The 140,105-nt window shown below is 39.7% G+C and overlaps 1 protein-coding gene across 1 annotated transcript; it reads right to left on the bottom strand.

Annotated features, from left to right (window-relative positions):
• Window positions 1-48,805: 48,805 nt before the first annotated feature.
• Window positions 48,806-127,816, bottom strand: TFAP2D (transcription factor AP-2 delta). Its single transcript, XM_062187527.1, has 8 exons — window positions 127,778-127,816; window positions 126,257-126,754; window positions 122,657-122,717; window positions 110,257-110,422; window positions 109,963-110,081; window positions 88,270-88,411; window positions 80,770-80,883; window positions 48,806-49,025 (listed from the first exon to the last, which is right to left on the bottom strand). Exons 1-8 carry the CDS (start codon window positions 127,814-127,816, stop codon window positions 48,806-48,808), a joined length of 1,359 nt encoding a protein of 452 aa, XP_062043511.1.
• Window positions 127,817-140,105: the final 12,289 nt, after the last annotated feature.

Genomic DNA, 140,105 nt, shown 5'->3' with positions numbered 1-140,105 from the left:
CTTGTACTGAGCTGTGTAATGGGACTGATTTGTGCAATACTGGTGCCTTGTGAACACCTCTGAGTTAGGGGGTCATAAAGCAGAGGCAGGAACCCAAACTCTTATATACTCAGCACTTTTCCCACAGTCACATGATGCTATCTCCCTTCTTTATGAACTTAGGAAGAAAATATTTTTGGAGTACCCAGATTTCCCATTCTTAAAAAATATTTACTTGAGAGGTAGAGTTACAGACAAAGAGAAGGAAAGACAGAGAGAGAGGTCTTCCATCCACTGATTCATTCCCCAAAGGGCTGCAATGGGCAGAGCTTTGTTGATTTGAAGTCAAGAACCAGGAGCTTATTCTGGGTTTCCCATGCGGGTGCAGGGACCCAAGCATTTGGGCCATCTCTACTGCTTTCCCAGGCCATAGCAGAGAGCTGGATCAGAAGAGGAGCAGCCAGGACTAGAACCGGTGCCCATATGTGATGGCAGCGCCGCAGGTAGGGGATTAACCTACTGTGCCACAGCACTGGCCCTGATTTTCCAATTTTAATAAATAGACAAAGGAAATAAGGGCCAAAAGGAAGTACTGGCTGACTCTTACACACAGACACCTACCCATCAGAAGCATCATGGTGCACTGAGTTGACTAACAAGACATGACAGCTCCACTTTTTTTTTTTTAAAGATTTATTTATTTATTTGAAGGGCAGAGTTATAGAGAGGCAGAGAGAGAGGTGGAGAGAGAGAGAGAGAGTCTTCCATCAGCTGGTTCACTCCTCAGATGGCTGCAATGGCCAGAGTTTTGCCGATCTGAAGCCAGGAGCCAAAAGATTCTTCCGGGTCCCCCACATAGGTGCAGGGGCCCAAGGACTTGGTCCATTTTATACTGCTTTCCCAGGCCATAGCAGAGAGCTGGATTGGAAGTGGAGCAGCCGAGATTTGAACCGGAGTTCATATGGGATGCTGGTGTGGCAGGCAGAGGCTTAGCCTACTCTGCCATAGTGCCAGCCCAGCTCCACTTTTGATTGTGATGGTCTGGCTCCTTATTTCTCTACCATGCTCTGCCTTGAAGCTTTCTCATGATTAAAATTTTTGGGCCAGTGCTGCAGCTCACTTAGCTAATTCTTCGCCTGTGGAGCTGGCACCCTGGGTTCTAGTCCTGGTTGGGGCGCCGGATTCTGTCCCGGTTGCTCCTCTTCCAGGCCAGCTCTCTGCTGTGGCCCGGGAAGGCAGTGGAGGATGGCCCAAGTGCTTCGGCCCTGCACCCGCATGGGAGACCATGAGAAGTACCTGGCTCCTGGCTTCGGATCTGCACAGTGCGCCAGCCGTAGCAGCCATTTGGGGGGGTGATCCAACAGAAAGGAAGACCTTTCTCTCTGACTCTCTCTCTCTCAGTGTCTAACTCTGCCTGTCAAAAATTTTTTTTTCAAAGAATGCTCTGTTATGTATTCTTAACATAACTTTTGGAAAAATTATTGTCAATGGGTGAAAGCACAATTCAAGCACTGCCCTCAGCTCCACAGGGCCTTTTCCCATGAGGGCTGCAGTGATTTAATGAGGAGAAAACAAGGTAGCAGGGGCTAGCGTTTGCACTTGAATGTTTAAAAATTCAATATGGGTGCAGTTATCTCTAGATGGACTCTTTTTAAAATAAATTATTTGTGTATTTATTTGAGAGGTAGAGTTACAGGCAGAGAGAAGGAGAGACAGAGAGAGAGGTCTTCCAACCACTGGTTCACTCCACAAATGGTCGCAACAGCCAGAGCTGGGCCCATTCAAAGCAAGAAGGCAGGAGCTTTCTCTGGGTCTCCCATGTGGGTGCAGGGGCCCAAGCACTTGGGCCATCTTCCACTGCTTTCCCAGGCCATAGCAGAGAGCTACGTCAGAAGAGGAGCAACCAGGACACAAACCGACGCTCATATGGGATGCTGGTGCCACAGATAGAGGTTTAGCCTTCTATGCCACAGCGCCAGCTTTTTAAATTTTCACTTTATTTGAGAGGAAGACTGGCACACACAGAGAAAGAGATCTTTCCTCTGCTCATTCTCTCCCCAGATGCATGCAGCAGCCAGAGGTTGGCCAGGCTGAAGCCAGGAGCCTGGAACTCAATCTGAGTCTCCCACATGGGTAGCAGGAGCCCAGGTACTTGAGACATCATCTGCTGCCTCCCGGGATGCCCCTCAGCAGGAAGCTGGATCAGGATAAAGAGCCAGAACTCAAACCATGCACTCCAACAATGAGATTCAGGAGTTCCAAGCTGGGTCTTGATCACCCTGCCCAATGCCTGCCCCTAGATAACTCTTAATGATTACAGAGATTGAGGCAAACTCTAAAAAGGAAACATTTCTTACTTTCATCATAGTATTCAATCAGGGGTACAACTGTGAATCTGTAAAGCAACACTGAGTTGAAGTCACTTGTGAAAACTCTTTTCTCTTGGACTGTTGAGGAGCAGTAGTAATTTTATTACATATTTTAAATGTTATGAACTCTCACACTTTTCTATTTAATTACAAAAATGTGGAGTGGCCAAGGGACACATTTTCAAATTTCTATCACTTGGAGATAAAGAGGTTAAGCCATGGAAGACAGGAGGTACTCAAGTCAACAATGCAAATAGCCAAAAAGTGATAGTTTTCAATATCAAGAATGTTTCATATAGAAACGTGAGAGGTGTGCATCTACTCTGCTTTGACTATTGCAGGAGCACAGGTACTTCCACCATTGTGGGAATTTTCTATATTATTGCTTTAAGAAGATGCAATCTCAAAGGGTGAAAACACTAAACAATTTGGTTTCAAAATGCAACCAGTAGACCAATACATATTTGTGAGGGAAAAACTTGCAAATAAAGACTTGGGAAGATATAGAGCAGAAATATAACCTTTAAAGCATGAATAAACACATGATGTATAACGTTAGAGCTGAAGTGTCTCCTAAGTACAAGGGACATTTGGAAGAAATTAGCATTACGTTGGAACCACTGCCTAAAATTCACCTTGGAACCTTTTGATAAAAATAGAGAATATTCACTTTATGACTTTTTATTTCTTTAACATAAGATTTTTTTTTCACTTACCAGAAACATTCCCTGAGGCAATTTCTTTGACCTTTGTGGATCTCAGTTTTTTTCATCTGTAAAATAAGGAGAATTTACCATGTTTTGTCCAAACCTCTTCCTTAGAAATGGACTTTCATGAATGTTTTTAGAAATGGCAATCACATAGTAATCAATAAATTTGTCTTTATTTGAAAGGCACATTAATTGGGGTTTGGGGTGGAGACAGACAGAGAAATCTTCTATCCATTGGTTCACTCCTTAAATGCCTACAGAGGTAGAGCAGGTGAAATTTGAACCAGGCACTCCAATATGGGATGTGAGTATCCCAGGCACTGGCTTAACTTGTGCCACAATGCCTGTCTTTAATAAAAAAAAAAAAAGATTTAAAAGAAAAGATTCAAATGTCTGGTAGGGATGCATTCCTCATGGATGGCAACTTCTGAATGTCCTCGTCTACTGGAAGGACCAAAGCAGCAAACAAGCTCCCTCCAGTCTTTCCTTAGGCCCTGATCTGGTTCACCAGGGCTCTAGTCACCTGACAGAGTTCTCACTTCCCTATCTAAACATGCTGGGGGGCAGATTTCAACATATGGAATTTGGAGCAACACAAACATTCAGACCACAGTATGAGCCTGAGGGAGGAGGCTGTCATTTTAAAAGTACTTAATAGGCACCTTGAAAGAATTCAAGTATCTAAGCCTAGAAGAATTCCATATGAATGTACTAAAAGAGTTCATAGTTGTGATCTTGAAACTACAACCAGTAATCTTTGATAACGTACACAGAATGTGAGCAAAGCCAAATAGCCAAGCCTAGAAGACACTTCATTTTTCAGAAAGGGAAAAGATGGATACTAGAAACTACAAATAGGGAAATCCCTCCCCCCATGATAGTTTAGGTTGTCAGTGTACAGTTAGTCATGAATCCTGGAAGGGAAAGAAGAGATCCCTAGGAACCAACACAGATTCAAGATGAACAGGTAATTCTTTGTGTCCCTGTTTCCTCTTACTACAGATTCACTAGGCTAGGCATTGCAGACATAATGCAACTGGGGACATTTCAAGGGTTTCTTGTTGGCTCCCCTATCTGGGTTGAGTGATGCCATGGAATTTGTATGCTGCCTTCCCCTTTAATGAAGGACATGAGCTTTGGAGCAGGACAGATGTGGGAAAATTCCAGATCTTTTACTTACTCTCTTGGTCATGAAGAAATTGCTTAACTTCCTTGAGTCCAAATTTCTTATATGAACTGTATTTTTGACAATAATCATTGCAATAATCATTGCGTGGGGGGCCAGCTCTGGCTCAGTGGGTTTAAGCCCCAGTCTGCAGTGCTGGCATCCCATATGGTTGCCGGTTTGAGACCCAGCAGCTCCCCTTCTGATCCAGCTCTCTGCTGTGGCCTGGGAAAGCAGTAGAAGAAGGCCCAAGGACTTGGGCCCTTGTACCCACGTAGGATACCTGGAAGAAGCTGCTGGCTCCTGGCTTTGGATCAATGCAGCTCCACCCATTGAGGCCATCCGAGGAGTGATCCAGCGGGTGGAAGACCTTTCTCTCTCTCTGCCTCTCCTCTCTGTGTAACTCTGACTTTCTAATAAATAAAGAAATCTTTTTAAAAAAATCACTGCATGGGAGTGGTCATGATGATTAAATGACAGGTGTACAACATGTTTATTATAGCCTTCAATATAAGGAACTCATTTAGTATGTTGTCTTTCCTATTTTCATCTCTGATTTGCATCTATTTGAGCAACTCAAATTTGCATCTATTTGAATAATTCTCCATCAAACAGGTTGATTGATTATTGAAAACCAATTTGAGGGGCCGGCGCTGTGGCGCAGCTGGTTAACGCCCTGGCCTGAAGCGCCGGCATCCCATATGGGTGCCGGTTCTAGTCCCGGCTGCTCCACTTCCAATCCAGCTCTCTGCTGTGGCCTGGAAAAGCAGCAGAGGATGGCCCAAGACCTTGGGCCCCTGCACCCACGTGGGAGACCTGGAAGAAGCTCCTGGCTCCTGGCTCCTGGCTTTGAACTGGAGCAGCTCCAGCCGTCGTGGCCATCTGGGGAGTGAATCATCGGACGGAAGACCTCTCTTTCTCTCTCTGCCTCTCCTCTCTCTGTGTAACTCTGACTTTCAAATAAATAAATAAATCTTTAAAAAAAAAAAAAAAGAAAACCAATTTGAGTCAATAGTTACAGTAGGTCATTGGCCACAGGACTTTGTTCTTAGTCTTACTGTAACATTAAAAAAAAAATCTGCTGATTTTAAAGAAGGATTAGAAGATGTGTTCATTATTTTCTTGGTACTAAATGATGGAGAGAATAATCAGTACACTGGACTACAGGGTGAAGTTTCAAGAAAGCTGACAGGCTAATATTCTGGGATAAATTCCAAAAGCTATAATTTAACAATGATAAAGGTGACAAAAATATGAGTTTGTTGCAGGGGGAGGCTGATAGACTGACCAAGGAAGACCCAAAAATATCTACAATCTTCTGGTGCTCAGGATCTCTATAATTCCTGGAAGATAGTAAGCACATCACCATCATGACCAACAACTTACTGAGACTTATGAACTCAGAGAGTGAGTGGAGTTCCAAGTTGAGTTTATAAACTGGTTGATGCAGAGAAATTGCAACCCTACAGTTCTCTATGCTGGTTAAGCTACAGCTGAGGTGGTTTGATTTCAGACTATCATTAATAAACCAAAGCTCTCTAAAAGAAGGAAATCAGGTTAAAGCTACCCCTGGAACTTATGCCTGGGGGGAAAGTGTTGAGAAAAATGGCATGGTCACAGTAGAACAGAAAAAACTTGGGTCTATGAATACTGTCTTCTAATACTTGAAGATGGTCTTGGGGAAAGAGTGTACTAAGGGAAACGCTGTCATTCATTTTGTTTACTCTGTAAGGAAGCATGCAGCAAAGTGGCTGGCCCAACTGTGCTGACATTTTCTGGGTGAAATAATTCTCATTTGCTCTAAAGATACAGGTTAAGATCAATAGAGAGATGTCACCAGGAGGTAGATTTAACTCAGTGTGAGGAAAAAAAAATTCTTTTTTTTAAAAAAATTAATTTATTTGAAAGGCAGAGTTACAGAGAGAGAGAGAGAGAGATCTTCCATCCATTGGTTACTCCTCAAATGGTCCAAATGGTCACAATGGCCAGAGCTGGGCCTATTCAAACCAGGAGCCAGGAACTTCTTCATGGTCTCCCACATGGGTTCAGGGGTCCAAAGAGCTAGATCAGAAGTAGAGCAGCCAGAACTTGAATCAACACCCATATGGGATGTTGGCACTACAGGTGGCAGGTTTACCCAGTATTCCACAGCACTGGTCTCAGACAAAAAAATTCTCAAAAAAGGTAGCTTTGATTATGGTAAGCTGCCAATTCTTGCAGAGTGCAAGCAGAGCCTGGACAACCTTGATTAGGGATGGGTAATGCTGGGCAGGAGGTCTGCCTAAGTAAGACTGGGTAGGAGATCCTTTATTGAAATATTGAAATTCAAACACAAGTGCTCAGCTAGATACTGCATTGTGAGTTCATCAAATTAATCATTGTAGAAGATTGGTCTTGAGAGATCTATGTGGAAGACTCCATTATTTCTGCATCTGTATAAGTAATATCTGATTGGGGAATTATACACATTTACTATGCCCATGTTTCCATGTAATGCATGTGTTATCTGATTTCTATTAACCAGCACATTAATTATACTAAATAGCTTTATTGGTCTTTCAGTCTCTGATTGTTTTACTTCTGTCATTTTTACTTTCCCCTGTATTTAATAGAATTTCTGTGGGTGGCTTTATGGAAGAACAAAAAGAAATTTATTTATTTAGGGCACAGTGAAGGGCCTTTTAGTCTTTCATTTGTAATCATTTTTTGAGGGACATTTTTTGATCCATGAAAGAAATAAATCCTTTGCAGAAGATTTACCCAATGATAAGAATCAAAGCCAGACTTCTTTTGAGGACGTTTCAAAACTCTTTAAGTGATTTAAATAACCACACAGCTAATAGGAAAACAGTTCTTTCCAAGTCTTCGACTGATTGGAGAGCTATGTAAAGATTCTTTATAAAGCTCTCACTACGGCTTACAGAGAAATTAGGAAAAATGTTGTTTTCCTGCTGAATTGTAAAATATTCTTATCAATCTCACCACTGTGACCTAAAAATCAGTAAAAAAATAATTTATGACTCCAAAAAAACCATGGCCAGTTAGTTTTTCATCCTCTCTCTTACTGGTTCCCTTGAGAATGTTTATCAATATGTAAAATATGAGGTTTTCATTGTGAAAACTGTCTGAAACATTCTAAGCAGTTGAAATTGGAACTTGAATTAGTTCATATTTGCATTTTCTGATGCTTTTCTGGAACCCATTCTTGCAATTATAAATTATCAAGTACGTAATTTTTGCAATGTATTATGTGAATTATACATAAAAATAAATTGGAGAAAAAAATGCTCATAAGGAATATAGTCTATTTCTTAAGGTTTATTTACTTATTTGAAAGGCAGCATTACAGGGAGAGAGGGAGAGACACAGACAAAGAGAGGTCTTCCAACCAGTGTTTCACCCCCCATAACTGAAATGGCTAGTCAGGTCTGGGCCAGGCTGAAGCTAGGAGCCTGGAACTCCATCCAGGTATCTCAGGCAGGTGGGAGGGGCCAAAGCACTTGGACCATCTTCTGCTTTCCCAAGCTCATTAGCAGGGAGTTGGATCAGAAGTGAAACTGCTGAGACTTGAACTGGTGTATGTGTGCAATACCGGCATCACAGGAAATGACTGACCCACTGCACCACAACACCAGCCTTGGAATATATTGTCTTAATAAGAGGAATGAAAAAATATACGATGAGATGCATTTGTGACCTTGATTGTGAAACTTCATTGAGTGGTATTTTAATTTCCAAGCTAAAGTATTAAGTAACTTTTCACATTCTGTCTAGTACTTAAATACCCTAGCTCTGTGAGAGTTTGCTTTTTTTTTTTTTCCTGAGACGGTTAAGAAAATAAAACTTATATTTAGTAAATTAAATGCATATATGTGTGCATGAGGATCTAATTGTTATATATCAAAGTCTAAGATTTTGAATTTTTAAGGAAAACTAGTCCATATTTTACAAGCAGTGGATTGTCTCTGATTAAGTCTTACCCTGAGCATTTCCAAGTCTTGATGTATGCACTCTCCTGTGGAAGCTTAAGTCCAGGGACAGAGTATACTTTTAGCTTTTAGCTCTTGACCCAAGGAAGACAGAGAGCACTGGGTTGTGGACAAATGGGGCCAGACATGACCTGGACTGTGGGTTCCACCTAACCTTGGCTGGTCTTTCTACCTCTTTGGGTATACCTTCTGAGACCCAGAAGTTGGATTCTGAATCTAGGCGCTCCTACTGTTGAATAACAACTTTTCTAAGTCCATCTTCTATGAAAATTGGCTGTGGGAGAAATCTGGGTCAGGCGACATTTAGTCAGCTATTTGGAAATGCTGGAAATGATCTATCCCAAGACTTACAGCCCTACTTGACAGAAACTTCTGGTTTTCACAAGTCTGTAATGAAGGTATGGCTGTAATTTATCTTTAAGCAGGTATCTTGAGATAATAGATATTTTTAAAAATTTATTTATTTAGTTATTCATTCAAAAGGCAGACTTAGAGGGAGGGAGAGTTTGAGAGAGGGAGGGTATGAAGGAGGGAGGTGGGGGGGGGGGAGAGAGAGAGAAATATCTTCCATATGCTGGTTTGTTCTCCAAATGGCAGCAACTACTGGAGCTGGGCCAGTCTGAAGCCAGAAGTCAGGCAGGAGCTTCTTCCAGGCCTCCCACAAGAATGCAGTGACCCAAGCACTTGGGCCACCTTCTGCTGCTTTCTTGGGCACATTAGCAGGAAGCTGGACTAGAAGTGTAGCCTCCAGTGACTCAAACTGGCACCCATATGGGATGCCGGCACTGCGGGTGGTGGCTTTACACACTATGTTACAGTGCTGCTACCAATGGGTCTTTCTTATCAATAACCTCGATGTTACGCTTACAAATACTTTTCATTTCAGTTTGTTATGTAAACAGTGCTAGAAAATGAGGAACACTGTTCTAAAGAATGTGATCACATTGGTTCCAAGGTGACCTTTTACCAACTGACTGGAAAATAACCTCAGTTAAAAAGAGAAACTAAAGGTGTTGGGCCTTCTAAATCATATTATATCTCAGAGAAACAGCACACAGCTCTAGCCTTTTGAAATCTCAGTGTTTTAACGTTTTTATCCAAATATTAGTTGAGTTAAACTGTGATTTCATTTTTAAAAATTGTTTTATTTATTTGAAATGCAGAGTGACAGAGAGAGAGAGAGAGAGAGAGAGAGAGAGAGAGAGAGAAGAAGGGAGAGAGAGAGAGAAAGAGAGAGATTCTATGCTCTGTTTCACTCTGCAAATGATCATAACAGTCAGATGTGGGCCAGTGGTCTTCAACATGGATATGGCCTTCACCCTGCAAAGACATTTCAAAATATTTGGAGATGTATTTTACTGGTCACAACGGGTCACTGGGTGGTGGTGCTGTTGGGTCTAATAGATAGAGACGAAGAATGATGGTAAACATCAAACAATGCATGGGCTAGGTTCTACATCCAACAACTGTCAACACATCAACCGATAGTCCTGAGGTTGAGGAACCTTGGTCTAGTTTCATTGTCCAACTTTCCCCAGTCTCCATTCACCATTAATAGAGACTGTTTTGACACATCTTCATGACATTCTAACTGGGAGGAACACGAGGAACTATTCTAACAAAGGAAGGAGTTAGGTGAAAGGAGAAAGGTGAAGTGATTTTCTTAAGGTCATAAATAGCTGGGGACAAACCCTAGTTCTTCTTCTTCTTTTTTTTTTTTTTTTTTTGACAGGCAGAGTGGATAGTGAGAGAGAGAGACAGAGAGAAAGGTCTTGCTTTTTTGCCATTGGTTCACCCTCCAATGGCCGCTGTGGCCGGCGCATCTCGCTGATCTGAAGCCAGGAGCTGGGTGCTTCTCCTGGTCTCCCATGCGGGTGCAGGGCCCAAGGACTTGGGCCATCCTCCACTGCCTTCCCGGGCCATAGCAGAGAGCTGGCCTGGAAGAGGGGCAACCGGGATAGAATCCGGCACCCCAACCGGGACTAGAACCCGGTGTGCTGACACCGCAAGGTGGAGGATTAACCTGTTAAGCCACGGTGCTGGCCCAAACCCCAGTTCTTTTACTTTCAAATTCTTAGCTCTTCCCCACCATCAAAATTTCCTCCCCACCAAAAATGACTTGAGCACCTTTCTTCATTTCTCAGTTCTACTTTTTGAAAAGCACATAGACACAAGCACAAATCTTGATGCACACAAATTACAATTTATAGACTCCTTGAAACCTTTCTAATTGTTAAAAGGTATTTTTCTTCTGAGAAATGTATGATAATGCAGTCCTACATTTAATGAAGCTAGAGTATAATTTTACAATGATGATAGTTTGTGGGCTTTTAAAAGTCATAGCAGTAACACTACTAATTCTCTGTTTATCTTAATTTAATGCAGCATTCAAATGTGTATGACTTCTTCATCCATGCAGCTTAACTATGGGAGAATAGAGCTCAACAATCAAAATCAAATGCATCAGTTAATTGTGCATAATGTGCAAGCATTTATTTGGTATTTGATATATATTACAATAGGTAGTAATACATTTAGTTACATTTAATAAATACCTATTACTGGCACTGAAACTTGAGGTACTAACTGTGATGGCTAACACTAAACACCTCTCTGAGCCAGGCAATTGTATAAGCGTATGTCTTATATGGATTAACTCATGTATTGTACTAGCTATTGTAGGATCTGGAGATTAGAAGAAATAAAAGTTGAATTTCTCTGTCCTTTCGGAATATGAATTGAGTTAGGGAAGCAATGAATGAGAAGTTAAAGCCTGTTTATATAAGCAAATATTTGATCCAACCTAAAAGGGTAGTGGATAAGAGAAAAAGCAGTTGTAGAACATGATTTTAATCAGGGATGGGGTCTAGGAAAAGATACATGCACAGTTAAAGCTGAAAGGGAGAAAAGGAAAGGGAAAACCACTATGGGAGGCACAGCAGGAATACCTACTGGGCATTGTGGAAGTGTAAAGAAACCCCCTCCCAATTGCAATTGAAAAACGTTGATGATATTGTAATACAGTTGTTGACTGGTTGAAATTTTCCATAATTGCTTTGAAAGGTGAAGTTCTGACACTAATAAAATGATTCAGATAACTCACTCCTAACTCACATAAATAAACATGGGACCAGAAGTCTTTTGAGTACAAGCCAGAGGGCTAGCCTTGAGAGCAAGGAGGGGTATAGAGCAGAGGAGCTGTGGATCTTGCTGGATGTGGAAATGAATGCTGTTGTTCTTCCAGGGTGGTTCTGAGGTGTCAGTCCATTCTTGTTAAGGACATTTAGTCATTTACTTTTCAGCCAGGTAAGCAACTTCATTCAGTGGGAAAAACAATAACAGCAAACTATTATTTATTGCCCTGGGTAACCAGAATTGTGCTCATGATCATGGGTCATCTTGCCCACTGATGTCAAATTTTTTGATGTTGTTCGGGGATGTAACTCACTCACATAGCATCTGTAGAGTGAGGGGATAGAAAAAAATAACAATGCTATCTATCTTCATTTTCATCATGATAGCTAATTTCTTTAATATTTTAAAAGACTTATAACAAAATCCTAAAGCCCAGAAATTTGTGATTCACTACAAATATGTTAGAAAATGTATTTCTCTGATTCACCCGAATGATTTTCAGAGGACTACATCTAGTTGAACTAGTGAGATGCTTGGTTACCATCTTTGTTTTTGTAGGGAAAACAAGAATGACCAGATCAAGGCCCTGTTTTTGGTTCATGCAGTAAGTGAGAAGCATTACTTGTATCATTAGGATGGAGACTTGTTCTGAAGGCAGGTTTGGCTCTGTTTTTACTTACCAACTTAAGTTTGTTTTTACCTCTTTGATGTTTTTTCCATTGGTTCTCACTTGTTGGATCATTACTTACATAATCTTTAAAGGAACGTTATTAGAAGCTGTTGACATTTGCTGTCTACAGTTGTCAGAGACCACCACATGGCCTCAACTCTGCTGAAGTCATGCTTGGCCGAGTTGCAAAGGTGACTGGTCAGCTTGTGTGACTGGCAAAGGTCAGTTGCATGATGCCGAGGCAGATGCAGATGGGGAAGTACTGTGGGTTCTGAGAAACAGCAGTTGAAACATTCTAACCTGATTAATGTTTGGTGGGCAAGAATATGTTTTCTTTAGGGTTTCTGGATACTGTGATTGTTACTTTAGTTGCTAATTCCTACATAATAATGTTTAACCTGTGGTTGCCTATACTTTCTTGTAAATGCCAAAACTTATTCCTTGTTTTTCTGTGTTTAAACTTCCTTGTTACAAGACCCTGTTTTTGTAGGACTGCACATTGTTTATGATTAATCAGTTATGTCACTGCTGATGATAAAAACTGAGAATAACCACCGGCGCCACGGCTCACTAGGCTTATCCTCCGCCTGCGGCGCCGGCACACCGGGTTCTAGTCCCGGTTGGGGCACCGGATTCTGTCCTGGTTGCTCCTCTTCCAGTCCAGCTCTCTGCTGGGGCCCGGGAGTGCAGTGGAGGATGGCCCAAGTGCTTGGGCCCTGCACCCGCATGGGAGACCAGGAGAAGCACCTGGCTCCTGGCTTCTGATCAGCGCTGTGCGCTGGCTGCAGCGTGCCAGCCGCAGCGGCCATTGGAGGGTGAACCAACAGTAAAGGAAGACCTTTCTCTCTGTCTCTCTCTCACTGTCCACTCTGTCTGTCAAAAAATAAGAAAATAAAAAAATAAATAATAAAAAAAACTGGGAATAACCAAACTCTGGGTCTCTCCCATTGCCTTTGGTCTTTGACAAAGAGCCCCCTGGTTTCCCCACACTGAAGTCCTTCATCTAAGTCTGCTTCTTTATCCTACACCATACTGTTTCTCATTTGGGTCAATCTGACACCCTGTCATGCTGGACGCAGGACATAATATGTGAAGGTAGGAATAAATATATTAAAATTATATTTTATAAAACTCTGTAAAAAGGGAATCTGTCATTAAAATCAGATATCTCAGACTAATCTCTGATATAAAATGAAACTAATGAAATATGATGAAGGGAGATAAATAACAAATGCTGATAAAGGAACATATTTCTTTTCATTACCATGTAACATGGGTTTTATGAAGAATGAGGTTTTATATGGCTCTGAGAGTTTGAATTTTGACAAAGTTTGCAATTAAACTATGGATATATATCTTTCATTTTTAACTGAAAAGTGATCCCTGTTAAATATAAGAGTGGGAATAAGAGAGGGAGGAGATGTACAATTTGGGACATGCTCAATCGGACTTGCCCCAAATGGTGGAGTTAGAAACGTGCCAGGGGATTCCAATACAATCCCATCAAGGTGTCATGTACCAATGCCATCTCACTAGTCCAAGTGATCAACTTCAGTTCACAGTTGATCACACTGATAGGTCTAAGAGTCAAAGGGATCACACAAACAAGACTAGTGTCTGCTAATACTAACTGATAGAATTAAAAAGGGAGAGAACGATCCATCATGGGAAGTGGGATACACAGCAGACTCATAGAATGGCAGATGTCCTAAATAGCACTCTGGCCTCTGAATCAGCCCTTATGGCATTCGGATCTGGGTCAAGAGCCCATGAGAGTATTTTTGGCATGGAAAGCCAAGACACTCTGGAAAAAAAAAAAAAAAGAAGATCTAAATGAAAGATCTATGCGAGTGAGATCCCAGTGGAAAGAACGGGGCCATCAAAGAAGGAGGTACCTTTCTCTGAAGGGAGGAGAGAACTTCCACTTTGTTTTTTTTTTTGACAGGCAGAGTGGACAGTAGAGGGAGACAGAGAGAAAGGTCTTCCTTTTTGCTGTTGGTTCACCCTGCAATGGCCGCCGCGGTAGGTGCGCTGCGGCCGGCGCACCACGCTGTTCCGATGGCAGGAGCCAGGTGCTTATCCTGGTCTCCCATGCGGGTGCAGGGCCCAAGAACTTGGGCCATCCTCCACTGCACTCCCTGGCCACAGCAGAGAGCTGGCCTGGAAGAGGGGCAACCGGGACAGGATCGGTGCCCTGACCGGGACTAGAACCCGGTGTGCCGGCGCTGAAAGGTGGAGGATTAGCCTACTGAGCCACGGCACCGGCCAAGAACTTCCACTTTGACTATGACCCTGTCGGAAGAAGATTGAAGTTGGTGAACCTGAAAGGCTTCCATAGCCTTGGCAACTCATGACTAGAGCCTAGGGAGATTACTGATGCCATAAACAAGAGTGTCAAATTGTTAAGTCAACAACAGGAGTCACTGTGTACTTACTTCTCATGTGGGATCTGTCCTTAATGTGTTGTCCAATGTGAAGTAATGCTATAACTAGTACTGAAACAGTATTTTTATACTTTGTGTTTCTGTGTGGGTGCAAACTGATGAAATCTTTACTTAGTATATACTGAATTGATCTTCTGTATATAAAGATAATTGAAAATGAAAAAAAAAAAACCCTGGTGTTAAATTGGAAATTGCATAGAAAATTAATCAATTTTTTAAAAATATCATGTAGGATCTCTGTCCTTAATGTGCTGTACATTGTGATTTAATGCTATAACTAGTACTCCAACAGTATTTTTCACTTTGTGTTGCTATGTGGGTGCAAACTGTTGAAATCTTTACTTACTATATACTAAACTGATCTTCTGTATATAAAGAGAATTGAAAATGAAAAAAAAAAATAAACTACACTTCTTTCTATAACCACTAAAAAATAATATATTTTGGAGGGGGCAGCTTTGTGGTGTAGTGGGCTAAGCTCCAGCCTGCAGCACTAGCATCCCATATGAGCTCAGGATGGAGTCCTGGCTTCCTCACTTCCTCTCCAGCTTCCTGCTAATGTGCCTAGGAAAGCAGAAGAGAATGCACCAAGTGCTTGGGCCCTTTCCAACCACATGAAAGATCTGGAAGAAGCTCCTAACTCCTGGCTTCAGCTTGGCCCAGCCTCAGCCATTGTGGCCATTTAGGGAGTGAACCATTGGATGGAATACCTCTCTCTCTGTCTCTCCCTCCCTCTCTCCCTCTCTCTCTCTCTGTAATTCTGCCTTACAAATAAATAAAACAAACCTTTAAAAATAATTTATTTTTATTAATATAGACAGAACAGCATCTGCTGTTGGTAGATTTCTGAATGTGAGCCATTCTCACCGGGGTGAGATGGAACCTCATTGTGGTTTTGAAATCTACCAACAGCAGATGCTGGAGAGGATGTGGGGAAAAAGGGACACTAACCCACTGTTGGTGGGAATGCAAACTGGTTAAGCCACTATGGAAGTCTGTCTGGAGATTCCTCAGAAACCTGAACATAACCCTACCATACAACCCAGCCATCCCACTCCTTGGAATTTACCCAAAGGAAATTAATTTGGCTAATAAAAAAGCCATCTGCACATTAATGTTTATTGCAACTCAATTCACAATAGCTAAGACCTGGAACCAACCCAAATGCCCATCAACAATAAACTGGATAAAGAAATTATGGGACATGTACTCCATAGAATACTATACAGCAGTAAGAAACAACGAAACCCGGTCATTTGCAACAAGATGGAGCAATCTGGAAAACATCATGCTGAGTGAATTAAGCCAGTCCCAAAGAGACAAATATCATTTGTTTTCCCTGAGCAGTGACAACTGAGCACCAAAGGGGAAACCTGTTAAGTGAAATGGACACTATAAGAAACAATGACCTGATCAGCTCTTGTCCTGACTCTAGATGTACAATGTAATACTTTATCCTTTTTAGTGTTTGTTGTTGTTGTTGTTGTTCTAGTACTAGTGGTTGAACTCTGTAATTAACACACAACTATTCTTAGGTGTTTAAATTTTAACTGAAAAGTGATCCCTGTTAAATTTAAGAGTGGAAAAAGAGAGGGAGGAGATGTACAATTTGGGACATGCTCAATCGGACTTGCCGCAAATGGTGGAGTTAGAAATGTGCCAGGGGATTCCAACACAATCCCATCAAGGTGGCATGTACCAATGCCATCTCACTAGTCCAAGTGATCAATTTCAGCTCACAACCGATGGCTCTGATACGTCTAAGAATCAAAGGGATCACGCAAACAGGACAAGTGTCTGCTAATACTAACTGATAGAATCAAAAAGGGAGAGAAGGATCCAACATGGGAAGCGGGATACACAGCAGACTCATAGAATGGCAGATGTCCTAAATAGCACTCTGGCCTCAGAATCAGCCCTTAAGGCATTCGGATATGGCTGAAGAGCCCATGAGAGTATTGTAGGCATGGAAAGCCAAGACACTCTGGAAAAAAAAAAAAAAAAGATCTAAATGAAAGATCTATGCGAGTGAGATCCCAGTGGAAAGAATGGGGCCATCAAAGAAGGAGGTACCTTTCTCTGAAGGGAGGAGAAAACTTCCACTTTGACTATGACCCTATCGGAATGAGATCAAAGTCAGCGAACTCTAAAGGCTTCCATAGCCCTGACAACTCATGACTAGAGCCTAGGGAGATTACTGACGCCATGAACAGGAGTGTCAAGTTGTTAAGTCAGCAACAGGAGTCACTGTGTACTTACACCCCATGTGTGATCTGTCCTTAATGTGTTGTCTAATCTGAAGTGATGCTATAACTAGTACTGAAACAGTATTTTTATACTTTGCGTTTCTGTGTGGGTACAAACTGATGAGGTCTTTACTAATTATATACTGAATTGATCTTCTGTATATAAAGAGAATTGGAAATGAGAAAAAAACAACCTGGTGTTAAATTGGAAATGGCATAGAAAATTAATTAATTTTTAAAAAAATATTATGTAGGATCTCTGTCTTTAATGTGCTGTACACTGTTATTTAATGCTATAACTAGTACTCCAATGGTAGTTTTTTCACTTTGTGTTGCTATATGGGGCAAACTGTTGAAATCTTTACCTGATATATACTAAACTGATCTTCTGAATATAAAGAGAATTGAAAATGAATCTTGATGTGAATGGAAGGGGAGAGGGAGCGGGAAAGGGGAGGGTTGCGGGTGGGAGGGAAGTTATGGGAGGGGGGAAGCCATTGTAACCCATAAGCTGTACTTTGGAAATTTATATTCATTAAATAAAAGTTTAATAAATGAAAAAAAAAGTTCATAGAAAAGACATATTCTAAAAAACTATGCATGAATTTCAAGCAGTTTTTGCACCAAAATAAACATGTTTTAATTCCATTTTTCATGAAAAAAAAATAGAGAGAGAACAGATTCCATGTAGTTCACCAATACAATGATTTATCTTTCATTTTCTATGCTAATAATTGCAATACTATCCTTTCGGATAGTATTCATGGGAAAAGAAAAAATTCATTTTAAATTTTCTGAAAATTTTTTTAATAGAGTAAAGGAGTATAAACCAACTTTAGGAATTAGTTAAAAATATAATATTGTATTATTCTAAATCAAAACATGGGGTTGAAACTATATTTCTCCATCATCTTTCCAGGTTCTGGGTTTAAAATTTTATTGGAAAGAAATAGAACACAACTGGTTAAATACAAAGTATGGCAACTATTATGGAACCCTAGAAACTCAGATGGGATAAGTACAGAAAAAAATTTGGCATTGTTCTCTTTTTGACCCTCATTCCTCTCTTCAAACCATCTGGATCTTGAAGTAAATAAGTAGTTGAGTTCAGCACTTATGATAGAATCACACAAGGCTCATCATTCAGTTACAGTAGATAGATTAAAGGCAGTGTCAAATAAGGGTCTTTTTTTCTGAATTATTTTAGCATTTTACAAGGAACAAAAATGAAGTTAGATTCAGTTACTCAATGTTGGAAGGAATGACACAGGATTATGTACTCTTATTGTATCATATAAGAATGAAAATAATGTCAATTTGTACCATGAGTAGTGATGTCATTATTGTATGGTGAAAATGGTGTCTTCTAGAGGTCTCTACTGTAAAGTAACTCTATTTTTTTCCTTGTGAGTGGAAACACAGGGCTAATACGTTTTGAAAGATACACTACAAAATAAATAACTGTCAATATCATAGTAGGAAGATTGAGTAACCATTCTATACTGATAGAGATTAAAGAGATATGGCTACTGAATACAAGGCATGTTCTGATTCCTTTTTAATCTATAAAATGTGTTATTAATATGATTGGATAAACACAAATAAGATTGTAGTTTATAAATAGTGTCTTATCAACACCAAGTTCCTGATTTTGAAAATTATGTGTGGCTACACAAAACAATATTTTTGCACTTAAGAAATATACTCTGAAGTATTGTGGGGGTAAAGGAGTATTATGTCTGATTTATTCTCAAATAGATATGTAAACAAGTGAGGTAGTATCTGGAGACTGTGAGGGGAGTGCAAGCACATTTCAGCTCTTTTAAAGGATGGAAAAAGCAAGCCCAGTCCTGATCGCTGGTTCTTATTTTTGATTTCTTGTCTAATCCTGGGAAAAATATTTAGATCTTGTTCTTGTTCTATCACTGTCACCATATTTCATTCTTTTTGTCCCCATTTGTAAAGATTTTATGTTAAGACTTTTTTTTAAGAGATTTATTTATTTTACTTGGATGTCAGAGTTATACACAGAGAGAGGAAAGAGAGAGAGAGGTCTTCCATCTACAGGTTCACTCCCCAATTGGCCGCAATGGCTGGAGCTGCGCCAGTCCGAAGCCAGGAGCCAGGAGCTTCTTCTGTGTCTCCCATGCGGGAGCAGGGTCCCAAGCACTTGTGCCATCTTCCACCACTTTTCCAGGCCACATCAGAGAGCTGGATCATAAGTGGAGCTGCCAGGACTCAAACCAGCAGCCATGTGGGTTGCTGGCACTGCAGGCGGAAGCTTTACCCGCTACGCCACAGCACCAGCCCCAAGACTTTGAAATTCAGTTACTTTACAGCTTTTTTGAATTTAGTTTTACTAGGAATAAACTTTGCCAAAATACTCTCTTTCCTTGTCTCTGTTGATTATAGAGTTAAAAGGCCAGAGGGGTGTGAGACATCAGGAAGTGTGTTCAAAGGGAGGAGTCTCAGCTAAAGAAACCTATAGTGAGTCTTTTCTCTCTTCCTCATTTTTGTTGTCTGCAGTATTATTGTGATACAAGTATCTTAGACTGCATATTGTACCTTAAAGATGAAAGTCAGAGCAAAGAGCCTTGACCACTGACAACTGGAGTCATCACACCCACCCTGACCCTGGACTGCCTACCTCTGGATGTCCTATATATAAGAGAGAAATAGTGGCCAGCATTGTGGCACAGCATGTTAATCCTTGCTTGCAAAGCAGCCATCCTATATGGGTTTCAGTCCTGGCAACTCCACTTCCAATCCAGCTTCCTGCTAATGTGTCTGGGAAAGCAGCAGAAGATGGCTTAAGTACTTGGGGCCTTGCATCCACATGGGAGACTCAGATGGCGTTCCAGGGGGGTTCCGGGCTTCTGGCTCTGGCCTGGACCAGCCTAAGCCATTTTTTCTATTTAGGGTATGAATCAGAGATGGAATCTCTCTCTCTCTCTCTCTCCCTGTGTGTCTGTGTGTCTGTGTGTTTGTGTGTCTCTTTATCACTCTACCTTTTAAATAAAGAAATCCTTACAAAAGAAAAGATGTCAACTTTTTCTTGTGTAATCCATGGATATTTTGTGTTTTCTTTTAAACCTACTCCTAACTTTTTACACTGATCTTAGCCAAAAGGCCAAGAAGCGATTTCCCTCCTTACTTTTTGATAATGTTGCTATTAGAGTTGCAATAGAATAGCTTCTCCAGGCACTTATTGTATAAAGGTCTCAAATACACATTAGTGATGCTTTTCTCAGTATTTCAAGTTTGGCATGCCTTATGGAAGGACTATATGATTGGAGGTCTAACTATTTTTCTTTAGTGGGAGAGAGGATGTTTGGTATACAGGGAATACAAATAGTTCTCCCTTTCTGCTAAGCCTTTAGTAATGCATTAGGTCAGGGGAGGGAAGTCCTCTGATGATTGAAAGAGGCTGGAGTGTCAAGATTTGCATGTTCTTTCCTTCTAAATTTTTATTTATTTGAAAAAGGAGAGAGAGAGGGTGAGAGCGAGAGCGAGAGCGAGAGAGAGAGAGAGAGAGAGATACAAATCCTGTTTGTTAGTTCACTTCCCAAAACTCCTCAAGTCCAGGAGCCAAAACTCAACAGAGGACTCCCCATGAATAGCAGGAATTCACTTACTTGAGCCATCACCTCCCAGGGTCTGCATTAACAGGAAGCTGAAATCAGGAGATGGAGGCAGGAATCAAACCAAGGCATTCCAACATCGGACAGAGGCATTCCAATGGGTGTCTTTTTTTTTTTTTTAAGATTTATTCATTTATTTGAAAGGCAGAGATACAGAGAGGCAGAGGCAGAGGCAGAGGCAGAGAGAGAGAGAGAGAGAGAGAGAGAGAGAGAGAGGTCTTCCATCTGCTGGTTCACTCCCCAGTTGTCTGCAATGGCCAGAGTTGCAATGATCCAAAGCCAGGAGCCCAAAGCTTCTTCCAGGTCTCCCACATAGGTGCAGTCCTTGGGCCATCTTCTACTGCTTTCTCAGGCCATAGCAGGGAGCTGGATTGGAGGTGGAACAGCCGGTTCTTGAACTGGTACCCATATGAGATACTGGCATTGCAGGTAGCAGCTTTACCCACTATGTCACAGTGCCAGCCCCCCTATTTCCACTCAATTCTTTTTTTTTTTTTACAAAGATCTATTTTCAGTGTACTTTATACTCATAAGTTTAACCCTACACTAAGTAACAGGTTCAACAACTAGAATGAAAAAAACCAAAAAACAAAAAAACCCTGTTCTTCAACAATAGAGACAAGGGCTGTAAACAATCATTGAATCAAAATGTTAACTTTACTTCTTTTTTTTTAACTTTTATTTAATGAATATAAATTTCCAGTGTACAGCTCATGGATTACAATGGCTTCTCCCTCCCATAGCTTCCCTCCCACCCGCAACCCTCCCCTCTCCCGCTCCCTCTCCCCTTCCATTTGCATCAAGATTCATTTTCAATTCTCTTTATATACAGAAGATCAATTTAGTATAAAGATTTCAACAGTTTGCACCCACATAGAAACACAAAGTGAAACATACTGTTTGAGTACTAGTTACAGCATTAAATCACAATGGACAGCACATTAAGGACAGAGATCCCACATGAGGAGCAAGTGCACAGTGGCTCCTGTTGTTGACCCAACAAATTGACACTCTAGTTTATGGCGCCAGTAACCACCCTAGGCTGTCGTCATGAGTTGCTAAGGCTATGGAAGCCTTCCAAGTTTGCCGACTCTGATCATATTTAGATAAGGTCATAAAAGACAGAGTGAGGATAGTAACCAATGATCCTAAGAGTGGCATTTACCAGGTTTGAACAATTATACAGCATTAAGTGGGGAAGAGGACCATCAGTACACACAGGTTGGGAGGAGAGCCATTGGTGGTAGAGTAGAGGTTATGATTACAAAGGAATGAGGCCCAAGTGCACTAGACAGGGCCTAGAACAAAGGACAGAGTCATTATTAGAGGAGCTAAGAAAGGTGCTGTCTAAGCTACAAGTAATTTTTCTGATCGAGAGGCAAATAGAACCTGATAGAAGGGGCTTGATAATAATCTGGTGGTCTTTAGGCCTTGTAAATTTAGAGGTCCAGACCTAGAAAATCTCTCTCGTGAAAATGAAATATTAAGGAGGAATCAAAATGAAATGAAACAACTAGTGGAACAAGAAACTGTGATAGTGATGAGAAATCATAATGAAATGAAGAATTCAATAGATCAAATGACAAACACATTAGAGAGCCTTAAAAACAGAATGGGCGAAGCAGAAGAGAGAATATCAGACTTAGAAGACAGAGAACAGGAAAGGAAACAGGCAAACCAAAGAAAAGAAGAAGAAATTAGAAATCTAAAAAATATTGTCGGGAATCTACAGGATACTATTAAAAAACCCAACATTCGGGTTCTAGGAGTTCCTGAAGGCATGGAGAGGGAGAAAGGATTAGAAGGCATTTTCAGTGAGATACTAGCAGAAAATTTCCCAGGTTTGGAGAAGGACAGAGGCATCTTAGTACAGGAAGCTTATAGAACCCCTAATAAACATGACCAAAAGAGATCCTCACCACGACATGTTGTAATCTAACTCATCACAGTGAAACACAAAGAAAAGATCCTAAAATGTGCAAGAGAGAAACGTCAGATTACTCTTAGAGGATCTCCAATTAGACTCACAGCAGACTTCTCATCAGAAACGCTACAAGCTAGAAGGGAATGGCGAGACATAGCCCAGGTACTAAGAGAGAAAAACTGCCAGCCCAGAATACTATATCTTGCAAAGCTCTCATTTGTGAATGAAGGTGAAATTAAGACTTTTCATAGCAAACAGAAACTGAAAGAATTTGTTGCCACTCATCCTGCCCTGCAAAAGATGCTTAAAGATGTGTTACACACAGAAACACAGAAACATGGTCACCAATATGAAAGAAGGTAAAGGAAGGAAACCTCACAGCAAAAGATCACAGGAAGCTCAATTTCTCTTTGACATAGAATTAAACTCTGATGCTCTGTTAATGCAATGTGTTAAAGTAATCTATTATGTTCTCTTGATGTCTGTTAAATTCTAACTGTTCAAAAACAGCTGAATTTTTATTAAGAGCTATGGGTTATTTAAATACGTGCTTATTTTCAAAGATTTGAATAATCACCTGTAATAATGATCAAATTTGGTCTATCTTATATCATGACTTTAAGGAATCTTATTTCAACCAGATATTTTGGATTTTGAGCCTTCTTGGCATTCTTGACAGGCATTCAAAAACTCAAAGTTTCAAACAATCTGGTCTCTAAAATTTTCAGTAAATCCTGGACTTTGGTTTTTCCAGTTTGGGCCCAACTGAAAAATCGAAGGACCTATGTCTCACATCTTATAGAGACACCAACTAATCAGGCTATTTGGATTATATTAGAAGGACTGTTAACTTTACTTCTATACATTACCTTTTAAGTGCTCTATTATAGTTACCACAGATCAGGGCATCCAGTACAGACAGCACTGTCAGCATTGTTCCTTCCTGCCCTAGAACTCTTCTGGCTTCCTATTACTTCAAACCTTCTGTCTGGGCTTTCAAATCTCCAAGATGTTTTTCTTTGCCCTTTATTTCACTGATTATTTCTCTTATTCCTTATTAAGCAATTATATCACTTCATTTCTCATCTCTAGATCTTTTTTACTCATCTAATTTTCATATTACTTGGGATCAGATAATATTATTCATTTGTTGAAAGATACAATTCATTTTCCTAACTGTGGTTACAGTTAATAGCACACAGATCAGTAACTGGTCATCAATCTATTTTTCATGGCACAGCCATCTCCCTGGGTAAGATTAACACTTCTTGAAGGGCTTTTCCCTCAGTATTTCCTACAAATGCATGCTACATTCTTTTATGGACATGGTTTTCTGTGCACTTGCTGTTTTATTAAACTTTAAAACACTGGAATTAGGTGGTTAAGAGGTATATTTAATAAAAAATAATAATTTTATCATAAATAAGGCTATGAGACCAATACAAGTAAAACAGTAAGTGTAAAATAAGCTGGAAAATAATTGCATCCAAATCTTATTTCCTAAATCTTCCTACTGTTTTTAGGTAACACAAGTTAGAAAGTAAGCTCAAGGAGACACGAGTATTAGTTTACTTGTTAACATATCCCAAGTGCCTAGAAGAGTGTATGGAACCTACTAGGGCCTCAATAAATATTTATTGAATAACTGGATGAGGAATTTTGAGCATAGATACTAATTTTTATTCTCTACATAAAAGGATTGAGGACATATAAGCTGATTTCCCCATATTTTCAAGAAGATATCAAAAGATATTTAGTTATCTTTGTGGGAAGCAAATACAAGTATAAAGGATGTTTATAACATGGAAAACTATGCCTAAATATTTACAAAGCATCTATTTCTTTCATTTTTAAATTACAACTAAAATGAACCTTCAATAAACAGATTAGTTAATAGTCTTTTTTTGTATTTGTGAAACAAGGCATATTTTTATAACACTGAATAGTTCACTTTTAAAAGGGAAACATAGTTTATTTTGGGAAGTGAATAATTCTCTGTAATGTAACTTTATTGCTATATAAATTTTTGTATTCACATGACAAGTTTGCTTCCAAGTGTAACAAACTGATAATCAGAGAATAAGGACCATATTCTTTTATCTATCAGCCCTCTGCAAATATTTTAGTATTAACAATTATTGATAGATGATAGAACTCCTAGAATGAACTGTATTTTTTTAAAAAAAACCTTGAGATATCACATATAGCTGGAGCATACTGACTACTACCATGAAAATTGACCTGAAGTTATCTGGAAATTCCCTAAAACACTTCAACTTTGTGCCGTAAAAACCAAAGCTACCGCGGCGGCCATTGGAGGGTGAACCAACGGCAAAAGGAAGACCTTTCTCTCTGTCTCTCTCTCACTGTCCACTCTGCCTGTCAAAAATAAAAAAAAATAAAAAAATAAAAAAATAAATAAAAACCAAAGCCTGTTACACCAGAGGGTTGTTGAATGAACCGTATAATTTTGTGGTTCACAGATAATGTACAGTAATGACACATTCCCATTTGTTATTTACTTGTACAGGTTGGAGCGGCAGACACATGAAGAAAGCTATGGAGAATAGTATTTTGACCCCTTATAGCACCCACATCAAATAGTTGAGGCAATCAAGGGTAAAAACATTCTATATAGGAGGAGACATTATGGAATGGTTAATGGAATAGTAGAGACTGAAGGTATGCTGGGAGGCAACAAAAGGCATTTCTCTTAGTGCCATTAACACCTCAGGGAGGGCACTTGTGTTGCCCAAGCGTGCTCTTAGTCAGGAATGACAATCCTAATACATCTCTGTTGTGGCTTCCATATCTTATATGACTTCTAAATAGTGAACCACAGGACTGTATTGATTTTCACTTATTACATGCATTCATGTCACATATGTTCTTAAATAAGTTCAAACCGGGTGGACTGCTTTAGACCTAGGTGTATCATAGAATTGTCTCATTAGTTAGATTGTCAGTGCAAGAGGTAGAAAAACTTCACCCTTATAGCCACTCTGGTGTGTGCAAAATTTCAGTTAGGTAAGGAAAATGTAAGTCATCTTATGGATTCATCTACCCAAGTTCATGGAAAGATGAAGGGAAAGGAGGAATTGGGGAAGCTGAGGGAGTATGAAGGAACGCTATTTTCCCTCTCCTTTCCAATGCTCTACACAATTCAATTTTCTTCCCACTGATCACGTTGCCATGGGTTTCTCTTGTCCTCTCAACTAGCCAGCTCCTGATCACCTGTACTTCCTTTAGCTGGATTCTCTGACAGTGCTTTAGCAACTTGAAGGACATGGGTTTTTTTCCCATGCGTCTCTCTCTCCTTTCATTAATTTTCTCAGCAGACAGGCCCAGAGAAGAGTCCTTGAAACTTATTGACTCTACAAAGTCCCAGGATGATCTCACACTGTGTGAAAAGCTCATCCCCAATGAGTCATTCTTTCTGGGAGGCACTATCTGGTGATTTTCTTGGAGTTTTTGACAGAGTCAGAAAGGAATCTTGAAATTCAATCTAAATAAATCTACAATAAATTAAGAAACATAAGCAACAACCCTTAGCACACAGTTACACATATCCATAGTGCTGACCTGAAATTCATAAGCTTCTTCTACCCTGCACAGATCACACTTTTAACAAGAAGGGAAAGGACTGAGGGAAGTTGGGGGACAAACGTGTTCTTGATGGAGGAGATGAGAGCAAAAAAAGAAAGTCAAGGAGTCAAGGCAAACTCAGTCCAAGGGATGCAGGCTTGTGGAATGGACTTTGCTGTCCTCTGTATTCGACCTTGGTGTTCTGATCCAAGGCAGTTATTTTCGAACTGTAAGATGTCTTAATAGAGTGTATGAATTTAGTGTAACTTCTCAGGCTCTCTCACAATACTGATTCAGTTTATTCAGGAAAGCAGGAGCAGAGTCAAAAGATTTTCCTGTGGTTACTTTTCTGCTGTGCTTTGTCAACTGACATGTGAGAATTGGTTAGGGGTAGGACCATCCAGCCTCAAAAAAAAAAAAAAAAAAAAAGGCATTCTAGAATTCCTCACAACTTTCACGAAATGGGGTAAACCAGGTAGCAAGCTACATCAGGAGAGAACACAGCAAAATGCAAATGACAAACTCATCTGATGCTGAGGGCTTGTAGTTTAGTTTTGGGGCTTCTTGGGTGAACCTCTTAAGTTCTATGAGCATCATTGTTTTTAACCTCTAAAATGAAGGACCTGAGAAAAAAGGCCTTTTGGATCTCTTACAGAACTGAAGTCTTCAGTAAGCCTCTGTGGCAGTCTTATTGTTTGATTTACAGTGTTAGAAACTGGACAAACCTTGGGCCGGTGCTGTGGTGTAGCAGGTAAAGCCACCACCTGCAGTGCACCAGTTTGAGACCTGACTGCTTCACTTCTGATTCAGCTCTCTGCTATCACCTGGGAAAGCATTAGAAGATGGCCCAAGTGCTTTGGCCTTTGCACACACGTGGGAGACCTGGAAGAAGTTCCTGGCTCCTGGCTTCTGATTGGCCCAGGGCCATCCGTTGTGGCCATTTGGAGAGTGAACCAGTGGATGGAAGATTCTCTCTCTTTCTCTCTCTGCCTCTGCCCCTGCCTCTCTGTAATTCTGCCTTTCAAATAAATAAACAAATCTTAGAGAGAGAGAGAGAGAGAGAGAGAGAGAGAGAGAGAGAGAGACTGGACAAGTGTCAGGTAGCCCACAAGCACCAAGCCATTAGGGGATGAAAAACTAGTAACAATTTTATTCAGCACCTACTATGTTTCAGGATCTATGCTTCATGCTTTACATACATTTTTCTCAGTCTTCCATCTGGTCCAGCAAGTTAGGTTTCTTTACTTTTACTTTATAAATTAGGAAAACGTGACTCAAAAAAGATAGATGTCATAATGCAGGGTTAAAGACCAAGACTTTGGGGCTGGTACTGTGGTATAGTTGGTAAAGACGCCACCTGCAGTGCTGGAATCCCATATGGGATCTGGTTCAAATACCAGCTGCTCCACTTCTGATCCAGCTCCCTGCTATGGCCTGGGAAACAGTGGAAGATGGCCCAGGTGCTTGGGCCCCTGCACCTGCATGGGAGACCCGGAAGAAGCTCCTGGCTCCTAGCTTTGGATCAGTGCAGCTCCAGCCATTGCGGCTATTTGGGGAGTGAACCAGCAGATGGAAGACCTCTTTCTCTCTCTCTCCACCTCTGCCTCTCTATAATTCTGCCTTTCAAATAAATAAATAAATGTTTTTTTTTTTAAAGACCAAAACTTCTAGATACTTTAATTTTTGAATTTTGACTCTGTGACTAGGGATGTGGAAGTTTACTCAATATTTTTTGCCTTTGTTTCCTCACTTATAAAATGAGGATTATAACAGTGCTTCCCTCATGGGGCTATTATATATGGTATATGTTATGGAAGTTTTACCTCTAATAGTTATGAGATGCTTTTTTAGAGTGGATATTCAAACCCAAGTTTGTTTGAATCTGAAACACATGCTAATTCCTAGACCATTGATTGAAATAACACTGCTGAGACAATGTTGGATTTGAACACGAGTTTCAACAGTAACTGGTGTGCAGGGATACAACATGTTCCCAAACTAGGATTAATTAAGTTTGAAAGTCATTATATTTCACACAAACTATCTGTGAACTTTGAATTAAATCTATGATTCAAGGAAAGTTACAGGATTAAACATAACATTTATAGTATAAATTTTTTTTAAAAAAAGATTTATTTACTTATTTGAAAAACAGGGTTACAGAGGAAGAGGGAAGGATATATATGGGGGGGGGAGAATCTTCCATCCACTGGATCACTCCCTAAAAGGCAACAATGGCTAGGGCTGGGCCAAGATGAATCCAGGAGCCAGGAACTCCATCTTAGTCTCCTACATGGGTAACAGTTGCTCAAGCACTCAGGCTATCTTCTGCTGCCTTCCAATGCCATTAGCAGGGAGCTGGATTGGAAGTTGGGCAGCCAGGACTTGAACCAGCACTCATATGGGATGCTGGCATTGCATGCAGCAGCTTAGCCTACTGTACCATAACATCAGCCCCAAGGAAATTATACCTGAAATGACACATACAGTTCGTTTCTCTCAGTACTCTTGTAAGGTTGGTATAAAAACTTTACCTTTACACATAGGTAAAATAAGGCACAGGGCACTGCAGGCTTTTACTGATTGTTGCATTAAGTGTTTTCATGGACTCTATAGTTTAGAAGGGCTCCAAACTGAATAGAGAAATGTAATAAAAAACTGTAATGTTGTAGTAAGTTCTTCAGTTGTCCATCTGTTTATTCTTTCTATTTGACATCAATTCTTCTATGTTCTAATCAAGATCCCCTTACTGAGCCACTTCATTTTATCAGTGAGCTGCACTTAAGATCATCTCCTCCAGATTTATATACTTGTTAAGTGCTTTTTTTAAAAGAAATTATTTTTGAGGTGAGAGAACACTCCTATCCATTGGCTCAAATGCTTTCAGTGTTCAGGGCTGAAGCAGGCTAGAGCCAGAGACTGGGAAAATAAACCAGATCTCCCATATGTGTAGTAAGAATCCAATTAATTGAGACAAAATACTTCTCACTTTTAAGATGTTATCTTAATTTTACTCTGAAAATTTGTAGGAATCCAACTTAGTTTTGTAAACAGATCTCATATGGTTTCAGAGTATAGATAACAAGTCTTGTCTCTGAATAATATTCTATCTATCATCTATCTATCTAATTTTTCTGTATTAAGTGGAAGTTGGCTGGCAGGTGATAAATAACTTGCTGGATTATAAGGACCACTGCCATTTCTTCCATTTGCTCCAAAAACCAGGTTCGTGAGGAATCAGTTGCTGCATCTTCCAGTAGAGGGCAGTAGAATACGCTCTGTAGTTCATCAACGCTTTAGGAACTGGTTTTCGTATTTTGAAAGGAAGTACTGTATCCAGAAATGTTTGAAGACAGAGTGTTGTGAGAGTTTCTGGTGAAAAAAGCTTAGGGGGATAGGGGTGTTAACATTAACTATTGTTGTAATAAGAAACTGTTTCTCAGTATAATTTTTTAAAGGAAATTGGTAATTGGTTTGTGACTCAAAACTGCTCATTAGCACATAATCCTATATTTTGATTCTTGTCATTAATTATCTTTTACATTTAAATAATATCTATATTGCATTTCCTTGTGTAATGTGTTTTAGAGAATGTAAATCCGCCCTAAGTTTCTTAGTTTATTTAATAACATGAAGTTGTGCCTTATAGTTATTCAAATTTGCAGTTATCAGACAAATCTGTGTCCTGCAATTATTGGTTTATTCAATAAATATTTTAAAAATAACTTTAAAGAAACACCTTCAGGGCAGAGATCCTTTCCCAGAGCCTCACATAACAGATATTTTTTCCCCAAAAACTGGTTTGTTCATGCCTTACTTGTAAACATGTTGGGATATGCTGAAAGTTTTCTCAGCCCTCCCTCTTTGATCTCACGACTTGTTTGATCATATTTCATGCCCAGCTGCTTACGTATGCACATCTCTAACATCTGCAAACACCCACACCCCTTGATCCACCTTCCATTGTGGTTATCACTATCTGTGCCAATTCTTAAATTGGAAGACAGAAAAGGAGGTAAGAAAATGCAGATGCTCCCACAGATGACAAACTCCTTAAGCTATCCTAGGGTTGGAGACAGACAATTCCAGGTATTTGTGACTCAGCTGCTTCTGAGTCATGTTTATGGCAAAATTGGAACTTGAGGAAGCAATGGCAGGGAAGTACAGTGGCCCATGACAGAAGAGCTACAAATGGTATGATGAGTGAAGCCACACACACAGCCATTTCTTTTTTTAGGTTTGTTTATTTATTTGTGAGGCAGAGTTACAGAGAGCAGGAAAGACACAGAAAGAGGACTTCCATTCACTGGTTCACTCACCTAATGCCACAATGGCCAGAGCTGGAATGATCCGAAGCCAGGAGCCAGGAGCTTCCTCAGGGTCGCCCACACGGGTGCAAGGGCCCAAGTACTTGGGCCATCTTCTACAGTTTTCCCAGGCCATGGCAGAGAGCTGGATCAGAACAGGGGCAGCTGAGACTCTAACCAGTGCCCATATGGGATGCTGGCACCACAGGTGGAGGCTTCACCTACTATGCCACAGCTCTGACCCCACACACAGCTACTTGTAAGAGCTATGCTGGATAACTAAAGCCTACACTGTCTCCAAAGTGATTATTTTTAATTATTATTCTATAAGAGCTAGATTGTATTATATCCATGGTTCCTTACAACTCAAATTCTTCAAATAGCCCTTCTTATCTGATTGTTTGCCCAAGTGGTTTGATATAGCAATCTCTAACATTAAGCCAACAACTTTTTCTGTAATCCCAGGTACTGTAGAAATACGAAAAACAAGGTCCCATTTCTTATGGATTTTATAATTAAATACTCATAATTAAATAGAGAAATGTAATAAAGAATTAAAACTAGTAAAATTAAAGCATAGACAATAAAATTGTTATGTGACCAAAACAAGACTGTAAGTTAATTTGCTTCTCTTATCAAAAACAATGTGTGTGGATATATCCTATAGTGGGATTGGTATAAATGAGATATTGCAAACAGCTGGCCTTCGTGCATTTTTTAAAAAGGGCCTCAGATTTATTTATTTAGAAGTCAGAATGACAAGAATGGAGGTGAGGAGGGGGGAGAGAGTTGCATCTTCAATCCACTCGTTCACTCCCTAAATGCGTGCAACAGCCAGAGCTGGGCCAAGCTGCAGACAGGAGCCAGAAACTCCATCAGAGTTGCCTACATGGGTATCAAGGACTTGAGCCATCATCTGTTGCCTCTGAGGTGAGTTCACAGGAAGTTGGACTGGAAGCAGAGTAGCAGGACTTGAAGCAGGCAGTCTGATATGGGATGCTGGCATCTCAAGTGGCAGATTAACTTCCTGTACCACAATGCCCTCCCCTAGCTGGACTCTGAACATTTGATTCATGAATTTTGACCCTGTCTACAGACAAGTTATCAGAGCTGCTAGAAGCTTTGGGGGCTTTAGAAGAAGGGTTTTCAAACATCTCATAGAAAATGTGTATTATGAAAAAAAATGCCTGTGTTTCAGAACTTTTCACCAACATGAACTTATTTTTTAAACTCCATTTTCCATGAACTTCTTTGAAGTAGCCTGGTATACTCATTTTAACGAGTGCTTGAAATTTGATATATCTTTTAGCATACGCAGGACTGATTTTTCTATTTATGCTGAATTCCTGTATTTATGAACAAACATAAACACTAGGTGTGACAAGATGTACTCGGAAATAAATTTATCTGTAGAATTGTATTGTGAAATTATCAATGAAATAGCCCTTAAAAATTGTCAAGCCAGCATTGTGGTACAGCAGGTTAAGCTGCTTCCTGTGATGCCAGCATCCCAAATGGGTGCCAAGCACAACATACCAAAACCTATGGGATACAACAAAAGCAGTGTTAAGAGGAAAGTTTATATCAATAGGTGCCTACATCAAGAAATGGAAAGGCACCAAATAGATGAGCTTTCAAGTCATCTCAAGGATCTAGAAAATCTGCAGCAAACCAAACCCAAACCCAGTAGGAGAAGAGAAATAATTAAAATCAGAGAAGAAATCAACAGGATTGAATCCAAAAAAACATTACAAAAAATCAGCCAAACGAGGAGCTGGTTTTTTGAAAAAATAAACAAAATTGACACCCCATTGGCCCAACTAACTAAAAAAAGAAGAGAAAAGACCCAAATCAATAGGATCAGAGATGAAATGGGAAACGTAACAACAGACGCCACAGAAATAAAAAGAATCATCAGAAATTACTACAAGGACTTGTATGCCAGCAAACAGGGAAATCTATCAGAAATGGACAGATTCTTGGACACATACAACCTCCCTAAATTGAGCCAGGAAGACATAGAAAACCTAAACAGACCAATAACTGACACAGAAATTGAAACAGTAATAAAGGCCCTCCCAACAAAAAAAAGCCCAGGGCCAGATGGATTCACTGCTGAGTTCTACCAGACATTTAGAGAAGAACTAACTCCAATTCTTCTCAAACTATTCAGAGCAATCGAAAAAGAGGGAATCCTCCCAAATTCTTTCTATGAAGCCACCATCACCTTAATTCCTAAGCCAGAAAGAGACGCAACATTGAAAGAGAATTACAGACCAATATCCCTGATGAACATAGATGCAAAAATCCTAAATAAAATTCTGGCCAATAGAATGCAACAACACATCAGAAAGATCATCCACCCAGACCAAGTGGGATTCATCCCCGGTATGCAGGGATAGTCTTTGCTACTGTATACTTCTAATCCAGCTGCCTGCTAATGTGCCTGAGAAAGCAGAGGAGCATGGTCCAAATGGCAGCCTTGGATGTCAACATTTCAGGAGGCAGCTTAATCTACTGCTCCACAATATTGGTCCCCTATTTTTGCTTTTGTTTCCTGTGTTTTGGGTTCTGGTCTGGAAAATTCTTCCTTACTCAAATGTTTTGCAATGATTTTCCTATGTTTTATTCTAATAGTTTTTTTTTTTTTTTAGTGGGAGGTAAAAGTAGCAAAGTTTATTAGGGTAGGGACATCCGTAAAAACGGATGGGCACCTCTCCAGACAGGGCCTGAGAGACTGGGGAGGAGGAAGGAGTGGAGAGATTACACCTGGCCAGGCCAGGCGGGCGGCTCAGCAAAGATGCAGAGAGCTGAGCAAGCAGTCCAGTTGAGGCTGGGGGTTTTAAGGAGATGGGTCTTGCTTTCCCACCTCTGCTCCTCTTGGAACAAAGGGCTTTTTGGATGTAAATAGAAAAACTTCTCTTGAAGGTCTGAAACAAAGGACTTTATGGATGCAAATGTTATCAGACCTGAGGAAGGGAGCAGGGTGTTTGAGATGCAGATACTGGGCTGCACCTGGGAGATTGTGGCAAATTTATCAGGCAGGAAGCAGGAGGGGTGAGGGCCTCCACCTGGCAGGTTATCAGGTAGAAGGGGGCAGGGCAGGCAGGATGCGAAAATCTGGGCTTCCCCTGAAACATTGTTAGGATGACTTTGAGATGCAGATGCATATAGATGTCTTCTCTTTAGGCCTGTCACACACACATAACCTCATAACTGACTTCCTACCTAACATTCCCCCCTCAAGAGGAATACCCAAAATTCTTTTTTTTTGGGATTATGGATGGAGTTCCGTCTTCTGTAACTTCTTCAAAGCTGGCATGTGGGCGTCGAGGGAGATTTGGGTATTTCCTCTTGCTATCTGTCTTATGGTGTGTGACAGTGGCCTTGGAAAGACTGTCCTGCTCAGTCCAGAGGGCTGCTCAGGTCATCCAATGGAATGGGCTGGAAGCCTTGTCTGATGACCATTTGGAGTTTGACAGCCTTTAGTCTGTTAGAGACAAAAGGAACAAGGGCATTAAAAACACACAGTCCAAAGAGAAGCAGCAAGATTATAGACGTTATTGGGCCAAGGAGAGGAAATAGTCAGGATTTCCATGACCAGATTTCAGGCCAGAAATCCCAGCCCTGCTTGGCCTGGTCCTGGAGCTGTTTGGAATTGTCCAGGAAAAGTACAAATTTGGGTTTGTACCTGTCCAGTCTGATTGACCCAGAAACAACATTCTTCCTGGAGCATGGCACAGATACCCCCTGGAGCAGCAGTTAGCATGTTTAATACTTCTTTTTCTTATAACCTTTTCAAACTTTCATGTTTTGTAGTTATGTTTTAATCCATTTTGAGATGATTTGATTTTTGTACATGGTAAGAGATGTGGTCTAGTTTTATTCTTTTGCAAGTGGCTATTAAATTTTCTTAGTATCATTTCCTGAAAAGACTATCCTTCTTCCAATGAATGTTCTTTGGCAAAGATCAGCTGGCTATAAATGTGTGGGTTTGCATCTACTGTCTCTATTCTGCTTCATTACTCAATGGGTCTATCTTTCTGCCAATACCATGCTATTTTCATTATTGTACCTTTGTGGTATATTTCAAAGTTGGGTAGTATAATGCATACTGCTTTGTTCTTTTTGCTTGAGATTGTTTTGGCTATTAAGGGTGTTCTGTGGCCGGCACAGTGGCTCAATAGGCTAATCCTCCGCCTTGCGGCGCAGGCACACCGGGTTCTAGTCCCGGTTGGGGCACCAGATTCTTTCCCGGTTGCCCCTCTTCCAGGCCAGCTCTCTGCTGTGGCCAGGGAGTGCAGTGGAGGATGGCCCAAGTTCTTGGGCCCTGCACCCGCATGGGAGACCAGGAGAAGCACCTGACTCCTGCCTTTGGATCAGCGTGGTGCGGCGGCCATTGGAGGGTGAACCAACGGCAAAGGAAGACCTTTCTCTCTGTCTCTCTCTCTCTCTCACTATCCACTCTGCCTGTTAAAAAATAAATAAATAAATAAAATTTAAAAAAGGGTGTTTTGTGGCTCCATATAAATTTTAGTAATGTTTTTTTCTAGCCCTATGGAAAATATCATTGGAATTTTAATAGAGATTACAATGAATCTGTAAATTGCCTTGGGTAGTATACATATTTTAATGAAGTTGATTCTTCCAATCCATGAATATAGGTTGTTTTTCCATTCCTTTATGTCCTGTTGAATTTATTTTATCAATGATTTATAGCTTTCATTTTAGAGATCTTTCACCTCCTTTGTTAAATTTATTCCTGGTACTTTAAATTTGTTGTAGTTATTGTAAATAGGATTCCATTCTTGCTTTCCATATGTAATTTACTAATATGAGAAATACTATATGTAGAAAGCACTCAAAAATATTAGCTTTTGGGGTTGTACTGTACATATAAATATCTTTTCAAAATATTACAGCAGTCATATTACAGACAATGGATTAAGATATTTTAGAAATTCTAAAAGTAGGAATATGTGTTTTTTAGAATAAAAACCCACTGGAAATGTTAATTTTGTTCAACATCACTGATCAATTCAAAGCAACATTCAGCTTCATATACTAATTTTACTCAGTTTCCATATACTGCATTGGTTTAAATCTAAAGGAACAAGTTAAATCTCTTGTTCTATTTTTTGTGAATAATAATAAGGCATCCATAATAAATCTGGATGAATTTTACTTCAAGGATTTAAATGGGGGTAGCTTTTTAATTTTTTTCTCTAAAAGAAGACAAGGTTGACTTTTTTTTTTTTTTCTTTTGACAGGCAGAGTGGATAGTGAAAGAGAGACAGAGAGAAAGGTCTTCCTTTTTGCCGTTGGTTCACCCTCCAATGGCAGCTGCGCTGGCGCATCTCGCTGATCTGAAGCCAGGAGCCAGGTGCTTCTCCTGGTCTCCCATGCGGGTGCAGGGCCCAAGGACTTGGGCCATCCTCCACTGCCTTCCGGGGCCATAGTAGAGAGCTGGCCTGGAAGAGGGGCAACTGGGATAGAATTCGGCACCCCAACCGGGACTAGAACCCAGTGTGATGGCACCGCAATGTGGAGGATTAGCCTGTTAAACCACAGCGCCAGCAAGGTTGACATTTTCATACTGATATCACCAATATTTAAATTTTTTGGTATTGCAGGAATACTCAAAATTTTTCAAACTAACACATCATAGGCTAGAGATCATTAGGCCAGCCTCAGAGTTTTCCAGCTTATTTTGTGCACCAATTTTGATAATATAATGTTTATGACAATGTTAAACTTTAATTGAGCCTTGCATTCTTAGATAAGAGATATGGTTAAACAAATCTTGCCACTCTCATTTCCAGGGAAATGACTTAGTGGAAATAACCACCGTTCCCCATATTATTTAGGTAACTCACACAAGAGCCTCAATTGCTTTAACTATAACAGTGCCGGATACACAACTTCTAAGTTCAATTCTTTGTCTCATAAATGATTAGCAGACTTGTTTGTACCCATGCCTCTGAGTTTTGACTAATTCTTTCCTTGAGCCAGCATACAACTCTTCCCAAGTGGTTCCTCTGAGAATCAGCTGAACAAAAGAAAGATATTTTTTGTTTAACCAGCCTATCACTCCATACACCTGATTCTTTTTTTTTTTTTTTAAGATTTATTTTATTTATTTGAAAGGCAGAGTTACAGAGAGAGGTAGAGACAGAGAGAGAGAGGTCTTCCATCTGCTGGTTTACTCCCCAGATGGCTGTAACAGCTGGAGCTGTGCCGATCCAAAGCCAGAAGCCAGGAGATTCTCCCGGGTCTCCCACGCGGGTGCAGGGGCCCAAGCACTTGGGCCATCTTCTTTCCCAGGCCACAGCAGAGAGCTGGATTGGAAGAGGAGCAGCTGGGACTAGAACTGGCGTCCATATGGGATGCTGGTGTCACAGGCAGAGGATTAACCTACTGCACCATTGTGCCGGCCCCTCCATCTCTGCTTTTAATCAGTTCTCTACATGGCATCACGTGCTGATCCATCCTTTATAGCCCCATGGATGCAGCAGGAATACAAATCAGAAAGATAGATATGAGAGAGATGAGAGAGACAGAGAGAGAGAGAGAGAGAGAGAGAGATGATAGGGGGAGAGAATTTTCAAGTCTATGCATGTATCAAGTCTATTACTGCCTCATTGGCTAACAGAGGTCACATAGGCTAAGCCCACTATTGGTGTGGAAAAATACCACCAAAGAGAAGAGTATACATGAAGATGGGAGAATTAGGATCATTAGAGCAATAAGAAATAGAAGATGAAATAATATTAAATAGGACAATACTGAAATCATTGCAATGTATTATATATCAGAGATTTAGTCTTCTTAAAGTCCCGGTTAGGGGATATCAGTTACTCTAAATATAATTATGGAAGAAACAATGTCAGTAGAGGGTTAGATAAATGGACTATTGTTCTGACCAGTTTTGGGGGGATTTTTTTCACTAAACTGTGTCTTGATAAAATGTCATTTGCCAAAGAAACAGTCTTCCTCTTTGTTGGCTCTACTGCACTGGCTCTTAGTAGCCAAGCCACAGGAGGTGGGGCACAGAAGTTTGGCTCTCAGAGGATCTTTGGCAATATTTTGAGCCACTGATATTTATGATAGCTGAAAGAAGGGTGCTACTGTTGTCTAGTGGGCAGAGAACAGGATGATGCTAAATATCCTGCAACTCACAAGACAGCCCCACCAAGCAGAGAATTATCCCATCAGAATGTCAATGGGGTCAAGGTTGAGAAACATTAATCTGCTGAAAGATGCTATTGATAATGTTTCCAGAATTTTTTTTTTGACAGGCAGAGTGGACAGTGAGAGAGAGAGAGACAGAGAAAAAGGTCTTCCTTTTTGCCATTGGTTTACCCTCCAATGGCAGCTGCGGCCGGCGCATCTCGCTGATCCGAAGCCAGGAGCCAGGTGCCTCTCCTGGTCTCTCATTTGGGTGCAGGGCCCAAGGACTTGGGTCATCCTCCACTGCCTTCCCGGGCCATAGCAGAGAGCTGGCCTGGAAGAGGGGCAACCGGGATAGAATCTGGCGCCCCAACCGGGACTAGAACCTGGTGTGCCAGCGCTGCAAGGCGGAGGATTAGCCTGTTAAGCCACGGTGCTGGCCCAGAAATTTTTTAATTAATTAACTTAAAGGTAGAGAGAGAGAGAGAGACAGCTTTCACCCACTGATTTGCTCCTCCAATATCTACAACCGTGAAGGCATGGCTAAGCCAAAGCAAGGAGCCAGGAACTCCACCCAGGTTTCTCACATGGGTAGCTAGAACTATTTTCTACCTCCCAAGTGAATTAGCAGAAAGCTAGTTTGGAAGTAGATGTGGGACTCACTCCAGGAACACTAATTTCAGAAGTGGGTGTCCCAAAGGGCAGTTTAACCTATTGCAACACAAAGCCTGACCCCCAAGGATTCTTTTGCAAATTTTTTTTCCTAATTATGTGTCAGAAATATTTGTCCTTCAGAGAAGCAGTTGTTTTGCTTAGTCTTTGATCCAAACACTGTGAATTAAATGATCAATTTTTCTGTTTTATAGTGGTTATTAGATACTGAGTCTAATTTGCTACTCACCTGTAGCAAATACCCATATGTCAATTTTATATTAGCTTCATTTCTATCTAGTTTCCTATTAGCCCCACCGTTAATTTTTATTAGTCTTTCTGAGAAATTGCTAATTTGTAGGATTTTCTTATTTTTAAAAGTTCCCAGAAGCTGTGTTAAATCTTATTTTGAAGAAGTTAGAGGCAATAAATGAATAAATGCATAAAATAAAACAAAGTAATTTTTGTCTGTGATCAAAGGCTATCTCAAAAATAAGTATATAATGAGACTTGGTATTTGTAGCTACTGGAAATGAGCATAAATTCTCAGATCTAAGACTTAGAATTAATTTGAATATTAAAGAAAAAAGACCAAGGAAAATAAAGGGTTGAATAAATTTGAAGTTCTCATGCTGAACCTAATCAGCACTTCTAGTGTGTCTAGCATAGCGACTGTCATATACTAAGTGTCCAATAAATATTTGTTGAGTGAATAAATGAATGAATTCAGTCTGTCTCCATTCTGAGAATGGCAGGTAGACATTTTCAAAAATTTCTACAGAGTAGCGTTTGGCACAGTTCAGATGTTGCTTGGGATGTCCATATCCATATCAGAGTGCCTGGGTTCAAGTCCTGGCTGTGCTCTCATTTCCAAATTCCTGCTAATATACACCCTCTAGGAGGCAGCAAGTGATGGTTTAAGTGGTTTGTTCCCTGCCAGTTATGTGGGAGGCCTGAACTGAGTTCCCAGTTCCAGGCTTCAGCCTGGCCCAGCCCTAGTCATTGTGGGCATTTAGGGAGGGAACCTGTTGTTGGGAGCCCTCTCTCTCTGCCTTATCTTTCCATCTATTTGTGTTTTTGCCTCTCAAATAAATAAAAATTGAAGCAAAACTTTATATGTTCAAGAAAGTCTTTTCTGACTACACCTGACCTGATCTGCTCCTGATGGTTAGGATTTTACCCTGACCAGTTGGTGAAGAAATCTGGAAAAGTTATTATTATGTGTTTAGATTTATGTACTGTAACAACTGAATATCTTCTTTCATACTGAATACATTTAGTAGGACAATGGGGAAAATATTACATGTAGAGCACCCTCAGCTAGTACTGCTGTTTCTTCAAGTTTTAAGGAAGTCAGAGGCAATCTTCTCCAAAACTCTAGCGATGAAGCCATTACAATAGTCTTCTGTCTCAAAGTCACTGTAATAGCTTTATAACTCTAGGATGAAAGACTATAATTTCCAGTGGAATTCTGTCATTCATTAAGAAAACAAAAACCTATCCACTATAAAATGAAAGTTAACCAATTAGTGAAGACATTTATGAAGCCAAAAAGGAAATAAAGCCTTTCCATACTCTCTCCACTTATGCCCCAGAAAAACATCTTGACTGTGCGAGTAAATAGGCTTCAACTAGGTAATAGAAACAATAATTGTATTTATACCCATTTCAGTGCTGTTTGAGGGTACAATACTTTATACAAAGAATGCTTTTCTGTAGATGAGACAATAAGCTGTTCATTTTGTTTATTTATTTAAATCTTGATTTTTAACAATTTGCTTGCAGGACTTACATGCTGGAGATTGAGCTTGGTGCTGATGACTTTCTGTGATAATGCATGAGATATTTTCAACCTATCCCTTCCCATTATAGCACTGTGAATATGATATACTTACAGGGATTCCAATAATTTATGGTTGTCCCTACTTCTCTCATATAATCTTATTTTTATTTATTTATTTTTTAATTTTTTATTTATTTATTTTTTAATTTTTTGACAGGCAGAGTGGACAGTAGAGGGAGACAGAGAGAAAGGTCTTCCTTTGCTGTTGGTTCACCCTCCAATGGCCGCCGCGGTAGGCGCGCTGCGGCCGACGCACCGCGCTGATCCGATGGTAGGAGCCAGGTGCTTCTCCTGGTCTCCCATGGGGTGCAGGGCCTAAGCACTTGGGCCATCCTCCACTGCACACCCTGGCCACAGCAGAGAGCTGGCCTGGAAGAGGGGCAACCGGGACAGGATCGGTGCCCCGACCGGGACTAGAACTCAGTGTGCCAGCGTCGCAAGGCGGAGGATTAGCCTAGTGAGCTGCGGTCCCGGCCTCTCATATAATCTTAATACCTTCTTTTTTTTAATTTTTTTTTTTTTGACAGGCAGAGTGGATAGTGAGAGAGACAGAGAGAAAGGTCTTCCTTTTGCCGTTGGTTTACCCTCCAATGGCAGCTGCGGCCGGCGCATCTCGCTGATCCGAAGCCAGGAGCCAGATGCTTCTCCTGGTCTCCCATGCGGGTGCAGGGCCCAAGGACTTGGGCCATCCTCCACTGCCTTCCGGGGCCATAGCAGAGAGCTGGCCTGGAAGAGGGGCAACCAGGCTAGAATCCGGCGCCCCAACCGGGACTAGAACCCGGTGTGCCGGCGCCGCAAGGCAGAGGATTAGCCTGTTAAGCCTCGGCGCCGGCCAATACCTTCTTTTTTTAAAGGCTTATTTATTTACTAATTTATATATTGTTTTACATGGAATATTTCATTTAATACTTATAACAACTTAGTGACCAAAATGATATAATTTTCCTCATTTTACAATTGTAGAAACTGAGGATCATCTATGTAATAGGAAAGGTAATCAAGCAGATAATTATAATCAAGTTTTAGTAAATGACATGACAAGAATAAGTGGTAGTATGAGAGCTCAAAAGAGAAAAGTAGCCTGGTTTAGGAAATCAGAGAAAATGTCCATGGTATATAGCATTTTTAAAATTATTTATTTATTGAAGGGTAGAGTTAAGAGAGGCAGAGGCAGAGGCAAATGGCTGCAATGGCTGGAGCTGGGCCAATCCGAAGCCAGGAGCCAGGAGCTTCTTCTGGATCTCCTACGTGGGTACAGGGGCCCAAGCACTTGGGCCATCTTCTACTGCTTTCCCAGGCGACAGCAGAAAACTGGATTGGTAGAGGAGCAGCTGGAATACAAACCGGATCCCATATATGGGATGCTGGTACTGCAGGCTTTACCTGCTGTGCCGTAATACTGCCTGGTAGATAGCATTCTAAGGATGAATTCTCAAGACTTCCCATGCTAATTGTAGAGCATAATGTGATATCACACTCATGATTGTGTTCTTTTAGATGGTAAAGAGAATTTCTCATTATGTAACTAACACTTCTAGTTAGTTGACTTTGAGTTAATTAAAAAAAGAGAAAGAAGTCATCTGGGTGTCCCAATATCAGGTGAGTCCTTTAGAAGCAGAGATAGTTTCTCCAGCTGGTATCAGACTGGAAAATTGGAGGAAATCACGTTGGTTCAATTCACTGATGTTTACTTTGAACGTGGAGTCTGCCGTATGACGAAGACCTAGGAGCAGCCTCTGACAGCTGCTAATGATACCTGCTGCTAGGCAGTCAGGAACTTCATCCCCAACCACATGGAAATGATTTTTGCTGGTCATCTGAATGAGCTTGGAAGAGGATTTTCCCCAAGAACCTTCAGAAAATGGCCTAGCATGACTGGTAGGTGGAGTTAGCTTTATGAGCACCTAAGCAGAGAATCCAGCTGAGACTAGCTTAGACCTGTACCCTATAGAAATGTGCACTAGTAAATGAATGTTGAGTTTTGCCCTATGTTTGTGACAATATGTTATGCAGCAATAGAAACCTCATATAAATTCACTGCATTAGTGACTTTAAACCAAATGAATGATAAGTAGGAAACAGATGGTGATGGTGATTATAAAGAACATAAGGTTTCATGATAATCTAACTATATAGGCAAAGTCTTAGATCATGAAGTTTCAACAGTTCAAAGAAGCTTAATATGGCTAGACTATGGAGTGTGTGTGTGGGGGTGAGAGAGTGATTGAAGGGAAGTAGGGATATGAGGGATATGAGGAATGTTATAAATTATGCAAAAGACTTGTATCTATGCTCTGAGATATTGGGTAGGGAGGGTTTACTGAGCATGAAGTGTGGGAGGAATATCTGGGCTGGGTCTTCCTCTGGTAATATTGGTTCTGCAGAGATGTTTATTTCCTCATCTTGTGTGATGCTGGTGTGGGAAATCTGCACTCTATTTTTCAACCCTTTGTCATTTGGATTTTTTTAAAAAATATTTACATATTTATTTGAAATAGTTACACAGAGACAGGAAGAGACGGAGAAAGAGAGAGAGAGAGAGAGAGAGAGAGAGAGAGTTAGAGTTCTATCTGCTGGTTCACTCAGATGGCTGCAACAGCCCCTGGGCTGGGGCAGGCCAAAGCCAGGAGCCAGAAGCTTCATGCAGGTCTCCTACATAGGTGGTGGGGCCCAAACACTTGGGCCATCCTTCACTGCTTTCCCAGGCTACCAACAGGGAGCTGGGTCAGAAGTGGAGCACCTGGGACCAGAACCGGTGCCCATATGAGATGTCAGCATTGCAGGCTGCGGCTTCACCCACCACACCACAATGCTGGCCCTGCCATTTGGCTTCCCATCAGGTTTTGCCAATGGGAGACACTGGTTGGAGTTGGAGTTGGAAGGAAGGAGGAGAGAAAAGGATGCCCCCATGTGTCTTTTCCTGGCAGTCTCCCTCCTGCAGAAGGGAAGGCTTGGGATCCAACCTCCAGCTTCTTTTGCACCCAGTATGAGGCTCTTCTGGTTTCTCACAAGTGCCACCAGCACCAGTCTTGACAAGGCTGTCTCTGAGGTTTAATCAATAACTTTGAGTAGGAAGGAGTTGTGCTCTTTCCAGTTCCAAGACTCAGGTAACTTCACCTCCTTACTCTTGTTAGCCCTACCCTACCCCTACCCCTGCTGCCATCTCTGGGGATGGTAGTTGTCTTCTCAATTACTGATATTTGGGGAACATACTGTCTCATTTTTGTTCTTTCAGCTTTCTCACACCTGCTTAACCTGTTCTCTTTGTTACATTTTCTTTATTTCAAATCCCTAGAGGGGTTTCTGAATTTCTCTCTGGTCTTTGATTGGCATGTGGTTCAGGTTTCTCTTACATATACTTGTTTCCAGACTGTGGAGATTTCACAGGCTTGCCAGCTATCTCAATTGCACCTGTATGATATGGAAATATTGTGTTGCCATGGCATGCCTCCGGGATGCTGCAACTGCTGCTTCAGTTTTCTTGCTTCTGCCATTATCACTCTGTCCTGTCTGTGCCATGTTGAGAGTTGTTGAGGTTGATTTCTTCTGAGGATTTGTTCCTGAGAGGAGGAGTGTGGTGGGGGCAAGAGGTGCTGAGTCACCACACAGACCCCAGGAGTTGGGTGAAAGCAGGCCAGAGGCGAGCAGTCTGCAGACTCGTTTATTTCAGTTGGTACAACAGCTTATATAGCCAAGGCAGCCAATCTGGTCAAGGGGCGATCTATGCCCTAACCAATCACAGCCTGTTGCCAGGCAGGCTCCGTTTCCCGGTGGGTTTCAAAGCCATTCCTGAGCAACTGACGCTCGCTTGCCAGTGGCCATCTTGGCATGGCCTTCTCATTCCACCACATTTTCCCCTTTTTGTTTATTTTTGAGCAACGGAGGCATGATTCTTGGCCATATCATTGTTGACCCTGTTTCTATGTGGTCTCTGTACACAGCTCTGCCTGTCTTAGGTTGTCCCCCAGGGGATCTTACCCATTGTTGACTAACCAGCACTCAAAACAAGAGACCACAGGATTGCTTGCTCAGATAAGGGTAGGAATGAGGAACAATGGTAATCAGGAATGGTGTGACCGCACACAGGCTGTGGGCCGTTTGAGTGGCTGACTGGAGCTAGTGGGGTATAGAACAGTAATGGATGTGGCTATGGGCAGATTCTCAGGGTAGGATGATAGGGCAGGTGCTTCTGCTACAAGGCGGATTCTCAGTCTTGTTCAGCTGGTTCTGGTTGGCTGTCAGTTGCAGGCTTGATGCTTCTGGCTGGTACCCAAATGGGCTGTTCCACATTCTCTGGAAAGACACAAGCATATCCTCAACCTTTGGCTAACAGAAGCCTTTTTACAGACGTTGGAATCTAGGGCCTGAATTTTGCGTCTACTCCTACATTTATGGAAAACGAAAGTTTCTAGGGAGACACTCTGTGGGGCTGAGAATCAGCTGCCTGGTTCTCATTTGCAGTTCTTTTGCTTCTGCTCCTTGATGGGATTTTTCTTCCTGGGCTTCTCTCTGGGATGAGCACATAGTTCTCCTTGTCATGAGATTCACACCCAAACTTCATAGTAGGACATGGTCTTATCTTAAGAGATATTGATACTTAAGTTTTTAAAAATGTTGTTTTCCTCATTCTTTCCCCAACCTGTGAACTATTTTCTGAGCTCTAGTGTGTGTGGGCAGAGGGCAGAGGGAGAGAAAGATAGAAAAATATCCTAGCACATAGGTTTCTAAACTTCAAGTCCTCTAAGGCCCTCCGATTTTGAAATTGAAAACTTGTATCAAAGTTTAACTCTTTTGTTGCCTGAGTTCTTCTGCATCACATTACTTTCCTGAGGCAAAATGTTGGCTGCCCCAAGATGTGGGAGGAAGGTAAGAATTACCAGAAACATAAAGTGCATCTGTTAGCTTTAAAAATAGCATCCTACCCCAGATGTTTTCATTCAATGTTTTTCCCTTGATTTCCCACCCTTCCATCTCCACCCTGCTTCTGCTTCCTAGACCTTGGTCTGGCCTGGGCAGGGCATCCTCTGTACATTTTCATCAAGAGACTCACCATATTCAGACTGTTGTTATCTTCATAGTAAAGTGTGAGAAGCTTGACCATGGGAAAAATGTTCACTTCTTTATCTGCAGTCTCTAGGACACAGCCTGGCATAGACAGGGTACATGAAACTGAGGAGATATGAATCTCTGATAAAAAGAAAAAAGATTTATCCAAACTCTCAGCACTAAAGGCAATGTTTAGCATTCACATAGCATGGCCTGCCCCTGATCTGCTCTAAGCAGTTTAGATGCACTGACTCATTCTGACAGTAATTGTGTACCAGGGTATCTGTTGTTATGCTCATTTTACACATAGGGTAATGGAGGCAGAGAGGTTCAGCAAGTTGCCCAAGATCACACAGTAGCAGGTGAAAGAGCCATGATTTGAATCCAAGTAATTTGGCTTTAGAATCTATACTTCTAGTCACTAGGCCATTCAACCTCTCACATGTTGTATTGGCTTTTTGTAAGGAGATAGCACACTCTTGTGTAAAGGTTTCAGATTTAATTTTTAAATTCAACTGGTCTAAAATGCTTCCAAGGAGGTATAGAAAGAAAAAAAATAGGAATATGGATTTTTATACTCATTATTAACAAGGATACTTTATTGACACATTTTCCTTAAATGTACCATGTGACAGAAGGACAATCTTATCACTGTCACATTTGGGTCACTAAGGTCAAGGTGCTTATGGGTCATGTTCTGTCCTAAATATTGAAGAGAACATAGCCTCCAAGGAAGAGAAAGGAGCAAGGAACTGTACATCTGGAAAAATAATCCTTATTTATAAGGTATCTTTTTAAAAAGGCAGAAGAAGAATATAGTAGGCATCTTTCCAGTGATCTGTTCTTTACAGAGAAGAGAAATGTAGAGTAATTCAGTTTTCATTTATTTCTCCAGAGCTACCAAAGTGAAGTTAACTGGTAACTCTAATGAAATAGCCACTGTAGTAGAATTTAAATTGATTATTGAAAGTCTTAAAACAAACATGTCTTCATATAGAAACTTAACTTATTCCTTCATTAAGTTTAAATATAAAAATTTTATATTAATTGTCATGATGAATTTTGAGTAAGTGTAAGAGATCTGGACAAATTTTCAGAGCAAGTAATAATTAAATTCAAAAGCTTTTTCTTCACTTTATTACTTATTATAACACTGATAATCAGGCAAATTTTGGTGATTGATTCTCCTTTACTATAAAATGTAATAATGATTATTGTAACTTCACTTTTTTAATTCTGGTAACGAACTTCCTTATTGTTCAATATTAAATATATCTACTTGCAACTAATGTGCCATCATGGAAATATTTCTCACTTAAATTAATCATTCACAAATCACCATGGAAGAAACCAGCCAGATTGAAGCACTGAGTCTTGAAAACAAATAAAGGTCCTTTGGCCCATTTTGGACAAAGAACACACACACATTCATTTAATCATTTATTTAAAAAGTGTTGAGTTCCTATTATATACAAGGCAAAGGCTGATATGTTAACAATGTATATTAGAATATGATAATAAATAATGATTCTAAACAGGACCAGTCCATCAATTAATTTATGTCCTAGTAACCGGTTAAGTTAAACAATGGGTGCTGTCCAGTTAAGGCTCTTAAGTCACCCCAAATCTTGGTAAATAGTATTCACTGTAGTTATAGTTATACTTCTGTTTCCAACCCTAATAAATAATAACACCCCATCGAGGTGTTAAGACCCCAACTAGTTACTACTAAGGGTGAAAAAGTAAGCAGATAATATAAGCCAGATCTATTTTTTTGTCTGATTATTGGTGAACATTTGACATGGTATATAACTACATTAAGTACCTAGCAGAAATGCATATCAAAATACCATATTTAATATGTATGTATTGTTAATAATAAATGAAATAAAAGAAAGTTAATGTGGAAATTTCATTAAGGAAATAGTAGTCCACATTATCTGTATATAACTTTCCTACTACTTATTAAACTGAAATATTTATCATTTTTTGTTTCATATGTGTATTTTACAATATGAGAAATGTCGTGTAAGATTGAATCATTCATTTTGTGATGAAATTTGGAACTGCAGCAGAATGTTGAATTTATTCTATTTTATTTCAAAAACCATTAAAGCCATGAATAAGGGTAAAAATTTGTAAATGGAACTAAACACATTAAGTCACAATTCATTATTTTTACAATTCTTTATATCAAGCTATTCTACTGTATAGGTATAAAATTCCTTTATTATGGAAATCCTTGGTGGTGTCTTCTGTTAATTGAATTTAGTCTAGAAAAATTATATTTTAATTGATTATGGTTCCTCTTTTTATGTACAGGATTGATGATAAAGTTCAATTGATTTTAAGAATTACTATTAGATAAAAATAGTTTTTTTGTGATCTCTACATGAAAACTTTTGAGCTTTGTCCTCTCAATTAAACATAATAGTAATATTCCCCATAGTGTTTATAATATGGCAAAGACTTTTTGAAAGTAATTGAAATATGTTAATGAGAAGAGAATATTTTCATGCTAAAACTAAATGTTGGGAGTTTGTACATTACTAAAATGATTGTTTTTCTTTAAACAAGGACAATGACCTATATTTTTATTTGCCTAGAAGTTTGAAAATTGTTAACTGTAGAAAAGTTAGTACAGTGTGGAACCAATCAGATTTCTTGACACATACAGATTTATATGAACCAAACTTACATCAATTACCCCTGGCCTTTGCAACCTGGAGTCTCTTGTTTCCAGTATCTTAACTAAAGGACAGTGAAGCTGTAAGAACAAGCTCTGAAAAAAGGAAGCATCTTAAAAGCAAAAATCTTCTCTTTCAATCTGGTTTTGTTTTCTTTATTGAACACAGACCTGAATGCTTTTGTGCCTCCAAAGGATTAGAACACAGTTATCAGGTGGGTAGAAGCACAAAAGTAGAAGAGAATGACTCTCGTTTTAACCACACAATCATTCGCCACCAGCACTTCAAGGGATCTGCACTAGATCCCTGGACTCATCTCCTGACTCTGAGGGGCAGGACTTTCCAGAAAGATTACTGGTCCTGTTCCCATACTTTTCTAGAAAAAACAATGCTACTATTTTCCATTAAGAGCCTGACAGTGGCAAAACTACCTCTCCTCTATCAGTCCTACCCTGACCCATTAAACGCAGTTGGCTTCTTCAAACTGTTAGGTTGGTGATGTGAGAATAGACAGATGAGTTCATCTCCTATCCTTTTAGTATTATGCTTTCTGAGTACCTTCTTAGGGAAGTGGGGGTAGTGTGGATATAGGGGGGAAACGAGCCTGGGAGTGGGTGGGAACATCATAGAAGGGAGAGAGCTTTCTGGAATTAGATACCACCAAGGCACTGGTAGTTAACTGGGCTAGGAGTGACCAAAATTTTGGAACTGCTTTCAATTCTAGGACAAATGTCCATTACTGCCCTTTACAGTCCCCCAAAAATCTTTTAATAGATTAATTTTCAAATTGTTCTATTTAATGGAAAGAGGCACTCTTAAGTTATAGGGAGTCAAGAAAAACTGGAGCCGTAAGTACTGGTGGTAGGTTCCAGTTTGGTCATGCTTTCTATGTAGTTGGACAAGAAAGTGCATCAGTTAGATGTGAAAAGCATGTGCTGCCTCTCCAAAGTCCAGAGGTGCTTAAAAACTGTGATGTATATAATTCAGAACAATAAGTTACGTGCACAAAAGGAGTTTATCATAACATAAAATTAAAAAAGTGACAATTCCATTACACAGTTACACTGCTGTTTTCCTTTTTTTTTTTCTTTTTTGTTTCATTTTTCATTTCCATTTTTGTTTCTTAAGGAGGGTTGGGGGAAGGGTAGAGATTTGGTCCACTGAAGATTAGTCACCCTCAATGATATATATTAGAAAAAATATCAGCAGCAAGACTCTCTGGAAATAGATTCTGTTTGATGTAGCTAGTCTGTCTTTTCTGTTTTGCCCTCTTTCACGGCAGCCTCTGAAGTTTTCCGCAGGGGGGCCTTCTCCGAGGTGGCATGTCCTTGGCCAGAATCCGCTGTTCCACCGTTTTTATGAGTAGTGTGTTTTTCCAAGTAGTTCAGCATTTCACTGAGGACTGTTTGGAAAGTGCTTAGAGCTGCACATATTGCTGGAGTCCCAAAGCCATGAGTGATCAAACTGGAAATGAGAAATGGTAGGAAAAGAGAGAAGAATAATTTGTAGCATGATGTGAAACAGCAAATTCTCCTCCTTTAATCCAGAGTATTCAGTTAAAGAGGCATTTATTGTGTCCTAAGTGGTTCTGAGCATCATGGAAGACACAGAACAAGTCAAGGTATCACCCTCTGACCATAAGAGATTTAGAATTGGGCAGTGCTGTGGCACAGCAGGTTAAGCTGCCATCCATAGCACAGTCATCCCATATGGGTGTTGGTTGGAGTCTTAGCTGCTCCATTTCCAAACCAGCTTCCTGCTGGTGCACATGGGAAAGCATCGGAGGATGGCCCAAGTCCTTGGACCCCCTGTATCCTCGGGAGAGACCCAGAGGAAGCGCCCAATTCCTGGCTTTTGCCTGGTCCAGCCCTACCTGTGTGGCCATTTGGGAGAGTGAACTAGTGGATGGAAGAGCTCTTTCTGTCTCTCTGTCTGATTCTGACTTTCAAATAAATATTTGAGAGGCAGAGTTATAGACAGAGAGAGGGAGAGACAGAAAGAGAGGTTTTCCATCCACTGGTTCACTTCCCAAATGGCTGCAATGGCAATCCTAAGCCAGAAGTCAGGAGCTTCTTCCATGTCTCACACATAGGTGAAGGCCCCCAAGCATTTGGGTCGTCTTCCACTGCTTTCCCAGGCCACAAGCAGAGAGCTGGATCAGAAGAGGAGCAGCTAGGACATGAACCAGTGCCCATATGGGATGCCGGCACTGCAGGCTGAAGCTTAACCTACTACACCACAGTGACAGCCCCATAAAATAAATCTTTAAAAAAATTTAGACTCTATTTGAAAGAAGACTGATCATTAATAGACTTAATATGCATTGGTTTCTAGCTTGTCTGAGTATTTAACATATAACTTGACTTTCCATCTAATTAGAAAGTTCAACTTTCTATGTGTGGGAGTCATTTCACTTTAAAAAATGGTATACATGCTTGTACAGACATAGACTACACAAGAGTAAATCATGACCAACTGATTGTGCCTGATGACTTCATTCTTCTCTGTTATAATAACACAGTTTTGCTTGGCCATGCCATCAATCATCTGGAGGCTATGTTTCTGAGCTTCTGTTGCAACTAGGTTTGGAGGTGAAATATGAAGAGAAGTGATATATTCAATTTCCATTTGCTCTAAGTTCGCCTGAAAACAGCTATGCATTTTATACAGATAGTGGCAGGGATTGAGCGAGATAAAAGAAACCTATTTACCTCTAGACTCCTAAACAGGAAAGAAACAACAATCTCTCTTACATTGGTCACTCTACGTTTGGATCATGGACTATAACCGACTAATAATTGTAAACTAGTATGGAAATGTAGTGAATATTGTGGTAATCTCAATAGAGGTAGCCTTTCTAACCATGACAACTTTTCATCTCTGGATGAACAAATACATAACTGTAGATTCACTCTTTTTGTGAACAGAACCTACCCAGATTATTTGTTTCAATTATTCCAAATTGAAACTGCAAGTTTGCTCCCTATAACTTACATCTTATAATAATATAGAAAAATCATGCTGCCATATGTTATGCACATGTTATAAAATCTACAACATTGTAGATAAATATATTGTACATTCAATAAATGAAGGCATTAACTACTTACAACTCTTAGATTGTTATACTTATTATGATATTAGCAGTTTCAAAAATCAGAGTGCCATCCTTCATAATATATTAACTACCCACTTCTCTTAGAGCATATGATTTTTAATCTGTCAAAATAATGATTTTTAAAATAATGCAAATGAGGGATTTGAAGTCTAAGGGAGCCTTCTGATATACCTTAATGGAGGTAATAGTCATATGTACCATGTGAGTTATTGCTTATATTAATCAATGCAAAGTGCACAGATGATGCCAGATCTATATTAAGTGCTTGATAAATGATAGATGTTGTGATATATTCATGGTGAGGGCAAAATTTTCTGTGTCCATCATTATATTCCACAGATGACTGTCATCTCTTCTCTGGGTATTTTACAAAGCTCATAAATTAAAAAGAAGATACAGGAACTTCAGTCTCAGATTATTTACAAAGTTAAAAAGATCAGTGTTTGGAAAATCATGGGTACAAAATTTGTAGTATAAGACATTATAGTTCAAATATATTTTATCTTTTCTGCAGTGCATTGCTGAGCAGAAAGACTGATGTTAGCTTCATTTCTATAATGAGACAACTAGAAGGAAATACAAATGATTTGGAATCTGTCAGGATGACTAGAAAACAAATGAAATTGTTTGGAGTGGTGGAAGAATTAACTGAGGTTCCCCGCCCCCCAGAAAAAGAAACTGAATGAATTCAACCATTGATGTCCAAAGTGCTTGGCTCTAGGTACAAACTGTGTGTTTTCTTAAGTTGCATTCCAGTTTAGTGCTCTCTGTACTATTACATGGATTTTATTTGCATTTAAGTTGGCATCTTCTTTTGGTTGTGACTCACCTTTTCACTGATATCTATATAGGCAGTATTTAGTTTCAATAGGGTTAATATTAAACTTAATAGCCAGTAGTTGAGTTCTGAACATATTCCAGGCTCTGTTCTAAGTTCTTTATCTGTGTCACCTATCTATACTCCTATCTATAATACTAAGAAGTAGATATCATTATTTCCATTTTACAGATAAAGAGCTGAGGCCCAGAGAGATTGCCTGAGAAACTGGTTGTACTATGTTGCCTTTGCACCTACATTTGTCTCAAACTGAGGGTATGTTATATTCCTCTTTGAGAAATCACATTTCTGTGGACTGTTTTAGCTCAGTTTCTATGACCTATCTTTGCTCTGCAGACAGCCTTGTAAGCCTACAAGATGATGATTCTTCTAAATTACTTGCCTAAGAGAAGAATTTTTAAATATCAAGTGCAAAGCACATAGGTTTGTATGAATGCTGTAGTCACCCATGTTGAGAAAAGATTTATCATCATAATGAAAAATTCCTCTTAAGCTGATATCAATTCTTGGTTGATAGATTTTCTTGCTTCTAAGATGGCTATCTGTTCATTAGTATATGGTATTGTCATTTTGCCCTGGATTTGTCCTTTGGGTGTACATTGGCTCTGATCTTAGGCACTTGTTGAGTTAGAGGAAGTTATTTATCTTTGTACAGTGACAGTGTTTTAATAAGAACATCTGCAAGTTGTTTTCCAACCCTAAGTTTTAATTGAGGGGTATAAATGTTTATACAGCTCTTCTTAAAACCAAGATATACACAGAAACTTATGGAAGTTGAAAGTGAACTTAAACAGAAAACTCTAAAATCAATTGTGAAATATTCAATGTAAGAAAAGTAAGTGCTTCAGGTATCATCTTTTAATTAGAAAACCCTATGTAAATTATTAAAATTGCCATAACATTTCTTGCACATCAGAAAACATGATACTAAGTTACAAGGCATAGTCTTTTCTAGCAGTCTTCAGTGAAGTTTATTTAATTCAAATAAAGAAATTTAATGTTCTGGAATAGTGCAAAAAGAAAAAGTGTGCTATTACAGGATGATTAAAAGGAATTCCAGGGAACATCATGCTATTCTGTTAGCCCCAATCACTCCAGAAATAGGTGTATATCTCATTCCTGGTGATATACAAGAAAGGAGAGGATGATTAATGGAAAAATAAAAGTAGAAATGGCAAGACTAACTTTCAGTCCTAGATGTGAGATAAAGTAAGATTACAAAACATAGTAATATATGTAATAGTTATATATATATATATATCAAAATAACTTTTGATAATGGAGATCAGTTTTACATTTGGACATTTGGAAAGTCATGATTTTAAGCTGTAAGTTTATCACCTGGGTTTAATAGTAACCATGATGTTTGAGGTAGGTAGTCAAAATATAAAAGTAGAAGTTCTTCTAAATTGAAATTAATCTAAAACTTTATTCTTAATGAGGAAATTGAAAGATAAAACTAAGGGTGGACACTTGGTGCAGCAGTTCAGATGCTGCTTAGGATACGCACAATCCATATCAGAGTGCTTGGATTCAAGTCCTGGTTCCACTTCTAGTGATTCTAGTTTACTGCTGATGTGGAAAGCAAGAGGTTATGGCTCAAGTATTTAGGCTCCTGAACACAAATGGGAAACCAAGAATGAGTTCTGAGCTTTTGGCTTTGGCCTAAACTAGCCCTGGGTACTGCAGGCATTTTGGATGTGAACCAAGGGATGGATGATATCTGTTTGTCTTTCCATCTCTTACTCTGTCTTTCAAGCACATTTTTTAAAATGAAAGTTTAAAAACCCACTTCTTAATTAAAAAGAAGAGACAAGTAGCATTTTGTTAGATATGTCTATCTGAGTGACACATTTTTTTAAAGATTTATTTATTTGAAAGGCAGAGTTACACAGGGTGGGGGGGGAAGAGAGAGAGAGAGAGAGAGAAAGAGAGAGAGAGAATCTTCCATCCATTGGTTCACTCCACAAATGGCTGCTGGGCTGGTCTGAAGCCAGGGTCTGGGCTGATCTGAAGCCAGGAGCCAGGGTCTCCCATGCAGGTGCAGGGACCCAACTATGTGGGCCATCTTCCACTGCTTTCCAAGGCACATTAGCAGGGAGCTGGATTAGAAGTGGAGCAGACAAGACTTGAACTGGTGTCCATATGGGATGCGGGCCTTGCAGGTGTAAGTTTTACCCATAACCCACATGATACATTTCTAATGTTTTTGCTGAGCTGGCATGTAGTGTAGTAGATTAAGTCACCACTCAAGAGGCTCACATCCCATATCATAGTGCCAATGAGAGTCTCAGTTCCTTAGCTTTCAATCCAGCTCCCAGATAATGCACCTAAGAAGCAGCAGATGATGATGGTTCAAGTTCCTGGGTCCCTACCACTCAGAAGGGAGACCAAATAGAGTTCCTGGCTCCTGTATTCAGCTTAGCCTGACCCCAGCTGTTGAGGTCGTCTGAGGAGTGAGCCACAGGGTAAAAAGTCCCTCTGCCTCTCTCTTTCTCTCTGTCATCTGCCTTTGGAATAAATAAATCTCATCTTTAAATTTTTTTATTTTTAGTTTTTAAGATAAATTTATTCATTAGAAGGTCAGAGTTACCGAGAGGCTGAGGCAGAGAGAAAAGAGAGGTCTTCCATCTACTGGTTCATTCATCAGAGAGCTGCAACCATTAGAGCTGTGCTGAACTGAAGCCAGGAGCCAGGAACTTCCTTCAGGGCCCCCATGTAGGTGCAGGGGCCCAAGGATTTTTGTGATCTTCTATTGCTTTCCCAGGCTGTAGCAGAGAGCTCGATCAGAAGTGGAGCAGCTGAGACTTGAACTGGTGCCCATGTGGCAGCTTTACCTGCTATGCCACAGCACCAGTCCGTCATTTTATTTTATATACTTTTATTTTGCTGGGCAGAGGCAGAATATACAAATGTACTTCCAAGACTCATTTCTTTACTGCAAGCAATTATCTCTTCTATTACATTATTTTTGTAAGGTTCTTCTCAGGTTTACCTTCCCTTAATCCTGAAACATATGAGTCATTTGTATTTGTGTACATATGTGTATCCTTCCTCTTTCTAGCCCATATAAATTCTATTCACCTTTTAAATCTCCTTTGATAATGAAGACCAAAAAGAGTTGTTTTCCAAATCCTTTGCTTAAGTTATTAAAAAAAGTTATGCTCCTGCCAAAGGATAGAAATTTGCAGAACTGAAGAGAGGACTTACGTGGAGTTCTGGGGAAAAAGGAGTAACATCCCCCCAAAAAGGATAATATTATATCCAAAAAGGATATGAAATAAGAGTACACAGAAAACAGCAAAGAGAGGCTAAGCTGTGGCTAAGGTCTCAGCAAAAGGAGGACAAGGAGTGGGAGCAATGTGGCTAGAATTAGAAAGAGCACAAGTGACCATCAAAGAATACCAGATATTAACCACAAATGGAAAATGAGATGTTATGTGCTTCTGCAAAAATCTGTGGTTTGGTTTAATGAAGTATTCAAAGACACACGCAGAGAAAAATTTGTGGTTTGGGCATGCTACTATAAATCGATAATCAAAAGTTATAATCTAATCTTAAAAATAGTACAGAGCCTGTTAAGACACATTCCAACCAAACCATAGGCCAGCGACAGCAATAACAAAAGTATAGGTGGATAAAGGGAAATGGTTTGATAATATCCAAGACCCTTCCTTGATAAAAATTTTTCAATAGTTTAGGAGTAGAGGAAATCAAAAGGCCATATATGACAATCTCACACTAATATTATACTTAATGATGAAAAGCTGGAAACTTTCCAGCTATGATCATGTACAAGACATTGGTGTCCACTGTAACCATGTCTATTTAGCATAGTTCTGGAAATTCTGACAGGAGCAAGTAGGCAACAGAAAGAAATGAAAGGCATAGGAGTCAGAAAAAAAGATGTTCAATTGTCTCTGAAGACAGTATTATTTTTTATATAGACAATATAAAAACTGCAGTAAAATACTGTTAGAACTAAGGAGTAAATTTATTGAAGTGGCAGATACAAAAATATTTCATTTTTATATACTGACAACTAACTATGCAGAAAAGAAATTAAGAAAGCAATCCTGTCTAGAAGATAATTTTTTAAAAATGGAGAGAGTTCAGTCTCAGGGAAGAGTTAGGGAGAAAATGGCAGAGGAAACACTATGCAAATTAGAGGGACACAGTGGACCTACTTGGAAGGCTTGGATGCCCACAACTCAGGACCACAGCAGCCAAGAGCCTATGCACCAGTGTTGGAGAGTGAAGCAAGACCAGACTGCAGCAGCCGAAGCCACTGGTGATAAAGCTGCAGGAAGAGCCTAGAGGGAACCCAGCTTGGAGCCCCATGGGGGATAGTATACCTGCCAAACCAGAGGACAAAAAGGAGGGACATGAATCTCTCCCCAGTCACTTTACAACAGTGTCCTCTAACAAGCCTATAGAGTGGGTACCATTTTGGATATACATAAGAGTTATGCCAGCTCATGAATATGCGTCTAGCAACCAGCCGAGCAGAGACTCCTGACTGGTGGAGAGAACTAACAGGGTGCTCAGTGCTTGTGACTGTGGGAGGCTTGTGTGCTGGAACTGTGAAAAAAACAGGCAGTGTGGGAAGACTAATGGTGTGGCTGGGACTTTGGGCAATTACCATGGGAGCCTCCACATGCTCATGGCTCCCCAATTACCTGATGAGGGACATTGCTGGGGAATATAAGCTTACAGTGAGGACTACACAGATCCTTTGTGTGGTTCTTGGGGCAGAGCAGATGAATATTATACCCACTGGGGCTAGCAGTCAGGCACCGGTCTCCTTTGAGGAGAGAAGATTAGAAGAGCAGAATAAACCTCCCTTCTGTTAAAAAACATATGAAGGAGATTTATATGACAAACCTAGGTGTGTCACCTTAGACATGTCCTTCACCCTGGAGAACTTAACAGAGCTTCCTGGCCACATCCACCACACATCTCTAGATATTCACTGCAAGCAGACACTTCACTTATCTACAGAAGTATAATACAAAGATAAAAGCCACCACAGAGGAAAAAAAAAAAAAAAGAAATCAAGGAGTAGCTCCACAAATGCCAATTCAAGAAACAAGAATAAGGAAGACAACATGATACCCCCAAAGGGACACAACACTTAAATACTAGATTGTGAAGATGATGAGATTGAATAAATGCAAGAAATGGAATTCAAAAAATTGATCATAAGATTACATAGATGTATGGGGGCTGGCGCCATGGTTCACTTGGTTAATCCTCCGCCTGCATCCCATCTGGGCACTGGGTTCTAGTCCCAGTTGCTCCTCTTCCAGTCCAGCTCTCTGCTGTGGCCCAGGAAGGCAGTGGAGGATGGTCCAAGTGCTTGGGCCCTGCACCCACATGGGAGACCAGGAAGAAGCACTTCGCTCCTGGCTTCAGATCGGCACAGCCAAATAAATGAGCACCAAATAAATGAGCTATCAATGCATCTAGCTAATCAAATCCAACAACACATCAGAAAGATTATCCACCCAGACCAAGTGGGATTTATATCTGGTATGCAGGGATGGTTTAACACTCGCAAATCAATCAATGCGATATATCACATTAACAAACTGCTGAACAAAACCCATAAGATTATCTCAATAGATGCAGAGAAAGCATTTGATAAAATACAAAACTTTTTCATGATAAAACTCTAAGCAAATTGGAACATTCCTCAACACACTCTAGGCAATTTATGACAACTACACACCCAGTGTCCTATTGAATGGGGAAAAGTTGGAAGCATTCCCCCTGAGATTTGGAACCAGACAAGGATGTCCACTCTCACCATTGTTGTTCAACATAGTCCTGGAAGTTTTAGCCAGAGCCATTAGGCAAGAAAAAGAAATCAAAGGGATACAAATTGGGAGGGAGGAAGTCAAATTATTCCTATTTGCAGACGACATGATTCTAAATATAGGGGATCTAAAAGACTCCACCAAGAGACTATTGTAACTCATAGATGAGATTGGAAAGTAGCACGATATAAAATCAGTACACAAAAATCAACAGCCTTTGTATACACAGACAATTCCAAGGCTGAGATTGAGCTTCTAAGATCAATCCCATTCACCATATCTACAAGAAAATCAAATACCTTGGAATAAATTTAACAAAGATGTCAAAGATCTCTACAATGAGAATTACAAAACATGAAAGAAAGAAATAGAAGAAGATAACAAAAGTGGAAAAATCTTCAATTTTCATGGATTGGATTGGAAGAATCAATATCATTAAAATGTCTACTCTTCTCCCATCCAAGTACTAACCAAGCCTGACCCTGCTTAGCTTCTGAGATCAGACGAGATCGGGTGCGTTCAGGGTGGTATGTGAATTCGGGTGTGTTCAGGGTGGTATGTGAATGTAATTTACAGATTCAGTGAGATACCAATCAAAATATCAAAGACATTCCTCTCAGATCTAGAAAAAAATGATGCTGAAATTCATATGGAAACACAGGGACCTCTAATAGCTAAAGCAATCTTACATAACAAAAACAAAGCTGGAGGCCGGCGCCACAGCTCACTAGGCTAATCCTCTGCCTGCGGCAACGGGCACTCCAGGTTCTAGTCCCAGTCGGGGCTCTGGATTCTGTCCCGGTTGCTCCTCTTCCAGTCCAGCTCTCTGCTGTGGCCCGGGAAGGCAGTGGAGGATGGCCCAAGTGCCTGGGCCCTGCATCCTCATGGGAGACCGGGAGGAAGCACCTGGCTCCTGGCTTTGGATCAGCACAGCATGCCGGCTGTAGCAGACATTTGGTGGGGGGGAAACCAATGGAAGGAAGACCTTTCTCTCTGTCTCTCTCACTGTCTAACTTTGCCTGTAAAAAAAACAAAGCTAAAGGCATCACAACACCAAATTTCAAGACATAATACAAGGCTGTTATAATCCAAACAGCCTCGTATTGGGACAAAAACAGAGGGATAGACCAATGGAACAGAATAGAAATGCCAGAAATCAATCCAAGCATCTACAACCAAATTATATTTGACCAAGGAGCTAAAATCAATCCTTGGTGCAAGGATAGTCTCTTCAACAAATGGTGCTAGGAAAACTGGATTTCCACATGCAGAAGTATTAAGCAAGACTCCTATCTTACACCTTACAGAAAAATCCACTCCAAATAGATTAAAGTTCTAAGTCTATTTACCCAACACCATAAAATTATTAGAGAACATTGGGGAAACCCTGCAAGACATTGGCACAGACAAAGAGTTCTTGGAAAAGACCCCAGAGGCACAGGCAGTCAAAGCCAAAATTAACAAATGGGATTACATCAAATTGAGAAGTTTCTGTACTTCAAAAGAAACACTCAGGAAAGTGAAGAGGCAGCCAACAGCATGAGAGAAATTATTTATAAACTATGCAACTGATAAAGGATTAATAGCCAGGATAAACTATGCAACTGATAAAGGATTAATAGCCAGGATCTACAAAGAAATCAAGAAACTCCACAACAACAAAACAAACATTCCAGTTAAGACATGGACAAAGGACTTAAACAGACATTTTTCAAAAGAGGAAATCCAAATGGCTAACAGACACATGGAAAAGTGTTCAGGATCACTAGCCATCAGGGAAATGCAAATCAAAACCACAAAGAGGTTTCACCTCACCCCAGTTAGAATGGTTTTCATACAGAAATCAACAAACAACAAATGCTGGAGAAGATGTGGGGGAAAAGGTACCCTAATCCACTATTTGTGGGAATGTAAACTGTTAATGCTACTATGGAAGACAGAATGGAGATACCTCAAAAATATGAATATAGACCTATCATATGACACAGCCTTCCCATTCTTAGGAATTTACCCAAGGGGAATGAAATCAGTAAAAAAAAAGTGAGCTTTACCCCCACATTTACTGCAGTTCAATTCACTATAGCTAAGACATGAAATGTATTGAAATGTCTATCAACCAAAGACTGGATGAAGAAATTATGGGATATGTACATTATGGAATACTACACAGCAGTAAAAAACATGAAATCTGGTCATTTGCAAAAAAATGGATGAATCTGGAAAACATTATACTTAGTGAAATAAGTCAGTCCCAAAGGGACAAATACCATGTTTTCCCTGATCTGTGATAACTAATAGAACACCTAAAAATAAATCTGTAGAAGTGAGATTTACACTTCAAGAAGGGATTATTTGAGCTGCCCTTGTGTTGACTTTCAATAAATAGTTTTTGTGTTTTGTTTTTCTTCATACTATTTGTTGAACTCTTTACTTAACACAGAGTTAATCATATGTGTATAAAGCCAACTGAAGGTGGATCTCAGTAAAAAATAAGAGTGGAAATGAGAAGGAGGAGGATGTTTGTAACTGTAAAGCTATAGAGTTCTACATACATGCCTATGGACTTACATGTAAGGGTACAGTTTAAAAACTTGTTACGGGACCCCAAATCCCATTAATCTGGGTGGTAAATATGCCATCTTAAGTGTTAAAGTGAACATAAGGATAGGATTAAGTGTTAAAGTGATCATATAAATAGGATTAAGTATCTGGTAATAATAATAAAATTAAAAAGGAGAGAATGTTCCAACATGGGAAGCAATCCACACAGCAGACCCAGAATGACAACTGCTTCAAGTAACACTCTGACCTCAGAATCATCCCTTCAGTCTTCCTGGTCTGGCTGGAAAGCCCATGAGAGCATTTCAGGCATGGAAAGCCAAGACACTGTGGCAAAAAAAATGTTCCACATGAAGGATCTCTGTCAGTGAGACCCCAGTGGAAAGAAGTGGTCATAAAGGAAGAATGCACTTTTCTCTAAAGGGAGGAGAGAACTTCCACTTTGCTTATGGCCTTATCTAAATACTGATGGAGTTTGTGGATTAAAAAAGCTTCCATAGCCTAGGCAGCTCATGTCAGAGTCTCGGGTGGTCACTGATGTCATACATAGAGTGTTAATTGTTAAATTAACAACAGGAGTCACTGTGCACTAACTTCCCATGCAGACTTCTGTCCTTAGTAAGTTGTATAGGAGAGTTAAATGTAAAGCTAGTTCTAAAGCAGTTTTTTGTGTGTGTGTGCATGTGTGTGTAAATTGTTGAAATCTTTACTTAGTATATAATTGCTCTTCTGTATACAAAGTTAATTGAAAATGAATCTTAATGGAGAACGGGACTGGGAAAGGGAGAATGAGGAGGGGGAGGGGTGGGAGTGAGGGTGGGAGGGCGGGTATGGTAGGAAGAATAACTATATTCCTAAAGTTGTACTTAAGAAATTTGTATTCCTTAATTAATTAATTAATAAAAAAGAAAGCAATTCTATTTATGACAAAATAAAAGAGAATAAAGTATTTAGGAATAATAAATTTAATCAAGGAAGTGAAAGTTATTTATACTGAAAACTATACAACATTGATGAAAGAAATTGAGGAAGACATAAATAAATGAAAAGATATCCAGTGTTGATTGGGAAAATTAATATTTTTAAGTGCCCATACTACCCAAAGTAAGATTTAATTCTATCTTTATCAAAATGCTAATGGTGCAAGCACGCATTCTCTCTAAAGTTAAGATGTCAGTTAGGGCACCTGCATACCATATTGGAGTGCCTGAGTTTGATCCTTACCTCAACTCCTGATTCTAGCTTTCGGCTAATATGCACCTACATCAGAGACATGACCAAACTCTTGGCCACTGTGTGCAGTTTAGGAGTGAACTAGTGGGTGAATATTGCCTCTCACTCTTTCTCCTCAATAAATAAATAAATAAATTGAGAAATATAGTGGTATTTTTTATGGAAATAGCAAAAACAATCCTAAAATTCATATGGAACCATAGAAGTGCCCCCTAAACAAATACATCTTTAAAAACAAGAAAATAAGATGGAAGTATCACAATTACTGATTTCAAATTATATTGCAATGCTATAATAACCAAAACCATATGGTACTGGCATAAAAACAGACAGATAAACCAACATAGCAGAATAAGTCCAGAAATAAATTCACAAATACATGGTTAACTAATATTTGACAACAAGAATGCAAAAAATATACTTTGGAGAAAGGACAGGCTCTTGAGCAATTCGTGTTGGGAAAATTGGATTTCCACATGTAAAAGAATGGATTTTTATCTTATATCATATACAACAATTAGCTAAAAATGTACTTGAAAGTGAAATGTAAGATTTCAAATTGAAAAACTCCTAGCTGGGGCTGGCGCTGTGACGCAGCAGGTTAACGCCCTGGTCTGAAGCGCTGGCATCCCATATGGGCACCGGTACGAGATCCAGCTGCTCCACTTCCAATCCAGCTCTCTGCTATGGCCTGGGAAAGTAGTAGAAGATGGCCCAAGTGCTTGGGCCCCTGCACCTGCATGGGAGACCCGGAAGAAGCTCCTGGCTCCTGGACCCCTGGTTTTGGATAGGCACAGCTCTGTTGTAGCCATCTGGGGAGTGAACCAGCAGATGGAAGACTTCTCCTTCTCTCTTCCTCTCTTCTCTCTGTGTAATTCTGACTTTCAAATAAATAAATAAATCTTAAAAAAAGAAAAGCTCCTAGAATAAAACATTAGGTAAAATCTCATTTATATTGGTCTTGGCAATGATATTTTTGGATATCACACCAGAAACACAGGAAACAAAAGCAAAAATAAAGTGGACTCCATCAAAATGAAAAGCTTGATGTACACCAAAGGAAACAATCAACAAAATGAAAAAGTAACCTACAGAATGGAAGAACATAGGAGCAAACCATATATACGATATGAGATTAATATTCAAAACACATGAAGAATTCATACAGCTCAATAACAAAACCACCACCACCACCAACAACAAATAACCTAATTTTAAGATGGGCAAATATTCTAAACAGACATTTTCCTGAGGACAACATAAAAATGGCCAACATGTTTATGAAAAGATTCTCAGCATCACTAATCATCAGAGATATACAAATTAAAACTATAATAAGATATCACCTTATACATGCTAGTATCCTAGGCTTTCATTAAAAAGTAAGAGTTAGCAAGTGCTGATGTGCAGAGAACAGGAAACATTGCATGCTGTTGATGGAAATGTAAACTCATGTAACCATTATGGGAACACTGTGCAGGTTCCTCAGAAATTTAACACTGGAAGTACAATATAATTCAGCAAGTCTACTTCTGAGTATATATCCAAAGGAGATGAAATTAGTATCTGGAAGAAACAACTGCACCTCCATGTTCTTTGCAGCATTATTCCCAATAGCCATTATTCACAATAATTCACATTATTCACATATTCACAAGATGTAGACACAATCTAAACATTTGTCAATGGGTGAATGGATAAAGAAAATGTGGGGTGTGTGTGTGTGTGTATGTAAGAGAGAGAGAGAGAGAGAGAGAGAGAGAGAGAGAGAGAGAGATGGAATATTATTCAGCCATTAAAAAAAGAAGGAAATGCTTCCAATTGTTAGATTATGAATGAATCTTTGGAAACCATTATATTAAATTAAATAAACCAGACACATAAAAACAAATACTTTAGGATTAACTTATATGCGAAATCTAAAATAGTCAAACCAGAGAAACAGAGTAGTAGTAGTAGTAGTAGTAGTGATTTCCAGGGGTTAGGAGTTAGAGAAATGTGGGGGATGTTGATCAAAAGGTACAAATATTCAGTTCTAAAATAAATAAGACCTGGTTATGTAATGTTCAACATAGTGATTATAGTTAATACTATATTTTTTATATTTTTGCAAGAACTTCAAAAAGTCCATAGAAAATGGAAATTAAGGTTGTTTATTTTGGTGCAAAAATTTTTGAAATACATGTAGTTTTTTCAAAACTTTCTGAGAACTTTTTGAAGACCCCACATATATGCGTGTGCATGTACACACACACACACACTCACTAGTACCTGTGGGAGGTGATGAATATGTTAATTGACTTGATTGTGGTAATCATTTCACAATGCATTAAGTGATCATATTGTACATCTTAAATGTATATCATTTTTATCTGCCAATTATACCTTAATAAGTCTGGAAAAACAAACAGGTCTGAGATGGGAAACTATTATCATGTACTCATCCTATCCCTGGGTATTAGTCATCTCCAGGAGGCAGCAGTCTTGGTGGAGATGCAATAACTTAGTTAACAAAAGGCTGAAATGTTCTGGTTTCTTTTGGGAGGCTCTGATATTCAGATTAGTAGGATTTAATTTTTAAAGTTATGTTCTAGGGGCCGGTGCCGTGGCTCACTTGGTTAATCCTCTGCCTGCAGCACTGGCATCCCATATAGCGCTGGTTCTAGTCCCAGCTGCTCCTCTTCCAGTCCAGTTCTCTGCTGTGGCCCAGGAAGGCAGTGGAGGATGGCCCAAATGCTTGGGCCCTGCACCCACATGGGAGACCAGGAAGAAGCACCTGGCTCCTGGCTTCAGATCGGCGCAGCACGCCGGCCGTAGCAGCCATTTGGGGGATGAACCAACAGAAGGAAGACCTTTCTCTCTGTCTCTCTCTCTTACTGTCTAACTCTGCCAGCCAAATAAAAAAAAATAAAAAAATAAAGTTATGTTCTAAGAAGGGAGGCAAGGAACAATTAGAGAGACGTTCAGTGTCTACAGAAGACAGTGCTATGCTAGCATATGAAAGATTAAATAATAAGTAAGGCATTTTGCATTCTTTTCAAAGAGTTTCATTTTTAAAACAATTGGTACATTTGGTACAATTAATGAAGTTGAGACTTTTATTTTTAAATCTAGGAAACTCTGATTTCTGAATAAGTTGGTTGAAGTTTTACAAATACATGGAGTTGTTCAACTATCACCATTACTCAAAAATTTTCTCATGCTTCTTCTAAATTTACTCTCTTCCATTCTATTTCCTGGCAATCATTGCTTTCTCATTTTTGTCCCTATAGTCTTTACTTTCTCCCCAAATGTGATATAAAGTGAGTCAAACTCTGAAGGCTTTTGTGACTGGTTTCCTTCACTTAGCATAATACTTTTGAGAATAATCCATGTTGTTTAATTTAACAATAGATTGTTTCTTTTTATTGCTATAAATATTTCTTGAATGGATTTAATTATAATTTATCCATGTAATAGTATATTAAAAATCTGAAGTGTTAGTATTTAAAAAGTAGAAGTGACCTCAGAAAGTGCTGTATGGATTCATTTAGGAGTAACATAATGGAACAGTATGTCCTTTTATAAAATAGTTATGAGAGCAGTAGTGATTCAACTTATAGTGATGCAGCAACACATCTGGCAAATTCTCCCAAAATACTGTATGATCAGTTGGGGTTGGGGGAGTAACCTAAGATGACAGTAGAGTAAGGTAAAATAAGTTATTTGTATGATGACACCCAAAGTGAAGATATAAGAGTGGCTACCAGCATTAAATGATGTTTCTGGTGGAGAGCTGTAAGGCCTTCATTAACCCCTCTCTTCCTTATATGCTAACTAACAGTGTAATAGAAGGCATTGTAGATTTTTAACTTTATAACTGGCATTAAAATAGAGAAGAAAATTACCGTGTTGAATAACAGAATCAAATATCTTTTTTTTTTTTTTGACAGAAAGAGTGGACAGTGAGAGAGAGAGAGAGAGAGAGAAAGGTCTTTCTTTGCTGTTGGTTCACCCTCCAATGGCCACCGTGGCCAGCTCACTGCGGCCGGCGCACCATGCTGAGCCGAAGCCAGGAGCCAGGTGCTTCTCCTGGTCTCCCATGCGGTGCAGGGCCCAAGCACTTGGACATCTTCCACTGCACTCCCGGGCCACAGCAGAGAGCTGGCCTGGAAGAGGGGCAACCGGGACAGAATCCAGTGCCCCGACCGGGACTAGAACCCGGTGTGCCTGCGCTGCAGGTGGAGGATTAGCCTATTGAGCTGCGGCGCCGGCCAGAATCAAATATCTTAATAAGAGTTATTCAACTTTATTAATGGGCCAAAGTCAGTGATACAAAACTTATGGAGGGTTAAGGAAAAATGTCCACTTGGGTAAAAATCAAATTAGTGTTGCAATATACTGAGTGAGAGATCTGTCTCAAGAGCACTACTTAGGATAAGGGGTTATGGGAAAAAAAAGGTAAAAATTTGAGGGTTGAATCACAGCTAGGCAGGTTTAGAAGCTACATCTACTATATTCTCATTCATTTTCTCTATCTTTCTCTCTAACTACATTCCAGCCCATTGATTTCATTTTCCTATTACTAATTTCACACTGAGGAGCAGAAAACTGACAACTGACTGTGAGCAATACAATTACCTGCTGAGAGAATTCAGACTGCTGTCGTTTATGGCACCTGCTGTTAGGGAAAATGTAACTTATATTTAACAGTCATTTTCTTAATTCTATTCATGGTTTTGAAAATTCCTATTTTGCTAGATCTCCTAATTAACATTCTCTGCAACATAAACCATCTCTTCAGATTGCCTCAGTTCAGGAAGGTGGTTACTATACAAGGGACCCACAGGTGAAGCTCTCCTTTCTGGCTTTGCCTCCAAGTTTTAGATTCCCACTTCACCCCCAAGTGTTCACGTTTCAGTGATTGAAAAGACACAGGGCAGAGAGATCTTTTCTGTGGGGTGGAGAGGGAGAGAGTGAGGGAGAGAGATAAAGAGAGGGAGAGGGAGAGGGAGGGAGAGAGAGACATTCTAGCTCATGCCTGTGGACTTGTATTGTTTTTGCTTTTTAATAAAGTCATGTTCTTCTGATCAATGGTCTTGATATGAATAAGTTCTATTAATTCAGCCTTTAACTTAAATTTTTATTTATTCTTCTTTGAGAGAGAGAGAGAGAGAGAGAGAGAGAGAGAGATGAGAGATGGAGACAGATTATTCATCAACTGGTTCACTCTCCAAATGCTTGCTACAGTCAGGGCTGGACCAGGCCAAAACCAGGAGCTTGAACTTCAGCCTGAGTCTCCCATGTAGATTGCAGGGATCTCAGTATTTGACGGATCATCTACTGCTTCTCAAAATGTGCATTAGCAGGAAGTCAGTTGGAAGCAGAGTAGCTGGGACTTGAACCAGGAACTCCAATATGGGATGTCACTGTCCCAAGTGGTGATTTAACCACTATGCCACATGCCTACATAAGCTTTTTGTTTGTTTTATTTTGACAGGCAGAGTTAGACAGTGAGAGAGAGAGAGACAGAGAGAAAGGTCTTCCTTCTGTTGGTTCACCCCCAAAATGGCTGCTACGGCTGGCGCGCTGTGCTGATCCAAAGTCAGGAGCCAGATGCTTCTTCCTGGTCTCCCATGTGGGTGCAGGGCCCAAGCATTTGGGCCATCCTCCACTGCCTTCCCAGGCCACAGCAGAGAGCTGGACTGGAAGAGGAGCAACTGGGACAGAACCGGCGCCCCAACTGGGACTAGAACCCAGAGTACCGGCACCTCAGGTGGAGGATTAGCCTAGTGAGCCTACATAAGCTTTTAAGCTAAAAAACTAGTTATTTGAGAGAGAGAGAGAGAGAGCTCTCATTCATTGGTTTACTCTCCAAATTTCTGCAATGACTGGGACAGGGTCAGGCCAAAGACAGGAGACTTGAGCTCAATCTGTGTCTCCCTTATGGGTGGCAGAGACCCAACTACTTGAACCATTACCTACCACATGCTTCCTCCAAGAGTCCTCATTAAAAGTAAGCTGGTGTCAGGATCTGGATCTGAGTATATAACCTTGGTACTCTGACATGGAATGTGAGCATCTTAACTGCTAGATTAAAAGCCCACTCCCCTGGGAAATATATATCATTCCAAACTGTGTTCTTCATCTGTGGGTGTTAAAGGTAGATAAATTGAATTTCACAAATCAAAGAAAAGAGGTAGAACAGAAGGTGGCAGAAAGGAGACTTCTTTTTGAAAGAGAATAAATTATAATCCTCTTTTCTTTCCCCTGTAGGGCTTTGCTAACAGGCTGGTAGTAACAGTTCATCTTCTACTCAGTGTCCATTCTTATAAGCCACTTGACATTGATGATGGGCACCCACAAGGAAATTTTAATGTAATACAATGTTCACAACCTTCTCTTCTTATCTTGTAATCCCTGGTTAAGTGCATTTGTTGCTATGGTCAAGATCTTACCCATGCACATCTTTAAATCCCCAAGGCTTCACAGCTTACATAGAATGTAGCTGATATAGGATTCCAAATGGACATTGATCAGAGGGCCAAGAGCTATTTTGCTGTATTTAATTAAAGTTAATATGGTGTGCATTTCACTAGCTTTGTTGTATGCTAGAGAAGTTTAATAAAGCAGTTTTCACATTTTTCTAACTGTCCTTTAGAAATGCTTTATCTTCACTTTAATTGACATGAATCAACTAATTTAAATTATACAACTAAAGCAATTTTCTAAAACATAGCTTAAGGCAAGTATCTATGAACTCTTCCCTAAATTGTTTCTATATTGGTAAGAGTTAGGCCTGGTATCCATCACCTTCCCACCTACTAAGCAAACACTAACTTAGTATGTCATGAATAGAAATTGAAAATCTCTTTAGTATTTGCAACTGAAGACTGGGCATCTCAATTGTGTCTGCCAGGCTCATAGAACGACAAATGTCCTAAACAGCACTCTGCCCTCAGAATCAGCCCTTAAGGCATTCGGATCTGGCTAAAAAGCTCATGAGACTATTTCAGGCATGGAAAGCCAAGACACTGTGGCAAAATAAATGACCTAAATGAAAGATCTCTGTGAGTGAGATTCCAGCAGAAAGAATGCACCAGCAAAGAAGGGGGTACCTTTCTCTGAAGGGAGGAGAGAACTTTCACTTTGATTATGGCCTTGTCTAAATAAGATCAGAGTTGGCGAACTCAAGAGGCTTCCATAGCCTTGGCAGCTCATGACAAGAGCCTCGGGTGATTACTGACATCATAAATAAGAGTGTCAATTGTTAAATCAGCAACAGAAGTCACTGTGCACTTGTTCCCCATGTAGGACCTCTGTCCTTAATGTGTTGTACTATGAGAATTAATGGCATAACCAGTACTCAAACAGTACTTTATCCTTTGTGCTTCTGTGTGGGTGCAAACTGTTGAAATCTTTACTTAGTATATACTAAATTGATCTTCTGTATTTAAAGATAATTAAAAATTAATCTTGATGAAGAATGGGATGGGAGAGGGAGTAGGAGATGGGATGGTTTGGGGTGGGGGGGTATGTATGGGGGGAAGAACCACTATAATCCAAAAGCTGTACTTGTGAAATATATATTTATTAAATAAACACTTTCTATAAAAATAAAATAAAAGCTTTTAAAAATTTTTAAAAATTGTGGCTGCCATACATGGATGAATTTTTTCAGCTTTGTTTTCAAGTACAAAAAGCTGGAAGTAATAGATGCTATTATGCTGCAATCTGAAGACTGAAAATATAAAAAAAAATAGCCTTTCATCATCATTTAGGTAACAAGACTAAAGGTTAATATCATTTCATAGAATTTCAACTTTCTACCTGGCAAATGGTCGATTAACTCCACATTTCCTCTATCGCTTTCCACATGTGTGTGAAGATTGAATTAGAGTATGGAATGTTATTCCTAGTATTTTGTTAGATTGTAATATTCCCATGGTTGTTTGCTTTCATAAATCTTTCTTTCTAGAATTGCATACAGATGCCACTATATTTCTGTTTTTTGTCTCCCAGGAAATTTGAAGTAGCAAAACTTAAAGGGAAAATAGGCCTCCATTTCCTTCTCTTCTGGATTATTCGGCTCCTGCAGGTGTAGGTGCTAACATAGCTGGAGGCATAAACTGTGCCCAACTGCAGTATTAGGTGGTCACAGGGGAAAGTGCCTTCTTCTGCTCATGAGAACACCTATGAGGGAAGGAATCTTGAAAACAGACTCTGGGGAACACCAGCAAAGGTAGCAAGTCTTCTCAAACTGTATCTCCTTTCAGAGCTCTGGGGACAAGGTACTTCATCACCTTGAAGCAGCACTGTCTTTAAATATAGACCGGTGTGGGTTGATTTTCCTCCTGGGGAATGTAGTTGGGGCTTATCCTCCTAAAACTTAATGGCACTGATTCTTTGTAGCTCAAGTTACTGAGGAAAGAGAAAGGAGATGATGTATCTTATTTTCTACATAGATTATCTTATTTCATGGTCCTAAGTGCTTTTAGGAGAGTTTAATTTGAGTGCATAAACAAGGTATCTCATTCTCTGCTGGCAGGGAACCATTGAAATCTATTCATTAGCAAGGCCTTGACAATGTTCACAAATATTTCATTTTTTTTTTCAACTGGTGACATTCAACACTTGATATATTTAATAAATAACCCATGGGCTTATTTAAAAACTACCAATGTATGGGTCCCATTCTCAAGATTCTATTTAATCAGATATGGATGAGTCTAAAGGTTCAGTATTTTTAAAATAGTCTTCATTCATTTCAAAATGTATCTAGGGAATTGTACATGCTCATTTGATCACAAGAAATAATACCTAACCACCAAGTATACTTGAACTTCTTCAGCATTCCCTCAAAAACTTGTGCAGAACTTTAATCCAATGGAATGTTAATAGGTATTCTGAAATTTAAAAAGAGATTCTGTGATCAACTTTTGGAAACATGAGTGTAAGCATAACCTCTGTTCAAAAAAGGATCGTGGAGCCTTTGTTAGGTTCGTGTGCACTGTCAAACTTCAAGATGGGTATAACAGGGTTCCTTGAACCAAAAAGCTCCTTTTTTTTTGCTCAAAAATTATCTGTATTTTGCCGAGGACTTTTTACACATATATTCTTTTTTAAAATTTTATTTAATAAATATAATTTTCCAAAGTATAACTTTTGGATTATAGCAGCTTTTTCCCCCCATAATAACCCTCCCACCTGCAACCATCCCATCTCCCACTCCCTCTCTTATCCCATTCTTCATCAAGATTAATTTTTAATTATCTTTAAATACAGAAGATCAATTTAGTATATACTAAGTAAAGATTTCAACAGTTTGCACCCACACAGAAGCACAAAGGATAAAGTACTGTTTGAGTACTGGTTATGCCATTAATTCTCATAGTACAACACATTAAGGACAGAGGTCCTACACGGGGAGTAAATGCACAGTGACTTCTGTTGCTGATTTAACAATTGACACTCTTATTTATGATGTCAATAATCACCCGAGGCTCTTGTCATGAGCTGCCAAGGCTATGGAAGCCTCTTGAGTTCGCCAACTCCGATCTTATTTAGACAAGGCCATAATCAAAGTGAAAGTTCTCTCCTCCCTTCAGAGAAAGGTACCCCCTTCTTTGCTGGTGCATTCTTTCTGCTGGAATCTCACTCACAGAGATCTTTCATTTAGGTCATTTATTTTGCCACAGTGTCTTGGCTTTCCATGCCTGAAATAGTCTCATGAGCTTTTTAGCCAGATCCGAATGCCTTAAGGGCTGATTCTGAGGGCAGAGTGCTGTTTAGGACATCTGCCATTCTATGAGTCTGCTGTGTCAAAGTGATTAGTTTCAGTTAATAATTGATCATAATGATAGGCTTAATTGACAAAGGGATCACATAAACAATACTAGTGTCTGCTAATACTAACTGATAGAATTAAAAAGGATAGAACCATCCAACATGGGAACCAAAAAGCTCTTAATCATGAAACATTTTCAAGGGGCACTCCTTGGGACTAGTGTTTTACAAGGCTGATTTTGGGGAAAGCATGTTTATGAATACTCCAAATCTCCATTAGATTGAGAGATGTGTGACTCTTCACCACCCTAAGATCACTTTCTTCCTTCTCTATTCAGCCACTCACTCTGAGACCCAGTGGGCAACCGTCCTCCTGATCCCATGTTATTTCAAAGCTCGTTAACAAAGAAGGCCAAACCCAAAAATATGCCAAATGTTCTCCCCAATGTAAGCATTTCCCAAAATCAATCATTCATACATGTAGTTATCACAGGGCTATGTTTGTAACTCTTTATTAGAAAAAAATGCCACTGGGTTCTATTGTACAAATTACTAATCTCCTATGTGCTAAAAATCCATTAAAATGACATCAAATGTCATGCATTGGATGCTTTACTATATGTACGTATATTCTGATGAAGATTCTTTGCTTAACCTATTTAGTAGGGCTCTCAGATCTTCACTTAAGTCCATTATGCATTTCCTTATACAATTAGGTTTTAGTGAGACTCTTGGGAAGTGAGTTTAGTAAGAAAACTCTACCCTTGATACCTTGTCAGGTTTCTTACTCATCACCATTTTCTAGATGACGTCTGACCACCTTGGTCTGTGTTTAGCAAGAAACTCCTTAGACAGATATAGTTACAATCCTCCTCTATCTTAAATGTTCTGTCCATGCACTCCTACATAGCACTGTTGCTATAAATTCCTACTTGCCAACTTGTATAAGGGGGCTTCAAATAATTCACGGAAATTTCAAATCATTACTAATTTCATTTTTTTCCACAAACTTTTGAAGCCCCCTCACATTTGGAGTTAAGCCCAATAACCTTACACAACTGCAAAATCTGATTACAGTTGTTCCTGTACCTATTAGGATAGCCTTGAAAAAAATAGTCCTCACCATGCAAGTATCAGTAAATATTTTTTTCTTTAATACTACTGCAGCTTTTAGTTTGGTGTTATGCAACTTGGGAAGTAAAATAAATACTGGAAATTTATTTAATTATTTGATGTCCTGCTTAATGTTGTTAATATAAATAAATTAATGTGGATTAAACATCATGTTTGCTCTTCTTTGCTGAGGAAGTGAAATTGTATCTGTTTTTTTTTTTTTTTTGGTCTGTTTTACTTCAAGGAAAGCTATTTTTTATTCTTTGTAAATACAGATTATTCTTTCCTACTTAACTATTGGATAAAACATGACTACTCACCAGTTTTTTTCTTTGTTCCTGGATGTGATATTAACTTTTGGAGTTTAAGTTAAAGCTTTGAAATTTAATTTCAACTTTAGAAGGGGGACTGTTTGGGAAATATAAGACATTTTCCTTTCATAATTCAGGCCCAATATTTACAATATTCTTAAATAAACTACTCCTAGAAATCATTTTTGCTGGGCAGAACACACTGAAAGAAGCATGGTAATTTTTTTTCCTAAAAGCTAAGCCTAATTGTATAATTTATTTCTTGTTTTTTTTTTGAAAAATGTTTAAAAGATATTTTAAAAAGTATTTATTTGAAAGGCAGAGTTATAGAGAGAGGGAGAGACAGAGAAAAAGGTCTTCCCTCCACTGGTTCACTCCCCAAATGGCTGCAATGGCCAGAGTTGGGCCCGTCCGAGGCCAGAAGCCAGGAGCTTCTTACAGGTCTCCCACGTGGGTGAAAAGGCCCTCTTGTGCCATCTTCCACTGCTTTCCCAAGCTCATTAGCAGGGAGCTGGATCAGAAGTGGAGCAGCTGGGACTTGAATTGGTGCCCATAAGGGATGCTGGCATTGCAGGCATTGGCTTTACCCATTATGTAAATATGCCTTTTTATTTTTTTTCAGATTAGAAATTTAGTTGATCTGCCAGCATCCCATATGGGCACCAGTTCAAGTTCTGGCTGTTCCACTCCCAATCCAACTTCCTGCTGATGTGCCTGGAGAGGCAGCAGAGGATGGCCCAAGTGCTTGGGCCCTTGTCACCCATATGGGTGACCCAGATGGAGTTCTTGGCTCCTGGCTTTGGCCTGGCACAGTCCTGACTATTGTGGCCATTTGAGGAGTGGACTAGCAGGTAAAAAGTCTCTCTGCTTTTTTTTTTTTATCTCTTTCACCCTATCTTTCAAATAAACAAATAAATATTTTTTTAAAAATTTAGTTGAGATTCATTTCTCTTTGGACACAAAAGAATTAGTTCATGCAATTAATAAAATCACTCACTACTGATTATCTTCCCAGCAACTTTCCCAAACTAAGATTGTAAAAAAAGAAAAAGGAAAAGAAAAAAAAATTACAACAAAAATAAGAATGTGCACATATCTTAAGCTCCTCGGATAAGACAAGCATGCTCATGTTTAAATACAGAAAAACATCCTCTCTCATCACACTGTAAAGAACATAGCACTCAGAAAGTTCTAGAGTTGACTGGAATGCCTGTCCTATGTGACACACTAAAGGAAATGGGCATGAATGACCCAGGAAGCAAACGCAGGGAGATCTGAAAGCTGCCACTAGAATTGGGAGGAAAAGAGGATTAAAATGACTTGTTAAGGCCCCAGAGAAGTGGGATGTTATGGAGACAGTGTTGCCTTAATAGAAGGAAGACATTTCTAATACAGTTGTTAGAGAGAAGAGCAGTGAATCATTGGAAGTTTTCAAGCCTGGTATGGGTGACAATGTGACAGAGATGTTGGGGAGATGTAAATATTAAAGTAAAGTCAAGAAATATAAGGGGCCTTCTAACACCGAGAATCAGTGAAGAAAATATAATCACTAGCAAACACACAGATATCTATTCCCTACATTTCTAATTTCCAAAGGGTTGTAGACCAGAAGGGGGATCTATTAAAAAGATGAGATTAGAATTATGGTTCATCAAAAGGTCTGTGGAATATGGCATTAAAGGATAAGTTTATTTTGGAGAAAAAAATCTACGCATAACTTTTTCATAATACGCATTTCCATGAACTGTTTGAAGACCTCCAGTATACTTTTTAAACTCAAACAGGAGAATTAAGGACACTGATCATTTCACTTTCCCAGACTGTGGCTCCACTAAATAACCACAGTGCTGGAAATACATCAGTGGAGAATACATACATGTAAGATCCAACTGAGAAGTTACTCTAATCTATATTTATAACATACACATTTCCATACATACTATGTGCTAGGTACTATGGCTAGAAAGATGAATCTTGATTGCCAGATAATTAACTGAAATTCTGCTTACTTCTCTGTTGCAATAGTACAGGTAATGACTAATTCTATTATGTAATCATTTCCTACTTTAGAAATTCCTCAAGACTGGGACAATCCTTCAGTCACCTTTTCAAGACCTGCTATTATCACAGTGAAATACAAGAAACAAAATTTTAGTCTCCCAAAATGGGAAAGAAAGAAATATTAATTTTTCTGATAGCCTCTCCTCTCTGCACTGAGCATTGCAGATAGTCTAACTTTTCCTTATTTGCATTGTCAAATTGGCTTTTTTTAACTTCAGATTCAAGGAGATCATAAGAACATTTGAACCAAAGCAAGAGAAAAATTAAGGTTTCTTGAGATTTTTAAGAGGAAAATTTATAATGTTTCATCTATCTGGGGCTCTGGATTTCTATTTGATTTGAGTCTATTTTGTCCATGAATCCTCTGCCCTCTGGGTCCAATTGGGAATTGTGAGGCTGTAGGGTCTCTGCAAATTTCAATCAAAACTCTTCCTCCTTTTGGGGAGGGTTGTGGTATCTTCTGTGTTCTCTATAAAAATCACTATTGAGGGAACGTGGCAAATTATAAATAATGAAGGAATCTGCCTATTGGCCTCCTGTTGGAGAAAAGCGGCTTTCCAGACTGTGAATGGTGAGAAGGATCACCTAGTCTCCCAGAGCATACCCATTGGTCAACTGCCACAAAAAGCTAGAATTAATTGTGCGTTAAGAGACCAGATACCTCCCTATCTTTATTTGAACATACTCAATCTGCTCAAAGTAAGCCACCATTGTCACAGCACCAAATGCATCACCCTGTAAGGTAAGAGTTCAAATGGCATTGGGAAGGAGATTTTGACTGAGTAAAACAATAACACCAGATGATGTTCCTACTTAGAGCATCCCTAATGCCAGTACAATCCTGTTCCCTCTTCACTTCTTTCCCAGCCAGCATGCAACAAAAACAGTGGAAAACCAACTCTGCTGATTGCCTGATTTCAAAGTAGAGTATGATATGCATTCTTTCTTTTCTACTTAACTTTTATTTATTTGTGTTTATTTTAAAGGCAGAGAAACAGAGATCTTTCATCTGTTGGTTCACTCCCAAACACCAAGGCAGGGCTGGGCCAGACTGAAACTAGGAACCTGGAACTCCAAATGAGTCTCCTATGGGGATGTCAAGGACTTAATTACTTCAGCCATCACTTGCTATTTCCCAGAATTTTGTTAGCAGGAAACTGGATCAAAAGTGGAGGAGCCAGGTCTCGTTCCAGGCACTCCAATATGGGATGGTGCCATCTCAATTGGTGAACTAACTACTGTGCCAAATACCTGCCCCTGATATGATTTCTTTTTCATCTTTTCCTTGTTAGTTTTTCTGTTAAAATTGAAGTGATCACTGTAAGGAGAAAAACATAACAGACATATTCTATGCTAATATTTTTAAACAGATATTTGCAGAACCATAGAATCTTTTTAATATGTTAGTGTATGAACAGGACAAAACAACATAATTCTCAGTGCCACATTAAAAATGAATTAGAATTGTTTTTCTTTCAGAGTAAAAAAATCTGTTTAGGAATATCCTAGGATAATGGCTCATAACCTGCTGATCTGAATTAACTCCAGTGTTTTAAAAATAACATAGGTTCTAGAGTCCTATAGACCTATTGAATCAGCTCTTTAACGTACTTTCATTCTTGAGATTTTGAAAAAGCTTCAAAAGTGACTCTGCTATGAAGCTACATTGAAGGACTGCAATTGTAAAATATACTCTTTGCAAATTCAGGCAACAAACCAGCCTTCACTTAGACTTTGATACATTGCATTTGTCAACCACAGGAAACAAAAGTAAAAATTTAAAAATTAGACTGCATTAAAATTTAAAACTGTCAAAGACAAATCAACAGAGCAAAAAGGCAACATACAGAAAGGGACAAAGTACTTGTAAATCATATGTCCAATGAAGAGTTAATATCCAGAACTCCCACAATCCAACACTAAAAAATAAATGACCTAATTAAAAATGAGCAAAGTATTTGAATAGACATTTCTCTAAAAATGATATGGAAAAGACATTCAACATCACTAATACTTACAGAAATGCAAATCAAAAGCACAATGAAATATCACCTCACATGTATTTTGGATGGATACTATTTCAAAAAGTAAATAACAAAGGTTGGTGATGATGTAGAAAAATGAGCACATTTGTGCACTACTGATGGGAATATGAAAAGGTGCATCTATTATGGAAAACAGAATGACAGGTATTCAATGAAATTAAAAAATAGAATTACTATGTAATCCAGCAATTCCATTTCCAGGTATATATCTAAAAGAATGGAATCAGTATCTCAAAGACACATTGGCACTGCCATGTTAATGATAGCATTATTCACAATTTCTAAAAGGTGGAGGCAACCCAAGTGTCCACTGATGGATAAATGGATAAACATATTATGGCATATATAATTCACTGAAATATTATATAGCCTTAAAAATTAAGGGAATTCTGATAATACTATAATATGAATGAAACTCAAGGACATTATATTGCATAAAATGAGCCAGTTCCAAAAAAGACAAATATTGTATGATTCCATTATATGACATATCTACAGTAGCTAAATTCATAGCAACAGAAGTACACTAGCAATTTCCAGGAGCCACAGGAAAAGAGAACTTGGGAGTAGTCAAATGGGTACTGAGTTTCAGTTCTACATAATGAAAAAGTCCCAAAGTTGGTTGTAAAACAATGTGAACATACTTGGTACTGCTGAGTTGAATACTTAGAAATGGTTAAATGGTAAATTCTACTGTTTGTTTTTAAAAATCACAATGAAATAAAAGGTGGAGTTTAAGAAATTTTCTATAAAGTGAATTTTGGCCAAGTTATTTCTATCATTCTACTACCTTCCATTATCAAATCAGAAGATTTCATTTAAATATATAACCTGGAGTGCAGTTAAGAAAAATAAATGAATAAAAATTCTGGAAAATATTTAAATGGGAAATCATGACTTTCATTCAATTACAAATATTAAACCAAAATTTTATAGATGCTACTATTGAAAGGAAATGTATTCTGAAGTGTTAGAGCACTTTATGGTTCTAAAAAGGAATCTTACAAATCCATGAAATTTTGTGAGCTTGATGCTCCAAATATAGTATCCTTGTACTTTTTCACTGGGGATGAGGAAGGTCATTTATTGTAAATTTAGCTATTTGATGAGTGACACCAGCTTATACCATATTCTGCTTGGGGTTGTAATAAGAGCACATAAAACCAGAAAAGGAAATGTTCAGCTTGAGCTTAGACGTTAAAGTTTTCTCTAAAGTGTTCTATGGCATTCAGTTAGCAGTCAACTAATGAATCACAAATGTCACCTATTTATTTCTTACAGTAACTGACATTCAATCTATACATCAATGCTCTGTTTTACTTTGAGTTTAATAAAAGCAGACATCTCACTGTTGAAGGATTTGCCACCCAATAACAAAATTATCTAATACTTGTGACATACAGTCACAATTCTCTGTACCTTAATAAAGTAAAAATATTTGTTTGAAAGGAAGAAAGAGAGACAGAGACAGAGACAGAGATGGAGAGAATGAGAATATCTTCCATCTGCTGGTTCATGCTCCAAATGTCTACAACAGCTGGATCTGGGCCAGGCTAAAGTCAGGAGCCAGGAACTCAATCCAAGTCACCCAGGTGGATGGCAGGGATTCAGAGTACTTGAGCCATCACTTGTTGCCTCCAAAGGTGCACATTAACAGAAATCCAGAATCAGAAACCAAGCTGGAACTTGAACTCAGGCACTCTGATATGTAATATTGATGTTCCAACTGCTTCACCAAACATCTGCCTCTCTAAACTCTAGAAAAAATGTGTATTTTAACAGACTTCTTTGAATCCAGAAACATAAAAATTAACTTCTGAGTTGAACTTCTGTAAAAATAATAAATCCTTTTAGTTTTTGCACAAACAGAATTATTTGAAATATTTACAAAGATACAATATAAGAGACATTTGTATCTTTCAAGATTGGGTTGGTAGTAGAGGTAAACAATATATTGTTTATTGAATGTTTCCTTTATATTCTTTATCACATTTTAGCTCATGACTATCATATATTATAGGGGTCTTTATATCACTTCAAACTGGGAATATAAAGGTTTGGATAAGTTATCCCAAGCAGCTCAGTTCACGTATGTAAGGACGTGTATTTGAAAATTGTTCTATTGACTTCAAAATCTGCTGTTTACTTCTGGACATTATATTATCAATTCTATTACACTTGCCTTCACTAAATCAATTGAATGGCAGGAGAAAAGTTCTGTGAAATAAATCCTCCATTTGGTATATTTTTGGAAGGAGACTTGTTACATATGGAAAATAAAATATTCTAAACAAATATCTCTGATGGGGGCTGTCGTGGTGATGCAGTGAGTTCAGCAGATGTGGACATTCCATATGAGCACTGGCTTAAGACCTGGTTGCCCCACTTCTAATCCAGCATTCTGCTACTGCGCCTAGGAAAGCAGTCAATCATGGCCCAAGTACTTGGGCCCTTCCCACCACTTGTGAGACCTGGATAGAGTTCCAAGCTACTTGCTTCAGCCTGGCTAAGCCCAACCACAACTATTGCGATCATTTGGCGGAGTGAACCAGTGAATGGAAGATCTTTCTCTGTGTCTCCCCTTCTCTCTCTCTCTCTCTCTTCCTCTCTCTCTGTAACTTTGCCTTTCAAATAAATACATAAATAAATATTTTTTGAAAACCTCTTATGTTACAGACGAAATTCCAATGTATTTAAAAAAACCATTATTGTGCATAATATGATCTTAAATTGTAAAAAGATTATCTTTTTAACCAAACAATAATAACTAGAGAAGATAAAATATTTTTATACTAGAAAATATCAGGTTGGTATTAGAATTCCAGACTTAAACTTGAAGATATCTGAATAGTTACTATTTTTTTCACCTTGCATCTTTGGTACAAATTAATCATAAAAATTGCTTTCAAAAATCTCAGAAGATGAAAGTTAAAATGTCTTAGTAATATATTTTTGGCTTTTGAATGGTCTAATACACATTTGCACTTTTAACTGGGTAGAAGTTATTAACACACTCCTGGAAAATCAGCCAATGGTATCTCAATAGCTTCTATCATTTCATCAGTCCATTCAACTATTTGCATTACTAAGATAAAGAACTATTCAATAGACTTATGAATTTGAATCCAAAGCTTCTAAGTATTATTTGAAATAATAGTGTTTATTTTTTGATAGGTCTGCAAATATACTGAATTTGTTGACCTAAGGTGCTTCATACATTGTTATTTTCCTCTATTTGGTATTACATATTTGAGATTTCAAAGAATTCAGTCATCAATGCTATGGTCTGCATGCTCCATATGTTGAACCTAATCCCCAAAGCAATACTACTAAGAGGTTGAGACTTTACAAGCTAATTAGGTCGTGAAGGATGGGACTGGTACCCTTATAATGGTTAGTGGTACATTGAGTCTATGACTATAGAGTAGACTGAAATTATGTTTTTGCAAAAATTAAAGAAAAAGGAATAAAAGAAGGAGGGGAATTGAGGGAGGGAAAGAGGGAGAAGGAAATATGGTTATCTTTTTAGAATTGTACCTATGAAATACATTAAATCTGTTCTCTTCATATTAATAAAAAATTTATAAAGAAAATAAAAGGGGATTAGCCTGTTAAGCCATGGCACCAGCCTAAACTTGGTGTTAAATTGGAAATTGCATAGAAAATTTATCAATTCTTAAAAAAAATCATATAGGATCTCTGTCCTTAATGTGCTGTACATTGTGATTTAATGCTATAACTAGTACTCCAACAGTATTTTTCACTTGGTGTTGCTATGTGAGGGCAAACTGTTGAAATCTTTACTTAATATATAGTAAACTGATCTTCTGTATATAAAGAGAATTGAAAATGAATCTTGATGTGAATGGAAGGGGAGAAGGAGTGGGAAAGGGGAAGGTTTGCAGGTGGGAGGGAAGTTATGGTGGGGGGGGAAGCCATTGTAATCCATAAGCTGTACTTTGGAAATTTATATTCATTAAATAAAAGTTAAAAAAAAAAAGAAAATAAAAGGGTTCTGAAGGAGCCTGTATGTCCTGTCTCTCATGCAAGGGAGAAGCAAGAAGGTGCCATCTCTGAAGCAGAAAGCGTTCCCTCAGCAGACACCTAATCTGCTGGTACCTTGATCTTGGACCTCCTCCAGGATGGTGAGCAATAACTTTCTGTTGCGTATGAAGTATGCAGTATAAACTATATTGTTACAGCAATCCAAACAGGCTATAGTTACCTATGGATATGTAAGTGCTATCTTTAAATGGAACAGTGATAGGATATAAGAAGGTCTGAGTTAATAAATATGGTATAGCAGTTCAAAAGAGAGGCTGAGCAAATTGGAAAAGGAGTCTTACCTGAAATGTGTTAAATGTCTCTGGATGTCAAGGTCTAGAATTGGAGTGGGTCTGGAGGAGCCCAGTGGTGATCTATCTTGGCTCAAGAGGTCTTGAAATTCTTTACAAATTTGTCTAAAATAAAAGATCCAAAAATTGAAATTGAACTCTTTAAATAAGGCTTTCATTTCCTCCCATGATATTTTACCAAAGGCTTATTCTCTATTTCACAGGAGCACTATGGACTAGACACAATTTCATAAAGCAATCTCTGAAGTTCCATCCATAGCATGCAGTTAGGGTTCACAGTGGTGACTTTGCTGTCAAGGATCTTAGGAGCATTATAAAATATTTCAAATGAATGAAAGTCCGTGGATACTGACAAAACCATGTTCTTTCAAAAAGATAAACAGTCATAAATTAACCTCAGGGTAATGGAAAATCCATATGAAATGATTACAATTAATAATTGCTTCTTTAGAAATAAAATGGAATTTTGCAGGGCATATCTGTAAATAAGCTTAATTAAAGTATGGGCTTACTTCAGGGCCATGATTTCTATTTCTCAATATTCAAAATCTTCTGGATTAATTTTGCATTTTAATATTTGAAGCAGAGAATCATTTACCTATAATTTAGTGCAATAGCCTCACAAAAAGGGTTATGTTTTGTGTAACCTGATTTCTTGTATAAAGTTCCCCCTAGGGCAGTTTTCTGCTGCCTTAATGCACTAAGTGGTTATGATTTCTGGCCATTGGTATCAGTTTAATTATAGCATTACCATGCGTGTTGGGTAATAGAAAAACACTTCTGATGAAGAGTCAAAATGGCATAAGTCAAAAGAAGCAGTATAGGGTAAATGGTTTTTTTTTTCCAGAACAAAAAGCACTAAATTAATACAGTAACTGAAGAGTAAAGAAACGGATGCCAAGGAATTCCCTCAAAGTATCAATCATCTGAAGTGAAGTTGCTCTATACTCAAGACATAACAGGTTGGTGATTAAGTTTTTTGTCTGCTTTTACAACAGGCAATTACAAAACCTATCAATGTAGCCCTAACTATGATTATATATGTAGCCAAAGAAAAACACAAAAGGGTGACATTAGCCCAAGTAAATAAGGGCCCAGCCAAAATTCTGCTCCAAAGCACTTGTGACATTAACAAATGATATTGAAATTCTACAAAATATCTTGAATTGGGGCCAGAACTGTGATGTAGGGGCTTAAACTGCTACCTGCAGCCCTAGCATCCCATATGGGTGCCAGTTCAAGTCCTGGCTGCTCCACTTCCCATCCAGCTCCTTGCTAATGCTCCTGGGAAAGCAGCAGAAGGTAGCCCAAGTGCTTGGGCCCCTGTATCCCACGTGAGAGACCCAGAAGATGCTCCTGGCCCCTGGCTTCCGCCTGGCCCAGCCCCAGGTTGTTAACAGCCACTTGGAGGAGTGAACCGGTTGATGGAAGAGCTCTCCCTCTCTGTGTCTCCCCTTCTCTCTGCCTTTCAAATAAATGCATAAAACAATTGAAAACAAAAAATCTTGGACTACAAATAATTTGTCATTGAGCTGAAATCAGTGGAGGGGTGAATGTTTAGCCTTGCAGTCAAGACACTGGTTAAGGTGCCCATGTGCCGCATTAGAGCGCCCATACCTCCTGACTCCAGCTCCAGCCAATGTGGACCCTGGGAAGTAGCAGTGACGGTTCAAGTGACTGAGTCCCTGTCATGCACATGGGAGAACCAGGCTGTGTTCCCAGCTTTTGGCTTCACCCCCATTCCAGTCCCAGGCATTGTGGGTACTTGGATAGTGAACCAGAGTATGATCATTTTTGCTTTCTACCTTTATCTCTGTCTCTCAAGTCAATTAAATCAGAAGAGACTTACAAGTATAATTAGTTGTCTAAAATTTATTGAATTCTACCAAAGGTTATTTGTGATCTTCTTTTATTGACAATGACCCTCTGGTTTATTACTAATATTCAAATATTGTATCATTTCATAGAATTTGCTTCATTCATTTTTACACAATACCAATGAAAGTATAAAAAAATCAGAGTGGGGCAAAGAGAGAAGAAAAACAAATTCTTTATATACTTAAATAAAAAAGTTTCTTCCAAATCCCTCTTTTACTGTTTTTTTTCTCTTTGACTGTTTTGATTGAATTTCTGAATTACACCGTTAAGTGCACACTTTTAACAATGGTGCAGTTACCTTCATTGATAACAGTTGCTCCAAACTTTGCATTTTTCCCTGTCTTCAATGAGATTTGGTTGGCTAGCTTTCAGATGTAGTTCTATATTTTAATATATGAGTGCAACTTAAACTAAGTATTTGATGCCATTAATGAGGGCATCATCATCTATTATACTTTGTGTTATTTAAGAATTAGATACATTTTTATTTTTAGGAAATTTCTAATGAAAGTTATTTTTATTTATTTTAATGTTGATTTGTCTTTATGTATTTGAAGAGAGAGAGAGAGAGAAAGAGAGAGAGAGAGATCTATCTATCTTCCATTAACTGGTTCACTCCCCAAATGCCTGCAACAGGTAGGGTTGGGTCAAGCCAAAGTTAGGAGCCAGGAACTCCATCTGTATCTTCCACATGAGGGCAGAGACCCAAGTATTTGAATCATCCTCCACTACCTCTCAGGGTGTACTTTATCAGGAAGCTGGATCAACAGTGGAGGTGGGACTTCATCCCAGGCACTCTGATATGGGATGAGGGTGTCCCAAGCAGCAGATCAATCAACTGTGCTACAATGCCCACCCCTCTGGCTAAAATTTTAAATATGACTTCATGTTATCATTATCAGGCTAGCAATAGAATTACTGTGTGGTAGGCCATCACTATGATTTATTTTCACAAACAAAGATTGAAATTGTTGTAAGACCAAATGTTAATTCTCTATGAGGTTTAAGTAAATTTTAAAAATTAAAATAAAGGTTAAACATTGATATAGTTCTTTGGATATGATATTGGGATTGTTGGGTAATTAAAGAAACTAGTTTATAACTTGTCAAACTGATTTTACTCATGGGCAAACAAAACTGAAAATTGATGAGGAAGTGAGAAAAAGGCAAAGTGTGGAAAAATTTAACTCATGCTGAATAATTTAATTTCACCCTATGTGAGGCTTATCAGGAATAGTTTTAGAATTCTCAATCTTTGATATTTAATTCTGCTGCTTAACTCACTGACTTAGGACAGCTTCTAGACTTAGATGACAGTCCTGTAGATTCCCCTTGGGCAATCATCATCATCTCATTATAACCCTTATGGAATAGTTATTTTTATGACTAGTTTCACTCTTATTTAAATCTTCATTTATGAAACTACAATAAGAAATGCTCATATTTCAAAATAAAATGTCTTATTATGAATTATGCAACATAAGATGATCTTCGATGAATCATACATTCTAACTTTATCACTTATGTCATTGTCCTTAAGGACCTAATTTTTTTGGCTGGTGTCTGAATTTAAAGTTCTGTTTCTCCTTTTGACTTTTTTTTTTTAATTCAAACAGGTTTTTTTTTTGTTTGTTTTTTTTTTTTGACAGGCAGAGTGGATAGTGAGAGAGAGAGAGACAGAGAGAAAGGTCTTCCTTTTTGCTGTTGGTTCATCTTCCAATGTCCGCTGCGGCCTGCGCATCGCGCTGATCCGAAGCCAGGAGCCAGGTGCTTCTCTTGGTCTTCCATGCGGGTGCAGGACTTGGGCCATCCTCCACTGCCTTCCCGGGCCATAGCAGAGAGCTGGCCTGGAAGAGGGGCAACCGGGACAGAATCCGGCGCCCCGACCGGGACTAGAACGCGGTGTGCCGGCTCCGCAAGGCGGAGGATTAGCTTGTTAAGCCATGGCGCCGGCCTCCTTTTGACGTTTGATGTTATAATATCTGATTTAAATTTTTAACTATTTTGGTTTACCTTAATGCAGATGAAATGTTAAGTATATTTAGTTCTAAATTCAATGAATGAAGAGTCTTAAATGTATTTTCTATATACCAAACAAATAAATGATTTGTGTCATATATTTTTTGAATTCAGAATTTTTTCTGTTTTTATTCTTCCTTCTAAAACAATCATCTAAGTTACATTAAGATATATGGAAAATCAGCAAAACACTAGTAACAAAAGAGAAATTAGGAGACATGGCCCTTACTGGGTGCTTCAAACAATTGTGTGCTTGATAATATACTTAAACACAACTGAACTGTTACCCATTGAGGTAAGAAAGAAATATGAATGGCAATCTGACAGTTCACATAAGCAATATTTTTGTCAAAGTCTTATGAAAAATCAACTTTCAGCATTTTAATTGATGAAAATATTTAATGCTTTACCATTGATGGAAAATTAGAAACAGTGCCTACAGCAAATTGGGTATGTTATTCCTAGATACTCCTTAATTAATCTCCTTATTTCTGGTTGTATTGTGTTTGCTTACTATAACTACATAGCCTCTGACTCATTAATTTTTGTTTCACTTTGTCTCATAAAAAGAAGGGATATACATAAAAATACAAAAAAATTATATAGGTTATATTGTAATTTCTAGATATTTATGAGCTAAAAAATAAGTTAATTGGAACAGTGAATACTTTTCTTTCTTGACATTTAATTGCCTGCAAATGTCCAGCTATGTACAGATGAATCAAATGAAATTGTATGTTCTTGCAATGTTTTATGAAATCGAAGTTCAGAATTACATCCAGGATATTATACATTATGTAGTTCCCAGGGAAAATTAAAATACTTCCACCTGGTTGAATTCACTACTCTAAAATGGATGTCTCAGCCTAACTTTGATAAATATTGAAATATTGCTCTTACTCCGTAAAAAACAAAAATCTCAGATTCAATTTGCATGCACTTAGAGACTCCCAAACACTTCAACAGTGGTTGGAAACTCCATGAAGATGAAATCTTGTGTTTAGAATGTTGAAGATGGTGGAGGTAAACAGTTGCAGAAGTGTTCCTGGGCTCAGGACAAGAAGAATTTCTTGGACTAAGGGATGAAAGTGTAAACTATGCCTGATGAAACCACAACAAGTAATTTGAAGATAGAAAATATGAAGGTGTTTTCTCAATGGGATAGCAGGATTATTCAGGGGTATTACATGGGCACCAGCATGAACCTACCAGCCAGAATGATGTTGTACTTTGGGAATGCTTGGGGAATACTACCTTCCAGTACTATATAATTCTCTTGATCTGTAACATGTCTTTATCTTTCTCCTGAGGTTATATTAAAGATTCAAACTAACTAACTCTATGCACTTTAAGTTCCTTCTACAGAAACTGAAACATGACTGATGAAAGTCCCTCTGGGTCAAGATTGAAAGAGTGCACACAAAATAGAAGCACAGAACCCCAGAAGATATACTATGGAACAGAGTCATATTTAGATCTCTCCACCAACCAGTTTTCAGGAACTTCCACGGTGTCAAGCTTAATGTCCAAAATTTAAGTCCAATTTTTCTTCTGCTTCAATCATTTTCTTTCTCTGTTTCTTATTCTTCATTCTCTCTGTGATTACTTCCCACTTCTATTTCACTTTGCCTAACCTTTCCTCCATCCCATTATCTATTATTTTTCCCTTTTTAGGGACAAAACAAGACAATTAACTGGTATTCTTAGATCAATGCATACATATAATTTAAACCCAAACAGAGACAGCTACAAAACTGCACAAACACCAAATTTCTTGAGCAAGCTTGTCAGATGTTAGATGTTCCATATAATACTTAAAATTAAAAAAAAAAAAGACATGTGACTTCAGAATCTAGTGGAACAGGGAATATTTAGTTTGGGTTTTATGCATTATGAACTAATCTGAATTTTAGCCACCATGTTGTAAAGCTATTAAATAATTATTTTTGATCAGTTCCTAGGAATTAGTGTTTCTATATCATCTACTTTATACTTCGTCCTAAAACATTTCCCCTACATAAGAAATGAAGGGACAAGCATCGGTGCAGTAGTTAGAGTGCCACTTGGGACAAATCCCATATCGGAGTGTCTTGGTTCAAATCTTCTTTTTTTTTTTTTTAAAGATTTATTTTATTTACTTGAAAGACAGAGTTACAGAGAGAGGTAGAGACAGAGAGTGAGAGGTCTTCCATCTGCTGGTTCACTCCCCAGATGGCTGCAACAGCCAGAGCTGCGCCGATCTGAAGCCAGGAGCCAGGAGCTTCCTCCGGGTCTTCCCACATAGGTGCAGGGGTCCAAAGTCTTGGGCCATCCTCTACTGCCTTCCCAGGCCATAGCAGAGAGCTGGATTGGAAGAGGAGCAGCCGGGACTAGAACCAGTGCCCATATGGGATGCCGGCGCTTCAGACCATGGCTTTAATTGGCTACACCACAGAGCCAGCCCCGGGTTCAAATCTTGACTCCACTTCCACATCCAGTTTCCAGCTAATGGGCATCCTGGGAGGTAGCAGTGATGATTCAAGTACTTTGATGTCTGCCACCCAATGGGAGACCCAGATTGAGTTCTGGGCTTTGGTTTCAGCCATCTGCAGCCCCAGCTATTGTGATCATTTGATCAGCAAACCAATAGATGGGAGAATCTCTGTCAGTCTGCTTTCTGTTTCTTTCTGCCTCTCAAGTTAATAAAAATAAATTATTAATTAAAAAGGAAACTAATTAATAAATGATAATTAAAATCTCTATTAGCCCTAAAATCTGAGTAGAGAATTAGGAAAATATTTGAGATTATTAATGATCTATATGCAGCAATAACTTATTTCAATAAGAAAAAGATGGTAAGAATTAGTTACCACCTGAAGGGCTTTTCTCTGAAACTTTTGCCTAAGACTTGCACTGGTGCTTGTAGTGTTGCTAGCTTTTTACACAGTAAATGGCAATTCTGCCTTAAATTCTCAAAGAACTTTCAAGTAGAGGGAATTTAGATGTCTTATATGCATGCTCCCCCTTACTGCATTGATATATTTGCCTTTGCATTATTTCCCTCATTATTTTAATTAGGCTTTTTACAGTTTTCAGAAGTTTTTACATACATTGAACGTTTTATTTCATACACTATCACCTTGAGAGCATGAGGCACAAAGGCATTATTAGCTTAATTATACACAAGAGAAGATGGGAGCTGATGACAACCCTTGGTCTCAGGGTCTCTTTTGCATATTTGTATCCTCGCCTTTTGCCACATTCCTCAAACATTCATAGTGTTCTGAGATCTTTATCTTCATTTATTAAGGCACAATGAGTCCCTTAAGCCAAATTACATAGCAACCAAAGGCCTATTAGCTTAGAGTCTACATTTCCCACACAAGTTTATCTTCTTGGGATTTCTGTGTGCTCAGTTTTCATGATAGCTCCAATAGTGATCAAGGGCAATTTTGCCAAAGGTGAAGAGGGGTAGGAAGGTCCTTGTTTAGTATATGTAGCTGCTGGAATGTGAGAACCCCTCCTGGAGAGTCTGCTTTCCAGACTGGTCCCCTCATTCAAAGAAAATGGAAAAACTGAGGATGAGGCACACAGTGCCTTCCTCATTCTGCTTACTTGGTGGCTAGGATCATCTTTTTTCTTGCTGTCTGTTCTTTCTGTTCCATATGTTGTCTGGCAAGATGTTCTCCTACTGCTTTGGCTGGAAACTCTGTTTCACAAGTGTAGCCAAAATCCCGAGCCAAGTGCAAAGCTTCCCCTGTTGGCAGACAACACAAGTCAGTTTCTGAGCAATATCCAACCTTAATGACAGAAATCACTTACATTTTCCTCAAGCCTCACTCCTAGCTGTGGTCAGATGAACCATGCTTCCTAGTCATTCCATCAGTCCAAGAAAAAAGGACTTTTTTGGAGCGGATGTGGTGAAGAACCAAGAGGAGAAACTGAGAAACAGAGAAGCAACCCACCAGGTAGGCGGAAGGGAAAATTGATGAGGAAAGAAAAACAGAAACACATTCCAAGAGTTTTGATTCCCTCTGTGGCTCTGATCATGAAGCAGACTTCCAAAATTCTGCACATTAATTTCCATGGGAAAAAGTTCAACGTGTCATTTTGTTACCACTCAACTTGTAACCTATTCTCAATAGATCTGAAATAATCAGGTATCTTTTCCATGAGATCTATTAAAATATTTGGCATAGGGTCCAAATAACTTTTCAAAGAAAGTGGAGCACTTGGAAAGCAGTTAAGTGAATTATATGAATTTAGTAATGTTATGGTGTTAAGGAGAGTGTATTATGATTACAGAACCAGCATTTTTAGGTTGTATGGAAGGCGTCAGGACACTTTAACACTATGTATAACATTTTTAAAGTATATCACAACACCATGTACTATGCTTAAGAATAATGCAATCAAGGGCCGGCGCCGCGGCTCATTAGGCTAATCCTCCGCCTAGCGGTGCCGGCGCATCAGGTTCTAGTCCCGGTCGGGGCGCCGGGTTCTTTCCCGGTTGCCCCTCTTCCAGGCCAGCTCTCTGCTGTGGCCCGGGAGTGCAGTGGAGGACCAGGAGAAGCACCTGGCTCCTGCTTTTGGATCAGTGCAGTGCGCCGGTTGCAGCGTGCGGGCCGCGGAAGACCTTTCTCTCTGTCTCTCTCTCTCACTGTCCACTCTACCTGTCCAAAAAAAAAAAAAAAAAAAAAAAAAGGAATAATACAAACAAAATAACTTTATCTTTCACAAGATCTAAAACTTGAGTAAATTTTTAGGAAATAGGATTAAACTAGTTTATCACCGGAGTTAAGATTTAGTGGTAGAAAGCAAACTAGAAAACAGTAGTTAGTATTTTTAAAGCTCAATCAAACCAAATCTTACCTAATCATTAAAACTTTTGTTAAAAATCAAGATTTCCTCTCCTTCTCTCTCTTTACCTCTCTCTCTCTCTCATCCTTTTTGTCTTTCAGATAAATAAAATAAATAAATCTTTTCAAAACATCAAGGTTTAATTGCATGCATACTAAGCACCTGTTTTGTTCAAAGCATAATGCTAGGTAAGAGTAATGGGGGTCGAATGGGGCACTAAAAATTGTCCTGTATCTAGGAAGATGCTCGTCATAGCAACGACAACAACAAACCAAATATTTTAATGACACTTTATGATCTTCATTGCATCCATATCAACATTTTCTATAATATATGCATATCTATTGATATTATAATACTATAAGATATTGTATTACAAATATAAAATGAGGGTTAGAGATCAAGTGTTTTATAGAAGTTCAAAGACGGAGAAAGTGAAAATCATGGGGAGATGATGCAATAGTCATATAATTACATTTTAGATAAGACATAAAAGCAGTTTTGATGATAAATCATATGATGCTTGTTTGGGGTGGAACATGGTAATAGATTAAAGGGTGGTGGATTTGATTCTTTGTTAAGTTCACAAGATAACAGAATATTTCATGAGTTAATATTTGGAAGAAATAATATACTTACTGGTAGAGAGGAAGAATGCATAAATATAAAAGTAATATATGAAATATGCTAGTTCATATCATTGAAAATATTTTTAGTTAAGATACTACTTTTCAGAAAAAAGAAGTATTAGTCCTTCATATTAGAAAATTCATATTTATAAAGGATGATAAGGGAATTAATAATCATAGAAAATAGGAAGATATTTTATGAGAGTACAGGACTGGTAAAAGATATTCCTGAAAGTAACTTTCAAATATTTTTGCCTTTCTTATGACTAAAATTTCTTTAAAAAAAGACAAATCAATTCCTAATGATTTTTCAAAGAGGAAGGGGCCAGATCAAAGTCAGGAGCCAGAGCTCAATCCTGGCCTAATATGGGGGGTTGCATAGCCTGAACCAATTTAGCCCTCATGGGCTGTCTACCAGGGTGTGCATCAGCAGGAAACTTGAATTGAGAATGTGATTGGGTATTAAAATAAGCACTCCTCTACAGGCTGTAGATGTCCCAACTGATATCTTAACTGCTAGGCCAAATGTCCACTACAGAACAATATTTTTAAAGTGTTTACAGCGGGTGCCGCGGCTCAATAGGCTAATCCTCTGCCTTGCGGCACCGGCACACCGGGTTCTAGTCCCGGTCCGGGCACCGGATTCTGTCCTGGTTGCCCCTCTTCCAGGCCAGCTCTCTGCTGTGGCCCGGGAGTGCAGTGGAGGATGGCCCAGGTCCTTGGGCCCTGCACCCCATGGGAGCCCAGGAGAAGCACCTGGCTCCTGCCTTTGGATCAGTGCAGTGCGCCGGCCCCAGCGCGCCAGCCGCAGCGGCCATTGGAGGGTGAACCAATGGCAAAGGAAGACCTTTCTCTCTGTCTCTCTCTCTCTCACTGTCCACTCTGCCTGTCAAATAAATAAATAAATAAATAAATAAAATAAGTGTTTATTACCAGTAGTTAAATCCCTTTAACCAATAAAGAAGGAAAATCTCTGCATATTTTGTAGACAAAATGACACTTAAAGGACATTTAAGTGCTGTATAGCATGGTCACTTGCTAGAAAAAATGAGAGAAAGGAGATTATTCAAGAAATTTCAAATTTGGTATTTAAAAAAACCTTAAATGTTGACCTATGAAACGATGTTGCAGCACTTGACCAGAGGATACACTTTTTGAAGCGTCTTTCATGGTCGGCATTTGGCAAAGTGTGTTAAGTCATAGCTTGGGATGCCCCCATCCCATATCAAAGCGTCTGGTTTGAATGCCAGCTACCTTACTTCCTATCTAGGCAGCAGATGATGATTCAAGTAGGTGGACACAGGTAGAGTGCTGGTCTCCTGCTTTCAACCTCACATAGCCCTGGCTGTTCCAGGTATTTGGGGAGTAGCACAGCAGGGGAAGATCTCGCTCTGTCTCTATTTGTGTGTGTTTCTCTTCCTTCAAATAAAATGATAAAAAATTCAAACAGTATCTTGCAACTAACACAATAACATAATTTGTAGTATTTCCTTTGTATAACAAATTGAGTTATATCTATTAATATAGCTGTACATTGCAGTGTTGATACAGAAATGATATTCAAATAACATTTTAACAGAGAATATTACATATATACATATATTTCCTCTACCATTTATGCAATAGTAGGAAAAATGAAATAGTACAAACATGAAGATGGCAGCATGCCTCTACAATTTTGTGCTAAAACTTGATTCTTGAGGCTCCGTCCCATTTTGTGCAAAGCCCGCACCGCATGGTAGTTCTTAAAACAGTTTGAGTAGAACAGCTGTTATTTACATTTACACTGACAGCCAGAGCCTCCCTTCTCTTAGTACTGTTTACTGCTTTCTACTGCTTGCCATGTAACATTGTTACAGGATGTATAGCAATGCTACATCAAAAGAAGTGGAGGGAAGAGACTCTGATATGTAGTCAAAATGTGTACATCATGCCTCAAAAGCTTTGCGTGTAAGGACCAAGGAATGAATGAATAAATGGGTATGTGAATCATAATACACATGATATTCAGAAACAATGACAGATACATACTTAAATCTATATAGTATTGGCAACAAGTTTAAGAAAAATGGAAGTTTTAATATCAGAAAAGCATGGGAAGAAGACTCTAAGGGATTCGACTGATTTGTGAAAATACAGACCGATATCCTCTGTCTCTGTGGTGGAATAAAATGTCTACGTGAAGGACAAGCAAGTGCAGCGTCTGGGGTGCAGTGAGGATTGAGAACGTTTTCCCTTCTATTCCAATAATAGCAAATTTGGCTGTGTTTACCTCATTTCTGTGAGAGATGATGTAAGATGTTCCAATGTCCAAAGCCTCTCTCTCTCTCTCTCTCTCTCTCTCTCTCTCTCAGCAAGCTTAAGAAATCCCTACATTTCAATGTATTATGTCACTTAGCCATCTACCTCCCACCACCAGTAATCTTTTTTTTTTAAATTAGCACACATTAATGTTAACAAATACTTCCATTTTACTTTATGGCATTTCAAGAATTATATATATTAGAAGGAAGATGCATTGAGAGGGATGAAGTTCTTAGAAACGAGAATCCTTAGTGCAGTACTTTAAGTTCTATATGCCAAGTATTAATCCCCTGGTGAAACTCACTGAGGGATATTCAATTTTACAACAGTATCAGCAGTAAATGATGACTTACATTAAATAACTATCTTAATAAATAGATACAAGTTAATTCCTGAACATGGGAAAAACATAATTTCCTTCCTGGTTTTCAGGAATGAATCTTTCTGCATTCCAAAACAAATAATAAACAACTATGGGAAAATGTTATTTAAAATTTTTTTAACTAAAATCATTGATGCTGTCCCAAAATGGAAAGTTAATGGAAAAACATTTTCTCACAAAAAAATTGCACATTATGCTGACATTCTGAGTTCCCACGTTATTCCACAAAAAGCAGAGCTAAATGTGCTTTTAAAATAGAAATAAGCATACCTGATTTTCAATCTTTTATAAGCCATTAAATAGATTTTCTGAGGGCTTGTGTTGTGGGGCAGTGGGTTAAGCCACCGCCTACAATGCAGTCATATCATATAGAGACCCAGAGATTTGAGTCCTGGCATCTCCACTTCTGGTTGAGCTCCCTGCTAAAGCACTCCTGCCAACTGTGTGGGAGACATGGATGAAGTTCCTGTCTCCTGGCTTTTGCATTGCTCAGCCCTTGCTGTTGCCATTAGGGGATTGAATCAGAGGATGGAAGATTGCTCTCTGTCTCTCCGTCCCTCTCTGTAACTCTGCCTTGCAGATAATAAAATAAACTTTAAAAATTTTTTTTTATTTTAGATACACAAATTTCATGCATTTCATATGTACAGATTCGGGAACATAGTGATTCTTCCCACCTAACCTTCCCTCCTGCCCATGCTCCCACCCTTCTTCCTTCTTTGTTTCCTATTTCCACTCATAATAAAATAACCTCTTTAAAAAAGATATTTCCTTCCTTTAGTGTTATTGTATTTGAAGAAAAATTGTATTTTAGATAGCTAAATATCAACATTCAACACTAATTGGTATTAAATGGTACTTTAAGTTGTTATTCACTAGATATTTCCTACCATCAGTCACTGTAGCAATATTATTTTATAAATTTAAAGTTAACTTTGTATTGCAATACTCAATGTCATTAAATAAAAGCAACAGTTAATGTATATTAAATTCCAGTCAAGTATCTATGATTTCAATCTTATTTTCACTATGAAGAAATAGCACATTTAAACCTATGGCATTATTCCAATAAGTATCTACTAGAAGCAAATGTGAGAATAATTTCATACCTGGACATGATATTATACTAAATTATATTGTAGTATCAAACTTCATTAAATCCTACAGCTCAAGGACAATTTTAATACATGTGTATAAGTTTTCCAAATGATTCTGGAAGGAGTGCCCTTGATTTTACTATATATCCAATCATTTATGACATCGATAAATGACTTATAATCTGGTGGTTTCCCTAGCTTAGTGGTGATTTTGTTCAAACACCAACACTATTCTACAAAGTGATAGCTTTGTTCCTCATTCAATATTCTGAACTTACCACAACCCCTTATTCATAATAGATACCCAGTTAACATGTGTTAAGTGAAAAAGTTTTCAAATATTTTATTGGCTAATTATGACCATGGTATGCTATGGTATCCTATGTAAGGAAAATAAGGAAATATTAAAGCAAAAGAACTTGATAAAAAGAATTAAATATTGTAGACAAGATATGAAAAGGGATTATTATCACTGCTTATGTAGAAGAATTTAAAAAGATAGAATATACTTGTAAGCAAGGTTTCTCAACCCTTGCTATTCCTATAACCTGAGAATTTGCTTTGTAAAAAGAATCCTGAGTGCCATTCTTTATCAATTAATCTCTGGTGCCAGAATATCTGCATTTTTGAAAAATTGCTGATGTGCTTCTCTCAAATCAAGGTTTCGAACCATTTTTCTAAGATGAAGATAAAGCATTATATAGAGAAGGGCTATAAATCTTCCCCAAATATTAAGAACCTATGAGTTACACAAAAAGAAGGCAGTCACTACTGAGTTAATATCAAACTATAAGAGCCTCCATCCAGTTGAATTCTTGCATAATCAGTCCTGCATTAACTGGCTTATACAGTGCATGTAAACTATAGAATCAAGAAAGAAAATATGGTAGTAGAAATAGAGATAGCATTGTTAGACAGCAAAGACATCAATCCCTTGTAAACGTGTAATTGTTTAAGTGGATTAAGTATAAGATGAAACTTGTTTTTCAAGTTGGTAATAAAAAATCAATAAAGGTGTTGGGACAACTGGGTGGCCATCTGGAAAACACAATGAAAATTGGATCTGTCCCATATATCCAAAACTAAAACATAGTCCAGATGGATCAGAGATCTAGATGTTAACAAAATAAAATCACAAGTAATAAGAAGGTAACAAAGGATAATTATTTCATATTTCAGGATAAGACAGGCACTTAATACAGTATAATAAAACTAAAAGCCATGAAATAAAATATATGAGAAATATGATTATATCAATTTTAAAAACCTGTGACAAAGCCTGGACAAATAAGCAGAAACCTCTAATAACAAAAGAAAGCTAGGGAGTGAGAGCTATGCAGCCCATAATACAGATACACAGCTGACTTTCCTAGTGTATAATTAAAACTTACAAATTAATGAGAAAGACACCAAAAGTCATCTCATAAATACAAAATAAATACATGAAGGATCTTCAAATAGTTCACAGAAAATGAATAGCATGAAAAAACTATGTACATCTTCAATTTTTGTACCAAAATAAATTTAATTTATCTTTTACTTCTATTTTTCCATGAACTTTTTGGTGTACCTTCATAATGACTGAAAATGTTATAACTCCTTCATAATACAGAAAAATTTTAAAATTAATCAAATTTTTGTGTCTACAAAATTTTTTTTCTTTTCTTTTTTTTTATTTAGTAAATATAAATTTCCAAAGTACAGTTTATGGATTACAATGGCTCCCCCCCCCATAATTTCCCTTGTGTCTACAAAATTAGTAGCACCCTGTTTAGACTAGTGTCCAGGGAAGTTCTATCATATTAATGCTTCTTATTCAATTGCTGGTTAGATTATAAATTTACAGCTACTATTGAGAATAACCTGCCAATAGTTCATCAAAATCACAGATTTTTTGATCCTGCAATACCGTTCCTAGGAATTTATGAAACAGATGTACTTGCATGTCTGCAGAATTATTTATGTAAGTGTGAGATTACTCATTGCAGCAACTATTTGTAATAGCCAAAGACTGAAATCATCTAAATGATATTCCATAGAAGACTGGCCAAAATTAAACACTCCCATTCAACAGAATACCATGAATGTTTCAAAGAGTTAACAACTTGTGGAAAAGGCATTTAGTCCAGCTCTGGCCCCTGACTCTTGCTTTCTGGTAATGAAGACCTTGTGAGGCAGTGATGCTGGTTTAAGCAATGAGTTCTGTTATCCACCCAAGAGAGTTGGATTGAGTTTTTGGTTCTGAGTATCCACCCCTCAATTGGTCCCATTGTGGGACCAATGAATGGAATCACCCTCTCTGAATCTCTCTCTCTCTCTCTCTTTCTCTCTCTGTGTGTGTGTTTATCCCTCTCTCAAATAAATAAAATAAATGATTTTTAAAAGATTTATTTGGAAGGCAGAGTTACACACACAGAGAGAAAGAGAGTGGTCTTCCATTAGCTGGTTCACTCCCCAAATGGCTGCAACAGCCAGAGCTATGCTAGGCTGAAGATAGAGCTAGGAGCTCCTTCCAGGTCTCCCATGTGGGTACAGGAGCACAAGCACTTGGGATGTCCTCTTCTGCTTTCCAAGGCACATTAGCAGGGAGCTGGATTGGAAATGGAGCAGCCAGAACTTGAACTGACTCCCATATGGGAAGCTAGTGCTGTGGGTGGTGGCTGATCCCACTATGCTACAACACTGACCACCAAATTAAAATATTCTTTTTAAATTGTAACTTGTAAGCACATAAAAAGGAATGAATATTAAAATAAAGTGGGGAAAACAACAGGTGAAAAGAAGTGCATGTAGAATACTATAACTTGGTTTAAAAATGAAAAAATACATACATACATGTATCTGTGGAAAGAATCAGGAAAATTGATAACCTTTTTTGCTTTTGGGGGGTAATTGAATGACTAAGAAGAGACTGCAAAGGAATCATTCCACTGTGTATCCCTTACATAACTTTTAAATTTTATACCATTGTATGCTTTATCTAATTAAACTTAAAAGTAAAATTTAGAAGTAAAATTACTCTCTTCCCTGTTCTTAGATTTAATTCTGATCTAAATATTTGTTGTAAGTGAAAATGGGCAATTGCAAGACTTACATGATTATCCAATAGGAGTTACACCACAACAAGAATAGTTACAGTCTAAAATTTTATTAGAAAAATCTATAAATTTTCAAAAATTAAACAATGGGAAAAAAAAGAGAATCTGAGTGTTTGAAAATCGTATTAGTTGAGTCATGAGCATTGAAAGGGAGAACCAGAAAAAAGGTCACTAGGAAAGAAATATAGACACATGCTTTTGAGTGAGCATCAGTATTGGCAAGACTCAGTAAAAATAAGCTGGACCAAAGAGGCAAGAACAAGATTGAGCCAAATGGGCATGGCTTCTATTAGTAGGAACAGAAATTTAAGGACGTTCCAAGAGCATAGTCAGAAGCAATGACATAGGTGTTGTATTTCCCCCCTGCAAATGAATGAAATTACAAAATGCAGGTCAGGGGAATGATATTAGGAAATAAGAAAATAACTTGAGAAGATATTGTTAAAGGTATTACCTATTCTGTCCGCAAACAGACACCATCAAATATTGTATGGTTTCTCAGGTTCTTTACACCAATTACTGAATCCTAATAAATATAAGTCCTTGGATATTAGACAATAGTATCTACTTGCTATCTAATTAGCAATTTCCAAAGCAGTGTCTCCTAGATAGAAATTATCTTGTGCCTAGAGTAAGGAGTTTATAAAAAGAAAATACAAGTGTGGCTGGGGTGGGGAGTTGTAAGTAGAGGAGAGCCCTTTTCCAGAAGGACTAACATCTAACACAGATGATGCTCATATTTAATTTGTTGAGCTCAACTCTACTGGCAGCTCTGGAATGAAAAATATTGCCAAAGAAAGCACTGTTCAGTGCCAAAGTGTATCCAAAAGGGAACACCTGGGTGCTCTAATGATTGGGCTCATTCAGATGCCATCACACTAGAGAGAGCATCAACTAGAGGTATTATAGCAGGGGATCAACACACTGCCCATTTCATGTCACAGTTTTAGAAGAAAGCTACAAACCTTTATCCTAAAGGTGAGACTAATATGGGAATAAAATATATGAGGGAGGCCAGTGAAGAAGCTATTTTGAGATGATAGGCCTTTCAGACATACAAAGCACCCCAGCCTTTTTCTCCACATATCCAAAAATCCTGTGCACCAAATGTATAAGCCTGTGCAGAACAGTCTTGGAATTTTTTTCAGTAAAGAATAATGATAGCTAAATTATATCACACATTGACTTTGTGCTGGAGACCACGCTAAGAGCTTTGCAAACATTCTGATTTAACCTGAACAACAACTTTATAAGCAGGGTTATATTACTAGTGGTACTTTATAGATAAGAACACTATTCTCAGAGAGTTTATCTTTTCAAATAGAAATGAGTATGTGCAAGCTTATTTGATTCCAGAAGCCACACTCTCAACTACTATGTCTAGTACCTTAGAGTACTCAATCTTAAATTTCCTCCAGGACTAACAATTTATTATTCTAAATAGATTTCAAAAAACTGACAATATTATTTAGAAAGAAGAAAACAATAGAACAGATAAAATAGGAGGGAAGGCCCCAAAGAACACCCGTATCAGAATGTGATGAGTGGAAGTGAAGAGGAGAAGGGGAAAAGGAAGAGGGTGGGAGGGAGGGAGACTAGAGTAGGGAGGGAGAAAGAAAATATTATATTCTCAGTACTGTATCTATGAACTATATTGAACCAGTTAAAAACTAACTGAATAAATAAATAAATAAAAATTGTAGACTGGAAAGAAATAAAATTCATAATTAACTTCTGAAAAAAGTAAGATAAAAAAGAATGTGATAAGTAACTAATAAGCTTCTATATTGTGTTAAGTCACTAAAAATTGGAGATTATCTGTTATAATAATAACATTATTATAATATAATTAGCATTATCCTAATTATAATAGATACTAAGGCCTTTATTTATAAATTAAATAAATGAAGCTCAGTCATGTTAATAACCAGTCCACAATCAGAAACTATTTTTAAAATAATATTATTATGAAGTGTGGGGAGGAGTACTATGCTAAAAGTTACATTTTGCAATTGGCACAACAGGTTCACATAAAGTAAGAAGTATAGGGAAAGGAGCTTATATTTTTTTGAAAGTAAGAAGAGCAAAGTTGTCAAAGGGATTAAACTAACAGAATGAGTGGAGATTATGCACAACATTTGCAAATGGTACCCTTTCTTTTGTGAGTGTGTATTTATATCATCCATTGTCCCACACTATTTAAAAGTACACACACAGGGGCAGTATTTAGCTTAGCAGTTAAGATGTCTGCCTGCCTTGGGGCCAGTGTTCCCAGAATAGTGTGTTAAGCTTACGATATGGGCACCAATTCAAGTCCCAGCTGCTCCACTTCCAATCCAGCTCCCTGCTAATGCACTTGGGAAGGCAGTGGAGGATGGTCCTAGTGCTTGGTTCCCTGCATCCACATGGGAGACCTGAAGGAACCAGTGGATGGAAGACCTCTCTGTCTCTCCCTCTCTCTGTCACTCTGTCTTTCAAATAAATAAATTTTAAAAAAGATACCTGCCTCCCACTTTAGGGAGCCTGGGCTCAATTCCTGGCTCCGGCTCCTGTGAATGCAGACCCTGGGAGGGAGAGATGCTAGCTCAAGTAGTTGGGTTCCTGCCACGCATATGGGAGATCTGGACTGAGTTCCTGGGTGTTGTGAGCATTTGGGGAGAGGACCAGCAGATGGCAGCTCTTTGGTGTGTGGCAGGATGGTCTTGCTTTCTTTTTCTGCCTCTTAGTTAAAAATTACATACATGTGTGCGCATACACACACTCACACACACACGGAGAGAGAGAGAGAAAGAAACTTGACCTTTCATTACAGTGATCTGCAACCCAAAATATTTATGTTTGAGGACTCCAACTGTACTTTCAGAACCCAAGACATTGCCTGGCAGTGTTACATGAGCTTTTGCAAATGCAGCAAAACAATCCCAAGAAAGCTTCTCATTCAGGTGAACACAACTTCCTTTTAGTAACACTGTGCAAGATCAGGCAGTTTAGAAATTACAGCTGAGGAGAGTGTGATGGGCAGAAAGGACTACATCATCAACTCCTTTTATTTGTTCTTGCAGCCATCAACTCTGCAAAGGTTGTTCTGGAATCAAATACAGAGTAGGTAGCTATAGAAGTTGTCAATTCATAACTAATAGTCATGTAGCAAGGATATTATGAGTAAACAATAATATTGGCCAAATTCTTAGAATGTTTTCTAGGGGTAGAATTATTTCTGCTGTTATAGAGTCTAGGATTGTCTCAATGTCTCTTCAGAAGGATCAGAACATTAGACTACCAGAGGCGGCAAGATGGCGGAATAGGCAGGAAGCACACTTAGTCCGGGGGGAGAGAAAGTTTAATATAAGTGGAGATACTGCAGCGTCAAGGAAGAGTAGGGGATGAAACAGCAGAGGAAACTCTTCCAGAACTAGTGATTCACAGTGGACCTGCGTGGAGAGCGTGGGAGCCCAAGTTCGGGACACCAGTGGCAGACTCAACGCACCAGCGCTGGAACGCGAGGTGAGCCGAACCTCCATAGCCCGAGACACCAGCGGGCAAGCGGAAAGAGGAGACTAGAGGGAACGAGGCTTGAAACTCCGTGGGGAAAAGTTCACCAGGCTAACTAGAAGAGAGAGGAAAAATAATAAAAAAAGTGACTGAGACGGACACAAGTTTCTCTCTCTCCGCTCACCTCTCACAGGCGAGCAAGACAGAGCAGGCGCCATTTTGGACATACGTCATAAGCAGGGCGACCTCAGGTCTGCACCAGCCCTGAGCCTAGCAGAAAAACCTGACTCTGGGGGGAGGGGTGAAATAACAGGAGATTAGCATCTAACTTGGCAACCCAGTGGGAGACTGCAGGAGAATTGGAGCCCACACTGAAGGCAGCAGAGATTCCCTGTGTGGTCCTTGGGAAAGAGCTTCCGATCTCTGGCTCCTGTGGGTATATCATTTGCCTGCTAACTACCTCCAATTACGTTCAGCTGTGCGGAATTACTTCCCTTTTAAATCAAAAAAAGAATGAAAGATTTACCACACCTAACCTGGGAGTGTCATCCTTGACACACCCTCAACCCTGAGGAACCAAACACAGCTCTCAGTCCACACTCATCTCAAGCCTCTAAGGCTCCACTGAAAGCAGACAGTCCACTTAATATAGAGCCATAGTGTAACAAGAAAAAACACCACAGTGAAGAAACCAAATATCTCCAACATGCCAAACAACAAACGCAAAAACCAAGCTAACAAGAACAAGGAAGAAACTATGACGCCCCCAAATGAAAAAGACACCCCAATTCAAGATTATGAAGATGATGAGATCGAAGAAATGCAAGAAGCAGATCTCAAAAAATTGATAAGAACATTAAGAAGTTCTCAAAAACAAATTCTTGAACTACAGAAATCCTTCATGGACAAGATAGAAAATCTCTCTCGTGAAAATGAAATATTAAGGAGGAATCAAAATGAAATGAAACAACTAGTGGAACAAGAAACTCTGATAGTGACTAGAAATCATAATGAAATGAAGAGTTCAATAGATCAAATGACAAACACATTAGAGAGCCTTAAAAACAGAATGGGCGAAGCAGAAGAGAGAATATCAGACTTAGAAGACAGAGAACAGGAAAGGAAACAGGCAAACCAAAGAAAAGAAGAAGAAATTAGAAATCTAAAAAATATTGTCGGGAATCTACAGGATACTATTAAAAAACCCAACATTCGGGTTCTAGGAGTTCCTGAAGGCATGGAGAGGGAGAAAGGATTAGAAGGCATTTTCAGTGAGATACTAGCAGAAAATTTCCCAGGTTTGGAGAAGGACAGAGGCATCTTAGTACAGGAAGCTTATAGAACCCCTAATAAACATGAACAAAAGAGATCCTCACCACGACATGTTGTAATCAAACTCACCACAGTGAAACATAAAGAAAAGATCCTAAAATGTGCAAGAGAGAAATGTCAGATCACTCTTAGAGGATCTCCAATTAGACTCACAGCAGACTTCTCATCAGAAACCCTACAAGCTAGAAGGGAATGGCGAGACATAGCCCAGGTACTAAGAGAGAAAAACTGCCAGCCCAGAATACTATATCCTGCAAAGCTCTCATTTGTGAATGAAGGTGAAATTAAGACTTTTCATAGCAAACAGAAACTGAAAGAATTTGTTGCCACTCATCCTGCCCTGCAAAAGATGCTTAAAGATGTGTTACACACAGAAACACAGAAACATGGTCACCAATATGAAAGAAGGTAAAGGAAGGAAACCTCACAGCAAAAGATCACAGGAAGCTCAATTTCTCTTTGACATAGAATTAAACTCTGATGCTCTGTTAAAGCAATGTGTTAAAGTAATATATTATGTTCTCTTGATGTCTGTTAAATTCTAATTGTTCAAAAACAGCTGAATTTTTATTAAGAGCTATGGGTTATTTAAATATGTGCTTATTTTCAAAGATTTGAATAATCACCTTGTAACAATGATCAAATTTGGTCTATGTTATGTCATGATTTTAAGAAATCTTATTTCAACCAGATATTTTGGATTTTGAGCCTTCTTGGCATTCTTGACAGGCATTCAAAAAATCAAAGTTTCAAACAATCTGGTCTCTAAAATTTCCAGTAAATCCTGGACTTTGGTTTTTCCAGTTTGGGCCCAACTGAAAAAATCGAAGGACCTATTTCTCTCATCTTATAGAGACACCAACTAATCAGTCTATTTGGAGTATATTAGAAGTACTGTCAAGATGTGATGTGGTACCAGACTTTAAGTTTCTATAATGGAAAATGCTATTAATACAAATGTTTGAGAATTAAAAAGTCTAATGATCTTGTGTTACTACACATGAGAGTTATCTTAATGAGAAAGCCCCAGAGGCCTAAAGGGTTAAATACTTGTAAAACCCTACAGGTGCTTTCAAAAATACTGTGAAGTAAGCAAGTGCCTCTTGTTGGTTGATGAGTTTATAATTTTAAACATGGCGACTTAAAGTCTTTTGTCATCCACAGTTATATATGATCTGCTGCTCATAAAACTAAAGCGTTGTTGGTTCTGTGTTTAGCTGTCCTCCTATAGGTTCCTATGGACTTTTTCCAGCCACTTTTATTGTATTCAGTACTTTGGGATGGCTCTGTAAACAGATGAAGCCAATAATGTATTAACAGTACCAACTGAGAAAAAGTATGGTTAACTGAGGTTACTAAAAAGAAAAAGCAATTCAAATCAATTGGCAATCTACAAAAAGAGTTAAAGATTTTAAAAGCTATTATTAAAATTGCTATATTGGTCTATTATGCTATATTATATGTGTGTACATATTGTATGTCCACATGGGGAAACTTTATTAAGAGTTTTATTTTAAATGGCTTATAGATAAGATGGTCCATAAATTTAAGCTGCTAAAATCAATCAAAGATACATTTTAATTTGTGGGACCTGAATCTGTGTATCATATGTTTTAGACTTGTTGGTAGAAAGAAACTAAAAACATTTTAGATGGTTGTGCTTAAGTTTACTGGCTAAACAAACTACACCATGTTAGATATTTCAGAGGTGTTTTCAAATACATGATTCTTAAAATTTATAGAAGGCATTGGACCTTCTGGTAAATGTTTTCTTAAGTTGTTATCTAATGGTTGAAATGGTTTGCTAAGTATTCATGTGATATTGCTATTGTCAGCAAGCGATCTAGGACTTGCTCCCTCATTTCTCTATTCTAAGCCCAACTTGTTCTTTCATTTCTCTATTCTCTTCAAGGTAGGAAACTAATTCTATTATGAAGGAATCTGTAGGATGCACAATTTAATCTTTAGACCTTATAAAAGAGATGGCTAACATTTTTCTGCAATAGCATAGCCAAAATAAGAACTCAAATAATAATCTCATAGCTAGATTCACTTCGCCATCAGCAAAGTATACAGTAAGTAGAAAAAACCTCCCTTTCAGACCAAAGGGAAAGAAAGTTTTAAAGTGAGAATATAATTTTCCTCATGGGCATTGTCTACCTTAGAAAAACTACTACAGAACATGCCTGTGACTATAGACTTGTAGTTCAGGCCATCGAAGATTAGAGATGGGAAACGGGCACTCCCTTGACTTGCATCCTCTGGTCTGCTTTAACACAAACCAGGAGGAAAAGAAAGCTCGGCATCAGAAGCAATGGGTGGCAGGCCTATTAATGGCTGATCTGTACAGTGATCTGCCCTAAAGGAGACCCAACAGGCCAGTCCACTGCAGTGGCTTTCAATGTGGTAAGCCTGGGCTTCAGCAGAAGTCAGCTTGTGAAGAGCCCTGGCAGCTCTGCCAAGAGTTGGATCACTGGAAATGGACCTGCCCTGGAGTCGAAGGATGCCCAGGTCAGAGCCACAGATCTTATTGGCTCTAAGCTGAAAAGCCCTTCACTCAGCCCAACTTCCAAAGTGACCACTGCAGATGAGGGGATGGTCAAGTAGGGTCAGCAACATTGCAGGCAGAACTGTACATTTCTTGTTAGAGATGCCACCTGCCTTTATCTGGCCAGCTCTCCTCCCAGGCCAGCCAAGTAATGAAAGTCAACAGAGTGCCTTCCCCTAGGAGGTTCACACCTCCCTTAGGATATACCCCATGTGAAGAGATAGATAGGTCTGGGCCTCTGAATTTACAAGGCTTAAAGCCCACCAGATTATTATCAAGCCCCTTCTATCAGGTTCTATTTGCCTCTCAATCAGAAAACTTAATTGTAGCTTAGACAGCACCTTTCTTAGCTCCTCTAATAATGACTCTGTCCTTTGTTCTAGGCCCTGTCTAGTGCACTTGGGCCTCATTCCTTTGTAATCATAACCTCTACTCTACCACCAATGGCTCTACTCCCAACATGTGTGTACTGATGGTCCTCTTCCCCACTTAATGCTGTATAATTGTTCAAACCTGGTAAATGCCACTCTTAGGATCATTGGTTACTATCCTCACTCTGTCTTTTATGACCTTGTCTAAATATGATCAGAGTCGGCAAACTTGGAAGGCTTCCATAGCCTTGGCAACTCATGACGACAGCCTAGGATGGTTACTGGCGCCATAAACTAGAGTGTCAATTTGTTGGGTTAACAACAGGAGCCACTGTGCAGTTGCTTCTCATGTGGGATCTCTGTCCTTAATGTGCTGTACATTGTGATTTAATGCTATAACTAGTACTCAAACAGTATGTTTCACTTTGTGTTTCTATGTGGGTGCAAACTGTTGAAATCTTTATACGAAATTGATCTTCTGTATATAAAGAGAATTGAAAATGAATCTTGATGCAAATGGAAGGGGAGAGGGAGCGGGAGAGGGGAGGGTTGCGGGTGGGAGGGAAGTTATGGGGGGGGAAGCCATTGTAATCCATAAGCTGTACACTGGAAATTTATATTCATTAAATAAAAGTTTAAAAAAAAAAAAAAAGAACATTAGACTACCTAACTTTCAGTCACTGTATATTCCCTAGACTGACAACTCCCTGATATCATAGATACTGGAATGGACAAAAAAGAAATTAGAGCAATGTGACTAACAAAAAGAAATGAAAAAGAAATAGGATTACAATAAAGTGGAGTACAAAATGTTGTGTCTAATCTCTGGTTATATGTTTAAACCTCCTTAGATGAAGACATACAAGTAAAAAGGGAATAAAAGCCAATATTGCATTCATGGAACTCTGGATTGAAATATTTCCATCTCATTCCAGGTTAAATACATCTATGTTTTGTGGCCTCCTCTACAAGTTGTCACTCTACATATCTGCCTTTACTAAAATGTCCACTTTTCAACTACTCCATCAGGTTAAGAATTAGTCAGTCTTTTGTTCTTCATCCCATTAGTTACTAAGTGTAGTGATAATTTGTAATAGAGATACTGTAAATTATTGTAATATACTATAATTTGCATTAAATGTATTTTAAATGCCTAAAACTAATGATTTTAATCCTTGGATTTGGGAATAATGCTAGGAAAAATAATTAGTAGAGTGGCTCCATTTCAAAGGATTACAGAAAAAATGTTTTTTAAAAATGGTTAGAAATGAAATGGTAAGAATTACAAGATAGGCATAAAAATCTGGAAATATGGTGAAACCTGTTATGTCAGTGACAGGGATAATTTTAGAAAAAAAAATTGCTCATTTACTAATTTGAATTTCCATTGGAAGGCATTTTACTGTTCATTGATTGGATCTTTAAAAAAAACTCAACTGGATATTTCCTGTCTTCTGTTCAAATACTATAGCAAAATGTAGAAGGAATGACTGAACCCCAGGAATGTATTAGACCATTAACATATTTGAGAATTTCTAAAAAGGTGCTGATTCTTTCCAAAATATTTGATTGAACAGGTAAATATTACCCAAAGATGTGATTAATTAATGGGCTAGCAAACACCAAATGGTAAGTATGGTGAAGTTGGTACAACATAAAACTGTAGAAGAAACAAACTTCAGACAGACCTTTATTGGTTCAAAAATTGTCAAGGTCACAAAAGTGTTAAGGGGATGCTTCAATTATTTCAATCACTCAGGAGGCTGATAAGTTAGAGTTGGGTCACTATTATTTGTAGCCATCAACATCTCCAGGACTTCAAGGACCAGCAGCCTAGTATAGAGCATGGCCTCTGGCTGGCTGGCAAGGAGTTATCAGGTACCAACTCAACTGAAATACTACAAACTCAACTGAAATAACTAAAATGAATAATACAGTCGTACTTGGGTATCTTCAAGAGTGTGGTTCCAGGACCTTTGTGGACACCAAAATCTTTAGATATTCAAGTCCTTTATAAGAAAATGAACAAAATCCAAAGCATATGGTCCAATACACTTTAGATCACCTGCAGAAAACTTAGAATACTTAATGCAATGTAAATAGTTGTTGTAGTACATCATCCAGGCAATAATAAAAAAAATGAAATAGTCTGTGCATATTCAGTACAGACATAATTATTTTTTCTGAATATTTTTGTTCCATGGTTGGTTGAATTTTCAGATGTGGAACCAATGGGAACAATGAGTTGATTGTATTTAGGGCTGTCTTCAACAATGAGTCTGTTCTTCTTGTCAGTCTTGGTTATAATCAAGCTTATGTCAACTTATATAGAATATCCTTATTTATCAAATATTAGGTTCTTCTCATGTACTAAGATAATTCATAGTTTTTTAAACTTTGGGTCATGACTCATGACTCAACAGTAAGTTATGAAAAAAATTTAGTGGATTTACAATGGACATTTTAAAAGAACATAAAAATATGAAATAAAAATATCATAGAACATTATCTAAAGTAATGAAATTTTTAAAATTGTGTGGATATATATGTATGTGATTCAGGGTTTGAGGGTCATAATATTTGTTGAGGGATATAAAAGATCTCTTTGTCCCTAAACCTCTTCCACACTTCAAGCAAAGTAAGAGATTTAATACCTTACACCCAACTAAAGTAAGATATGTCCTGGAAGAATAAAACCTTAAATTTCATTACCCAAAGCTGAGAGTTACATGAAAACAGAAGCCAGTCATGTAGCACACAAAGTAGGTTCTTACGTGATAGGAGAGGTGATCTGAAAGAGTAGATGGCAAGACCTCAGAGATAATTCTAGGATTTGACATTTTTGGCCTGTACATTACTACAGATTGATGATTGCACAAAGGCTATCCCGGTATTCTTGACTATGATAAAAATCATTAAGAGGAATTGTGAACATATTATTTTATCTCTCTTTGATTTCTATTACTCAATACTTTCACAGGCACTATGGAGAAAGATCTTCCTCAGGGTTTTATAATTTCAAACCAGTAATAAATTTCACATAGTCAATCCATCTTGGGTGGTAAAAAGGATTCCAAGAAACATTTAAGCAAATGATCCTTGCATATCATTACATAGCATATTCACTTAGGCAGTTTGAAAGTAACATAGACACCTGAGCCACACACCCAGACTGAGTTTCAATTTGTTTGGGGTGGGCTCAAGTACTTTTTAATAAACTTTCTCAGTCTATTTCACTGGGGAGTTAGGTTTGAGACCCTCTCATGTCCTACCATTCACATTATTCTTGAATTATCTCTATTACATCCTGAACAAATATTTTGTTCTAGTTTTAGACAACTATAGTTTAAAATTTTTACTAAAAATGAGCAGAAATCTATCTTCCTTTAGAATCAACCCACTAGACAGTTTGTAAATTTTGCCTTTCCCCCAGTTTCCCCATCCCATGTAGTCAGATGGATAATAGGTCAACTTCTTCTACTATACATCAGTCCTCAGTGTTAGCACATAAAGGCAATCACAGAACAGAACCTAGTGTATAATAATAGTGATGTCTACCAAATATCTGGTATGAATAATAATGTTATCATGGTGAGTATTATCATTGCTGCTATTAAGGAAAACAAGGTAACTCTTAACAGAAAATACATCAAAGTAATTTTACAAAGACAAATGTCAAGAACACACTAATTTGCAATGTTGTACAGTAAATACTACATATTAATAATCTAGAAAAAAAGGCAAGATATTTGGTTTTTCGGTTTCACTCACTTACCACTTCCTATATTGCCATAAACACAGCTGATGCAAGCAAAGTGTCATCAGTGCATTTTAGTGATGCTTAATAAAAAAGATGCCTTTTTTTATATTTAGAGCAATAGCATTCTGGATTATAGAACTTTCCTTTGACACTGAAACACTTGTCCAAAAATGAAAAAATAAATCTCCAGTACTCTGTCCTTAAAACATTGAATGAAAGTGTGTAGTTTAGGTATTACAAAAGAAACAAAAGGAAAAATGTGTTACCAAAAAATCACTTCTGAGAGTATATTTTCACCTTTTTTCTGTTGCAGATTAACCTTAATCTTTCTGTGACTCAATTTATCCACTAATAAAGCCACAGAACTTCACCATGCCTTAAGAGATGCCTACCAGCGGCTGGCGCCGCAGCTGAATAGGCTAATCCTCTGCCTTGCGGCGCTGGCACACCGGGTTCTAGTCCCGGTCGGGCCACCGGATTCTGTCCTGGTTGCCCCTCTTCCAGGCCAGCTCTCTGTTGTGGCCCGGGAGTGCAGTGGAGGATGGCCCAGGTCCTTGGGCCCTGCACCCGCATGGGAAGAAGCTCCCGGCTCTTGGCTTCAGATTGGCACAGCTCCAGCTGTTTCAGCCAGTTGGGGAGTGAACCATCAATGGAGGACCTCTCTCCCTCTCCTTTCTCTGTGTAACTCTGACTTTCAAATAAATAAATAAATCTGAGAGAGGAGAGAGAGAGAGAGAGAGAGAGAGAGAGAGAGAGAGGTGTTTTCCACTGGCTGGTTCACTCCCCAAATGGCTGCAATGGTTGGAGCTAAGTCAATCTGAAGCCAGAAGCCAGGTGCTTCTTCCAGGTCTCCCACATGGGTGCAGGGGTCCAAGACCTTGGGCCATCCTCTACTGCTTTCCCAGGCACATTAGCAGGGAGCAGGATCAGAAGTGGATCAGTGGGGATTCAAACCAGCATCCATAAGGGATACCAATGATGCTGCAGGCTGGGACTTTAACCTTCTGTGCCACAGCACCGGCCCTGTGATTTTTTTCATAAATGAATATTTATCTTGTAAGCCACGTTGAATTTAATTATAAATTAAGCCAAATTTATCCACATTCAGCTATAACAATAACAGAAATGAAAGCATCACAACCAGTTTATTGTTGCTATTATTTATGTACTACTTAGGAAAGTACTTAAATCTTCCATTGTCTTCTTTCATTTAACTGTTAAGATTAGTAAATTAAATTATATTTTATAAATCATCCAAGTCTTATATTAAGCCTAATAGAATTGTATTTGTCAGCATTAATTGGGGAATTTACCTGTAAATGTTAACCATCTTGCTCAACAGTATAGATACAAATAAACAGCATAATTCAACAAACCTGAGTTTCAAAGAATTTCCCAGATTGCATCATTACTTTACAGAAGTGAGTAATCATACCTTCAACTAAGGAAGTGAGGAGGGTAACATTGGCTGCTTTCCGTCTTCCTGCTGGCAAGTTTAAGCCAAGCCTATCCAGTTTCTCTCTCAGGCAGCGGCCTCCATTCTTGGATTTAGCTCTGTCCAAAATAAACAAAAGCTAGGTTTTGAAAATTCATACTCTTAAGAAAATTATGAGAAGATTTGATCACATGGAGACTACAAAGTCAAATAGAAGACATGAGGACGGAGGTTGAGGGTCTGCTATCAGTGCACTTTGCAGACACACAGTGATGGAAAACAGCTGCATCTTACCTTCTCAGAATGCCTCCCAGGAGTGAAGCATTGAGGCACTCAGGTGGTGAGAGGCGCCTCTTGACCTCAGCAATGGTCACCTTGTATTTGGAAGTAGAACTGAGAAGGGACAAACGGCCAGGAACAGAGCAAAACAAGTCTGTGGGGTTGACCACACAAGTGCCACCTTGGGAGGAAAGAGTATACAATATGTTACTTAACATGAGAGAAGGTAATTATGTGAGAAGCAGTTAATATCAAGGGATGAGTCAGGATTTGAGCAGTAGGAACTATTTTGCTTATACTTTATCTTCAGCTCCTCTGAAAATATCTTTTTAAATACCTTTTTTAAAAAATACTACTCTTTCCAATATTAAACAAAAGATGTATTTTAGGGTACAATTTCTCTAAAATGTAATTTTAGCAATAACTAGTATTTTATGCAATGTAGGCTGCCTCACCAGTGGTAATTTTGACATCATCCATATCAAGAAATTCAACAACTAGGCCAGCATTGTGGTACAGCAAATTAAGCTATCACTTATGATGCTGGTATCCCAATGATTCAAATACCAGATGCTCCATTTCTGATCCAGGGCTCTGCTAATGCACCTGTGAAAGCAGCAGACAGTGTTCCAAATGTTTATAAGGGTGCCTGCAAACCAGGTGGGAGACCTAGGTGGAGTTCCTGGCTCCTGGCTTTGGCCTAGCCCCTGGCAACCATTTGGGAAGCAAACTAGTTGAGTGAATTCTCTCTCTCTCTCTCTCTCTGTGTGTGTGTGTGTGTGTGTATCTCCCTCTCTCTCTGTAACTTTGCCTTTCAAATAAATAAAATAAAAATAAACTCTGTAACTAATTAAAAACCCAAACTCCAGCCGGCGCCGCGGCTCAGTAGGCTAATCCTCCACCTTGTGGTGCCAGCACACCGGGTTCTAGTCCCGGTCGGGGCACTGGATTCTGTCCCGGTTGCCCCCCTTCCAGGTCAGCTCTCTGCTGTGGCCCGGGAGTGCAGTGGAGGATGGCCCAAGTGCTTGGGCTCTGCACCCCATGGGAAACCAGGAGAAGCAACTGGCTCCTGGCTTCGGATCAGCATGATGCACAGGCCGCAGCACGCCGGCCGCAGCGGCCATTGGAGGGTGAACCAATGGCAAAGGAAGACCTTTCTCTCTGTCTCTCTCTCACTGTCCACTCTGCCTGTCAAAAATAAATAAATAAAAATTAAAATTAAAAAAAAAAAAACCCAAACTCCAATGGTTAACTCCACAGGAAGTGTTTATCCAGACACACACACAACACACTATAGATGGAAACTTTTTTATGAATGACTTAATTGTCTTTTCCAAAACATTTGAGAACTGCCAATTCCCATCTCTCGTCCATCTATGAACTAAAAGCCATCAAAGTCACTCAATTCCCAAGTACCATTAAAAATCATTTGTTCACTGCCCCAAATTTCTAACTCATATGGGTGATAATGGCTCAGATCCCCCTACCATCTGTCAGCCTTCACCATGAGCACACATGGGCAGATACAGCACAAGACCTAAAACATTCTAACAGTTATTAAATGTGAGTTTCCAATCATATTATTGTTATTACTATTGCTATTATTCCTATTGGGGAACAAAACAAAGATATCTATTAACAACAAAATTACCAAAGAAATTTTGCCTTGTTTGAGTTCCTGGAATAGAAACTTTCTGTCTCCAAGGTCCAGAGAGCCCTTTGGACTTCAGTCTATCTCCTCCAGGAACAACAAAGGACATTCTCTAACCTCAGGCACTGAAGTAGATGTAAGGACCCAAAAGTGATCATCACAAGAGAGTTTCCTACTGCCCAATTTCTCCCCCATGGCAAAGATCCTGAAGTGATATCTACCCTGCTACAATGGAGTCTATATGACCATGGGGTCCAAGGCTGCCTTCTCAGGCATTGAACAAACTGAGGGAAGAGCTTTAAATGTTCATTGGAAAGTTCAAATTCAAAGTTTGCTTTTCCAAGCATGCATTTGATTTCTTCAGTTATGGGCAATATTAAGATCTATCTCCAGAAAAGGGTCAATTTCTATGAGGAAAAAAGAAAGAACAAGAGTAGGTGACCACTGCAGCTGAGGGTATGGTCAAGTAGGGTCAGCAACATTGCAGGCAGAACTGTAAATTTCTTGTTAGAAATGCCACCTGCCTTTACCTGGCCAGCTCTCCTCCCAGGCCAGCCAAGTAATGAAAGTCAACAGAGTGCCTTCCCCTAGGAGGTTTACACCTCCCTTAGGATATATCCCATGTGAAGAGATAGATAGGTCTGGGCCTCTTAACTTACAAGGCCTAAAGCCCACCAGATTATTATCAAGCCCCTTCTATCAGGTTCTATTTGCCTCTCAATCAGAAAAATTACTTGTAGCTTAGACAGCACCTTTCTTAGCTCCTCTAATAATGACTCTGTCCTTTGTTCTTACCCTGTCTAGCGTACTTGGGCCTCATTCCTTTGTAATCATAACCTCTACTCTACCACCAATGGCTCTACTCCCAACCTGTGTGTACTGATGATCCTCTTCCCCGCTTAATGCTGTATAATTGTTCAAACCTGGTAAATGCCACTCTTAGGATCATTGGTTACTATCCTCACCCTGTCTTTTATGACCTTGTCTAAATATGATCAGAGTCGGCAAACTTGGAAGGCTTCCATAGCCTTGGCAACTCATGACGACAGCCTAGGGTGGTTACTGGCGCCATAAACTAGAGTGTCAATTTGTTGGGTCAACAACAGGAGCCACTGTGCACTTGCTCCTCATGTGGGATCTCTGTCCTTAATGTGCTGTACATTTTGATTTAATGCTATAACTAGTACTCAAATAGTATGTTTCACTTTGTGTTTCTATGTGGGTGCAAACTGTTGAAATCTTTATACGAAATTGATCTTCTGTATATAAAGAGAATTGAAAATGAATCTTGATGCAAATGGAAGGGGAGAGGGAGCGGGAGAGGGGAGGGTTGCGGGTGGGAGGGAAGTTACGGGAGGGGGAAGCCATTGTAATCCATAAGTTTTACACTGGAAATTTATATTCATTAAATAAAAGTTAAAAAAAAAAAGATCTATCTCCAGAAAAGGGTCAATTTCTATGAGGAAAAAAGAAAGAACAAGAGTAGGTTGGGGAAGAAAAAATCCAAAATACTTTTCCTCAAAGTGTGGTCTTCAAAGGGCAGCATTTGCATATTCTAGGACCTTGTTAGTAGTTTGGAATCTCCGGCCCACCCCCAGATTTTCTGAGTCAGAATCTGCATTTTAACAAGAACCCCTAGTGGTTAATGTACCCATTCATTAAAATTTGAGAAACACTAGATTAGGACTTCCTTTTGCCTCCCAGGTAATGCTTACTTTCCTTTACTAAGCGCCACTGATGGATTACTATATTGATGCAATCTCTGGTTCCCCAGGTGCAGTAGCTAATAAACCAGAGGGAGGGGCTGGCATTGTGGCTCAGTGGGTTAGATGCTGCTTGCATTCCATATCAGAATGTTGGTTCAAGTCCCCATGCTCTGCTTCCCATCCAGCATTCTTGCTAACGCACCTGGAGAAGTAGTGTAAGATGGACCAAGGACTTGAGCCTCTGACACTCATGTGGAAGACCAAGATAGACCTCCAGGCTCCTGGTTTTAACCTGAACCAGCCTCAGATTTGCAGTCACTTAAGGTACTCCCAACCAGAAAATGGAAAATATCTTTCTTTCTCTATGTGTCTCTTCCTATCTGTCTCTGTTTCTTTCTGTCACACTGCCTTTCAAACTAAAAACAAAACAAACAAAACAAAACAAAACCTTTTTACAAAAAAAAAGAACATAAAAGGATTTTTTAAATGGCAAAATGATCTCAGAACTTGGGGAGATCATGTGATTACCTGGCCATGGTCTTACAATGTATTTACCAGTTTACCCTTTACTCACTAGAATTCTTTCAGGTTTTGTCCTATGGTCAAGCTTCCTCTGAAAAGTGCAAGAGATTTGACATTCTCCCTCGACACTGTGAGGCTGAAAATCACTCTGAATGCACCCTTCATCTCCAAACACCACTAAATAGGAGAGAGGATGGTAGGAATGTCAGAGCAACCAGCCCTCTCCAGGCTGCAAATCAGATCCAGAACAATTAGTCAAATTCCTCATGCCAGTGCCTGGAAACTTGACCTCAATTTTAAATCTGAGCAGTCATAGTCTCAATTGTCAAACTGAAAAGTCATTTTCTTGTAGACAAATTTGTAGGCAACACAATGGAAAACTGTGTAAACATCTGCTTTATGAGTTGAAAACTCATGCTTTCCCCTAGTTCTCATTTCTAAAGAGAATTTGAAACAAACAAAAATAACAGCATCAAAAAATTTTTCCTAGGGATGGGTGTTGTGGTACAGTGGGTTAAGCAACTACTTGGAACTCTTCCATCCCATATTGAAGTGCTGGTTGGAGTCTCAAGCTCTGCTACTTCCAATGCAGCTTCCTACTAATACAACCTTGGAGGCAGCAGATGATGCTCAAGCACCTGTGTCCCTGCCACCCACGAAAGAGACCCAGATGGAGTACCTGGCACCTGGCTTTGGCCTAGCCCAGTACCAGCTCTTGTGGCCATTTGGACAGTGAACCAGTGATGGACTATTTCTTTCTGATTCTCCCCCTCTCTCTGACACTCTCCCTTTCAAAAATGAATGAATGAAGGAAGGAATCCTTTTAAAGAAATATTTCTCCAGATTCCTGAGTCTTGGGCTACCTTTTCACTTTCATTAATGCTTTACTTTGCACATATAGGTTAAAAAATGCATTAAAAAAGTAAACTCTTACATGACTTCTCACAAGTTAAGATGAACAGGAAATCAAGCTATACATCAGTGCATCTAGGTTTTAAAGTTATGTTGTGAGACTCATGACCCTAGTTACTTTAGGATTTATAGCAGTCTAAAGCAAAATTATTAAGCAACAACAAAAAAACCAATGTCACATGTCTCTTTCTTGAAAATAGTCTTCTTATAGTAATTAAGAATAATAGGCAAATTTGTCCTTCCACAAACACTTCTCTCTCGAACATTAATCAGCATGCAATTAAGGACATTCAATAGGTCATTCAATTGGTCTGAAGTTTATCATGAGTGATAGAAGATGGAGTTTCAAGATAAGTATCTGTGAGTATTATTTTCCTGACTACTAAGGGAGATGAGATGAACATGACTTTACACCTTTCATATTGTTACTACTCTTTAGTTGGTTAGAAATCTAACAAAGGAAGCTGCAGAAGATTGCTGCTTTGTAAAAGAAGGACTTAAATCAGGCTCTCTCCTCCACTGAAAGAAAGGTCCCCTTTTGGCAAAACAAACCAGCTGCCTCCAGAAAAAAACAGAATCTGCTACTGAACCATGTACTAACTCTAGACCCTGAGTTTTCTCTCCTGCATCCAGGTTGGGCTTCTGGCTTGTGCTCAGATAGGCATTTATTAGGTAAGTTACACAGGCTGCATATTAAGAGTATGCTTTATGCACACACAAATTGCCTGAAGGATTTATTTTGTATTCAGGATTAGCCATCAACTCTAGAGTCTTTTATTTTTTATGTCACAGCATCTTTAAAGGGAATTTCTGTTGCTTTGATACTTGGCATTGCTGCAGCCTTGGGGAACTCTCTCATTCTGGCTAAAGATTTGGCAACTTGTAGAGTTTACAGCAACATGGGGAACCTGATATCTTTTTTCTCAGTGGTTTATTTTTAGAGATGTAAAAAAAAAAGTAATAGGTCAATGTAACCAGAGTTTTGCACTTGGAATACAGGTACAGAAGGAATGAGCATTTTCTAGGGGGATCCAGATAATGAATGGCAATGATGCAGTCTCAAAGAAGGAAAGCCATAAAACAGTGTGCCACACCAAGCCATTTACAGTGGATATCTTAAGTATTACTGGTTGAAATTCCTCATGGTGACTATGTTGTAGGTCAGCTTTTGTTGACACTATGGCATATTCACTGTACTGATCCAGCACCCCTGTCAGGGATATCTTTGTGCCACTACTGGGTGCTCATGCAGAATTTCACCAGAGTTCATGTCTTTTCCATGCATAATACACAGAAGCAACGGTTCCACTCAGGTGGAAATTTGGAGATAGGGCTTCCTATTTCCAGGGATGCTGCAGACTGATGTGTAGTATGGTAACAGCATTAAAAAAAAAAAAACATACTCAAGAATTATCTCAAGGTCACTTGTTTAGGATGTAGCTTTTGTAAAAGTTATAGCCTTGCCACAACCATAGGAAGAAGTCAAAGATTTAGCGTGAGTGTGACAAAATTACATACAAAATACATAATGTGTGGAGCAAACATTTGGCCTAGGAGTTCAAACACATTAAGATGCCTGAATTCCAGCTTAGAATGCCAGGAATCTGACTCCAGCTTCCTGTTAATGCAGACCTTTGGAAGCAGTGGTGATGGCTCAAGTAAATTGGGTTCCGGTCACCCACTTGGGAGACAGATTGAGTTCCCAGCTTTCAGCCCTGCAGGTTATGGGCATTTGGGAAGTAAACCAATGGATGGGAGTGCTCTCTCTGTCTCTCTCAAGTAAAAGTAATATACAGAGTAAATATCCTATACCAGCTACCATACCTTGCTAAATCACGTTCAGCATGAAGAAGCATGGGCTGGGACTGTGTTCTTTTCTGAATTGCTGGGGAGTCTAGGCCAGGATATGCAGGCACAATGTGGGGTAGTGGAAGAGTACTAGGCACAAGGAAGAACTTGGCCAACTAGGCACTCATGAGACCTGGGAAAAGTAACTGTCTATCTGAAAAATGAGGATGATCACATCTATTCCACGTATCAGCACATTTTGTGAAGAGGTGCAACAGGAAATGGAATCACACATGTTCAGTAACCTGAGTAAAGTTCGCCCAACACCGCCATTAAGTTGAGTAACTACAAGTCGCAGGGTACTTGCGAGCTGTGGAGCAGGGCCAGCAGTTGACTCACATCTGCCCTGCAATTGCATCGGAGAGCCCAGTGCCGGCACCCGGGTTCATCCCAGGCAATAAGGGCAGGGGAAGCAGCGACCGCAATCTGCAGTTCCCCAGGCCCTCCTAAGGCTGCCTCTGAGCTACAAGCCGGGAATCGGCAGCTCCTCTGACTCAAAAACACGCCAGACTGTGGCAAGAGGCCCAGCTCGCTCTCCAGGTGCGATCGGTCCTTCCTGGCGGGTTTCGGCGCGCAGGGTCCGTGCGCACAGCCTCTCCAAAGCCGCAGCGCCTCCCCATTCGTCGCTGCGTCGGTGTTGACATAATTAGACCAAATCTTGGGAGCAAAATCAATGTTCTGTTCGCCTTACAGCCAAACAGATGTTTACAATTCAAATGAAAGAAATACAAACGGCAGGGATTTTTTTTCTCCCCTTCTTCATCTCCAGTGATCGCTTGCTTTTTCATGACACATTAAAAATGTGTAAGCGATTACAGGAGTTTCCTGTCCCTGTTTGTTCTGCCGTTGCCTTTCTGCGAGGTACGCGTGGGAGCTGCATATGTAGGATCCTTGTCGGCTGCTTCGCCTGTAGCCCCTCGTCCTCCTCCATCCTCTTCACTGTTACCCCCACCCCCACCGGCTGCAGATAGTAATTGAAATCAACCAGCAAAGGGGTGGGGGCTTAATTGCAATCAACCAGGCCCTTGATGATGTGTCAGCAGCGAACTGTGCTATTTGGAAAGAGGCTAGATCATTTCAGGTGTAACTGGATTATCGGGGTTGAAGGAGCTCCTCCCGGTGCAGATTCTAGGCAGAACAAAAGAAAGGGAGATCTGCAGGGGATACTGGCTAGTGTAGTGTAGTGGTGGGTGTGTAATGATGTGTTGGGGGAATCTATCCCCATTCCCCAGCGCAGATGGCTTCAGACTTGGGTGATTTTCAAAGCAGTAAAGAAATTAGAAAGAATGGGGAAGAACATCACCCCCATCCTATACTTCCAACAAAACTTGCCCCCTAATACCTTGGTACCTGAATGTTAGGCTTCATAGAAGGAAGATTCAATTTCAAATCTGCGGTGTCTGCATTTAGGTGTCCAGGGGGCAGTCCAGCCTCCAGGTGTATCTCTGCCTTTATTTGCACCCACAAGATATTAACTACATAGAGTGGTTTTGGCGAATTCGGGTTAGTCAACTCCAGGGGCGCTGACAAAGGAAGAACATGCTTCCCTCCCCCCTCCTTCGGGGAACTGCTGAAGGAGCCAAAAGCTATCTCTAACCCGCATTCCACGGCTTAAAGACCATCGGAAGACGGAAGAAGCACAGGAAAGCGCAATCTCTTGCCTAGGCGGCGTGCAGGCCGCCATGAGGGTGGCGAAAGGGAAGAGGCGGTCAGGTTCACACATCCTGTTATTGGCAGACTTGGGGTTTGAAGCTCGAGCTCCATTTCAAAAAAGCATTTAAAAAATTAAATCAGATCTGACAATGTTTGTACCACCGCATAAATGCCTCCGCCTTGGCGTGCCAGTCACCTCTAAGTGATCTGACAAACTCGGGCTCTCTTAAAATGTGCAGAGTTCAGATCATATTAATTCCCCAAAAATGTTTTGATTCAAAGTAGTTTGTATTTTGTGTAGCCACGGGCAATGGAGAAAGCGCTCCTGCCTGCCAGTGGCCGGGTCCGCTCCCTCTCCGCGTGGCCCAGAGGCTATGGCGGTATTTAAGCTTCTGAAATTAGCCTGGGGCTGCGAGGCAGAATGATCACAAAGCGAAACAAGGGCGCTTCCCCTCTTCACTTTTTTTTTTTTTCATTTTCCTCCCCCACCCCCCACCCCCTTTTTTTTTTAGTTTGCCATCCTGATTTCACAAAAGAGACCGGGGCCAAAATGTCACTTTCCACTAACATATGGAAAGATGGGGTCTTCTCATCTCACCTCCATCCCTCCATCCTCTTATGAAGGCCACAGCCCCATACTCAATCAAACTCCTACGTAAAATTCCAATCTGGATCCATTCATTATTAACTTCATCATCATCATCATCATCATTATCATCATCAGCATTGTCATCAATATTGTTCACTTATTTTTAAATACACAGAATGGAAATAAAAGGAACCTGAGCCTGACAAAGGCAAGGGGGTCATAATGGAGCCTCAGAAGGTGCGGCAGAAAAAGGGAAGTGGGTTTTCCTTTATTTCTTTTTTTTAATGATTAAAAACACAGATGACTCCTGTAAATAGAAGCCTCATTTCTTGAAGAGATGCCTTTTGAAACACAGTATCTGAATATTCAACGAAGGAAAAGCTCCACTCTGTACGTACAACATTAATATGATCTCTGCAGAATTTGCTACTCAGAAATATTAACATATCAAAGCCAATGCCTGAGGCGAAAGAAGCTATCGATACTCGAGCAGAGGGTAAAGTAAAGATTATTGGTTCTGATGGTTGGAGTGGTGGAGCTGCGGGCAAAATCGCGCACACCATTAACCGAGAGTGAGCGCACGGGGAGCTGCGCCTCCGAGTCGGTGGCAAATATTTTATCTAGGTGGTAATTACCTCGCTGCTGCCTTCTCTTCTATGCTTTCTTTGGCCTTCATTACAGGCAAAACCAATGTAATTGCCACTTAACAAAGTGACTCAGGGAAAAGCTATTTTGTTCTTTACAAGCAGAAATGGCCAAATTTGAAGAATAACTGATACACCAACCCCTCCACACCACTGAAAACCAGGACAGCTTCTCCCTGAATTGGAAGGTGGGGGAAGGCAAGAGAAGAGAGCTGTTGCTTTCAGCTCAGGCACTGAAGGGGGCTGCATCTCAGATGTTCCATTTTGACAAAAGGGTGCAGGGACATGTATTTTTCTTCGAGAATGTTTGGGAGTCTTTAGGAATGAAACTTTTTTTTCCTTTCAATTGCAAATTCTGGAAATCATTAGAAAATGATGAAAAGGTGTGCTTTGCAGGAAATCATGATTCAAGTGGAAAGTCATCTATAAGGCATGGATGGGGGGGGGACCACAGTTTCATGCAAGCTGTTACAGTGTTAGATGATGATGGGTTCTACGATGGGTGGCAGTAGAGCAAAGCACCTAAGTTAATATCCTCTTGATTTTTGATGAACAGAGATACCTGAGTTATTGCTATTAGGAGTCCTGAATATAACCCTGATAATAGTGATGCAACACTCTTGGCAGTTCTTCAAAAACAGGGAGTACCGAGAGAAAGAACTGGGCCAGCTCTGGCAAAATACATACCCCACTGGCCCCAGCCCCCATTAAGGCAACACTTCCTTGCTATCCTCTTGTAAATTGTCACAAACATTGGTTGTTTCAGGGTAAACAAACACATAGACATACAATTTCCTCTCCAGAGCTCAAATAGGTTAATTGGCCTTTCTCAGAGACAGGTAGAAATACAATAAAATTTGAAGTTAAATTCTAAATTTAGCTTTGAAGGGCTTAATCAACAATACAGACCTAAGTCCCAAGTTACATCTCCTTACTCTTTAGAGCAATGCTGTAGATCAATAGTCAGTTTAAAATACTAGATTCAGAGGCACTGAATTAAACAAGAACAACAAAACATGACCTAAGCAAGGCAATTTCTGGAGCTCAGAAAAGGTAAGACAGCACACATCTTATAAAAACCTCAAAGTTTTAGTCTTTATTGGGGAGATAGTAAAATGTGAGGGGTGTTCCCTAAATTTCTGTTCCGAAATTAAACTGACTCCACGGCTGCTTCTTCCACAGCTCCTGCCCTCAGCCTCAAATAATTCCCACCTTCTGTCAGTCATCATATGATCGTATAGCAATCTTCAATTATATGAGAAGGCTATCTTATAATAGGAAGCGCAGAATTGATCGCAAATACCGCAGTAGAGCGCGGGAGCCCGGGTCTGGGAGGAGCCGGCTCCGGTCCCTAATTAGTGGAGCTGTCCTTCAGCACCACCGACATCTCCGTGCGCCCCGAGTGCTCGTCTTTAGCTTTACCGGCCCCAACAGACCCCTTAGACACCTTAGCTATCCCTCTTTTCACTGTATATCTTAACCGCCAACTGTATGTATTCTTTATTTCAGTCTTCACCAATCTTGGACCTATTTCATGTCATTTTAATATAGCTGAGCACTGGCCTCGTTGGCAAGAGTAATATCACTCATTTTAAAAAACCTTTGTGGAGCAACACCATTAATTAAAAAAATAGCTCCCAAATCTCTGTAGGGTAAAAGAGCGTTGCCTAGCACTTTAAAATATAATGAAAACTTTAAGCATCTATGAAGGAAACAGCCAAGTTCCAAAAGGAAAGCACCCTTTGTTTTCTTTCCTCCTAATTTAAATGGACTTTCACACTGGAAATCAGGTTGGGAGACATGCAGTTTTAACAGCAAAGAATCTCCTGCTTCCTACTAGTACATTCCTCTCCAGAAAAACAAACATTTAAAGAAACTTTGAAAGTGAAGTAGATGGGACTAAAAGACATTTATTTGGTATCATCAGAAGTAACTCAGTTTTTAGTGGTTTGGTTACCAGAGACAACTGCGCCCCTGGAGCAGGAATTAGCCTTGGTGAATAGGCCACATCTTATTAATTCGTATGAAGTTGGGATAACAGCTGGTCCCTCTTGCCTTGTCTGCTCCTCGGGTTGCTCAGCTTGCTAGGAAAACAAACTTCAGAGGCTCTGGGTACAGCCAGCAAAATCTGCACTGCCTTGAGGCCCTGAGAATGTCATAGTTCAAAACCTTTTGTCAAAATGGAACATCTGAGATGCAGCCCCCTTCAGTGCCTGAGCTGAAAGCAACAGCTCTCTTCTCTTGCCTTCCCCCCACCTTCCAATTCCATGGGTAACTCTGGATTCAGATGTTTTCCTCAACAGATGGGAACAAGAAAGCTTTATCCGGTACAGTTAACACCACCTCCTCCTCCCACCTTCTCTTAAAGAAAGAAATGTTCTGGACATTTAGAAAAATAAGGGTAGTTATAATATTGGTGTTTCATTAGGCACTCATAGGGCCTCAGTGATCTAGCCTTTCACAGAATCACTCAAAGCCTCAAGCTAACACCATCACCTCAAACACCCAGGCTGTGGCTGGCACATTTAGGACTAAAAGGGACCAGAAATTCTGCTCCAGGATGTGGTATTGATAATGGGGAGAAGGGGTGTGAAAGTTTTTTTTTTTCTTTCTTTCTTTTCTCTTTTGCCTCTAACTTTGATTCTGTCACTGCTCTGTGAGGAGCAGCAAATATCTCATATCACAAGTCTTTCAGGCACAGCCTGGGTTCAAGCTTCAGTGAAAGCAAAGAGATTTTTTAATGTGGGTATATCATGTGGGACTATAATAATTCATGAAAAGTATTTATTTCCTTAATCATCACACAGGGAATCTGATATTTAAAACCGCAAGTAGATATTAAAAAAACAAAGTAACAGATAAGAGAAGAATGTTTCCTATGGCTACTTACCTCTACGTATCACTCCACCTTGGCCATTGAGAACAAGCCCACACTGGGCTTCCACAGAGCCCTTAAGAAAACAAAAGGAAAGAAAATAACTCCGATAAATACTGATAGGTATGACCACGTGGGTGAAGTCTTTCAGACTGACTCATCTCTAACCCTATCTCAGTAGACATTTAAAAACAACCATTGAGTTGAAACAAGCTTGCCAGCAAACATAATTTCAACAAAAAAGATTGTGAGGAAAACCACAATCTAAAAGTGTATAAATTCCAAGGTATGTATTTTACATCTCCATACATTATTACACTTCAAAGTGCTTGAGAGCCTTTCATCTTGGCATAAGAGAACAAGAAGCCCTTTGAGTGCCCATCAAGGCACACACCGTGTATATACAGGCAGTGAATTCCCAGCACTTTCTGAGTGGAGCAGATTATACCTAAAGTGTCAAGTATGAGATTGTGGGTTTCATGGAAATTGGGAGGAGCTATTTCATATGCAGGATTCAAGATATCTTATGGAGATTCTTATTACCCCAACTGTAGGAACATGCTATAAGGCTACCCAAATTGTATCTTATGGAGGAAATATCTTCAGGTTCACTTACTATAGATCTGGAGACTCCTAATGGATTGAGGAGTTATTTAAGTTGGAAAAGTAGGAAGGGTTTGCTGATTTTTGATTAACAAAAATAAAAATTTCTCTCTGTGTCTGTCGTTTTTCTCTTGAATCCAAATGTGTTAAAGGCTCATTTTCCTTTACAAACAAACGAGGTATTGGACATGAAAGAGGCCTTGAAGGGTGTTAACCTACCCAACAGCCCGTGAAGAGTTAAGTAAATGCGGAGAGAGTCGGTGCATAATAAAAACCCACTTTACAAAACAACCTTTACAGCCCTGGCTCCCTTTTGCCTCCCCATTTTCACCATATTGAGGCAGGCCTGTAAGACCTCCCTTTTCAACCTACTCACAAGCTCTTTCTTATTTTAAATGTTCTGCCTTAAAGTGATTATCAAATCAATATGAAAAAAAAAACTTGGAGTCTGAGCATAAATTAAAGCGGTGATGGGAAAAGGTGTGACAGTTTCCTTTGTTGGCCATAGCAAATCTTTTTAGGGGACTCAAAGATGGAACTGAAGCCACAAGACTGTTTGCATCTGTTAGGCAGACTTAGACCGCCCTCCAAACCATTGGACTTTCACTTAAAATTCTGTGCAGGGAAAAGTATATTTACATTTGTTGCATTTGAAATGAGGCATATGCTGATGAATGTTTTAAAAAGGAAGAAATAAAAGGAGAGAGACGGGTTTCTCCCACACACCCCCTCCTCATTTCTCTTTAAAAGTAGCTATGACTCTCTTTTTCATTCTGTCTACTAGGTCCAGGAAGAGTGGAAGAAAATAACTTGCCAGATGTACAAACTTGCTCATAGCATTCATATATATATATATATATATATATATATGTGTGTGTGTGTGTGTGTGTGTGTATTTACACATATGTATACACACATACATATGTAATGACATACAGAGATGTATATAAGTATCTATGTCATTATATGTAAATATGTCATGCACCATACTCTATTTCTTCTAGTATCTTGGCATGCTTCCTTCAGTGTGAGAAATATTATCTCAGTGTAAGTAATAAATGTTAAAAGGAGATTAAATATATAAATAGGAGGTAGACCAAATAAAAATTTTCAAAATATCTGAAATGTAGATGATAAATGTCCTTGAAGCTCTCCAAGTAGGGAACCACTTTCGAATCCACTCTCTAGCGCACGGTTAAGATGTTTATTTTCTTAGAAGAAATGAATCTTCTCTTCACTTAACAAACTTTTCCCCCTCATAAGTAAAACATGTTGTTTGGTCGGATGACATTGCATAAATGACCAGTTGAATGGCACTAAGTCGAAAATTGGATAAACTACGGTGTCCTTTTGCACAGGATTCGCTCTTTGTTTAGTGCTTGCAAATGTTCTAATCCCCTCTTTTGAAAAATGCCCGGCTTTGTGCCTAGCACAGAAAAAAAATTTGTACAGATACAAAAAAATCAGCAGCAGACGCGGCTATTAAAAGGAGTAAATAGGTTTTAGTTGAACTAAGCATTGAATGGCAGATTTTTTCCCCCTTGAGACATAAGGAGATCCTTGTGAAAAATGTAAAATGTCCTGAGCGTATAAAATTATTTTGTGAATATAAATGTAGAAAGTCAAGGTTTATGGAGCCAGATCTTTTTTCTTGTGCACCAATCTTGCGACTATGGGTCTTTGTTGGAACTGTAAGGGCTTTCACTTTAATTTTAAAATAATCTCTTACTCAGAGATAAGTGAAGTAAAAAGATTTTCTGTGCGCAACAAGGGATCTCTTACGTCTCCAACTTGTGCCTTTGCGCTATCTCCCTATTTGCAGTGGAGAGTGTGGAGAAGGTGGCAAGCTTTGTGCAGACTGAAAAGTGAGGACAGTAAGATACAGCAGCACTATCAGGTGAAAGAAACTACGTGTTTGGGTCTTCTGGATTGTTTGTGCCAGACATTTGTGGGATTTTTTTGTTTGAAATGAACCCTTGATAATATAATTTCATAACTATCAATTCTATTGTTGACAATCAATATGTGCCAAATGTGTTAAGAAAGTAGGAGAGAGATCATCTAATGGAGTGATGGTCGTCACAGTGTCTGAATGCTTTCCTCCTTCCCTCCCTCCCCCTTCATTCACTTCTTCCTCTCTTCCTCTTTTCCTTCCTTCTTTTTCAGCTTTTTCTTTCACTTTTTCTTTTCTCTCTCTTCTTATTTCCCCATTCCTGACCTTTAACGGACTTGCATTTTACATAAAACAAAATGTCCTGAAGAGGAAAAGCAAAGTTTTAGTCATCCAAATTGGCGACGGGTTTGGGCACACACATCAGGTAGAGGGAATTGTACTCAACCTTAAATCCTGGTGAAATGCATTGTGCGGATTCTTTCATTTGGGTTAATTTTGAGGCTTTTATTTGTGATTTCTTATTCTTACACAGAAATCTAGCATATTTGATGAAACTTTTGCTCAAACTCAAAGTACCAACAATTTCTGGAGAACAAGCTAGTTCCCCATTTATAGTAACATGCCTTCAAGCTCAGTCTGGGAAGGACACCTGGAAGGTATGTGTAGCCCCAGCAAGGTGCAGAGCCTATGGGAATGATTGGACATCAATTTATCCGATTTTACTCCAAGTTCAGTTGATTCCACCCCATCCCCCTTTATCTCCCTCACCCACCGCCTCAAATTCAGAAATGTGGATTCACAAAAGACATCCAGGGAAGATTGGCCCAAGATGGGGGTGCCCAGCTACCTCGACTCCTGCGCGTCCAGGTGTATTGCTTGAATCCAATAAGAGGGCCAGTGTGGGCGCACTCCTTCTCTAATTGTTTTAATAACTTTCCAAAGTGTGTGTGTGTGTGTGTGTGTGTGTGTGAGAGAGAGAGAGAGAGAGAGAGAGAGAGAGAGAGAGAAAGAGAGAGAGAGAGAGCGAGAGCGAGCGCTTACATCGAGAGCGTTAATGGAGCGGGAGGGGGAGGAACACGAGGGGAGGGCGCAGACAATTTCGCTGCATGCTTATTTACCTGCAAGTCGTCTGCTCCCGCGGCGGCCAGCCCCAGGCTGGGCCCTGGCAGGAGTCTTTGATCTGGGTGCATTCCATACTGAGAGCCATGGCTCATGAGGGACAGGTCGTGGCGGCGGTAGGCATCGAGGCAGCCCAGCTCCCGCCTCTGCTCGTCCAGGCAGGAGGACTTGAGCGCCCGCGCATTGTGCAGGTTAATAAAGTCGGTGGGCTCCCCGTGGTGGATCTGCTGGTAGTACTGTTGCGAGTGGTGGAGCGAGTTCAGAGAGTAGGCGTCGGGTGTGACGGCCGGGTGGCTGTGCTGAAACTCGTAATGGAAGGACTGGTGGTGGAGCGGGGTGTACTGGTGGTTAGTGGAGAAGTAGGGGGACGCAAACTCTGTGCCGGTGGTGGAGTAAGTTAAAGGAGAGGAAGAGGAATAGGCGACAGTGGAATTGGCTACGGACTCCAGACAGCCAAGCTGCATCAAACGGTAGCTGTTTGATCCGTCGTGACGTATCTGGAAGGAAGAGGGGGAAAAGGGAGAGCAGAAAAACTTGAGGTTTGTCATTTTGCAACCGACGCACCGCTCTCCCAGAACTGGGAGAGCGAGAGCGCAGGGCTCCGGCCGCGCCGCAGCCGGGGCTCAGAGCCTTTCCAGAAGACAGCCTTTGCGAACAGCGAACCGGGGGTGGGCGGCCTCGTCTTCACAGTCGAGAGAGAGGAAAAAAAATCCCCCACCCTATATAGGTGCGGGTGACACCACACACGCACACACACGCGCGCACACACACACACGCGCGCGCACACACACAGAGACACCCGCAGCCCCTGCCCAACTTGTGCGGGGAGCTGGGCGTTGGGAGCCAGGTTCGCAACCGACTCGGGGCGGCGGGGAACTCGAGAGTCCGCTGGAAGGGACGCGCGTCCGCGCCTGGCCGCCGCCGCAGCGGATCCCAGCGCCGACTTGCAGCGCCTGTCCATGGCAGAGGGGTTCGGCCTGGGCTGCTCAAAGTCGCCGCCCGTATATTAAAACAAAAAAACCAAAACCAAAAATCTAGTCTGTTCAAACCGTTCAACTTGCTCACTTCCTTAGCCATTTGGGGGAGAGACTCCGACCCCCCTTCTCCGCTTCTTCCCTTTCCTGGAATAAACTCATTCCCCACCCCCCTGTCCACCTACCGCTCCCCAGCAGTCCTTTTTCCCTTTCCGAAAAGCTTCTTTCCATCTCTATCTCTTTCGCCTCACAGCCCCCACCCCTTTATTATTAGGATTATGTTTTCTTCCTCATTATGGCAAATGTTTCTTAACGTGGCACAGAGCGTTGCCCTTCCTGGCGACAGATGTCATAACGAACTTTCTCCCCTTTCCTTCCTTAACTTCCCCCGAAAGCCAGATTATAATTAAACGTAACGGTCCAATATAGATTAGAGACAGGGGAAGCTGCCACCGCCGCCACCACCGCCGCCGCTGCCACACACACACACACACACACACATACACGCGCGCGCGCTCAAAAAAAAAAAAAAAAAAGTAATAATACCTCGGCATCGTGGACTAGTCCCGGAAAGGTAGTTGACATGTTGGGTTTCTCCAAAAGCTTACGATGCAATTTCCCCCTCCAAAAAAAGAATCGGGAAAAAAATCCAAACTTCTTGTATTTTCCAATTTTTTTTAAGGGAAAAAAATGTTCTATAGATAGAGATCTAAATCGTAATGGTTTTGCCCGGATCAGATAGCTCCTTGCCTCGTACCCACTTAAAAACCTGTAGGAACAAAATTTTCCCTCTGCACAAAAGCAGCTCCCTGGAACAGATTTTGTACTTGCTGAGTATTTCTTTGGCTGATGTCGTAGGTCCCTTGGTAATATAGAAGTTTTGAAAATTAAGCATCAGCACTGAGAACTGGGAGGACAATAGGCAGAAGAGATTTATCCCAGGAGACAAGGAATAAATATTGTATCTTCGCCTAATAAGGAATTGGAGGTTCTTTCAACATTTTTATCCATTTTTTCCAACCTTTATCATGCTTTTCTATACCGACCGAGGTGGGACTCATCTCTGTAGAAAGCATTTGCACATATTTTATTGTGAAGGTATAGATCCAGCCCCAATGTTGTATATTAGAGAGAGAAATATATATTAATTAAAGCTTCCTTTTACAAGGGTTAAGTGTTCATTCTTATTGGTTGCACTCCCTGGATGCTGAACGCTGATTTTTCCAACAATCGCCTGAATCAATTTTGTCCAGATTGGGATGTCTGCCTTCGTCCAAGTGGAAACAATACTCTTCTTTCTGTATTTACATCAAATTTGGTTTTTTCCCCCCCTTTGGAAATGCAACACAAGGCGATGGCTTACACTTTACATCAGTTTTTACAATAAATAACTGTGATGGACAGTCCCAAGTTTCCCTCATCAAGAGCTGCTGTAACTGGTCAAGTCTTTAAGAAAAATGCAAGAGAATAAAGATGTGTGACAAGATTCTGCATTTAGGCAAAATGTTGATTTTCACTCCCAACCCAATCCATTTTCCCTGTTTTGTGGTCTTCTTCTTCCTTTTTGGATACAGTGCTAGTTGTAAGAAAAGATAGAGGTGTAGACAATTTAGCAGTGGCACCAGGTATTTGAACACCATTACCCCCAAATAACCTTTAAGTGCTTGGAAGTCATATTTTACAAAGAGAGGGAAGGAAGGAGCCAGCACACGTCTATCTCCATCTCTTTGGTAGATTTCTGACTTTCAAACAGTTTTTGAGCCTTACTTTGTTCAAAATTCATCTTCCCCTACCAAGTCATTTAGTGCCTGGAGGGGGTGGCGGTGGCTACAAGCCCGAAATACTGAGGCTTTGAAAAAGGATATCACCAACCCAGTGTCTACCTAATAAGAAAGAGCTAGCTGGCCCCACAGACTCATCTCAGAGATAGAAGGAAGGGCTAATTCATTCTTAATTGCCATTTCATTTGGTTAGCTTTTAAGTGCTTAAGCTGAGAAGGTGTCTTAATAATAAGCCGCGGGCAAACAGGCATGTGGCTTCTTATTTATTTATTTTTTTTAGGTCGAGGTTTGGGAGGGTTTATTAGGATCAGCTCATGCAGGCTAACTGGGGCTGTCACTCAGCGCTCTTTGCTTTATACAAATGGACAAAGGCACACGACAAGAATTGAAATGCATTGTGTGAAATGGAGATCCGAGATGCTTCGCCCCTGCACAGGGGTCAGAACACAACACTTGCTCCCTGTTTCAAGGTGTGCCAGCGCCCCCTTTCACTTCTCGAAATTTTGGTCTAATGAAGTCAGAACACTGAGATTTCAATGAAGATTAAAATGTGGAATATCCAACTTGATCTTTAAGTAAGAGGGGTAAGATGAGTGCCATCTTTGGCACTTGAGTGGCTGAATCCCAAAATGTGTGCAGTAGAGTCTTTGCCATATCTGAGCCAGGCCCCCATTATTTTCCCACTGAGGAAATAAATAATCCAATCATCTGTGGGAGTCAGGGCTTGCCCTCATGACTTTACCCCAGGAACCTCCAGAAGAATACATAGGGCCTGCCGGTTATCTTGGGAACTGCTAAATGCACTTTTCAGGGTGAATTATGTTGGCTCCCCAGTTCATCCGACCTCACATGGAAAAGGTTGTCTTTTCTCAGAGAAGCTGCAACTTTCTCCCCACTTCCCTACTGTCAGCTACATCTGCATTGAAGGTGAAGGGTTCTTCTTCTCCCAGCTTAGTTCCAGGCAGCAAATGCAATACTTTCTCCCCTGGGAACAACCAAGATGCTCAGGACAACAGCATGACTGCTTGTTACTGCCTGCTACCCCAGCTCTTTTGACACATGTGTTTGCCCCTATTCCACACAAGCGCCACAAACAGCTCCAGCATTCAGAAGATGGAGCCTTATGATTTTTCTCCAAGATGAACTCTGACCTAGAGCCAAGCCCTCCCAGAAGGACCTCTACCTGTGTCTGATCAAATACTTTAGGACAACAAGGAGTAACTGGAATTGTACTTCCTGGTTGTATCCTCCATCACCACCCTATCTTCCTGAACAACTTGTAGGTATCCAGACAATGGGCTTCCAGGGTTGCATCCACTGTGCTTCTTGAATCTTCATAGACCAGGACAAAAGTAAGGATGTCGAGGAATGAGGAAAAATCCCTTTTATTTGTACTTACAGGAGATAAAGTAGGAAAGATGAAGTAGTAACTTATCTTTTAGTTTTGGAATCCAGTTTTCCAGGGCCCTCGTCTCCTTTGGAAAGAAATTTCCCCTCCCCCATGTATCTGCTCCCAACACCAGCATCTGAACCATAGGAAAATTTCACTTGTCCAACTGCTCCCTCCTGCCTCAACCCAATTTAAAGAAAAGAAATGAAAAGAAAAAAGCTGTTTCTCCGTGAAAGAAAAGTTGGGGAAATCATCCGTGCCATATGCACATACTGGTCAGCACTCTCTTCCATCTGCTCTGGGGTTGCTCAGCTCGCCCCTTTTCTAAAGAAACTCCTAGAGGCAGGTGTGTGGTGTGTTTGGTGCTGTGTGTGATGAGCGCGGGATTTGTTTCTGTCAGACAGATCCCTTCCCCCTCTCATCCAATTAATAGTCTTGAGCAATTAATAAGTGCATGCTGCTTGACCCAAAGACTGGGCTTTTCAGCAAAGTTAATTCCTCTTTCTCTGTTTTACCTCTTTCCTGGAAAGCAATCGGCCGCACATTATCCAGCGGGTGGCGTAATTGAATTAACTGACCACAGCGCATTGCAGACACAGTGTCTATGGCCTGGAGCTGCTTGTTCCATCCTCAGCCAGAGACCAGGTCAGCACCTGCTCACTTAAAATAGTACACAAGAGCCTAAGGAAATCTGGACTTCCTGGGACCTTAGGAGTTGGAGAGTCTTCCTTAGCACTCAGCGTTTTCATTCTTCCTTCCATTTCCATGCATCACACTGCAGGGGGTATTTTTCCACTGTTGTGAATTTAGGATTCTGGAAAGAAGCCTTCATGCATGTCATTGTTGTCTTAGCATCAAGAGCTAGACCCGAGTTTTGGGGAGTTGCACATCTCTTGCTGGGTATAACACAAATCACTCCAATTTTCAACCAATCTCAACAACATTTTCACTGAAGGGATCTGCCACTCACTGTGTGATTGAGGCTGGTGAATCATTGCCAGTCAACACACGCCTATCCCTAGCTTTAATAAACATGATTTCTTTGGGTGTTTAGTTATTTATTTTTGGCTGCTTGTGGTTTCCTTTGTGATAGCACACTGATTTCATTTCATTTCTTCTCTTTTCTTTGCTTCTTTTTTCTTCCTTTTTTTTCCCTCTGAATAAACTTTCCCACAACCTTGTCTGTGTAACACTAAGTGAGGTGGAGTAATAATTGCAATTGTTCAGGCATTTTAGAGCAAATATTTTTCCTTAGATATATTTACACACTTGAATAAACTAGAATATCTCTCCATCTTCCCTCTTTTCCTTCCTCCCTCTTTCCTTCACTTTTAGACGAAAGTAGAGATGAGATTGAATCTATTAAACTTAAGGCCTTAAGCAAGGATGTGTATACATTGTCTAAGAATGAAATTTAGTGTGTTCTGCTCCAGCGGGGCATGAAGTTCCATAATCCAGACATGAATTTGCACAATAGGAGACAATTTCCATGGTCACAAAGACCCTTGCTTTGAAAGGGCACTTGTACAGGAGCAGTGGAGCACCGAGGATCCAATGCAGTAGACTATGTCCATTCCACAAAGCAAAACAAGAATTATTGCTCTGAATAACAACACCTCCTCTTACTGTTTCCTGTCTTTTTCCATTCAGTCCTCATTTGGGATGAATATAAAGACTGGTAATGAATCCCAAGCAGCCAAAAATCTCTATCCCATCTAGGGCTATTCTTGTTCCAGCCTGCCCTCAGGCACTCCTTCACCCCTTTAAGATTCCCCATCCTTTTGAGTGCCTCTGCCTGGATAGACTGCCCAAGACAAAAGGCACCCAGCCTAGGGTCTCCAAGAGCCACCTTTTCCAGGAGGCTTGAGTATAGCTCCTGAGGATTTTAATGACTTAGAGAAGTCTTCTCATCCAAGGCCCTAAGGTGTTGTGACTCTTCTAACAGCTTAGTCTAGCAGTCACTGCTGCAGCAGGTGGGTGGGTAGAGGCAATCCTTCTTTGGCAGTTCATTCAGTTCTTGGCATCAGGCAAGGTGCAGACAGACAGAAAGTGCTGCAAACAAGAAGAGAAATTTTGGGCAGAGGCCAGGGATCTACAACTTAACCCAGTTACTTGGACCAACATATTTGGAAAGATAGGGCAAGGCAATGTGGGGAGGTCAGATCCCTCACCCCAACCCTCTTCCCAAAGTATTGCTTTCTTTTCCATTTGACCTGTGCCTATGCCCACTTAAGGCATATTCCAAATGATCTCTCCCGACCCCTTTCCTTTGGTTCCACTTACACATTCCACTTCTCCTCACCTCCACTGTGCCTTCAACTACAGAAGGCTCACATTATGGAAAAAGTTACCTAATTGCCAGCGAAAACCACAGACCCTTTTTCAAAAGAGACTTAAGATGTTTGGGGGCGGGGGTATTAACGTTTCTGGTTGACTCTCCAGTCATTTCAGTGTAAGAATTGTCATTGATTTTTTTAAAACTCCCTTTTCTTTCTTGAAAAAAAAAAATACCTCTTTCTTCACGCCCTACCCCGCCCTCTGTGCTGTTGTCAAAAGCCTAATGCGGATCTGTATTCCGCCTTAGCCTTGCAGCCTACAGGCAACACGGAGCCCATAATCGTACAGAGTAAGTGCATTTGCAAGCAATTAAAAAGCCTTGCGAACGTATTAGTCGAAAATTAAATGGGAGAACCCTCTCGTCTGAAGTCTTCTCTTTGATAACAGTGAAACTTGGAGCTGAGGCCCTCATCTGAGACCGCAGGCTGCTGGCTCTTCTGCAACAGCTGTCAGACTGGGCTCCCGCTCAACGCGCGTTCGCATGCCTTCCGTATGCCGCGCGGGAGCACGCAGAGCCCGCCTCGTCAGCCCCTCGGCGTGAGCGCTGCCGGGGACCGCAAGGTGCGGTGCCCTGGAGGCCTCCTGGCGGAACGCTCCGTTAGGCAGGGAGCCAGCTTTCCTGGCTAAGACCTTGTTCTCCCACGGGACACTTGCCCCGTTCGGCCAAGAAATAATTGAGCTCAGAAAGAGGCTGCATTCTGTCGTGTCACTCTTCTTCAAGTTGCCCTGCCTTGCCCCGCTGTAGTGGGGTTTTGCAAGTCCTCCTGGCTGCCTTCCCTATCTTGGCCTTAGCCTACCAATCGCTTTGAAAAGTGTGGATTCATTTGATCCAGCGAACACTCTCTTTCCCACCAGTAAAGTAGAAGATGCCCTCTTTTTATAGCAGAGGGAGGAATGACCAAGCATTAGCGACACTAACTTTTATGGGCACTTCAATAAGTGTCAGGTCCAGATTCCAGCCCTCTACAGGAGTTTTGTCATTTCATCCCCACCTAAGAGGTAGGTGGGAGTGCACATGCATCCCTTTTGCAAAGATGAGGAAACCGAAGCACTTAGCACAGCTCAAGGCCCCACCTCTCCATCCCCACCTCACAACACCCCAGCAGGCAAGCGACCTGGAGAGAGTGAGTGATCGCCCAGCTCACGTGGGGCTTTGAGTGTAGTCAGTTCGACCCCAAATCAAAACCCAAGTTTGTGTGTGTGTGTGTGTGCGTGCGCGCGCGAGTCTGTGTGCTAACTACATCTTCTGACCTTTTACTATTCTATACGAACTTTCCCAGTCTCTTAAAATTTTCTTCTTCGATTTTCCTTCTGCACTCTTTTTCCAAAAGCTTAAAAGAGAACGCCCACATGGAAGCCCCGTCCAGACTTCCTTTGTAGTAAGGATATGTCATCCGGATCCCTTGGAGTGGAAGTCGTGTGGACTCCTGCAGCTGCAAAGCCAAACTCCTCCTGAGTCTGGTCTCAGGTTTTCTCGGTGACCGGCAGGGGTGCGGGATTTCCCGAGCCGGCCCTCCTCTGGTCTACGTCTGGCACAGTCTCTGGAGTCCGAGAGTAAGGCCGACCCCCCACGGATCTTAGGACACTGCGGCATGCACCGGCAAAGCCATGCAGCAGGCGCGACCGAGGCACTTGCCAGTCTCTTCCTGTACCCGCTTCCCATTCCCCGGGCTGGGCTGCGGCTCTGTACGACCAGCTATGGCCTTTGGAACCCGTGTGTGACCAAGGTTGGGAACTGAGCTTCAACTGGAGAGCAGGTCGTGGAATCAAGAGGCCTGGCTATCAATCCCGATTGTTCTTAAAAAGATTTAATTTTCTCATCTGTAAAATGGGAAAAATAATACTAACATTGAGCTCCTCCAGCTGTTGTGAGACTTAAGTCACACACACTCACACACACACACAACGCTTATATCAACAATGACAGTGGGAAACAATAAATGTTGCCTATTATTTGGAAGAAGGGAGGTTTTGAGGAAACTACTGAAGAGAGGACCTATGATTACAGACTTTGCTTTTTGGGGGACCTTGGGCAGATGACACTAAAGAAAATCTGGTTGGAGGGGACTTCAGAGGTGGTAGATGTGGGTCACACAGCCAGCCAATCAAGCCTCAGTGGCAGGGCTGGAGCTAGAACCTAGATATTTGCATACACTCAGTCCCAGGCTGCTCAGCTGCTCATTTAGGATCCAGTGAATGGACAATTCACTCTTCCCTGCCTGTCCCCCACCCCTAATTCCTTTTCTTTTGTGTCTAATTGGTATTTCCTGCTGGCTCAATGAACAACTTGGCCTTTTAAATTCCTAAATTTAGTTTCTTCTCTCTCTTCTTCTCTTTCCCCTCCTACCTCTCTAAATCCCTTCCTCCCTCTCTGCCTCCCCATTCCTCTTGCCCTCCTTCCCTCTCCCCATGTTTGCCCTTAGCCTCTCCTTCAATCCTATCCTCCTTTATTGTGTTCCAGGGTACCCCTCTGCCTTTCTTGGATTCTGCTCTGATTTAACCCTCTCTTTCCTAATTCTAAACACTTCTGTATCACTTTCGTCTGGATAGCCTGAGCACTGACTCAGTGAAGTGGGGGTGTGGAGGTACTTCTCCCTCTGTAATACTTCATGTCCTGGCCACCCTAGTGCACGGCTCCTCTCCTAGCTTCTAATCAACCCCTGTGGATCTGTCTGGTTGCTGACCCCAAGCCCCCGCCTCTTCTCCCTCCTACTAGCCTTGGGGAGCTTTGAGGCAACTAAGGCCTCCAGTTACTTTTTATTTTCCCCTAAAAGAGCTTTGTCTGCTTCTTCTGTCAATTACCCCAGTAGCCTCTCAGAGGTCCCGTTTATTTTTCCATTGACCTTTTCTTCCTTATGTACTGGAACAATGCCTTATTATTTTATTTATCTTAATCTCTGGTGCAATAGCCCTTTTATTCTTCAACTTGGCTGTGCTAGTGTTTGCCTTTACACTTTCTTGACTTCATTATGTAATCTTGCCGAATCTCCACACTCTGTGCATGCTGTTTAGACCTCACGTCTGTCTTTTACTTACCCTTGAATAGTTTTGTTTTGAAACTCCTGGCCCATCCATATTTACCTTATTCCTTTGTTTGCTAGTATGCATTCACTTCCCAAAAGACCTATGAATATCACTCGGTAATTTGTGTCAGTTATGCTTCATTATGAATCTTATTCTACAAAACATTCTATTTAAAAATATTTTCCTATTTTGGCCCTGCCTCTATTGGTGCCTTGTGGCAGTGCACCTTCCATCCAAGCCAGTTCTTATTTTAGGCATCATGTGGGCATTGGGTAATTTCAGGGATGAATGTACCTCCTTTCATTTCCCTTTGAACAAGGGGAGAATAGTGAAGTATTCATTGATTGTCTGTGAATTCAGACACATCACTTAAACACTTTGCTCTCTCTCACAGTCAGTCTCTGTAAGAGTAAATAGATATGAAGCAATTTTGTAGTTTACAATATGCTTGAAAATTATTTGGTATGATTTACTTCTACAACGTACCTTTCTCCGTTAGGTCAAATCGCTTCATTGATTATTATCAATCCTTATACTGAAGAAGAGAATTGATTCTCTTCTATGGTGTATCTTCTTTAACATCACAGTAGTCTATGTATTTTCATCACAGACATCTCTACCAACTTCCATGTCAGAGGAATGTGTCCACAAGTCTGAATTTAGACTATGACACTTTTTTCCCCTCAGATCTCTCCTCCAATTTTGTATTATGAAAAGCCTTGAGGGGAAAAACTGTTATCCTCTTGATTCCTCTCTCTATTTCTTAATATTCTTTGCAAGGATGAAGGTTATAGTTCTTGAAATATCCTATTGCTGATCCTGCCCTTTGATGATTCTCTCTCTCTCTCTCTCTCTCTCTCTCTTTTTCTTCCTTCCTTCCTTCTTTCCTTCCTTCCTTCCTTCCTTCCTTGGTTTAATTATTTATTTGAAAGTCAGAGCTACACACAGAGAAGGAGAGGCAGAAAGAGAGAGAGAGAGAGAGAGAGAGAGAGGTCTTCCATCTGCTGATTCACTCCCCAGATGGTCGCAATGGCCAGAGCTGGGCCCATCCAAAGCTAGGAGCCAGGAGCTTCTTCCAGGTCTTCCATGTGAATGCAGGGGCCCAAGGACTTGGGCCATCATCTTCTGCTTTCCCAAGCCATAGCAGAGAGCTAGATCAGAAATGGAGCAGCTGAGACTCAAACTGGCACCCATATGGGATGCCAGCGCTGCAGGCAGTGGCTTTACCCGCTACGCCACAGTGCTGCCCTGATGATCCTTTCTTTGTCAATTTCTTCTCCCACTCTCAATTACTTAACTCTTTTCCTCTCTTTGTTTCCACATAGGGAGCCTTTAATGAAGAAAATTACAGAAAAAAAAAAAAAACCAAAACCAAAACCAAAACAAAACAAAACACAACCCAGTCTAGTAATTCTTAGAATCTCTTTCATATAAGTGTATCCTGGAAATCTGGCTCAGAGATGATCAGGTTATGGAAAGTCAAGTTTAAGAAGTTAAGCATAGGTTTGTGCTTTGCTATGTTCAGATGTGAAAAATCTTACCTCTCAAACCCTCCTTTTTGGAGGTATTAGAAACTAAATCTAGCACTGGGATTTCTCTTTACTTTAAAACTTGGAAACATATAGACTGTGGAATATTAAATATGTACCATATATTAGAAATATATGAAATGAATGCAGACATTCTGATAAATAATACAGTTTAAGGTTCTTTGTATGATTGAACACTATCTACTTCTCATGTATTTATGTGCCAGTAGTTAAAGAGAACAGATTTCTTTTCCTAGTTAAATATATTGAAATGACATTAGTCTTTCAGAAGTGTATCCAATATGAAAGCTAAGATTCAGATGCTGAAAAACAAAGACCACATAGGTGCTCTGTCTTGGCAAAATTTAATTTTGAATCACAGGAGAAAGCTCCACCCTTAATTATCTGGATTCCAGTGATTGAGGTAGGGAGTACAGAATATTAGAAGAGTATCATTTTAATGTGCTTTTCATTGACAAGGTCAAGTGAGTCTCAGATGCAGCTGACAATAAAATTTAAAAATTTTGAAATGTAGAAATTTTACTCCTTGATAATATGCTTGTTAACCATCATTATACAGATTATGGTGGACAAAATCACCCAGGCTTCTATTCCAACAAAATTTTCTCCCCCAAATCATCTAGCCAGACCTTGAAGAACTATGATTTTCCAGAGAACATGGATGCTTTTCATACTTTTACAAATAAATAACACTACTGGCCCATAAGCAAATAAATATAGAAACCTCTTCCTCTTTCTCCTAAAGATAGAGACAGGAGCTATGTTACGAAATTACTAGGTTGGAAACAATGCACATTGGGTGGTCTCAAATGATAGAACTAGCTATCTTCTGGCACGGTAAAGTCTACTACTCTTAAAAAATAATTTATTGGGGCCAGTGCTGTGACATATCAGGTATAGCCACTGCCTGAAACAACAGCATCCCATATGGCTGCCAGTTCAAGTTCCCACTGCTCCACTTCCAACCCAGCTCCCTGAAAATGTGCCTGGGAAAGCAACGGAGGATGACCCAAGTCCTTAGGCTCCTGTACCCAAAGCTTCTGACTTTAGCCTGGCCCAGCACTGGCCATTGTGGCCATTTAGGGAGTGAACCAGTGGATGGAAGATCTTTCTCTCTCTCTCTCTCTCTCTCTCTCTCTCTCTCTCTCTGTGTGTGTGTGTGTCTCTCTCTTTCTCACTGTAACTCTACCTTTCAGGTAAATAAATCAATCTTTAGAAAAAGAAATGATTTGTTGACTAGACAGTAAGAAATAATAAAGTGTGGGAAGACATATCACCAACTTTATTCAGATGGTCATGAAACTACACTCCTATGAAGAATATAGGGTCATCTTAACATATAATTACAAAACTCTTCACAATGATATAAGTATATTACATTATGGGGGAAGTAGATAATGAAAAGAGAAAACAAAGACAATTCAGAGTTCCTTTACTAGCAGTCACATAAGAAAAATCTTTCTGATTTTTTAAAAAGATTTATTTATTTATTTGAAAGGCAGAGAGGGAGAGAGAGAGAGAGAGAGAGAGAGAGAGAGAGAGGTCTTCCAACTGCTGATTCCCTCCCCAAATGGCTGCAATGGCCAGAGCTGGGCCAATCCAAAGCCAGGAGCCAGGAGCTTCTTTAGGGTCTCCCATGTGGGTGCAGAAGCCCAAGGACTTGAACCATCTTCTACTGCTTTCCCAGGGCACAGCAGAGAGCTGGAGCAGAAGTGGAGCAGCCGGGATTCAAATCAGTGGCCATATGGGATGCCGGCACTGGAGGCAGCAGCTTTACCTGCTATGCCACTGTACTGGCCCCAAAATATTTTTGATGCTACTGAGGAACTTTCCAACCAGTATGAATCTTTAAGAAATTGACACAATCAATGTCAATGTGCTGCTTGATGCAGTAATGACTAGCCACATGTGGCTCTTGAGCGTTGTTATGGAATGAACTGTATTCCTGCAAAATCCACCTGTTGAATTTTTATGCCCCAATGGGATGATATTTGGAGGTCAAGACTTGAAGAAGATAATTAAGATTAACTAAGGTCCCAATCCAGTAGGAGTAGTGCCATTATAGAAGAGAAACACTGAGGAAAAATCATGGAAGGACAGAGCAACTAGGTGGCTACTGCAAACTTAGGAGAGAAGCCACCAAAGAAACCAAACCTGATGACATCTATATCTTGAAATTCCAGCCCTTAGATCATTAGAAAATATATTACTTAAGTCACCTGATCTGTAGTATTTTATATGGAAACCCTATCAGATTAACACAAGCACTCTGAGACAACAACAATAATAGTAGTCCCAGACATCCATGAGTTGCCTAGTCCTATAAGCTAGACCTTAGTATGGTTGAAAGCTAGTCTGGCACTCACAGTTAGATCCTAGTGTTCTGTTAAATGCAAACAATCTTATAGAACATGCACATCATGGGAGGTCACTTTGTGATCATGATGAATCAAGACAAAAACAAGACTTCTAAATATGTCCAAATATACACAAGAAATGAGCATTGTCTAAGACACAAAATACCAAGCATACACCTATCCCACATAATACAAGTGAATGATGTTTACATAATACAGCTTTAACCTCATGCTGGTCTTTGTCCTCTAGAAAATATTTGTTGAGATACTCCATCATAGAATTTTCCTGCTTTCTAAACTCATTCAACAAAGTTTGAAGAGTTGCTTCCTTGGGCCATCCCTAAATTCTCCCAATTAAAGTTCAAATCCTAGGAAAATTTCTTTTTAACATCCTCTAACTGGGGATAGCACCCTGGTGCAAAAGGTTAAGCTGTG

This window comes from Lepus europaeus, chromosome 3 (genome assembly GCF_033115175.1).
Source record: "Lepus europaeus isolate LE1 chromosome 3, mLepTim1.pri, whole genome shotgun sequence".
In the NCBI taxonomy this organism is placed as follows: domain Eukaryota; kingdom Metazoa; phylum Chordata; class Mammalia; order Lagomorpha; family Leporidae; genus Lepus; species Lepus europaeus.
Note: the sequence above shows the minus strand (reverse complement) of the source record. Positions and strands in the feature narration are given on the sequence as shown.

Bases quoted from the DNA above. Each gene is read 5' to 3' on its own strand.
- TFAP2D (XM_062187527.1), bottom strand. From the start codon at position 127,816: ATGTCAACTACCTTTCCGGGACTAGTCCACGATGCCGAG. The intron at 110,082-110,256 runs GTAAGATGCAGC...TATTTTGGACAG, and splicing joins CTGGGAGGCATTCTGAGAAG to AGCTAAATCCAAGAATGGAG. The intron at 88,412-109,962 runs GTATGATTACTC...GTCTGCCAACAG, and splicing joins CCTCACTTCCTTAGTTGAAG to GGGAAGCTTTGCACTTGGCT.